General features: G+C 40.6%; 2 protein-coding genes across 2 annotated transcripts; one reads left to right on the plus strand and one right to left on the minus strand.

The window, feature by feature from the left end:
* Window positions 1-39,944: 39,944 nt before the first annotated feature.
* Window positions 39,945-52,776, plus strand: LOC309669827 (RNA ligase 1-like). The gene is made up of 7 exons (XM_082480605.1): window positions 39,945-40,042; window positions 40,961-41,078; window positions 46,280-46,375; window positions 49,739-49,855; window positions 50,237-50,431; window positions 51,571-51,740; window positions 52,577-52,776. The coding sequence occupies exons 1-7, from the start codon at window positions 39,953-39,955 to the stop codon at window positions 52,763-52,765; spliced, it is 975 nt and encodes a 324-aa protein (XP_082336731.1). The 5' UTR covers window positions 39,945-39,952; the 3' UTR covers window positions 52,766-52,776.
* A 1,358-nt stretch (window positions 52,777-54,134) lies between these two features.
* LOC309669818 (centrosomal protein of 290 kDa-like) lies at window positions 54,135-112,041 on the minus strand. Its single transcript, XM_082480597.1, has 55 exons — window positions 112,034-112,041; window positions 109,188-109,244; window positions 108,447-108,567; window positions 108,229-108,306; window positions 107,410-107,479; window positions 107,161-107,207; window positions 106,641-106,784; window positions 106,379-106,432; window positions 104,232-104,384; window positions 103,692-103,874; window positions 103,230-103,319; window positions 103,032-103,154; window positions 101,113-101,236; window positions 100,726-100,898; window positions 100,046-100,208; window positions 99,287-99,387; window positions 99,110-99,194; window positions 98,533-98,645; window positions 95,408-95,492; window positions 93,910-94,052; window positions 93,170-93,334; window positions 92,061-92,210; window positions 90,939-91,054; window positions 88,619-88,721; window positions 85,753-85,983; window positions 85,099-85,272; window positions 83,445-83,560; window positions 82,399-82,603; window positions 80,411-80,562; window positions 79,329-79,440; window positions 78,135-78,590; window positions 76,864-77,028; window positions 76,514-76,621; window positions 76,292-76,426; window positions 75,361-75,627; window positions 74,093-74,200; window positions 73,305-73,504; window positions 72,404-72,617; window positions 72,068-72,205; window positions 71,747-71,968; window positions 71,052-71,168; window positions 68,707-68,852; window positions 67,662-67,817; window positions 66,934-67,057; window positions 65,708-66,358; window positions 64,561-64,695; window positions 64,210-64,296; window positions 62,278-62,442; window positions 61,829-61,951; window positions 61,339-61,499; window positions 57,596-57,737; window positions 55,847-55,920; window positions 55,589-55,692; window positions 54,618-54,724; window positions 54,135-54,325 (listed from the first exon to the last, which is right to left on the minus strand). The coding sequence occupies exons 3-55, from the start codon at window positions 108,546-108,548 to the stop codon at window positions 54,137-54,139; spliced, it is 8,049 nt and encodes a 2,682-aa protein (XP_082336723.1). The 5' UTR covers window positions 108,549-108,567; window positions 109,188-109,244; window positions 112,034-112,041; the 3' UTR covers window positions 54,135-54,136.
* Window positions 112,042-144,179: the final 32,138 nt, after the last annotated feature.

Here is a 144,179-nt window from a genome sequence, read left to right on the forward strand (position 1 = left end):
TTACACTTAACATAATTAACAGACATATACAAGCAATCTACAGCCAGAAGAAGAGCTGACATTTCAGCTTCCATACTTTCCTTTCTGGGCTGAGTTAAGCATCCCCCACAAACAGCTTGCCCCATTTTGAAACGTCTTTCAGACTAACACAGTTCGCTCTTCAGGGGTTGCCTATGCGATCCTAAAATAAGTGTCGAGGGTTTCCTCATGGTTGATGTCAGCCAGGGGCCAGCCTTCAGTCTTTCTTTTGCTTCCCTTCTCCCACCAACACAGACCTTTTCTATTCAGCAAAGACCAGAAGTCCACTAGCCTGTAAGTCCGCGGGCTGCGTATCGTACTGGCTTTTCCTTACAGCACCTTTTCCTTCTGGCAATGTGCATTCATGGAAGAGGCCAGGATCTAAGATGCAGAAAGCGAATGTGTAAAGACTGAAAAGTATTATTTCAGGGAATAAGTAGGGAATGTGAACTAAGATCTTATTTAAGCACATTATATAGGTAGAAACGCAGAAAACTGTACTATCAACAGTGCAGAAAATGAAAACTCCTAATGAAAGGTACTATCCCAAGGAAGGTTTCTGTAAATGCAGACCAATGGTAGATTGTGAAACTGACAAAGAGACGTTTTACCGAAAGAGGGTTAGAAATATCAGGCTGGACAAAGCCCATATTCTTATCCAGAGGAGGAAAATCTGCAGTCAGTCATGACAAAGGCATGTGTCTCTGAAAGAGGAAGAACATGCTTCCAATTTCTTGCTTATAATCTGTTTCTGTCAAAAACTTAGACACCCAGAGGGATAGTTACTGGGTTAAAAATGAAGACAAAAGGACAAGAGTTGCCTAAATTTGAAGCCACCTGAGATGTTCCCAGAACACATTTTATAAAATTAATGTGAGGATTTTTCTTGACTAAATCTGCTGTTAAACTTTCTCACCCCCCTGAAAAGGAGTAGGTTGAGAAATAATTTGCTACAGGAGAGTAAAGGTAAAATGTTAACCCTCAGGTCCTTAATTTGCTGACCTTTAATTGCATCCCTACCTGTTTTCCTAACTGTAGTGCTGAGAACTATTTAAAATGGTATGGTTAAACTTGCATATGTGCATGCAGTATTAGAATTTATGCCATTGTGTGAAAGCTATAAAGTCTAAATGGAATTATATTATTCATAGATGTTAAAAGAGCAACACATAACCTTAACTTAAAAGCGCCTTAGAAAAAAAAGTGTCTTATTAAGGATACTTTTTTCACTGATTTAGGTGAAGAGGGGGGCAGGAGGTGAGAAAAAATAAGTGGTGATTTTTTTTCCAGTAAATATTGCATTTTCAAGGATAAGTGAACCAACCAGTTTTCAGATTTTAGAAATGAGTATATCTATAGATTACTTTTTTTTTTTGTTTTCAACTCATTTTGAAATAAAGGAAGACTCAAAGTGAGATGGTTTATTTTGTTCAAAAATATCATTTCATCATGAAACAAAACTGTGACAAGTCTTACTAACAAAGGCCTGGATCCTGCAAAGATTTATGTACATGCTTACAGTTACAACATTTGGCTATTGTCCTTGACTTTGATAAACCATTTCAATATCCAAGATTTCCTGTGTCTACACAGAGTATATATTTCAGTGTGTATCTGTAAACTTCCTCTTCGTGCGTTTTTAAGTTTGCTGCCTCTCTCCCATGTTGATCTTTCCAATTCTGAAGCTTCCCTTTGTTTCTCCCCCATAAAACATTTCCAGAAGACCCTATGTAAATCAGAGAAGTAGCTGGCAAACATAATAATTTCTCTAACACTGACGATGGTCTAAGAATACTACCATTAGCAAACCAGTAGGATGAAACAATGCCTTTATGAGAAAATTCAGCAGTCTGATCATTCTGTCTCAGACCTAAAGCTGTAGCCTCTTTAGTTATTTATAAAACAAACATAAAAACAAACACGAAGATTTTCCTCCTTGCTTTTGCAGTAAACAATGGGTCTAATAAAGTAAGTTTCTTATATTTCAGATATATATTAGTTTTCTTTAAAAAGCTGATTTCATGTAACTCACATGGCATTTGGAAGTAACAAAATAATTAGTGTGCTAATTTTCAGAAAAAGAATGTTCTTTCATAATATCCCATTTGCCCACTTAAATACATACTTGGCAAGATTCCTTCACTCAGAAAAAAAAAAAAAAAAAAAGAAAGAAAGAGCACAAAACACAGTAAGGTTCATAAATTTTGCAAGGAGTTACAAACACTGTATTTTAATACATTCTTCATTCATACAGTTTATCATTAAATAAAGAACTGATAATCAACATTTTGTTATAGCTTATTAAATTTTTCATGGTTAGGCTTTAATTCAGAACTCCTCACTATCATACGACTTCTGTCTTACACAACGGTCCTCTATTAGATTTGAGCCATTGCTGTTCTCAGTTGCAGTTTTATGGTTTGTACTCAGGTTGTGTGAATGAGAGACATCATACCACATATAAGTGAAAAAAAGAACATGCAAGCATTCGGAAAAAAGTTTCAAGCTGAGACTAAAAACATGAGAGGAACTAAAATGTAATTTTAAGATTGTAATACATTTCTTTTTTTTTTTAATTCTTGGTGTGACATGCAAATTCCTTATCTTTTACGGAGAGTACACAGAACTTCTCATATGAAACATAAAATACAGACAAAAGATTCTACCTTTAAATGTACAGGATCAAAATTATAAAGGTTTAACAGTAAGAATATTAACTCTTTTTAAAGACTCTTACTTACTAAAGTTCTTTTCACCACTTCTGTATTGAGAAACCTGTCCTTTGAAATGTTTTTAGTTGGTAAGTACAAAAGCACAAGTAGTTGAGAATAAAAATAGATATTATAGTATAGCACATCTTGTATGCTTTGCTACTCGAGGTATCATTTTGGAGCTTATCTTCTCATGATCCAAGTATCTTCAACATAACAATAATAGCACTTCCGTGAAGATCCACAGAAATGGTTGGATTTGTCATCTTCTAAGGTAAAGATATTTCAATTTCTTTTTTTTTTTTTTATTTTTATATTATATTTTATTCCATTCAAGCTGATTAATTTCAGCTTCTTTTGAGACAGAAGGGATATCATAACTGTGTCATTTGTGCCAGTGAAAGGTCTTTAAAGTCTGTTCACTAGCCATTTGTTTTATTAACTGTCTTTGGGGGTTATTTATGGGTGAGGAAGCTGTCAGACAGAATCACGGACTTTATTGCAACTATTGTCAGCCACCGCAATGGATCTCACGACAATATCGGTTAAACAAATTTGTAGGAATTTGCACAGCTGCAGTGAGTCAGTTGAGCTCAGGTTACAATGTGATGATAACGAGATGTTTATTTTAATCATTAGCCCCACATACACACTGTGAGATCTGAGCATAAAACTACAGCTGATTGAGAACAGATGAAACTCACTGGCTGAATCCATCAAGATGAGCACAGTCGCAGTGGCAGTAGTTACAGTCACATCAGTTGTTCTGAAGAGCTTTGATTTACAGACATCTAATTATTTTCAGTGGAGGTGCAGACGTAGGTATACCAAAGTGAAACCAACTGACAGTTGCCTTGCTCTATAAGTTGCCCATTATCTGCTTCGAACACGGTTTGTGATCTTTTGAACGTGGTCTGTGCTCCCAGTTAGAAAGCACTACTAGTGCCCAGACAAGAAGACATTGCTACTTTCTCATACCGTAATTGGGACAGCTAGGATGTGCTAAAGAGATTCAACCTCTCAGAAGGTGTGATTACAGCTAACATTTGCAGGGAAGAGGCAAGAGTCCTAGTTCTTCATTTGCTGGATGGAAACTTGAAATTGTGTAAACGCTTTTTATAATAGTAAATGATTACATCTCATTTTTTCAAATTGTATTGCAATGACTTGGTTACATAGAAAATCATTCTGCTTATGTATTCAGGCTTATAACTGTTTATTTTATCCAGAGTATTATACCCACACAGAAATTCTAAAAGAATAAAGGAGGAGGGGGCAGAGGAGGTTTGTTTTCTTTTTATTTATTTCAGTAGCATTTGACAATTCACTGGGCTGTTTTTTTATGTACCAGACTTTGCAGACCATGTCAAGACAGCTTGCAGACAACTCATTTTTTATTTAGGAAATGTATGCTTAATGGCTTTAGTGTCTGAAGTTTCATCTGAATCAAATTTTGTGTAGTGCCAGCTTTGGTTTCATTTCATTTGGAATCTGGCAGAAAAGAAGTCACAGAGGGGAAAACAACAAAACCCCACATTCCTTGTTTATGTCCTTTCCCCCAGCCGCAGTTGAGGCATACTATGAATTAATTATGAGTCCATATGAAGCAAATACCTCAGTGACTGATGTTTTTATGTGTTTTGATGTTTTATTACAATATATACTCAGTGATTTTATTTCCCTTGCTTTTGCTTACATTCAGAGTTTCAAAGATCTATGTGCATGTGTTTCTCAGGGTTTTTTTAAACAGATGAGTTATCTGAATGTAGTTAATTTTAGTGTTTAATATGTTCATTTGGTACATATTCAAGTAGTTGCTCTGAAAAGAAAAAAAAAAAATTAATACCAAAGGGGAATGCTGAATAGCTTATTTAGGTCTAAGAATTGCTATTCCCCTGCAGGTCCAAATAAGCCATGGGAATTAATACTTTCTTTAGCTCTGGAAATAAATACAGACCTGTGACATTAATTATGGATGTGTCTTTATGGAAAGTATGGATCAAAAGAGAGTATGCACAAATAATTACACAGTAAATGTATTCAATATTGTCCCAGAAACAGATGGAAATCACATTGTAACCTCACAAAAGAGCAGGAAATAATTAGAAAGTTACTACTATAGAGGAATTTGAATCATTGAATAAATGATCACAGTGCTACAATGTTTGTTACAATTCAGCCAAATACTGGAGACCTGTGTCCAAGAACTCAGATGCAGGTTACATCCTTAGGATACCAGGCTATTGACTCAGAAGGTTTTAACAACCTTGTTAGTAATTGTCTCTCGACTCTTCAAAACATCTTCTAAAAGAGGTAACAATAACCTTAAAAGACGTAAAACAGGAATATTGAGTTGACTAGGGAAATGGAGTCATGTCTCTGCAACACCAGACACTGTTCGGATTGTCTACGATGTCTCACATAACCAGTTCCTCCTACGTGGACAGAGATACTGCAACTCTCTGCACAGGGGTTCAGCTGATACAGCACAGCTACGTGGCCAGGGCTCAGCTCTGCTAAGAACATTGTTCCTAAGCTGAAAGAAAGTTAGTAAGCTAAAGCCACTCCAGATAATAAAATTAAAACCAGAGTGTAGTTGTTGAGATAGTGAGTGACTCAAGTGTTCAGGAGGAAAAATACTGACATGAAAGGATACAAAGCTCTTAAGCTGTGTGTATCCTGTTTTCATTGTGCATAGTAAAAGACCTCAAACAAAAGTGACCTAGTGAGCTGAATTACAGATAGCATCCTACCGCAACCAGTGTAGGACTTCAAGCCTTAACAAGTCTTTAGGTTCGATGTAAACCAGCAGTGTAAAATTTGATACCCTGTCATACTGAGGAGGTAAGACTACGTGATTTAGACATCCTTTTTGAGCTCAGCTTCACACATTTAAATCTCTCTCAAGGAAAGGATAGCTTTGATTTTTAAAGAGAAGCAGTAATAACATTAGAATGCCTCGATGCTAACAGCAGCATCTTGCCCAGGCTGGCAAGGACTGTGTAAGCAGAGGACCCAGAATAGCTTTGTGAATAGCTGCCATGACAATACAGGATTGTGCTTGACAGTGGTACGAAAGAAAAGTACACTGTAGAATGCCTTAACTGTCTGAAATAAAGAGGATTTTTTAGCAATGTTTAAAATATGCCTGTATATTATTTTCCAAAAGCAGAAAGAGCATGCCAGAAGATTCAGCCCACAAAGATAACAGCCTAGGCGATGCTTAGGCGGCCCCCATATGGTAGGATCAAAGAGGGCAAAATATTTCATATTTTTGGCCAAAAAAAAACCTCCTTGTTGACATATTTGATTTCATCAAGAAGCTTTGAAAGTGCAAATGAGCCACCTACAAATCACAAGTCTCAAACCTTTGAATTCAAAAAGTGACTTAGAAGTGAGCTAGACAAAATTTCATATGAAGGCATTTTAAGAAGTGCAAATATTGTTGAGATGAGACAGTAAGGAGCTCAGTTATTTAAGAGTAAAAATACTGACATAAAAGGGTAAAAAGCTTCAAGGAGATTAAAAGGAAAAAAAAAAGAAAAAAGAAAAGCAGAGAATAAGACAGCAAGTCAACAGCATGAAAAATTAGCGTATACCAATGAGCAGCAGAGGCTAATACCTCCCCATTTGATGGGCAACTGTTGGGTTGGCAGACACTCCCTTCATGGGACCTGGGGAGTATATTAACACTTAGCCTCCTACCTAATTAATCTTAGCCATCTATTTTGTGCATTGTGTCATCAATAAGCAATTGCTGCAGAGCCTCTCTGTGACTGGTAAAAGATCCCAAAGTGGGTGGAAAGAGAGCTCTCAGCAGAGTGTGCTGGTGTCCTGCTACATCTTGTTTTCTCTCCAGCTAAATTAACCCTGAATTATTTAAAAGAAGATGAGATAATAAAGCCGTATTTTCCACGTCCTAATATTTTAACTGTTAGGAAATAATCTAAGAGGAAGGCAGTACCACGCTGTCACTACCTTCATCTTCTACCGCAGTCATGCTTTGAAAATTCAGTGATTTGAAAATTCAGTCCTTTCAGAGACTGCTGGAAAAAGTTGGGGGACTACTCTCAGGATAAGATTCTGCTTTCTGAATTTCAAGCAGAATCACATCTTTTGCCAAGAAGACTTGAGCACCAAAGCTCCACAGAGGAAACAGAGATTAGATGTTGTATTTCCTGTTTCCCACCAGCTCTAGGTGGCCTCCAACCAAGCCTGGGATGTTTTCTAATTAGCTTTCTGAAGTTCCAGTTCTCCCAACACACTGTATAAAGAGCCTCATCAGCCTTCATAATCCCCTCTGAGACCATTCACCTCCAGTTTAGGATTTTGAGTGTGTGAAATTATGGACACGTGCAAGCTGTTGCAGATTGGAGCCTGGCCTAATGCATATTTTCAGAGATAGGACAACTGATTTGTTTTGCTAATTTCAAGGACAAGCCATCAACACTAAGACAACTATATATAGTACATACTAAAATCCACATAGATAAAACCACACTGAGTCTTATTAAAAGTCCTCTTGCTTCAAACTTCAAAACCAGGAAGGAAAAATTAAAAAAATAAATAAAAAAATCCAACAAACCAGCCCTCTTTATTCCAGGGAAATCTTAAATATTTATTACAAATTGGTAGGATTGAATCACTTGGGGAATCAATAATTAATTAGTAGAAATGTTTCAGATCTCTTATAAATATCAAAGGCTTTTAATAATTACTTTACAAATCCAGATCAGCACAAGTCATGAAGGCTTTAAACATTGTGGGAGGCGGAAACAAGATAAGAAGTTGAGAACTATAAAATTTATAAAAAATGAATCAAATATGTTTTGATCCTATACTGCCTTGTTATGAAGGAGATTAGTACTATAAGCATGATGTAGCATGGATCTTCTGGTGCTCACTGGAGTTCACAGCAAAGCTTTTCACAGCTTTGATGATCGAGAACCAGGCTTATAGAAAGGTCACAGTATCAATAATATACAGTTCAGGTATCATTAATAGCACTTCAAAGCAAGTGAGCTAGCAGTTGCCATTAGAAGGTAAACTTACTTTTGGATCCTATAAAAAACACATTAAAGGTTTCAGACGTACCATTTTATGTTAGCAAATGAGTAAAACTCTAGAGAAATAAGTTCAAATGAGAAAAAAAAACACCCTACCCCCCCCCCCCGAGGCTGAAAAAAACCAACAATAAAGACCTCACCATGTATTCTTAAAGAATAGGAAATTGTTTCAACTACAGTGTTAATGCTGACCATTTCTAATTATGTAAAAAGCATAAGACATTTAAATTAGACTATATTATTTAAACCCTGGTTCTTACTGTTGTCCTGCAAGGGCAGGATATCCATAAAGAGCCTTTTTAACTGTATGCAAGAAGTAGGATTTTTCCTCTTAATTCATTAGAATGCTGTATAAATGCTGTGAAATCCTCTGTTACAGTTCTTGAAAACAATATTTTCATAATTAAAAACACAACAAAAAACATTGAAGTAGAAAACCTTGTCCAAGCTTCAATGGTTTTACTAAACACAAGCACATCTAGGTCCCATTACTCTCCCATTGGCAGAAGACAGAAACAAATTGCAAATAACTGAACAGTTCATTATCAAGTATGCTATTTCTTGTATAATACAGTTTTGAAAAAAAAAATCCTGTGAAGTCCTAAGAGCAGGAATCTACAATATATATTGATTTGCACCAAAACCAGAGAACAAACAGATGCTGAAGAACTAAGGCACGACTGAGATACTGAGAGAGAGTGAAGGATTCCTTGAAGGAGAGACTAGTGACAAATCTACTTCATTCTACAAAAGCTGCCAGTACAATAACCACAGTAAAAGTCAGCATAGTTTAATTAAACGATCATCTTTTTATTTGTGTGTGTTGGCTTTGTTTTTTTTTAAACTAGGAGATCGACAGTTTATATTTAATGGAAGTTAATGATTACATAAACCAAATGTCTGTATGCTTATAGACTGTACTTGAACATATACTCATGTATTTCTATCATCTTAAGATGATGCATCTGAAATTTCCTCCTCTTTCCATTTACTGCTCTGTGACTGTTTGTCAGTAACATGAACACAGTTAATTCCAACTCTTGGAACCCCAGCACAAATATGGAGGTTCGTAATGTTAGCCAGGCTAAACCCAGAGCTGAACTGAAAAAGCACTTGACGCCATTTATGTGGTTATCTTATCTTATTATGCGGATTTCTTGTCTTAATATGAAAGAACAAATTCCTCTAAAATACTTGCAGTGTTTCATGGGCAACAGATGTTATTAACGTCTTAAATGGTTAATATTGTTAAATGTAAAATTGTAAAAAGAGAAGTGTTTTAGTAAGGTTGGCAGGCAAGGACTGTTTAAAAGGTGAAGAGAGAAGAGGGAGTTCTGAAGAACAAATAGGGGAGAAACAAATCTGTTGTGCATTTGCCTTCCTGAATAAATACCTTATCCAGTTCACCATATCCATGTTAACATCATAAATCCTGCATCATTCTCAGCAGCCTTATAATTATTTCAGGAAGGATCTGTTCAGCTCATCTCTAACAGCTGCTCAACCCCTAGAAACTAATAGTTTATTCACTAATGAATCCATCCTCACTGGCAATACTATACTCAGTTTTCACCTTCACCCTTCATTAAATCCCATTTAGTTATATGCTTGTGTCCTTTTGTATCAAGACTATTCACATTAAGCATTTTTTCTTTTAAAAAATTTATACTTCTGGTTGAGGGGAAATAAGCTGGGTTTGGAATTCAAATGTTTTGTGTGTGTGTGTGTGTGTATTGATACAACTGGAGTACATCCATATAACATTAACTACAACTTGTGCGTTACACATTCTATTCACAAGTATTACAATGCAAATAAACAATAGGAGTAAGAGGATCTATTTCTAAAGAGTAGAAGGCACCCAAATCCCAGCTCCTTTTGCAAGCCTGACAACTGAGATCAGGTTGCAGAACCTCCGAGGTGTTACAAACAACTCGAGTTATTTCCTCTCCTAAATTTATGCAGTATATTCCTTCTAAGATTGATGTAAAGAACTTTGCAAACTCCTCTTTTCGATCACGTACACTCACTCAAACATGTGCACGTTTATATTTTAATCGTCCCATTTACTGGCCTTGGGAGAAGCTACGCAGATTTTTGTCTAATCTTTGTAAATGAGAGCCTAACTGCCACTGAAACAGCACACATCACTGAGTCAACTGCCACGGGAATTTGCCAGGGAGGGCTGATGGCAGGCAAGAGAGAGTTTTCAGAAGGATTTCTCTAAGGTCACCTGATCCCAAAACAAAGATATCTAAATACAGCTGTTGAGATAAAAGAGTATTCTACAAAGACCTTATTTTGAAAGCTGTATTTGCCACTCTCTCCTCCCATTCTTCTTTCGGTTTAGGAAACAAAACCTCATTTGCATGACAACATATTTGGAAAGGCCTCTTTCTCTCTGGTTTTCCTCTCCCTCTGCTTTTTCCCAAAGTCCATCAGTCAAAGGCATTATCATAAGCTATCCCACAGAAGATATCAAAATCCTATGTTCCATCTCAAGTAAAATAAAACACAAGGATTTAACTTTCCTTGTGTTTCCAGGACATTCATTTTTTCAGACATCCAACAGCATAAGCTGTCAGACTTCTGAAAAGGGAGGTATTCCTCAGATAAATCATACATGGTAGTAAGTTCAGTGTTAAGTTTACCTTTGATCTGTGCATACTTAGCAAACCTGACACATCAGACATACTCAGCATGCAATAAAGAATCTCTCAGAAACTGCATAGTATATCTATCCCAGCCTATGAACAGCTCCAATCTGTTCCACTCAGTAGCCAAAAAAGATTAAAATAGCTGGGGGAACAGAAAGGGACTGGTAACAAGTGCACGATCCTGCAGTGAGGTGCAAAGATACAGAAGTTTGGGCATTTATTCTAACCCGAGTAGTGAAAGTCTATATCACTTTATTCAGTTGCCAAAAATCTTTTCATTGTCAAAACATACCTTGTTACAAAGGCATACAATTATATCATGGAATCACGGAGTTTTCAGAGTTGGAAGGGACCTCTAGACATCACCTAGTTCAACTCCCCTGCTAAAGCAGGATTGCCCAGAGCACATTACTCAAGACCACATCCAGGCGGGTCTTGAAAACCTCCAGAGAAGGGGACTCCACAACCTCCCTGGGCAGCCTGTGCCAGTGCTCTGTCACCCTCACCGTAAAGAAGTTTTTCCGTGTATTTGAACGGAACTTCCGATGTTCCAACTTGTGCCCATTACCCATATGTTACTTCTTTGCCTGCAAGAGGAGAAGGCAAACCCATTTCTCCCTCCCACATTCCATTACACTTCAGTAACCTGAATTTGCACAATACTTGGAATTTATCTACATTCTTTCATGCAAAAATTGCAAGGTGTTAATAATTAGACATGTATAATTTAGATCTTCCGCCATAGTCCACCCTGTTTAGTTAAGAAGTAAATGCAATCAACTGTAGTATCTAGCATAGATTAATTTTGGATATTTATTAGATAGAAGAAGAAAAAGAAGAAAACTAGGCTAAAGCAGCTGGGTGGAAAAAATCAATCCCGGACATAATTGCAGCAATAGTACAAGATGGCTCTAACTTTGATTCTTTAGGAGAGCCACAGTATATGGCCCACCTTAGAACATCATCAATACAAACAAAGGAGAAAAGAGCAAACTAAGAGGTCCACTGCATCGACCCATTGAAGAGGCAGCATTCGCCAATGAAGTTCCTGAGGAAGCCCCCAAAGCAGCTACAATTTCTTGGTGAAGAAAACTCTTCCTGGTTTACAGGAATGTGTGGGTTGTACCTACCTGGTATAATGTAAATTAAATCCTATGCTGCATCTGTATTTCACCAAAGAGGTTGTATTGTGTTGATTGCTTCTTCACTAAATAGTTTTTGTTTTCTTCACTCTGACAGACTTACACTTCTATTTTGTCCCAATCTGTATTTTACAAAGGCTTAAACAGAAGCGTTCTGCTTTTTTCTTTCCCCATAATTCACCAGTGCTAGCAATTCTATTTCCAGCACATCCTTTTGCTCACAGTGGCTATCATGCAATGAAAATTAAAGTCCTAATCTTCTTGAACTCTGAAGTTGAGATTATATATAATGGCATTCAGCTCATGAGTGATTCATTCATAGAGCGAAGGTTGGATAGAAAGTAATATAATTACAATGGCTGTCTGTGAGACCTCAAGAGGCAGAACCTTGCAAGACCTGAGAGTTTAACCTCATAAAAGATATAACAGAGTCTCACAGGAGAAGATCAGGCAAGGCCAGAGAAGACTGGCCACAAAAGAAATGTTTTGATTGTTGTTGAACTGTTTTCTTCTGGCAAAATGAAAATTATTTCTTATTTATTAAGTACTGACACAACAGCGACAGCAGACATTTATGAAAAGTTGGGTAAAGTGCAAGATGGTTTTTTCTCTCCCTCAGTACAGAGTATCAAGGGCAGAGGACAGTGAGAAAGAATAAGACTTTGATCACTACTTAGTGGCTCGAATGAAGTGATTATAATAGCAGGATTTAATTCAAAGACCCAGAAATATAAATAGTTACCTTCTGTTTATAGCTATACTCTATGATTTGTTCTAGCTTTTAATCTTCTTTCAGAAATAAACCAGGTCCCAAAAGAAATGGCGACATAAGCTTCATATTTTTTGTATTTTTGCTTCCATCCTGGGCAAAATAATGTTTTTGATGGCCAAGAAACTTGTAGAACAAAAGAAGAACAAGAGTATAACAAAATATCAAAGTTCCCGTAAATCCTACGAAAAAGTATGCAGCCAACTACAAGGGGGAAAGAAAAAAAAAAACACCAAACCTCCTTTGGCTAATTCTGTCCCCTCTTCGCAAGTCACAATAAATGCTCAGTTATTATTAGGTATAAAAGAAATCACAGAAGTCCTGTCCTGGTTTGAGGTAAAACAGAACCAGTTTTGTTCAGTAACTTCGCTTCTTAGCTGGGCCTCTTTTAACTACTGAAATTAACTGCATATTGTGCAGACAGTGTTCACTCTCTCAGAGTGATAAGACCAATTGTTTACAGCTGATGCCCAGGCATGGTGTGCAGAGAGGCTCTTGCTTATACTTATTGCCATAATAAAGGCCAACCAACTTTGTTATTTGCCACGTCGGAGGGTCGGAAGCGGAAAAGCATAGTGGGGTCCCACCTGCAGGGAGGAGCGGACAGGACAGGTGACCCAAAACTGACCAACAGGGTATTCCATCCCATCTGCCTCATGCTCAGTATAAAAGCTGAGGGATCAAAGGGTCAGCCCTCTTCCTTCAATGGCCGATGTCTGAGGAGGACTCTGTCTGCCTGTGATCCCGATCCTGACTCCAGATCCGGAATCCAGTTCCCGTCCATCACTGAGTCCAGCCTGGGACTGCCCCAGTGCCAGTCGGTGACGTGATTGTCATCTCGGGAGCTTGATACGGTTTTGTATATATTTTTCATTATTTCTTTTTATTTTATTATTAATATTTCATTAAAGTAGTTTAGTTTCTTCTAAACTCGTAAGTCTCTTTTTCCTCCTCTGCCTCTCTCTTTATAGAGGGGTAGAGGGGAGCATCTGTCGGTCCCGTCTGGGGTCCCTCGGGTCCCCAGTGGTGGATTTGGCCTAAACCACGACAAGTCCTCAATCTCAGGATGCATTTCTAGAAAAAGCTCTTTAAAAACCTCAAATTGTTCCTCCTGTTCTTTTGCTAAGTTTTAACTTCCTAACACACGAAAGCCACTTCTAGGCTAGAACTTGTAGTTGTAAGCATCCAGTCCAAACTCAATGGCCATAAAATAACACCTACTTGCTTCAAATTCACAACATTGTTTTTCATCCTCACCTTTACTTGTTCTCCTAAAGCTCCTTCACCTGTTAGTTCTTGTCTTGTACATCTCAATCACGCACACATTTCCATTTATGTGTTTCTTGATCTTATTTTAGACTTTTCCCTTCTTCTGTTTTCAATCCCTATTTAACCAAACAGTTTCATAAACTCTGTCTCGAGCAGCAAATCTCAAATATTCTTCTTACAAGAGTAGTAGGAACATAATCTAAATGGGTTAATAAACCCCAGGGTGCAAAATAAGTGACACACAATAGGTAGCCAGGAGTGGATTGGGGTTGATAATCAGAAGTCACCATTAGAATGAGCACCTGCAATGCACTATACAATAAGGATGCAGAGGGATGGATGCCCCTATTCTTTACAAACAGAAGCTAAATACCAAAGGCAGTTCACAGTACTAAGCAAGAGGAGGTACCTTCAACTTCTGTAACAGGCACAGAAGCTCTGCTTTTTTTCTTGCATTTCATGTCTGACCAGCTTCCCATTCAGCTGCTTCTGAGGACTTTTCCCTGGTGCATTTTCACTGCATCTAGCTGGCAACCCAAATGTCCATTCTTGCTTGGGGACTTTATAAAGCAGACGTTGCCAAGGGGTCAGATAGTACATCACTTGAGTTATCCAGTGGATATTCCCTCCCCTTCCCCCCCAAGATGAGTTTTCCTCAGCTATTTTGCCTTCAACATCATCCAAATAAATTCTATGATTTTGTTTCTACCTGGCCCACACCAAGCACTTTGGTAATCCTGGTTACATATCGCTTAACGTGGCTACCTTGGTTTTTTATTCCAGAAATGAGGCTAAATCTTCATCACTTCTTGCTCCTCTCAGTTTGTGGGAGATTACACTGAGACATCAGTTCTTTCCTATCAGTCTAAACAATCCTGCAGGGTCCCTCCGCACCCCAGTCCCCAGATCATGCCTCAGAGAGTGACTGCAGCCTTTTATGCTACCTAGAGTTTTCTCTTTGTCTAATTTACAGCTCACACCACAAAGAAAACTCTCCTCTTAAGCCCTAGACCGAAACAACTGTGCTCCCTGATGCCCCTAGAATGGTGTAGCCATTCTACATTTGTATGTGAAAATTGTGTGGGCAGGTGAGAGAGGAGAAACTGGAGAGGAGAAAAGGACTGTCTCCCCTAGGGATAATAGAAGTTTGACCTTCCAGGGAAAGTGCCATTTACCTAAACTGTCTCACGCTTCTGCAGTTAAATTCCATTCAGCTGCAAAAAAACTATGCAAAATAAGGAATGTTTATGCACTCCCCCCCAACACAGCAGAGAGGCTGAGCAGGATGCTGCCACTTCTCATGCTTCATTAACAAGCTTATCTGCTAAACTCTGCTTAGCGATACCTCACCAATCCTGACTGCAAGCCCTGAGTTTGCCAAGGTGCTGTTAATAAATTAATTAGAAGAGTGGCGTTTGCACAGGAGTCACAGAGAAGTTAATTTGATTCCTCCTCCTTTTCAATATGGATCATTCCTTAGGAAAGAAAAATAAAACTAAAAAGTTGATATTTCTGGATGCCTGGTCGAGTTTTTAGTGTTAGCAGCTCATAAGACGGGGGATGTGTGTGTGTGTGTGTGTGTATGTGTTTTGTTTTTTTCTAGTGGGTTTACCATTATTATTAGGTAATATTCAGAGGTAACACTCAGTTATATCATATTTACATCCCTTTGCAAGAACAATATTCAGTAGGATGTGTAATGCCCCTCCTTTAGGAGTAAGAGTTTCTTCTGATACTTGCTTTTAATCATCCTTCTAGGACATGACTGAGCAAGCTATGATGAGCAGGCTCTCTCCTGGACGGTAGTCCTCCAGGAAGTAATTGAAAGGTAAATTGGAAACATAATTTATTTTGTTGTTGAGCTATAAATGTATGCAAAGAATCATTCCTACTCCAATGCTTTAGTAGCTGACAAATTTCTTTTATGCAAGCACTGGCAAGTAGAATTGAGCAGGGAACCTGACAGAAGACAGCTGCTTAATCTGCCAGAAAAATGAATCTAGTTTAATCCATGTTATTTGTTTTACAAGCAGCAAACTGTTATGCTGCAAAAGCCCAAGAGGCTAAACTGATCTCTCAGTAGTTGCCTACTAGAGGTAGAAAATCTTCATCCATGAAATCTAGATCATTTATCTATTTAGAAGTCTTTCCACTCTGACCACTCTATTATATTAAACTTTTATATTATATTAAACTTTTTTTTTTTTGGTGGCAAAATAATTTAATTTTTTTTTCCATGCTACAATATATTTTTCATTTTTTTCCCTGTGTATTATTCGCTCTTTGTTTTTCCCTGGAGGAGTCAGTCTGTATTGTTTGGTCGGTGTGCTCAACTCACAGCATAGTTTGCAGACAGGTGGTAGAATGGCCAATTAAAAGCATATAATAAAAAAAAAAAAAAAAAAAGACAAAAGCTCAAAACCTTGAGAATTTCCACAGCAGCCAAGACATCAGTTATTCAGGAAGCCTTCAGGTCCCTTAAAAACAGAACATTTAAGCAAAGTTTTATAGAACTGGGATTAGCAATTTAAATGAAGGACGTTTTCTTGCTATGTCTCATCTTAAGCCATAGCTCTGACCAGTCATGTATCAGATTATTTTTAGAGTAATACTAAGAAATAATTTCTTCGTACATCATACAGTCTGCAGTTAAACCTAGGCTTCTGGGGCACAATTCTTTGAGAAAACTAAGGACATGTCACCTTCTCCCCAGTATTTACTCCTCTGGCAACTTGCAGCTGAAGTGCGTGAATGTGAGAGCGAGGGCGGGGGTCACACTGATGATGAAGAGGACAGATCTCTGTGGGGAAGACATTTCTTCTCCACATCTCCCAAATGGCGGCCGGTGCAGTGTGCTCACAGAGTCCCAGACCAAATTTCAAGCTGTGCTCCTTCAGGGGAAGCCTGATTGCAGTACCACTGCCTGCCTGCCTCGCTGGGCTCAGAAAGAAAAGATAGTGATAGACATTGGGAAGAGAAATCTGACCTACTAATGCACCTTACAGGGCTCTAAATTACCTGCAACCACAGAGGGGAAAAAAGGACTCGGATACTTCTCTGAACAACTCAATAACAGTCTCTGCTCAATACACGGCATCGATCAAAAGAGCAAACAGAATGTTAGGATGCAAACGGAGCAATGTTGAAAATGATATTGAAAGCGAACACCATCGTATAAATCAACGAGAGAGCTTCCTCTGAACAACTGTTCTGCGCTGATCACTTCATCAAAAAAGGATGTGGCAGAAGGTTTACAGACAGACAACAAAAATGAAGAGACACTTGGGAAAACATTGATTATGTGGAGAATGAAATGACTGGGACAGTTCAGCTTTGAGAGTTACTATTTAGGGTGCCATGAATAATACATTCACTAAATTGAACTTAGGGTGAGTTGGGAATTTTTAACTGCATAGTTGCAGTATAAAATGCGAATTTTTCAAAACAGAAGTATTTTGTGGGAATGTATCATTAAAAAAAATGGTTTCAAAGGAATCACAGCTAAGGTTCCTGCCTGTCAAGGACTTTTCTCCCATTAGAAACACGTCTTATTTCCCCCAAGCAGGCTATCCGGGATCCCAACTTTCCATGGAAGATCTGTGTCATGGGCCTCCTTAGACATACGACAAGAGATTATTTAGATTCAAAACTCCAGGGCAAAGCCACTGTAGGGACAACCAAGAATCTGAAACTCAAAATTTCCTCTAGAAGCTTTGGATCCAATAGCACTGTGCTTGTAGAAAGGCAGGGAATCTTAAATCACCCCTGACTTGAGCCTCTCAGGATTTCACAAGTATGGCTTGAGCACATATCATCCTTCATTGTTCATTTAGCACACTCCTCTTCATAAAAGAAATGAGTAGGCACACACAGACCGAAATCCAAGGTGAACCAAAGGGTGCAGGCACTTTGTCTTTCCCAAGAAGCCTTCTAAGGCAACAGTGAATCTGCACCAATAGTCCTCCAAAGCCTAAAAAGCAACCTAGTGGTAGACCTGACAGTGTAGGTCTGCTCCTGTTGCTTAGGTGCTGGACTGGGAGGGCATGATATCTGCAGAAGCCAAATAGTTCAGGCATTCCCAGTGAGAAAAGGCTTCAATGATCTCATTTGTGTTTCCCATTAACGCTATCCATAAGAACAGGGTTGGAGGATGGCTGCAGATACCTTGATGATAGCTTTTACTGTCTTCATTTGCATTTACCTATCTCAAAATGGTCAGTTGCTGAGTAGCCAGGTTGGGTGTAATAAGGCTATGCAGGATGATAGCCATCATCTTGTACTGTCGCTCCTGAAATGCTGTTAAACAATGACAAAGTTATGGCGCTTGTTCTTGGCAGAAGGCCTCTACTGTTCCCCTCCACATCCAAAGGCCTTCCTGCATCCATTGCTGGTTATCCCCTGTCCTGAGGACAACGTTGCCCCGCAAGCTGGATGTTGCCTCATCCCCTAAACACAATCTCTGATCAACAAGGAGCAGAGCAACTGCAGAGACTATTAGGATGTTATTAACCCATCTTCCCAATCTGCGAGGGTGGGGAGCAGGCCATCAAGGTGTCTTCTCAGAGGCATGCTGCAGCTGTGTGAGTAAGCCTGTCATTCCCTCAGCCTTCACTGGGCCTTTGCAGTGGTCAGCAACTCAGGTAGTAGGCACTGCAATGTCATCTATAGGAAAGCTGGAAATGGATGAGCAGGAACAGAATTCACACCTCATTGAGGGCGATGGTCATACGGAAATAGATGTGCAATCATCATCTATGTGGAGCAGGCAAAAGGACAGAGTAGCATATCCTCATGAGGTCCACTGTCTTGATGGTAAAGGTTTGCAGGAAAAAATTTCCTTTGGGGGTGCTTGGGAATGCATCTTTTCCCCAGAGAACTCTAATATGCACAATTACAACTTTCTGTCCCTAATCTGGGGAACTTCGTACTTTATCCTTAAAACCAAGAAATTTTTACAATTTCCTGGTGTCGTGGTTTAGGCCAAATTGTCTACTGGGGACCTGGGGGACCCCAGATGGGACTGACAGATGCTCCCCTCTACGCCTCTTCAAAGAGAGAGGCAGAGGAGGAAAAAGAGACTTATGAGTTTAGAAGGAACTAAACTACTTTAATGAAATATTAATAATAAAATAAAAAGAAATAATGAAATATATACAAAACTGTATCAAGCTCCCGAGATGACAATCACGTCACCAGCTGGCACTGGGGCAGTCCCAGGCTGGACTCAGGGACGGACGGGAACTGGATTCCGGATCTGCATTCAGGATGGGGATCACAGGCAGAGTCCTCCTCAGACGTCGGCCATTGAAGGAAGAGGGCTGACCCTTTGATCCCTCAGCTTTTATACTGAGCATGAGGCAGATGGGATGGAATACCTTGTTAGTCAGTTTTGGGTCACCTGTCCTCTCCGCTTCTCCCTGCAGGTGGGACCCCACTATGCTTTTCCGCTTCCGACCCTCCAACGGGGCAAATAACAAAGTTGGTTGGCCTTGGGGGTTATAGCAATAAGTATAAGCAGGAGCCTCTCTGCACACCATGCCTGGGCATCATCCATAAACATAGGTGTTATGACTCTGAGAGAGTGAACACTGTCTGCACAATATGCAGTTAATTTATGTAGTTAGAGAGGCCCAGCTAAGAAGCGAAGTTACTGAACAAAATTGGTTCTGTTTTACCTCAAACCAGGACACCTAGTTTTTTGACAACAGCCTGTGGAAAGTTGTCTTTGCAGGATTCAGGGGAACACAGGCATAATGGCATCACAAAATTCCTAAGAAATGAGATAGCAAAATGCTCTGATTTCACAAAAATTACAAGGAGTGGAGGGGACACGACGTGTACAAAATGAAATATTGAATTATAACCTTTTTGAAATGTCACAATTTTTAACAGAATAAAAATACCAATTGTCTATCTTCAGTGTAGTTACTTGTTTATAGAAAAAGGGCACATCATTTAATGGAAAGGAAAGTCAAGAAGTTGAAAACTGATTTTAAAAAAAAATACATTTAGTGCATCACACACACAAAAAAAAAGCTGTGGACCTCGCTGTTCCAATTATATTAGGCACAAGGAAAATAAATTTGCAAAGAAAATAAAAATCACTCACTTTAAGCCCTAAGATCACTACTAAACAAAGAAACTTTCCAATGCACATACTGCTTGTTATTCCCCTGCTTTGGAAATGCCTGCAGTTTCCCTGAAGCACCCTCATTTGGTCACTCTTGGAAACGGGTTATTGGGATATCTGGATTGGTAATCTGCTTGAAGAAATCATAGTTTACCATACTGTAGAGTTTCAATCAGCACAGATATCCTACACATGCAGGGAGTACAAATTGCAAGCGTTGCCACTTGTAGATTCTGAGAAAAAGGAGGTACAGGTAATGAATTTACAGTACAAGGAGGTAACCAAAACAAACCATGTAATGTGGAAAATAGTACTTTTAGCAACAGTAAAATAGTGTGCATTTTAATATATATATATATGTACATAAAATTCAGGAAACCTTTTCAGGACATTAGCTCTTTGCAACTGTTTGCCTGGAGTTTACACGGGAATTAAGAGATTGGTTTTCTCTGGAGCAGCTCTGATGAGAGTCATATATCAAATTCTTGAGAGATTAATGATATGATCTGATAAGCTAAAACCTATTTCCATTATGTACCCTAATAAAACATGGTTACTAGTCTATTAGAGTAGATCTTATGCACTGTTATTCCTTGGCTTTTAAATAATATTAGTGTGTACCATCCTAGGGATTTTAAAATAATGGCTTTTAAAACAGCTTTTTCCAGCAAACCAAATGTTGGATCAGTCATGCTGGAATAAGCGGAGGAGAGTCTGCTGTGAATCCCTGAGGTGTGTCACTTTAAAATAGTGCAGTGCACTCTAAGGCAAATAAAACAATAGGAAATCAGGAGAATTCAACTGCTGTGGCTATTTATTCTACAGCAACTTCAGTTCAAGCCATGCTGATAGTTTTTCTAATGCCTTAAATCAAACAGCAGGTATCTGTGGCCTCAAGGTAAGAAATGCTAAACATCTGCCAGTTTCCAGACTTGAAACATTACAGCTGCCTTACCTGAAGGTAATTTTACTGTTAGTGTACCAGGAATCTCAGTGCTACTGTCATGTGGCATTTTCACTAAGGAATAGATGATTGTCACTTCACAAAACATTGAACAACTCCCTCTCCCAAAGATCCAATTCTATGTAATTTGCAAAATATTTTGGTTATCAGATTTTTCAATTCCTTATACTGGCCACAATAATACAGCCACAAACTATTCAGTTTTAGCTCTTTAACGGCCTCAAGGCTTCTCTTGACAGCTGGCAGTGACATGAGCAGTCATATCAGTGTCCACTTCAGCAGTCCATCCATCCAAGCTATACTGGAACTATTCCTGCTGACATGTGCTTTGGCCTATGAGAAAGACCTACAGATAGAAACATAACAGAATAAACCCAATAATCCTCTAAACCAAATATTTCATTTCTGAATGTTAATTGTCTGGTACTTATGAGCACAAGCTATTCAAGACTTCTGTCTTCCTTTCACCACCAGGTACTCCCTATGCCAACAGAACAAAGGTTTTGATTGTCACTGGCAAACTGAAAGAGATGGTATTAGGCATGTTTTATCTAACTTGCAAATGATTGTCAGGTTTCCATAATTTATTGTTCCTCCTAAAATTCTCTACTATATTTGCCCAGTTTGCAAATTTCACTTCAGAAGTCAAAGTCCCGCTGGATTTTACATCCTCGTTTATCTCCAAAAGCAATATCAATTTGGCAGGCTGCAGTGCATACTGCAATGGAAACCTTGGAAACCACTCTGCTGTGATCAGTCAAAATATACTTGAATTTAAGAATATGAATAATTGTGTTGAAGTCAATAGAATTACCATGGGTCATGTCAGAGTATGCTGTGCTTGATGCATACTCCTGTAAGGAGTATAATCTTCAAAATCTGCTCTGCAAGTTCTCCTGGGGGGCAGAAGGAGTTGTGAAGATGTAAGAAGCACATTCTATCCTTACAGTGGAAATTCATTAATAAACCTTCATCATGCATGCAGAGCAACAAGATTATCAACCTTTGAAGATGTTGTTTTGTCCAGGGCAAGCAAAATGTGTCATAAAACAACCAAAAGTGTCTTTTGTGTATGTGTTTTTAAACCAAGGAAAGAGTCTTGGATATTGACCTTATCTTCTCAAAAGGTCCTGTAAATTTTAATATTTAGTTCTGCCTAACTCTCTTTTTCTTAAGAAATAAAACCAGGAAAGAAGCAGCAGGAGTTTCCTTGTATTTTAAGCATAGTAGTTGTACTCTCAGGTGCCTCAGATACTACATACCACAGTAGCATGTTTCTATCATTATTTTCACCTGTGAAAAGAAAACAGAATGTGAAAAGCAAAGGCATTTAAAATTATCTAAGAGGTTTCCAGACTGGAAAGGTTAAATGAGATGCTTAGTCTAGGAACACGTCTTTTCAAAGACTGTTTCCCTGAGAAGAAGCTGTGGTGAGGGCTGTCCAGATCAGGAGGTAACAGAAATGCCTTTTGGAAAGCATGTAGGATGAGGGAGAAGTAGGGTCACCTTATTACTGTGTTTGAAGAGACAAAAAATTGCTATTTAGCGATTTTGAATATAGGTTGTTGTACCTCTCCCCTGAGTTGGCCATTAGGAAGCATAACAAGCCTATTGGGGTCTTTTCTTTTAATTTAAAGCCGTTGCAGAACACTGCAGAGAGGCTTTAGCTCTGGAGAGCTGCAATCAAGCGCACTCTAATGAAGGTTCATTCCCGGGCGTTGTTCGAGCTCATTCCTGTGACTGCACTGACCCCTAGTGACTGCAGAGGCAGTTAAATAATTCACAGATTTTTTTTTTTTAAATAAATATATATATTTACACAAAGTATTGCTATAAAAAGGAGCTTTAATAAAAAAAATCTTCATTGGGAAGAATTTGTCAAAATACATATTTTTTTTAAGCAATCTCTACAATTCCCAGGCAAGTTATGTTCAGTTTTTATTTTACAACAACCAATTTTTTTTTCTCATTCGGGTGCTGATTTGAGATGAACTTTGCTACCTTAATTAATAAATAGCTTATTTAAAATATCAGTGCTGCAAAGATGCTGGGAGTTAGTGGTTTTAATTTAGACATGTAAGTTCTTTCAGGAATGAAGGATCTCAGGCTGGAAGCTTCGCAAACTTTTAATAAAATACAGGTGGTACCACTATTAACCTGTTTACTATCTCTTATCATTCACCTACACTAGATGTCTGATGTGCTTTTAGAAGTACCATCTGGAAAAACATTAGCATATTTTATCATGCATAAGGTGAAAGCAACAAATCATTTCTTTTCCCTGGGCCTTTCAATTCAGCCGCAGATTATGTGTATGCATACATAATACCACGGCAAGTTCAACTCTCCTTCAGTAGCCCTCTGCCTCTGATCTTTGGCTCATTATCTCAGGACTTATTTTCAAGTACTATTAGTTTAAATCAGTGTGGGGGGATCTGTCATGCAGCAAGTACATGAAAACACAGAAATGCAATCCTTAGTGCCTGACTGCATATAATGTTGAATATCCTAAATTTTCTTTGGCTCCTCTTTGGGGCCCCAATGACAGAGACAACCAGGCAGAAGGGGATTAAGTAACATAATAGGGGATGAATCTGTGATCTGGAAAACACATATGTATTTTCATTATTTTCATGGATCTTAGTGCCTTTGAAGTTGTGGAAAGGAAATCTTAAATAAGAATTTAATCACACAAAGCACTGATCTCTTTCCGTTCCTCTACTTTCAATCAAGAGTAGTTAACACCTCACAGGAACTGTTATTATCTCATTGAGCCATGCATTTATTGTACAATGATGAGGTATTTCTCAGTATCTGTGACTTGCTGGGTTTGTAATTTCTCTACAGGAAGCTCTAGTCAAAAGGGAAGAGATAATGTACTGAGGCTGTGGTTCCACAACAATCCCAGATCAGCCAAGTATTGCCCTCACGGCCACGTCCTTCTTCTTCCTGCATTTCTTTGTCTTTCCCTTGAGCTGGGCCTGACACTTAGCCTGATCCTTTGCTGGGAATATTGGCATGTTAAGATGCTAGAAAAGGATTTTCTTTTGTCTTTGGCTTGTCTTTTTAGGGTGAGGAGGTGGGTTGAATTGCACCAGGTGGTGTGAGTTCTTCATGACCCCAGTTGGAAAGGTGCTCAGATTCTACAAAGCATCTCTTAAGATGCTGGTTTTTGGAGATCTCACTAAAAAGAAAAGAAGGATAGTATAGATAATCATACAACCCTTCAGATGCTGGGAACCCCAAGTTGTGCAGCACCGAATAGGCCTCTGACCATGGCCCAGCACACCCTGCAGATCCTGTCCATGGAAAAGTCACCCCATTTTAGTCATTTGGGCTCTTACAGGATTTTCCCAAAGCAGCCAACTCTATTCCTCATTTCTACTGTCAAACAAAATGGATGTTCACATGAGAATGTCTTCTCGATGCACTGTTAGATAAAGGTAAGGCCAATGAGGAAGCCTTTTATAACCGGACACAATATCCCTCAGAATGAAAATTTTAAATTGCCTTTGAAATGTTGCCGCAAGGCATCATGTGCTACAATTTGAAACTCCACTGTCTAATTAGAGAGGGGGAAACATTTTCAATACACTTAGTTCTTGCTTTTAAAAATATGTTTCTTGTCTGTTCTGTACATTTTCTAACTCTCAGCTACACCAGATACTATTTTTCTGTTCTTCTCTCAGTTAAGGAAAGTGATGCCCAGCTGCATACATGTTTATAATTACTGCAGTGTTTTTTAAGTTTCAATGATTAAAAATTAGATTTCTAAATAGAATAAAAATCACACCATTACCACCCTAGGTTTATGCAAGATATTCTCAATAAAGCAGGGTAGAGAAATGTATGACTATGCTTCTCACAGAATGACAGAATCATTTCAGCTAGAAGGCACCCTGAAGGTGTCTGATCCATCCTCACGTTCTAAACAGTCACAATGAAGAAAAGGCTCCAAGGAAGCAAAACACTTTTATAGTCACAGTTATGGGAGCTAACAAGATAATTACTGGATCCCAGCATTACAGAAGGAAGTCTGAAGGGCTCTCCTCCAAAACTGATTATGTTCTAAGAATGACCAAAGGTCAGGTAAATGCAAAAGCAGAAAAATGTCTGAGACAAAGATATGAAGTCACGTACTTGTAACAATTAAGTATAAGGTTTGTTTCTTCAGAAAGCAATATTAAAGTATCCTTCCTATCAGTCTTCCTCTCAGTCTTTACCCAATCTTTTATACTTCAGTTTAAAATGTGTGTAAAAGCACATTTCAGTTAATTCTGAAAGTTTTGTTGTGAAGTTCATTTAGTTCCTAGAACAGTTCTGCTGTCCTGCCAAAAAGAATCTGGCTTTCCTACCAAAACAGCTAGTTTCTAGAACGCATTACTATTGCTGTTTACATTAAAAGTCCTCTGAAACTGCTAAGTAAAACTCATAGTATTTATTCATAATAGTATTTATGCATTAAAACATCTGTCAAATAAAATAGGGGAAGGCTCTGCTTAGGGATTTTTTCCTCTCTGTGGACATCTTTTACTATCAGTCTTGTAGTGTACAGTCATAGTCTGTAAAAGTAATTTCAACTGTCAAATTTTTGTAACAGATTAAACTTAGTGAATATGTAACCATAGAGAACATACTTTTCAAATTTTTAATCAGTTTTGAAACGTTACAGTATTCTTTCTCCATCATATTTTTTGAGTTTGCAGTTTTATCATATTTTGTTCTCCAGTTGATAATTTTCTTATTTCAATTTAGATTTTTCTTGTAAATTGATGCACTCACTTTATCTCTTTCTCCTCTCTACATATCGTTCTCCTTTTCTATTTACTTCCATGTCTTCTTGGCTCTGCTGTCAAAATAATAGTAATATTGTAAAAAATTAGAAATCACTGGTTAGTTTTACAGGCAAAATTACATATCTGCAAACAATCAAAACCATTAACTGCTCTTTCAGGCTACTCAGCTTTGTTAGAATCTTGTGGGTTTTGATTGGGAAAGTTTAAAGACCTATTTTACATTTTCCAGGTGGGGAGAGACATGCTACTTCTACTGAATTGTAAAAATTTCTATCAGACAGTTACCTGAGTGGTTGTTTTAAACTTTGAGAATGTTTTTGCATGCGGATTTCTTTTCCTCCAGGTTGGTGAATTATAAGATCGCGAATTATATTTGTCTAGAGAAAAAAAAAATATGCATTTTTTCTTAATTTCAGCTACAATTTCAAGACAGACTCTCTTAGTCTGAGATGTGAATTAAACATTACATTAGCTGAAGTATCAATGAATGCATTGGGTGAATTATACCTCATCTGTGTGGGTGAATTATACCTCATCTGTGAAATGCAAGCTAGTATTAAATACAGACTTTCTCTCTAGTACTTTAAAGATCATTTGTGATCTTGTAGCGTTTCCATCTGGCTCACAGGATCTTCCAAATGAGGTGATTCTGGCACAGACAACCTTGACTTGAGCAAAGTGAATGTTCCTGTGTTGAAAATCTTCCCAAAGGCATAGAATCATAGAATCACAGAATGGTTTCGGTTGGAAGGGACTTTTAAAGGTCATCTAGTCCAACCCCCTGCAATGAGCAGGGATATCTTCAACTCAATTAGGTTGCCCAGAGCCCCATCTAACCTGACCTTGAATGTTTCCAGGGATGACGCATGTACCATCTCTCCGGGTAACCTGTTCCAGTGTCTCACTACCCTCATTGTAAAAAATTTCTTCCTTATATCTAGTCTAAATCTTCCTTCTTTTAGTTTACAGCCATTACCCCTTGTCCTATCACAACAGGCCCTACTAAAAAGTCGGCCCCTGTCTTCCCTGTAGGCCCCCTTTAAGTACTAAAAACCCACCATAAGGTCTCCCCAGAGTCTTTTCTTCTCCAGATGAACAGCCCCAACTCTTTCAGCCTGTCCTCACAGGAGAGGTGTTCCAGCCCTTGGATCATCCTCGTGGCCCTCCTCTGGACCCGCTCCAACAGGTCCATGTCTTTCCTGTGCTGAGGGCTCCAGAGCTAGATGCAGTACTCCAGGTGGGGTCTCACCAGAGCCAAGTAGAGGAGAAGAACCACCTCCCTTGACCTGCTGACCACGCTTCTTTTGATGCAGCCCAGGATGCAGCTGGCCTTCTGGGCTTCAAGTGCACATTGCTGGCTCATGTCGAGCTTTTAATCCACCGATACCCCCAAGGGCTTCTCAGCAGGGCTACTCTCAATTCCTTCATCTCTCAACCCATATTTATACCAGGGGTTGCCCTGACTCACATGCAGGACCCTCCCTCTACTTGGCCTGGTTTAACTTCATGAGGTTCACATGGGTCCACTTCTTGAGCTTGTCCAGGTCCCTCTGGATGGCAACCTGTCCCTCAGGCGTGTCAACCTCACCACACAGCTTGGTGTCATGCGCAAACTTGCTGAGGGTGCACTCAATTCCACTGTCTACGTCATTGATAAAGATATTAAATAGTACTCCCAATATGGACCCCTGAAGGACAACACCAACTTGTAACAGGCAAGCCTGATATTACTCCCCTCCCCCATCAAGCCAAGTTTAAAGCTCTGGCAATGAGGCCTGCTAGCTTGTGAGCCAAGAGCCTCTTCCCATTTTGAGAAAGGTGAAACCCATCTGACACCAGCAAGCCTGGTGCCATGTAGGCTATCCCATTATCAAAAAACCTAAAATTGTGGTGGTGACAACAGCCACGGAGCCACATATTGATAGACTGGGTTCATCTATTTCTTCCAATGTTGCTGCCTGCAACTGGGAGGAGAGAGGAAAAAAATAACCTGTGCTCCAGATTCCCTTACCAACCTTCCCAAAGCCCTGAAGTCTCTTTTGATCGCCCTTGGATTACACATTGTGGCTTCATCACCACCCACATGGAAGAGCAGCAATGGGTAATCACCCAAGGGCCATAACAGGCTAGGAAGTTTCCTAGTGATGTCCTTAACTCGGGCCCCAGGGAGGCAGCAGACTTCCCTAAGAGGAGGGTCTGGCCAGCGTATTGGACCTCTGTTCTCAGAAGTGAGTCACCTACAACTATTACCCATCTTTTCTTCCTTGTGGAGGTGGTCATGATACAGGGGGTAGGCCTTTCTGACCTTGGCAGCACCTCTGGTGAAGAAGGACTGTCATCTACATCATCATACATTGACTGGCCTTCCACATCCAGTGTCTTGTACCTGTTATACACAGGCACCTGGGAAGGCAAGATGGGCAGGGAGGGGGTTTGCCTCCTGCCCAGAGTGTGGACTTTCCTCCATTCACTCCTCTCCTTTAAGTGACTGCCTTCAGCCTGTTGGGGGGAGGATACAGGATCCCCTTGACCTAGGGTTTTTCCTGGTGGTTGTTGCCGTTTCTGTCTCGGGGAGGGCAGAGCATGGTTCCACCAGTCTCTCTCTTTCTCAAACTCCCTCATGCTCCTTAAGCTTTCTACTTCCTCTCATAGCTCTGCCACCAGGCTAAGCAGATTGTCCACTTGGTCACAACTCACACAGTTGTTCTCACTACTGCCACCTGGCACTCCTTCCAGCCCAAGACCTGTATGGCTGCATGTTATTATGGGAGCTCTGTCTGGGTTGCCACATCCTTTCTGCAAAGTGCAAAGGACATGGCTTTCCACTGGGAGGATACCATAGCTCCTTCTGAGAGGGTGATGACCACCAATTGAACTCACCCCTTGACATGGTAGTGTGACTACGCCCTTCCTGCACGTCCTTCTGATTGAACTGCTATGCAAACTGCCAGGCCATGCCCTCGCTGATGTGCCATGCTGTGTTTGCCCACTCTTTTTGCAGAGCTTTTAGATTAAATGAACCCGTAATCCAATCTTGGTTTACATCTGATTGTGAAAGCACTACAGGCAAGGCAATATTATGTTCCTGTGCTAGGCAGTTGATTTTGCATCAGAGTATGCTGCCTAATGACTAACCATTTTCTGTAAAATTTTGTTAAAAATCATTGTTATTAATACTCCAGTTTTCTGTTAATGACAGCTTAGTTCCATTAATTCAAATTATTAATTCCACAGTGGTCCTAAGGTTTGCAGTTTATACACAACATGTAAGTATTACCATAGTTTTCCGTTTGGGTCCCAAATCTTCTATTTGTGTCAAACTGGTTCTTTGGCTTGGAGCATTTCTGACCATATGGCTCAGGTACTGCTGAAAAGAAAGGTAGCAAAAATGGCAATGATCCTTCTCATGACAAAAATGCTGATTGCCTTTTTTTTTTTTTAAATGCTCTATCCTTTTTTGACCTGGAAATTTGATAAGATGTATTCTTCACATTAAGAATGTTCCCTCTGAACCAGTCTATACCAGTCTGTCCACATTTAATCATAGCAAACATTCAAAGAAAAAAAGAAAATAAAAATTCCACAACTATTTGTCCCACGACAAAGTGGTGATGTTGGTATTCATTTCACGTAACTTTATTCATCTGAAAGCAGAGGTTACTCTCTCTAAAGGAGGTTCCTTTTATTGGAAATTAATACAGGAAGGCACCTGAAGATGGAGTTTCAGCCCAGCTAAAGAGAGATGACTGAAACTGGCAAGATGAAATCACTTCCTTAACTTATGATTATTTAAATTAGTTACCACTAAATGTCTTGATGAGTGAGAGATGAAAAAACACAATGATCCAGAGAAGCCGTGGAAATGGAAAGTAGAAAGGTGAATAAACCCCAAATGACGTACTAGATTGTGTGAAGCTACAATAGCAAGTTAATAAGCAAAGGAAATCTGAAACAGATTGCTAGAAAGAAAGATGCAAGACTCAGAATCCCACCTGTAGGCTTCTTGTCAGAATTAAGACATACTACGTGCTATCAAGAGGACAGCAGAGCCTTTCAAAGATGGAAAAAGGATGACTGAAAATATCATCCTGCACGAATGGCAGGAGGAGTGACTTCAGTCTTCGGTCAAATATGAATCGTGTGGAAAATGTAATAATATACATCATAAAAATTTACAGTCTATTTAAATTGAGGGCATAAGTTTGAATAAGATGCATGCCCTTGTTTATTCAAGATGAAAAATAATCCTAAATAATGAAAATAAGCAGAAATCCATCACAATCAAAACTCCAGTGAAATCCTAGTTGTGGAAAAATACTGCGCAAAGCGAGGTCATTCCTTTGTCCGCTGCTGGGAGGAAAAAAGGTGAAGAAGAAATGTTTCTTGAGAGGAAACGGAAACCCTACTGCACAACTACTACTGCTGCTGCTATTGCTATCAATATTTAGAGTAAATGGAGAAGTTAGAGGTGGACTATTCTAAGGTTTATTAAACATTGCCAAAGAATAAATCACATAAAAGATGCTGTAAATAGTGGGGATCAGCATGTTAGTGCACATCAGCACATCATTGTCTTTATCCCTCTTTGTTGGGCAGAGAAATGAATGTCTGCTACGAAGGTGGCTAAATTACTGTCATGAATATTCTGTCTGACTAGTTGTAAACCTTTATAAGGTTTGACATTTCTGTCTGTGGATACTGCTGCAATCTCCTTCTGAAAATTATGCTGGATCAAATGTACTCTTGCCCATGTTTAGGCATAAATAACTTGATATGCACCTGCAGGGACAAAACTGAAAGCAGCATGGGACAGACAGGCATATTTGAGGCATTTCAAGAATTCTTTGTAAGCAGAAACCCACCTGTTGATCCCTTGAACTTTGGTTCTTGGGTGACAGTGGCACTACGGTAGACTATATATGGTGATCTTCGAGGTTCTATTGAATTTAAGTAAGTCTTTTTTCCAGTTTCTCTCACATAAGGAGATGAAGAAGCAGTTTCTTCATTCCTGCTTTGACCCCTTTGTTGGTACCTTGGTTTTACTTTGGGGTCTGAAGTGTGAATTCCTAAAAGTGAAAAAAAAAAAAACAAACTTAAACAAAGATGTTGTGCTGTTCCTCAAAACTTGACATATTGCAGGAGATGGGATGCTGGAAGACAAGATTTAAAAAACGTGCTGTGTGGATAGTCCAATCCAAATATGGATTGTCCATCTTTGACACTAAGAGCCGAAATTAACTAGGCAGTGTTAAATCATCTAACAGTTTAGTAAATAAAAATGAATAAGCCAACTGTTTTCTCAAAGCACCTTTGACTGTTACTGTATCAGGCAAATTTCTTGTCTCCTCAGAAATCCATTTCTTCTTCACTTCTTTACAGTGATGGTCCTTTACCAGCTGAGTGTGGTTTCTTTCTGAGGGATTAAAGTAACACATAGTTACTTTTTCAAAAAGCACGCAAGATCTTCTTACCCCAAAATGTTTGGTGTTTTGAAAGCCTAATCTCCCACTTCATAAACAGGTCTTCTTGGGTGGCACTTGCTTTTACATGTTAATTGTTTCTAAAATTATCATTCCCCTAAAGGAGAGTAAAAGAGCTATAGTTCCTCTAGCAGAGTTCATGGCACAAAATCTTGGAAGTACCTAAAACCTCAGAGAACTCAAGAAATGTTTTGGGGAAACTTCTCTACCCTTTTTTCTGAATGTATCTAAAGACAAATAAATACATAGATTAGAAGCTTTATTCATATGTTTGTTACTGATTCTCTTGTCTGTTGTCTAAATACTTGCCAGAAATACCTTATCAAAGCTATTACTGATTCTCTTGTCTGTTGTCTAAATACTTGCCAGAAATACCTTATCAAAGCTATTTTAATAACAATTTAAACGTAGAAATAATAAGAAAATAATTTTACCCAATCCTATTGAACAATTTAGGCTGGCAAGAGTGGTCAGTCAAAAGAGCATGACATAGAGACAATTTTTGCTTTCCCATTTTTTTATTAGCATATCATCCTATTCAAATCTGTTTTACATAAAACTGTATTACCAAGACTTTCTCCCTGAAATTTACACCACTGTGAAAATAAACAATAATTATTTTTTTATTAAAAGTAGTATGTCACAAATACAGATTTTTTTCAGTCATGCCACTTGGAGAAACATAATGAGGGAGGTAAACATTCATTCATTTGTATTCCTTTGACCTTAATTATGTTGGATAAAGCCCAACACTCAAAACAAAATGGAACACTCTTCTTACTATCTTATAAAAGACTCTTAAAGGGGGTATTTATTTAATCTAAATTTAATTATAGAAAAGTTTAATGTATTGCTACATTTCTTTATGTAGACACCCGACCCAAGACAGCCAGCAGAGAGCTTGGAGCACCTCTGGGAAAACGAGTCATCTCATCTTTCTTTGGCACTATCTTATGATAGCCCCATAAGAGTGCTTGTCTCTCTCTATTTATGACAGAAAGCCTGGATTTAAAATACATTCCTAACCTTAGTATGGTTGAAATTAGACTACATAAATCTTGATCATGAAGAAAAATTATGTGAAACACCTATGTGTATCTCAGGAAAGTACACGTTGGGTTAATAGCCCATTTCTACCTTTTCTATCTACAATGGATGTACGTAGTCGCCACGTGTGTGACACTATATATATATATGGGGAAAAATTAAGTATTTTTATGCTCTTTGTAATATGCTATATATTATTGTCACTACATAAAAAAAGCAGGGAGGAGGGGAAAAGTAAGTAATAGTTTCTCCCTGTAACAGTAATTTAAAAAGTGGTAAACGTTGTCCAAGAAGATGAAAAGTACTTGCCTTTCTGCAAGTCTCTCTTGGTAGCTTCCAAGGGTAACAGCTCTTTTTCCCGAGGTGAAGAGACGGTTTTTGTTGATTGGTGTTCCTGAGGGTACTGAATCCTGTAATACTCTCCTAAACATATCCCAAGAAGGAAAAAAAAACCTGAAGTTTACTATATTGGCAGCATTGCTGTTTAGGAAGGAGTGACGACTTTAATATTTACCAGATTTATAGCATATTTCCTTTATTGCTCTTTCTTCTTCAAGATCTTCAGCACTCTTAGGCACCCAATTAGGAACAGCTGTAGGAAGTATTTTTAAAAGATTACTGGGTATCTATACAAAGACCTTCAACAATTCTGTATAATCAAATACCATAACGAATTTCATTTCAGTCACAGGTTACTTTTTTCTGACTGCAACCTCTGCTTCTGGACGGAAAAATTATTCCTTCTTATTAGGTATTTCCAAGTGCAATGGAATTGCAATTACAACACAGATTAAGAAGCTAATGTTTGTTGATTTAAAAAGATTCAAAAACACCTTCAGTACCCATTTTCAAAATAATCCTTCATTTACACCCGAAAAGAAATCTTCTGATTGAACAGGTCACCAGGGACTGCTTGTCACAAAACCTCTGCTCAACGTTACCATCCTGTAATGTCTGCCAGCAGAGCTGGTGAAGTGAGTACTCCTTACTTGTCTCTGTTAAGGCTACTAATGTTAGCAAAGCTCTACTTTTTATATTGTTTAAATTCATGTGGCTTACTCAGACTGAAACCAAGTTAGGAAGCACTTACAGGCCACCCTGCCAGACAAGCTGAAGGGGAAAATGAAAAGCAACTTGGGGCTGCCTGAGAACCAGCACAGTAATTTGCAGAGCGCATGCGTGAGAGTAGGTCGTTCTCTCACTTTCACTTTCTGGGAATGTGCAATTAATTCCTTCCCCAGGAATCTCTCATTTCCAAGTGAGATACAGTCAATGGTTTAACTACATTTAAAAAAATAAATAAAACTTTATATATATGAAAAAATATATACACATAGACATTCAGCTTAACTAGTGAGGAGTTTTGTATGGATTCTCTTTGCTAGATTTAAGGGTAACTTCTGTAATAAAATGAGGCTGCCTACAGAGTTTAGGAAATCAGTTGAACAAATCTTTTAAGTTGAAGTCACACAGCTCTCTTTTGTAAAGAAAGCTGTGACTTCACCTTCAGTGATGAGTGTGTACAGCCCCTGTTCAAAAGTTTCTTTCCCAGAAAAGAAGTACTTCCTGAACTTGTAATTTTGTCCCTAAATCTTGAGAAAAGTTGAAGAGTATTTGATGGCCATCTGAATTGTGGATCACATCGTACGAATTGTGGATCAGATTTTAAACTCTCTTTAATGAAAAAGAGATATGTGAATTATACCCTAGTGAAATATACAGCTACGAATTTCACAGGAGTTAGAAAATGCCTCAGTCACATCTGGTGCCTACCACTTCTAATATTTTGGGGATTTGCTAGAAAGTATTTCAAAAACTTGTTGACAACTCTTTTGTAAAAATGTAATGATTATTATAATAAATCAGTTGTGAAGTACATTGCAAGAGTTGGAAAATCCCTTTCTACTTCCTTGTAAAAGAAAGAAAAAACTGCTTACTGTTCTCTTCCTCTTCATCTTCTTCCTCCTCTTCATCATTGAAGTTTATAATCAGCGGAGGGTGAATTGGTCTTAAAATATTCTCTTGATTTCTAAGTGATTCTCGACAATGGGCTGGACTCAGAATCCCTTCTTGGACACTCAATTGCAATGGGGCATCTGCAGAAAAGAACATGATATTTATTTTATTAGGAGGGAACTAAATCCAGGTTCAGGCCAGCAGGTATAGTTTTGAAATCATTATCATACTGAAGGAATCATTAAATAGACTGATTGTGCCTTTTAGGAAAAATCTTCTGCAAAAGTTGGCTAAAGAGCATCTTCTAGCTACAGAAAGTATTAAAAAACACAGGTACCAGCTCCTGTGAATGGACAGATGAGGCACTGCTGAATAACACCTTTTAAAAAGAGGAACATTTTGATCATTCTACGCTTTTAAAAAATGGCTTAGTAGCTCTTCCAGCTGCTGGATAGATTAATTTGAATCGCAAATTTCTTTCTTCCAGTCCCTTTTAAGATATTTACAACACAGGGAAACGTGATTAGTAATAACTGGGCTGAAGTGAGTAAATGAGTTTAGGACCCCATCTGTGAAAATATTTTAAACATGCTGTATAATGGGCAGGCCTGTGTCACTCCTCACGGCAGCAATTTTCAAGAATTTAGCACAGGAATATCCAGTTTTAGGTTGTAGACTTTTTGTTTCTATTAGTTTCTGAATTACAAATCCCTTAACTGAGTACAAAATGTAGATTTGGAGAAAGAACATGAAGTTTATGAAAATCATTTACACTTAATTAGAAGAAAATCAGAGCAGAGATTCTTTTCCTTAGCAATTTGTATCTATCCATAATATTTGCAGCAAAACTATTTCAGTACTAGGATAGCATTTTCTGAGGGCCAGGAAATGCAGCAGACTGAAAAGGATGAAAAATGGTGAGTCTATTTGCACTGTTCAAGCTGACCAATTTGCAACTACAGATACAACCAGGATTCTGTGTGTTATATTAAAACGATTGAAGTTGGGTATGTTTTCCAGCTTTAAAGAAATAAGATGAAGCACAGGCATTTACTTTCATTCCAGTTGTTGTTATTCTCGTGCACCTCTTGCTTGCCTATGAGCAGCATGTTTATCCAATTAAACCCATTTTAAGAACACTCCTGCGATCAGATTTCTTGTATCTCATGCAAGAGAAAGTAAGATACAACACTTCAAGTTGATAGAGCCTTTTTCAGGGTCCAGAAAAGGGTATTATTCGCTCCGGGTAGCGTAAGGCAAATGCAACTTAAATTAGTTTAACAAGATTTCTAAAATGACTAATTGAAGTTTTAATGTTTGCAGTGTTACTGTGGAGCACATAGAGAAGGTGTTTGCATCTGACTAGAGGTCTTTCTGGATTCTTGTGACACCTTGCCTCCAGCTCTGGAGTTAAGGCCCATGAACAACTGTATTTTAGTCCACTTAGTCATGCATCTGTGACAGGTCATGCTGACTTGCCCTCACTCCTGTTTCTGCCCGACTTCTGACTTCCGTCTTGATTCTGTGGCCTGCACCCATAGCCTGTCCCAGGTTCCAGCTGCTGACCAGGAATCCTGGTAGGCAAGAGCTCCTCTTAGAAAGGACTGAGGAAAAAAACACAACTTGTAATGGTGCTTTTTTCCATAAACAATCTGTTTTTCAGATATTACACACTATTACTGTCCTTCAGTAGCCTGCATCCAATGTTCAAGCCTGAAAAATTTATTCAAAATGGTGAACTGGAAATACACCTGCACACACATCACTGTAATCTGATGGTACTGATACAAGGGGGGTTTCATGCATGTAACACGTTGTGCTCTGTCAACAGATATTGCTACTAGTGGCCCTACCAACCTCTTCCCCTCACCACACACGCTACTTTTCATTTCTCTTAAATGATTTCCTGCCTACTAACCATTTTCACTACTAGAGAGATTTAATCTAGCAAATACCCAAGTAAAGCAATATCTTCACTCCATGGATCTCAGCAACCTATGTTGCCATTTGTGACTTCATCTTTGCCTTCAAATAGCTGGGATAGCAGATCATACCTGACTGATTTGCTATGGCACATTTCTTGACCTTAATAAAAAAAGCATTGGAAGTAAGCACTGGAAGACCATTTTTGTGTATTCACTTACTGTCATGAACAAATTGTTTAGAATATATTTTGTACTCACTGTTACTGGGTGGCAAAAAAAGTCCATTTATAATACGAGGTTTGCTGTGACGGAACGCACAACTGATCCTCACACAGCCTGAGGGTTGTGTTTCCCAGAAACAGGAGATGTTGCCGTACTTTTGCTGCAGGAGAAAACAGGTATTTTCAGATCTTGTAAACAGAACAATAAAAATGGACTAAATGGGTTAGTACATGGTGTACTGCTGTGAACATATGACTGTGATTTTGTGGGACCTCCTTCTGATGTTTTAGAATATTTAAAGTGATCCTCAAAGTTCTCTTAAGCTCCAGATACCTCTAACGCCGTCTTGAGTTAGGTCAAGGAAGCTTTCATGACGTAACACAGTTCCAGATAAGAACAGGAGTAAAGCAGTCTACTTACTGCACTGCAGACTTTTCGTGAGGTGCTGGGAAGAAAACCAATTTGAGTCACTTAATTGACCTGTGGCTGAGTTTCCTTTCCTGCACAATGGGATAATCAGGTCAATCTCAAATAAAGTCTGCTGTAGGAGTGTAAATCTTACGCTAGTACTCTCTTACTAATAAGGGACACGTGTCTATGGGCAAACAAGGAGTAAGAAATAAAACCCAGACAGATTCCCAACAAAAACTGAAAAGCTAAAAATTTGGCATCTTGTAATCCTTGTACAGATTTGGCAGACTAAATCCCCGATGCTACAATGGATGCAAGAAAAAAAAGCCCTACACCTAACCCACCTGTTCACCAGGTGGAACATAAATATTTCTTTGAAGAACAAACCCATTTTGAAGAACTTTGCTGTAAATAATTGATTTTGCAGAAATTCAGGTATTTGCTATAAGCAGAAACCATAAACATGGCCTATTCATTCAGAATCAACCTAACATTGATTCAATAAGAGATGAGTGATCTTTATGCACAATTTCTAACTTATATGTTCCTTGCATATCAGAGCCCAGTTCACAGGAGAAATTGTCCATATTCTAGATCATTAGCTCTTCTCACCACTTCCAAAAATCAGATAATTTGAGCTACAGATGTGGCCATGACCCAGGCAGAGTGATGTATCACCTTCTCACTTTACATAACAAACCTCCCTTTCAACGCGGATATATCAAGAAAATCAAGGATACAAACCACACTAAAATCTCCAGCATTTACCTGTGCATAGGGGGAATAAAAATGGAAATTGCGGTCATTTCCAGCTGCGGCCATTTCCACCTCTTAGGCTTCTCCACTCTCTTAACACTGGCAGAACATACACGAAAACGTTAAAGCAATCAACATTCAGGTAAATTGCAATCTTATCCTGAACACAGCAGTTTTCTTTCAAAAACTGGACTTTCAGAACCTTACCTGTGCTTCTTTTTTGAAACAAAACTCCAACTAACAGCAAAATACACTTGAACGAAGGAGGTGGTACCTCCTCTAGGCTTGTTGAACCGACAAAGGCAGTTGCTAGCCAGTATAGAATGTTTCATTTTGACAGTTGCCAACGGCTCCTCCAGCTCATGACATCAGCTTGATGGTGCTATGGGACCTGTCTCACTTGAACATCTTCCTTTATCTCCATTGATTCAAAGTATGGAAAATCGAACTGTTTGAAAGCATCTCCCGTTCTGGTGTTTCTTTAATGTCAAATGGAACAAACCCATTTGGAGGGGTTTAAGTAACACCCAACTTCTCATCGCAGGAACTGTGGTCATGGAAACAAATCTTTGAACCACAAAGACAAACCTTATCATTTGACTATTTCTTAACTGAGATCCCTGTGCCCAACGTGTTCCTTCCTGTACCTCTTTCTTTGGATGGAGATTTCTACAGGCATGGCTTTACCTAAGTACAGAGTGAAACTGCTCACTGGGACCAAGGTGGGGAGTACTGTCGAGAGCTGTGAACAGAGAAAAAATGTGCAAAGGCTATCACAGTTCCGTAAGGCCTACAACTGACTGGGGTGCACAGGGAAAGGAAAATTCAGGAAAGCTGATGAGGGCCACGAATAACGAACTGTCAGTGGGCAGAGGCAGCCATAGAAAGAAAGCGTTAACACTGCCCAGAGCTGCCCAAACAGAGGCTCTTTGTATCTGTATAGCTGTGCCTACATAAGGCACGGAAGAAGATACGGTCAGGAAGAATTCATTGTGTATTGGGTTTGTGCAGCAAGGTTTTGGTAGTGAGGGGGGCTACAGGGGTGGCTTCTGTGAGAAGCTCCTAGAAGCTTCCGCCATGTCCAATAGAGCCAATGCCAGCTGGCTCCAAGATGGACCCACTGCTGGCTGAGGCTGAGCCCATCAGCAACAGCGGTAGTGCCTCTGTGATAACATATTTAAGAAGGGGAAAAAACTGCGGGGCAACAGCAGCTGGCAAGAGGAGTGAGAATATGTGAGAGACACAACTCTGCAGATGCTCAGGTCAGTGAAGAAGGAGGGGGAGGAGGTGCTCCAAATGCTAGAGCAGAGATTCCCCTGCAGGCTGTGGTGAAGACTATGGTAAGGCAGGCTGTCTCCCTGCAGTCCGTGGAGGTCAACAGTAGAGCAGATACCTACTCGTAGCCCATGGAGGACCCCATGCTAGAGCAGGTGAATGTACCTGAAGGAGGCTGTGACCCCGTGGGCAGCCCGTGCTGGAGCAGGCTCCTGTCAGGGTCTGTGGACCCGTGGAGAGAGGAGCTCGCACTGGAGCAGGTTTGCTGTCAGGATGCGTGACCCCGTGGAAAGGACCCACGGTGGAGCAGCCTGTTCCTGAAGAACTGCACCCTGTGGAAGGACTCCTGCTGGAGAAGTTCATGGAGGACTGTCTCCCATAGGAAGGGCCCCACACGGAGCAGAGGAAGAGCATGAGGAGGAAGGAGTGGCAGAAAACATATGTGATGAACTGACTGCAACTCCCATTCCCCATCCCTCTGCACTGCTCCGGGCCAGGAGGTAGAGGATAATCAGGAATGAAGTTGAGCCCAGAGAGAAGGAACAGAAAGGGGCTGTAAGATTTAGTTTTTATTTTTCATTACCCTACTCGGATTTGACTGGTAATAAATTGATTTTTCCAAGTCGAGTCTATTTGATCCATTGATGGTAATTGTTGTGTGATCTCTCCCTGTCCTTATCTTGACCCACGAGCCGTTCGTCGCATTTTCTCTCCCCTGCCCAGTGAGGAGGGCAGTGACAGAGCAGCTTCGGTGGGCACCTGGCCTCCAGCCGGGGTCAACCCACCACAGACTCAAGGGCTCTGTACCAAGGCACATGGCCTGGATAACAACCAGAGGCAGCTGTCCCGACGGAGCACAATCAGCCACAGAGCAGTCCCCACACCCTGGGGACAGGCCATCTATGCCCCAGAACCGGGCGTCTGGCACCCTGGAGAGCAAAAAAGACCCCGAGGAAAGGCTGCCAGGCCAGGGGAACGGCACCGCCAACGGCTAACCGCCGCCGCCACGGCGCGCCTTCGGGCGGTCGCCTCAGCCCGGCGCCCAGCACAGCTGGGGCGGGCGGCCCTACCACGACGGGAGCCGCCAGTGCGGAAAGCGGAGCTGCCACAGGCCCGCGGCCGGGCTGGGTGGCGGAGGGCGGCGTGAGCAGCGAAGGTCAGGGCAGCCACCACCTCACTGCCGCCTGCTGGAGAAAGGCGACCGCGGCCCGACTCGCCCTCCCCGGCGCACAGGTGCGTCGCGAGGGCTCCCGGCGGGCGGGAAGCCTCGGACTCCATTTCCCGTGGGGCACCGCGGGCGGCGCAGGCGCAGCTCGGGCTCGGCGCTGGGCCGGCGACGGGTGCGGACGGTCGGGGCCATGAGGCGGCGGTGCGCGGTGCAGCGGAAGGTGCCGTGTCTGTTCGTGACCGAGGTGAAGGAGGAGGCGTCGGCCAAGCGGGAGCGCCAGGTGTCCGGGGCGCGCCGGGGCCGGGCGGGAGGCAGGCGGGGCCGCAGTCCCTGCGGTGGGGCCGGGGCCGGGGCCGGGGCCGGGGCCGGGCGCAGGGAGTCTCTGGGCCGCGGGTGGCAGAGCCGCACGGCGGGGGGGGGGCGGCAGCAGCAGCAGCAGCAAGCAGCAGCAGCGGCCGTGCGTGACCCGCTGTGGGTAGGGGGAGACCCGAGTGTCGAGAGGTTTTTGCTTCCCGAGATGACAAAGGCAGTGTCGGGATAGGTTGGGGTAGCAGTCCCCTGTCCAGCTGGAGACCTCCAACATGTTTGCAGTGAAACTGTTACAGAAGTCCTCCTAGAAATCTGGACTAGTTGTGACTGGATATTTGTTTCAGACCCTCAGATCACTTATTTCTTTGTGCTTTTTAGGTGGAAGAGGGTTTAGTTGACAGCACTCATACTAAGTATGTAACAGCAGGACGCTTTTGCTGCCTTGCGTTCCACTGGTCTGTGTATTGCAGTAGCGTGGTGCTATTGACTTTCAGCTCCAGACTGCAAGTTTGGAGCAGCTAGTCATGATGAGTTTCTATTGCCATCGTAATAGAGGAAGGCACATCTCAAAATTGTGCAGTGTTGGACTGGAACCCTTCTAGTTGATATGCAGTATGTAAAGTGGAAGGCAAAGTTGTCTCTAAACCCTAATCGAGACTGGAAAAGAGGGAGAGAGTTTTCAAATTGATTGCCTTTGTTCTTTCTCAGAGCATTTTCCAAACTGTCATGTCTTGAAGAAACATTGGTGTGTTTAGATAGTTTTAGAAATCAGTAATATAATGTGTAATACTGGAGTTAGAGAGTCCATCTGTGAGGAGTAAGAATGCACATGAGAACAAGGCAGTAACATCAACATGATGAGGTTTTAAAATGCCTGTCTTCTTTTCAGCCATTTAACGTTTTGGCCACTGAAACTGTAAGTGGAAAGGCGTTAGAGGCAGACATATACAATGCAATTCCTACTGAAAAGGTGGACGGAACCTGCTGTTACGTAACTACCTATAAAGGTAATAAGGAAGATCCATATGCCAATTTCTCATGCTGACTAGAACCCATGTTTTATGTAGTTCTCACTTTTGTTGTATGATTACAGCTGTTGCAAAAATGATTATTAGTAAATCATCCTTGCAAAGTTGAATTTTTATAATAAAGGATGTCTAATTTCCTTGAGAAGTATTAAAAAAAGTGTGGAGGTTGGGAGGAAATGAGAATACTGCGGTTCATTGCATCAGTGGGGTTCTTGTCTTTACGTGAAATTGTAAGGCTTATAATTATAAGGATTTACCCAGGAACGGGCAGTGCTCATCAGGGTTCAAACTTACCTCTTTTCCCTTTCAGGGAAGCACTTTTATAGCAAGCTAGAAGGCTAAGCTTAGAAGAACTAAGAGGATGCTCTGCTAGTCCACGTTTTGAACTGTGCAGCTGCAGAGCAAAGTCACTGTTACATCTGTGGGGGACACAGACATGGGAGATAAGAAGGAAATGTCACAATGAAGCACACACTGCAGACTAAAGGTTTGGCCATTCATTCAAGGGACGTGAGATAGAGGTTCTAATCTCTGCTTTCAAGACAGCTGTAAAATGTATTAATGGTCCTGAGGGTATCTTGTGAATGTTTTGTAGCCTGAGTCCTTTTATGAATTTGGACATCAGCTGATATTTGTTCAGCTCTTGCAGATGCTTCACAAGGAATTAATCAGAGAGGCAAATAGATCACACTCGTATAGTCTCTACTGTGCTTTATCCAGTGCTACAAGCCAAAACCCACTGCTTGTAGCTTCTTACTTAAAAGGCAGGTACATATTTTGTGCTCATATCAGTAATATTGTAAAAAATTAGAAATCCCTGGTTAGTATTACAGGCAAAATTACATGTCTGCAAACAATCAAAACCATTAACTGCTCTTTCAGGTTACTCAGCTTTACTTAGAATCTTGTGGGTTTTGATTGGGAAAGTTTAAAGACCTATTTTACATTTTCCAGGTGGGGAGAGACATGCTACTTCTACTAAAGAGACTGAATTGTAAAAATTTCTATCAGACAGTTATCTGAGTGGTAATTTTAAACTTTGAGAATGTTTTTGCATGTGGATTTCTTTTCCTCCAAGTTGGTACATTACAAGATCCTGAAGTATATTTGTCTAGAGGAAAAAAAAAGTATACATTTTTTCTTAAATTCAGCTATAATTTCAAGACAGACTCTCTTAGTCTGAGATGTAAATTAAATATTACATTAGCTGAAGTATCAATGAATGCATTGGGTGAATTATACCTCATCTGTGAAATGCAAGCTAGTATTAAATACAGGCTTTCTCTCTAGTACTTTAAAGATCATTTGTGATCTTGTAGCGTTTCCAACAGGCTCACGGGATCTTCCAAATGAGGCAATTCTGGCACAGACAACCATGACTTGAGCAAAGTGAATGAATGTTTCTGTGTTGAAAATCTTCCGAAAAGTGTCAATTGCTTTTAGATTACATAAACTTGAAGTTCAATCTCCTTTTCAACATTGCTTCTGAAAGCACTACAGGCAAGGCAATATTGTATATTTATGCTAGGCAGTTGATTTTGCATCAAAATATGCTGCCTAATGACTAACCATTTTCTGTAAAATTTCGTTAAAAATCATTGTTATTAATACTCCGGTTTTCTGTTAATGCCAGCTTAGTTCCATTAATTCCAATTATTAATTCCACAATGACCCTAAGGTTTGCAGTTTATATACACACACGTACGTATTGCCATAGTTTTCCATTTGGGTCCCAAATCTTCTGTTGTGTCAAGCTGATTCTTTGGCTTGGAGCATTTTTGACTATATGGCTCAGATGTAGCTGAAAAGAAAAGTAGTGAAATTTTTTTGTTGTTTTGTTTTAAATGCTCTATCTTTTTTTGACCTGGAAATTTGACTAACAATTTTCGGTAAAATTTCGTTAAAAATCATTGTTATTAATACTCCAGTTTTCTGTTAATGCCAGCTTAGTTCCATTAATCCGAATTATTAATTCCACAATGGTCCTAAGGTTTGCAGTTTATACACAACATGTAAGTATTACCATAGTTTTCCGTTTGGGTCCCAAATCTTCTATTTGTGTCAAACTGGTTCTTTGGCTTGGAGCATTTCTGACCATATGGCTCAGGTACTGCTGAAAAGAAAGGTAGCAAAAATGGCAATGATCCTTCTCATGACAAAAATGCTGATTGCCCTTTTTTTTTTTTAAATGCTCTGTCCTTTTGTGACCTGGAAATTTGATAAGATGTATTCTTCACATTAAGAATGTTCCCTCTGAACCAGTCTATACAGTCTGTCCACATTTAATCATAGCAAACATTCAAAGAAAAAAAGAAAAAAAACCCCACAACTGTTTGTTCTGAGATGTAGCAATGATGTTGGTATTCATTTCACGTAACTTTATTCATCTGAAAGCAGAGGTTACTCTCTCTAAAGGAGGTTCCTTTTATTGGAAATTAATACAGGAAGGCACCTGAAGATGGAGTTTCAGCCCAGCTAAAGAGAGATGACTGAAACTGGCAAGATGAAATCACTTCCTTAACTTATGATTATTTAAATTAGTTACCACTAAATGTCTTGATGAAGTGAGAGATGAAAAAACACAATGATCCAGAGAAGCCGTGGAAATGGAAAGTAGAAAGGTGAATAAACCCCAAATGACGTACTAGATTGTGTGAAGCTACAATAGCAAGTTAATAAGCAAAGGAAATCTGAAACAGATTGCTAGAAAGAAAGATGCAAGACTCAGAATCCCACCTGTAGGCTTCTTGTCAGAATTAAGACATACTACGTGCTATCAAGAGGACAGCAGAGCCTTTCAAAGATGGAAAAAGGATGACTGAAAATATCATCCTGCACGAATGGCAGGAGGAGTGACTTCAGTCTTCGGTCAAATATGAATCGTGTGGAAAATGTAATAATATACATCATAAAAATTTACAGTATTTAAATTGAGGGCATAAGTTTGAATAAGATGCATGCCCTTGTTTATTCAAGATGAAAAATAATCCTAAATAATGAAAATAAGCAGAAATCCATCACAATCAAAACTCCAGTGAAATCCTAGTTGTGGAAAAATACTGCGCAAAGCGAGGTCATTCCTTTGTCCGCTGCTGGGAGGAAAAAAGGTGAAGAAGAAATGTTTCTTGAGAGGAAACGGAAATCCTACTGCACAACTACTACTGCTGCTGCTATTGCTATCAATATTTAGAGTAAATGGAGAAGTTAGAGGTGGACTATTCTAAGGTTTATTAAACATTGCCAAAGAATAAATCACATAAAAGATGCTGTAAATAGTGGGGATCAGCATGTTAGTGCACATCAGCACATCATTGTCTTTATCCCTCTTTGTTGGGCAGAGAAATGAATGTCTGCTACGAAGGTGGCTAAATTACTGTCATGAATATTCTGTCTGACTAGTTGTAAACCTTTATAAGGTTTGACATTTCTGTCTGTGGATACTGCTGCAATCTCCTTCTGAAAATTATGCTGGATCAAATGCACTCTTGCCCATGTTTAGGCATAAATAACTTGATATGCACCTGCAGGGACAAAACTGAAAGCAGCATGGGACAGACAGGCATATTTGAGGCATTTCAAGAATTTTTTGTAAGCAGAAACCCACCTGTTGATCCCTTGAACTTTGGTTCTTGGGTGACAGTGGCAGTACGGTAGACTACATATGCTGATCTTTGAGGTTCTGTTGAATTTAAATAAGTCTTTTTTTCCAGTTTCTCTCACATAAGGAGACGAAGAAGCAGTTTCTTCATTCTTGCTTTGACCCCTTTGTTGGTACCTCAGTTTTACTTTGGGGTCTGAAGTGTGAATTCCTAAAAGTGCATAAACCAAACTTAAACAAAGATGTTGTGCTGTTCCTCAAAACTTGACATATTGCAGGAGATGGGATGCTGGAAGACAAGATTTAAAAAACGTGCTGTGTGGATAGTCCAATCCAAATATGGATTGTCCATCTTTGACACTAAGAGCCAAAATTAACTAGGTAGTGCTAAATCATCTAACAGTTTAGTAAATAAAAATGAATAAGCCAACTGTTTTCTCAAAGCTCATTTGCCTGTTACTATATTAGGTGATTTTCTTGGCTCCTCAGAAGTAAGCAATGGAAGGTCATTTTTGTGTATTCACTTACTGTCATGAACAAATTGTTTAGAATATATTTTGTACTCACTGTTACTGGGTGGCAAAAAAAGTCCATTTATAATACGAGGTTTGCTATGATGGAACGCACAACTGATCCTCACACAGCCTGAGGGTTGTGTTTCCCAGAAACAGGAGATGTTGCTGTATTTTTGCTGCAGGAGAAAACAGATATTTTCAGATCTTGTAAACAGAACAATAAAAATGGATTAAATGGATTAGTACATGGTGTACTGCTGTGAACATATGACTGTGATTTTGTGGGACCTCCTTCTGATATTTTAGAACATTTAAAGTGATCTTCAAAGTTCTCTTAAGCTCCAGATACCTCTAACGCCTGCAATTCCTACTGAAAAGGGAACAATGCAATTCCTACTGAAAAGGTGGACGGAACCTGCTGTTACGTAACTACCTATAAAGGTAATAAGGAAGATCCATATGCCGATTTCTCATGCTGACTAGAACTCATGTTTTACGTAGTTCTCAGTTTCATTGTATATTGATTGGATTACAGCTGTTGTGAAATTCAACTGTCATTAAACTTCCAGACCTGAAAGTAATAGTTACTGTAAACATAGGAAGTGTTTATTAAGTTGTTAGATTTTACTCTCTGACATACATGAAGTATGGATTAAGTGAACATGCCAATCAAGGAAGTATTCCCGTTTTAATAATTCTTATTAGTAAATCATCCTTGCAAAGTCGAATTTTTATCATAAAGGATCTCTAATTTCCTTGAGAAGTATTAAAAAAAGTGTGGAGGTTGGGAGGAAATGAGAAGACTGTAGTTCATTGCATCACTGGGGTTCTTGGCTTTACCTGAAATTTTGAGTAAACTTTGTATTAAACTAGGCAAGATTCTACAAATAGATTTTTAGATTCATATACAGTAATTAATTTATGAATTTGAATAGTGTCTTTGGCTAGAAAATTTCTCGAGTGGCAAATGAGAAGTCATATCTTGCTTTTTATAGAGTTGATTTCAGTACTCTGCAGGGTATGGTTGCCTCAGTAAACTGCTGGGTTTATCCTTCTGGAAACTCTAGGTCAACCGTATCTATGGGCAAGGCTGGATCGAAAACCCAACAAACAAGCTGAAAAAAGGTTTAAACGATTCTTGTATTCACTGGAAGATTGCAAAGGTTAGTGAAGATTTCTCTCCTTTTTTTTAGTGATGTTAAGTTATGCAGTTGGAAAAACACTTCTAGTCTAACACAGGAAATGTCAGTGATTCTGCTTCAGTTTTTTTCATGTCACTCTTAACTTTACTTTGAGAGAGCTTTAAATTAGAATCGATGGGGGAGAGAGATACCAACAGGGTTGCAGGAGGTAAGCTAAGGGTTGGCATGGCGTCGACGAACGGTGGCAATGCTAGTCGGAACGTTTACACTGTTCCTGGGAGCACAGAAGGCTTGGGACCATATCTGAAATGCTTGTACACCAACACATGCAGTATGAGAAATAAACGGGATGAACTGGAAGTGTTGGTCAGCTCCCAGAGCTAAGATATAATTGGTATTAGTGAGACTTTGTGGAATGAGTCCCATGATTGGAATGTTGGGATGGAGACCTGCAGGCTGTTCAGGAGGGATGGGCACAGCAGCTGAGGTGGAGGTGTCACACTATACGTAAGGAAGAGGTTTGGCTGCACAGCTCTTACAGGTAGTGATGATGTGGTTGAGGAATCGGCAAATGGAAAACAAAGGAGATGTTGCAGTGGCTGTCTGCTACTGATTGCTCAGCCAGGATGTAAGTACTGATGAATTATTCCATAGGCAATTAGGAGAAATTTCTGGATCAGTAGCCCTTGACCTTATGACCTCAAATTCCCAGACATAACTGGGAATATCATATTGCTGCGATGAGCAGGTCTTGGTAATTCTTGAAGTTTGTAGGAGATAACTTCTTGTCACAGGTACTCAGTGAGCCAACTAGGAAAGATGCCCTCCTAGACTTGCTGTTTGTGAATAAAGAAGGACTCCTGGGGGATGTGATGGTAGGTGGTTGCCTTGGCCACAGTGATCATGAAATGTTTGAGTTTAAAATTTTTAGTGTAATAAGAAAAAAGGACACCAGAGTTGCTACCCTGGACTTCAGGAGAGCAAACTTTAAGCTATGCTGGGAGCTATTTAGCAGACTACCCTGGGAATCTACTTTTGAGGGTTTAGGAGTCCATGACTGCTGGGCAGTGTTTAAGAACCACCTCTTAGAAGCACAGGAGCAGGCAATTCCACTGTGTCCTGTCAAGCAAGCAGGGCAGAAGACCAGCTTGGCTGAACAGGGAACTCCTCGTGGAGCTCAAGAGGAAAAAGAAATTGTATGATCTCTGGAAGCAAGGTCAGGCTTTGCAAGAAGATTACAGAGCCATGGTTCCTATATGCAGGGAGAAGACATGAAAGGCCAAAGCTCAATTAGAGTTTAAACTGACCAAAGTTGTTTCAGATAACAAGAAGGCCTTTTTTGAATATGTTAATAGCAAGAGGAGGTCTAGAAAACATTGGAATGATACTTGTTGAAGATGGTCATCTACCTAATAGGAATGAATAAAAAAGTGGAGGCATTCAATGGATTTTTTGCCTCAGTCTGTAATAATACTGATAGACCTCGGGCTGCCCAGTCCTCTAATTCAGACGACCATGAGTGTGGGAACAGTGAATTTGCATTTGTGGACGCTGAAATTATAAGGGACCAGCTGTATCAAGTGAATATTCACAAGTCCATGGGGCCTGATGGGATTCATCCCAGAATTACTGAAGGAGCTGGCAGATGTTATGGAGGACCCTTCTCGATCATCTAGGAAGCCTGGGGAGGTCCCTGCTGACTGGAAGCTAGCCAGTGTTATTCCAATCTACAACAAGGGTGTGAGGGAAGACCCAGGGAACTACAGACCTCAGTTCCTGGAAAAATTATGGAGACTATACTGGGTACTATTGAAAGGCATTTAAAGAATAATGCAATCATCAAGCACAGTCAACATGGGTTCACAAAGGGAACTAATTAACTAATTTGGTATGCTTCTATGATAAGGTTATCCACATAGTAGATGAAGGGAAGGCGGTGGATGTAGTATTTCTGGATTTTAGTAAGGCTTTTGATACTGTTCCTCACAGCATCCTTCTCGACAAGTTGTCCAGCTGTGGGATGAGTGGGTTCATGGTGTGCTGGGTGAAGAACTGGCTGAAGGGCAGAGCTCAAAGGTTTGTGGTGAATGTGACTACATCTGGCCTGTGACTGGTCACCAGCGCTGTTCCTCATGGTTCAATTCTAGGGCCAGTTCTGTTCAATATATTTAGGAACGATCTGGATGCAGGAGTTGAATGGTCCATTAGCAAGACCAAACTGGGAGGTGCCTGGCACTTGCTAGAGGGACAAAAGGCCTTGCAGAGGGATCTAAATAGATTGGAGAATTGGGCTATGATTAATGGGATGAAATTCAACAAGTTGTAATGCCGGATTCTGCACCTAGGACAGACTAATGCCAGACACAAGTATAAATCGGGAGAGGAGTGGCTGGAGAGCAGCCCTGCAGAAAGGGACCTGTGGGTGCTGGTCGACAATGGGCTCACTATGAGCCAGCAGCGTGCCATGGCAGCCCAGAGGGCAAACCGCATCCCAGGGTACGTCAAACCCAGTATAACCAGACAGTCAAAAGAGGTGATTAGCCCATTGTATTCAGCATTGGTGTGACCTCACTGTGAATATTGTGTGCAGTTCTGGGCCCCACAATTTAAGAAGGATGTGAAGATCCTTGAATGCGTCCAGAGGAGGACAACAAAGCTGGTGAAAGGGCATGAAGGAATGTCCTATGAGGAGTGGCTAAGGACTTTGGGCTTGTCTAGTTTGCAGAAAAGGAGGCTGAGGGGTGACCTCATTGCTCTCTACAACTTCCTGAGGAGGGGAAGTGGAGAGGGAGATGCTGATCCCTTCTCCCTGGTATGCAGTGATAGGACATGTGGGAATGGATCAAATCTGCACCAGAGGAGGTTTAGACTGGACATTAGGAAGCATTTCTTTACTGAGAGAGTGGTCAGACACTGGAACAGGCTTCCTAGAAGGTAGTCGATGCCCCAAGCCTGTCAGTGTTTAAGAAGCATTTGGACGATGCCCTTAACAACATGCTTTAATTTGGTCAGCCCTGAAGTGGTCAGGCAGTTGGACTCGATGATCGTTGTAGATCCCTTCCAACTGAAATCTCTCTTCTATGCTATTTTACTTTATTCGTTCTAGTTTAAATATAATGCTGGCTATTTAGGTAGCTATTTTTTAATCTGTTGGCTTTGAACTTAAAGGCTACTACTACTTAAAGGCTACTGTGCTTCTTTAAATGCTTCTTAATTGTAGACTGCTTGAGTGTGCCAGATGTTGGTGCTTGTACAAAGTAAGTGGGACTGTCTGTAAAAGAAGGTTTAGATCAATGGCATTTTAATACTTGCGTTGAAAGACAATCAAAATGTAAAATTGGATAGCAGTTTGCCAAAAACTAAATGTCAAATTTGTATGTCTAGAATTTGTTTGGAATGTTGAAGAGGATTTCAAGCCTGTTCCCGATACCTGGATTCCAGCAAAGGACATAGACTTCTCTAATGGCAATCCTTTGCCCGATGAAAACGGACATATGCCAGGTACCTATGACGCAGCACAGGTAAAATGAGGGGGGGGAATTAATTTTTAAAGTGAATTAGAATTTGTTCCAGAGTTAAAAGTAGTAGTTAAAATACTCAGAAAACAATTGGAATGTCATTTATTCACTATCCAGAAAGGCTTTATTCTTCTGATATGTTGAAAATAATTGCAGTTTGCTGTACAGACTAAGAGGGCTTCAGCTGAAGGCATAGTTGTCACGTTTGTGTTCCTCTGACATTTCTCTCAGATACAACGTAGGTTTTCTTGTTACTTTTTCTTTTTGTAGTTAACTGTGGGGTTTTTTTAATGCACGTGAAGTTCTAATAATCATTTGATAACTCCAGGTATTTCCTTTGGTAAAATGCAATGTTTTCTCATAGGTTGGGTGCCTGTGGAGAAAAATAGTAAGCAGTATTGCTGGCACTCATCAGTTGTAAATTATGAGGCTGAAATAGCGCTGGTGTTGAAACACCATGCTGACCCAGGGCTTCTGGAAATCAGTCCGGTGCCATTATCAGAAATTTTAGAACAAACGTTGGAGCTTATTGGGACTAATATTAATGCAAATCCATATGGTAAGTTTTTACGGTCTGTTCTTAAATATTTTTTTTTATTTAGTGCTATTTTTGAGTGAAAACTATGTATTTTCTTTGTATAAGCTTTAAATAAAAGTTCTGAGGTAGCAATGTAACATTTTTAGAAAAGAGAGAAAGGGCTAGCTCAAAGAACACCCAAAAATACTCACCTCGGAAAACTGAGTTGTCATGAGACTATTAAACCTCCTTCCACCTGCATGTTCTTTAGGTGTTACTATAAAAATGCTTTGCTTCAGCATTTCAAAAAATATTATGACTGGAAAATTGTTTTAAATATTAATATTTAAATATTTTTTAAGATTGTTTGTTGGTGCCTTTTCTTGACTCTTTTTTTTTTTTACTTGCTCCTCTGATGCTGTTAAGTCCATTAAAGTAGAAAATTTTATTCAGCCATGTTTTTTGAGTCCCTAGAGTTAGTCAAAAGTTGCAATTTTAATATTATGAAATATTATGCTTTTTTTTAAGGAAATATAATTTAAGCTAAATTTTGGTTGTTGCTTCTCCCTTTAAAAGCCTTATAACAAAAAACAATTGGGTATGAACACAAGGGAGTTCTAACTTCTGAGTTTTGCTGGAATAACTTGCAAGATGGATAGGAAAAATAGTAGCACATGGTCTAAGCATTTCTCAGAACATAAAGGAACTGCAACAAAAAATTCTAATAGTTGTATTCTTACATGAAGATTTATGTTGAACAGTCAGTGAAGAGGCAGCGTGTTTGTTAACAGCCTGGTTTAAGTGTCAATTGCATCCATAAGAAAATATGCCACATTTTCAGGAACTAAGATGTTTGTGCTATGGTTTGTGATCTGAAGCATGAAGAATTTAACTAGTAGCTTTATGGTTACTGAGGAGGTGACCACAAGGACAAAGCAGACAACTGTCTAAATCTTTGTCAGGTTTATTTTATATAAATAAAAAGTTACAAGAGGAGGAGACAGCTGCATTTGATACTTAAAAATATATTTAACTGTTGTCTTAAAGGCAGGACAATGTTGTAGTATCAAATAGAAGTCTACCTTTATAGTGCTTTTAAGGTAGCCATAATAACAAAAATGAGGAAAACCTTAAGTTATCACACGTAACTAGCAAGAAGTTTTTTGTTTCTGTTCACACAGGACTAGGAAGCAAGAAGCAGCCTGTACATCATCTTGTACCACATGGAGCATTTGAAATAAAGAAGCCACCTGCTTTGAAACATAATGACATACTGTCTTGGTTTGAAGGCTGCAGTGAGGGTAAAGTTGAAGGAATTGTGTGGCACTGCCATGATGGGTGTTTAATCAAGGTAAATATCATAGAATCATAGAATGGTTTAAGTTGGAAAGGACCTTGAAGATCATCGAGTTACAACCCCCCTGCCATAGGCAGGTACACCTCCCACTAGACCAGGTTGCCCAAGGCCACGTCCAGCCTGGCCTTGAACACCTCCAGGGATGGGGTCTCAACAACTCTCTGGGCAACCCGTTCCAGTGCCTTACCACCCGTAAAGTGAAAAACTTCTTCCTAATATAGATATATAAATATATAGATACATATCGATTATCTGTATAAATATATAGATTTATAAATATATAGATGGACATGTGTAAAGCACTATAATAATTCATAGTATGTAAAGTATTGTGAGGGACTCACTTTTCATCTTGTTTTCCAAATTCTTTAGTAGTAAATGTTCTAGCAAATCAGGTGACAGAAGAATTAGTCAAGCCAGTGAACCACTACAATGTCAATATTTTAAACTTCTTTATCTACGTTATGCTAATAACTTAAAATAATCGAGAATACAAAATAACGCTTTTTTGCCTGTCTTTATAGGAATCACTCAACATTTTAAAGCTTAATTCTTTTATTTAGAAAATTAATTTCTTGTAATGTTGACTTATAGAACAAATATCGTTAATAAGAATGTGATTTTTGATTAATTAGCAAGCTGTGAAGCACATCTTAGTTCTGGTTTGCCTTTTGTGCTTAGTTGTTACTCGTTACTCAGATAACTGATGACTGGTTATAAATGCCCTAATGCAGAGGATCCTAGAATTAAAGATCACACACCCTATGTTGGCAACTGTTGGGCTACTAGATCAAAAATCTCTAAACTGATCTTATTTCCTTTTATTTTAGCTCCATCGCCATCATCTTGGTTTACACTGGCCACTTGCAGAGACATACCTGAATTCTCAGCCTGTTGTAATTTCTTTTAATAGAACTAAATATGACTATGACTTTGAACCAAAGAGTTTGTTTCACCACTTTTCCAACTTGGATGGTCAAAGATTTGACAGGCTCAAAGATATCAAGTTTGATGCTTGAGATTTTTCTCTGAAGTTAATTGTTGTATGTGCTGTATTCCTCTTACTTGTGTCTACTACAGAACTCTTTACAAATAATCTTCTATCTTAGGCAGCAGCCTACGTATTGTATGATTTTAAGTTTTTCCTAAATGACTAATTTCATATAATGAGAGATCTGACATCCAGAGAAGAGATCTAGCTTTCAGCATGTTTATTTTCAGTTCTGAAAAATCCCTAACTTTTCGACCCATTTCTGGAAACTGTTATAATTGTTGTCTAACACTGGCTGGTACTAATAGCTTAGCTAATGAATGCAATCAAGTTCCATAGGTTGCACTCCTGTAAATATAATCATTACAACACTGTTACATGTAGGATTCAGATCTAGGATCTAGTTGCTTTTTAACAGTAAGGGATATATTTCAGGTGGGACCAGAATTAGTTCTGAAATTCGATAATTTTTATTTTAAGTTGTAACACCTTTTTTCTGGGTGGAAAACTTTTTACTGTATCGTTTAACTGGTAAGCTGCAGCATTATCCTATTACTTGAAAACTTAATTAAGCTACATCCTACAGGTACTTCCACTGTTTTGGGACAAAAAGAGTAAATAATAGAAAGTATACTAGTTCTATTTTGGACATTCTTAGTAATGAGAGAGACATTACTTGGCTTATTAATACCCATTTTCAGACTGCCTGTCAATTAGGAAACTTCATCAAGCGCATATTAAGTAAGATGGCATATAAATAATAAAGGTGAGAATGCGTGATCATTTGACTTGGCTTTATTTTATCTGTGCTATAAAAGTATACATCCAGCTATATAAAATATACAAAATGAAAAATAATTTATCTATACAAATACTATTAGTTTGGCTGAAATACTATAACTTTATTTTCAATTCTTCTTGGATTTTCTAAAATTGAGGTAAAAAAAACAAGGATGTAAGAACAGACATCCAGCACTGACCCTGAGTCCATAGTTAAGAAGTATGATAGCATGTGACAGCAAGAACAAATGACATATTCTTATCGATCTGGAACTTAGCATACTTAGCACATTTTAAGAGCTTCTCAACTTTTAGGATAAGTCCCAGGTTTCAACTTCACCTGACACCCGTGTATAACCCAAATCACTGTTCTGAATTAAAAAATAATATTGCAAAGGAGTTGGGAGAGGTAAAAATCACTTTTATTTTGACTGTTGTATATAAATACTGACCATAATCTGTCAACAAATCCAATTCTGCACTTTTAGGTATGTGCCAAACTATTGTAACTTTAATAGACTTGTATCATTCCAAGATAAAAACAGACAAATAAATCAGTATTATGTAACTACCCTGGAATTTATTTTTTGTATCAATACTGAGGACACCAAACACTAGCCTAAGTGACAGAAACGTTGCCTGGACTATCCACTTGAAGGCCAAACTCTTCCGAAAGCTGCTTTAATTTCTCTTCTAAGATAATATTTTTTTTTACTTCTTCATTGTAGTTATATTTCAGATCCTCAATTTCTTCAAAAAAGGAAGTGTCAAAGTTTTCTAGTTCTCTTCTCAGCTTATTTGTTTCTTCCTATTAAAAAGAATGAAGGAGTACCACCACCTTTATCCAGAACTTAGGAAATACATGTCAAAACCAGCTTTTTTTGCCTTTTTCTTAAGAGGCTAAATGATGAGAGAATAAGCACTTTCTCTAGAGACACAGAAGTCTACCCATGAACAGCACATTCACTAACAACAGAATAGGCTTCATAATGTTTGGAAATTGACTTTGTCATAAAATATTAGTTTAGATATTAAACAGCTCTTTCTAGCTAACTGTAATTTTTCTCATTATCTTGCCTAGGATGGTTCTTGCAACTCACCAATAATTGCTGTTTTTCCAACTCTGAGGCTTTCAGCTGTGTCCGGAGATCAGCTACTTCTGTCATTAATTTGTCATTTTTATCCTTCTCTACAGTTTCTTTATGTCCTGCAAAAATAATGATAATTTGTTAAAAAATTTAAGGTAATGAAAATCAGTGGCATGAATAATCTTTAAAGTTAGAGTAATTCTTCATCTCCTGAAAGCTGAAACAGTTAAAGTGTGCAAACCCAATCGGGATCAACAACCACCAAAAATTCAAGTCATTTGGCCTTTTCTTTAGTTCTTGTACAAATCAGGCGGTGGGTTAGTTCCTGTGATTGAACGCAATACTCCAATGGCCAGTCTGTTAGCATAGTTTTGAGTAATATGACATGTACCATTTCTCTGAATTAAAAGCAGGAAACTTGGAAATAACATAGTATAAGGATCTTGTTAATTATATTCATAATTCCAAGAGGGTTAATTTTTATTTTTTTTTTTTTCCCCAGTCATATGGCAGTCCACTGCTCCATAGTGCTCTGCTTGTCCCGTGGGACTGATGCCCGCTAAGTCTTAAATCATTCACAGAGCTGGTATCTGGAAATAGACACTCATTTTTCTGGCAGCTTGGAACCCAAGGCAAAAGGGGTAGGCGTGAGGCTTTCAGTGAATGACTGACATCTTACAAGCCGTCTTTTGAGGTTTATAAAACGGTGGCATGAGCTACACATCTTGGAAATGCAAATCCTACAAAGATTACAGTTTCTTGTTCATGGTACTGTATTACGGAGATTTTTACTAACACTTCTCTTAAAAAATGGTACTCAAAAATCCAAGACCTTCATCTGCTCCAGTTTGCACTACTGTAGCATTAATATACTTCAAATAATTCTGTAGATTTATTACCATTTTGCACACACATATTAAATAAGAATAATTTTAGACCCAAAATACAGGAAGATCTTTATTTTAGGTATTGAAAATGATTACCAGCTGCAGGACCTTCACTTGTATATGTGTGTATGGGGTGCTTATAATCCTCCACCTGCTGAGCTAGTTCTGCTTTTTCTTTCTCTAATCGATTATTAGTTAATCTGGAATATAAAACAATTTTAGAATAATTAAAAAAATATTAAAATATTTCAGAATATAGAATATGTAACTAAAAATCACAATGCCCATTTCCTGATCATTCTTATTCATGTATATTGGCTGAGGTATTTATTTATTTATTTATAAGTACATTACCTTAAAAGCTGAAGCTCCCTGATGAGACTTTGCTCTGTCCTTGCACCTTCAGGAAGGTGTTTGAGAAGCTCAAGCTTAAAAGAAAAATTAAGAAAGTTTTACTCTTGAAAACAGTATCCATGGATAATGCAGGTCAGATGCATTAGTTCTCATTGATACAGGATTAAAAAATGAATGAAAGTAAACTAAGGATGTCACCAAGTATTAGGCTATCACAGAGAAGAAAAACCCCAAGTGTTCATCTTCTGACAGTTTCCACAAAGCTAATTATCTACAGCCTTTTTAAAGTTAGTATAAATCATTGCTACATATTTCATGAAGGGTGAAGAAAAAAGTATCCAAAAGTTAGATTTACAATGAAGTTAGATAAGTAGCTATATTAGCATATTTTATACATATGCTTAAGGAAGTGATATTTAAGTGCTTTAAAAATACTACTGACTTGCTTATTTGCAAACCTAGGTGTCCAGGTTCCTTATTAAACATAATATGAAAAGCCTGTGATTTTGCAATGAAAACCCAAATGAGCGTATGTTGACTAGAAATGACCTGCAGTTGTAAGTTAGAATAGGTCCCTCACCAGAGAGAGGGAGTTAGCCTCTAGAAGTGCCTTGCAGTAGAAGATGCAGGAGCAAAAAATTAGTATTTTAAATGTGAGACTATATAGTTTTTGAATGCAGTGACAATTTATGAACTCTCATAAGGCTATCACTAACAGTAGGCTTTTGTTCTATTACTACCTAAAATGGTAAGGATTTGTTTTCTTTCACAACCAGTCTCTGTTTCTTTGAAATGTAATTAACCATGATTACGTCACTTCTTCAGTATCTGAGACATGAAAGAAACTGGGATGTTGCTCCAGAGTAATATCACATAATGAAAGAGTTTTATCTCTGTATTAAATTTTGCTGCTTGTGTACACTTCATATTAATAATTCTGACCTTAGAAAAAGGAAAACAAGCAAAAATTAACATAATAATTGTTTTATAGGACTCAATTCCAAGTTCTATTTATTGAACACATTTACTTGCTTACGTTATCTACATGACTTCCTAGACTGAAAGTGGTGTATTTGGTACCTTACACTGAGAATGGCCAATACACGATGTTTGGGGAAGAAAACCATGCCCATACTAATAAATGAGAAGATGGAAGCTAATCTAGGTGGATTGTCCCAGCGCTACATCTCTGGAGTACCAAAAGACTGAAATTTGATACATCTTCTCAAAGGTACCCGAGTTTATAATTCATTAACTCTTCCATGTGTCAGATAATATTTGTAAGACTTACTAGGGACTGCATGTAAGAGGCCACATTGGAAATAGGCATGAAGACCTCCTTCAGGGTGGCAAAGTCAATCCCCTAAAAAAGAACTGGGAGGAAGAGGGAAGTCCCTGTAGCAAACTCACTTTGCAGAACAAGATTTTAAGACCATCTGAAGCATCCTTATCTACAGGTTTGCGTGTGATCAATGACATTATAACTAAAAAACCCTGCAGCAGAATACAGTAGGAAAAAACTAATTTTCCCCTAAGACTGCAAGTGGAGAGTATATATTGATAATATGTGGTAAACCTCATTGGCTAAAATATGTAAATGTACAATTATGGCAACTAGCACTGAAAAACAACCTATAAAAGCATGGATTAGACAAAAAAAAGGTGTACTCTGCCAGTATGGACATTAGAAAGAAATCAGTTAATGTAAAGCAATCTATTCTCAGAGTCATCTGGCTGAATTTTACTCACTTGTTCTTTGAGATCTTGTAAGTTTTTATCAGCATTGTGTTCACGTTCCGTTGCTTCCTGAAGCAGCCGTTTAAGGTCAGTAATGCTTTGAGTTTTTTTAGCAATATCCATTTCCATTTCCTTCATCTTAGTTTCGTGCATCCTAGTAGTATTTTTATTTAGAAAAAGATAAGAGTAAAAGCTAATACTTTTGCAGAAATCGAGATTAAAATATCTTTAGGACATAAAATATACCCTGAAATATTTTTGGGGCATTGGCCTTGAAATAATCACTGGTCTTACTTAAGTGAGCTGAAAGAAGCATAATGAAAAATACATTTTTAATCTAATAAAGGCTTTTCCAAATGTGATCCTTTGTGGATCTCACTTCGTGTCTGTACTTCATTAAAGTGGGACTGGAATGTTTTTATGGTATTGCACATAAACCCCAAATTACCTCCTGCTAAAAACAGGCACATCCTTTATTGGTGCAGTGTCCACATTGGTCAGGTCTTACTTCAATGTCATACTTTTGACAGTATTTTTTGCATGATTTAATAATTTATGGAAAATAAATTAATGTACTGAGAAAAGGGTGAGTACAGATACAGAAGATGAAGAGTCCAAGGGCAAAAATATTCTACAAGAAATTATGTTTAACCTTGGAGTAACAGCAGTCTGAGGAGGATTCCATTTTGCTTTGAGCCATACAAGGCTACAAACAGATTTTTGTAGAGGCATTGAAATGTTGGTTGGAAGGTACCTCTGGAGATCATGTAGTCCAGTCTCTCATCTGAAGTGGGTTTTCAGATAGCAATACAATCTCCAACACCTTGCTACCTGCCCAAGAGCCTTCTGAAGGATCACTTGGATGACACCTTTGTCTGACCTATCAAATACTTTCTTTTACCATGTCCGTGCTTTGGAAGATGTGCTGATGAGGTGGATTGTGTGCCCCAATGAGCTCCTCTATGTTAGTAACATCTTAATCTTATTGACTTACTTTAAAATCATGTTAAAGTAAATGCAAATAAAAGTTTTTATTCACGCCTGTTTAAATAAGCAAGTACAATTAAGTACAACCATACATATTATTGCGTGGCCAGCAGGTCGAGCGAGGTGATTCTGCCCCTCTACTCTGCTCTCGTGAGACCCCACCTGGAGTACTGTGTCCAGCTCTGGAGCCCCCAACATAAGAAGGACATGGACCTGTTGGAATGGGTCCAGAGGAGGGCCACGAAGATGATCAGAGGGCTGGAGCACCTCTCCTAAAAGGACAGGCTGAGAGAGTTGGGGTTGTTCAGTCTGAAAAAGAGAAGGCTCTGGGGAGAGACAGCATCTGAGAGACAGTATCTGAAGGGCACCTACAAGAAAGCTGGAGGGGGAATTTTTACAAGGGCATGTAGTAATAGGACGAGAGGTAATGGCTTCAAACTGGAAGAGGGTAGATTTAGAATAGATATCAGGAAGAAATTTTTCACTCTGAGGGTGGTGAGGCACTGGAACAGGTTGCCCAGGGAAGTTGTGGAGGCCCCATCCCTGGGGGTGCCCAAGGCCAGGTTGGATGGGGCTTTGAGCAACCTGGTGTAGTGGGAGGTGTCCCTGCCCATGGCACAGGGGTTGGAACTAGATGATCTTCAAGGTCCCTTCCAACCTAAACCATTCTATGATTCTATCTATATACAACTACCTATCTACATCAACTAAATAGAACTAAGTAGAAATGTTTTTCAAAGAGGTGAAGGACTAAAAGAAAAACTGTATTCAAACTACTGAGCCGATATGATAGCTGTTAAGTGCTTACTATCTTCACTGCACATTCCTGTCCTCCTCCTCCTGTGGCTGGCAGCCAGTTTTGCCCTCCTTCCTTATGGTAAATATCGCTGTCATCTGAGCTTGCTTAGAGACATTTCACCTCACTACATAGTTAAAAGGGAAGGTTAAGAAAAAAAAAAGGAACAGCTTTCTGAAGTCTCAGTGAAATGAAATGGCTCAGCAATATGTCAGAGAAGCACTAGAACTCCCCCAAGGGATCCTGTGGGAGTGCAAGGCTGGCAAATGGGTAGCATCTTGGACACCAACAGATAGACCGTTCAACAGTCATTTGACCTAAGATGAAATCACATAAGTCTCTCTCTTGTCCAGCTGATTTTCTCCCCTAATAAGGTTGCTGCCAGAGGTTCTGTTTTTTGTAGATACCCTTCACATCTGTTTACAACTATTACTTTTGCAACACGTCATCTTATTTCATCCTGAGGATGCCCAGAATTAAATATTATATCCCAAAATATGTCCTCCTAGGACATCCAGGAGTCCAGGACTAAATATTTCTTCCCCAGTATTTGCTTTCTTATATCCTTATGCAGGACACAGTCTGTTTATTTCTCTTAATAGCATAAGCAATGTTTCATTTTCTTGTCCTTTTCTGAGATAGGGCAGTACAAGAGATGATAACCAATTAAAAACTCTTGCCGTAAGAGGGGTAAGATTCTCCTTCCTTTGATGACTCACAGGCATGTTTCATGTGAATGTGTCTTATTTAAAACTTCATATTCTGTATCAATCCATTCATTATTAAACATGTTAATATGACATATAACTAGCATCTTTGTGTGGAGCTCATTATTGAAAATGGGACTGGCAATGGTTTTGGGGTGATTGTTTGCCAAAATCATTTCTGTAAGCAAACCACAAATCATAGAACTAAACAGCTGCCTTCTAGCAAATAAATGAATGCAATTAAAGTTGTTCAGGCTGTAGAGTGAAGATCTCCAGCCTGTATAAGTAGGTTGTCATAGAAAAAACATCTGAACTAATTGTGGCAGTACAGATAAATTAAAAATGTATGTCTGTGTTGCAAAGCAGAAATCAGTGTCATAAAACTGTTTTCTTTAGTTTGTTCCATGTTGAGCGATGCAAGCAATACCTGAATTTTAAAACAACTGATAGGTAACTTTCAGATAACTTATTGGTAAAGAGTTGTAGACATTTGCTATTATTACCAAACCAAAAATGACTTTTGATGCTGATTTCAAAGTCTGAGTTTTATCTAAAAATCTAGGAAATGGCAATTCCCACATTTGATTTTATATATTGGAAAAGATAATCTAGTGCTAGTCTCCACATTTTTTTCCCTTCTATAGATAACATTATAAACTGGCTGACTGTAATTAGCTTTCAGGGCCTTCAGAACACACACGAAGTATCTTTAGCTACGTCTACACATCCCAAGTAGCACAGAAATCCAACACAACCTCTGCACATTCACATGGCTAAATGTAGATTCAAATGCAGCCAAGGTGGAAAATGCAGGTTTCTGGCTTCCAGTTCAGATAGTTATCCATGTGGTAAGGTATTGAAATACTTTCTTTGTTCAGCAAAAATGCTGGCATTGTTCCACGAAGCACAAATACAATACATTTAAGCAGCAAGGAACACAAAATACTCCCCTTACCAGAACTATGCAGAAGTGTCCAGCTGATACGAAGAAGGGAGTAAGTAACTGACTACTGTATAGAAGCAGCTAACAAGGTCAGTACTTAAGGCCACTAGATCTCTCCTGGATTCATATTAGAGACCTGTATACTGATTCTATGTACTAGTATAGAATCAGAAAATAAAACACTGGTCTTCAAAAGAGGAAAGAAAACTATCTTCAAAAGAGGAAAGAAAAATTATGAAAATGAAAGTCTAATTTGTTTGCTAATATTTAAAGAGAAATTAACACTTGTGCTTATCTTCCTCACTTCATTCTAAATTCCTACCTTGTTACAACAGACTTCCAGCTTTTGCTGTCAGCACCCTCAAATTGGCTCTCAGCCAAATTTAGCCTTTTAATGGTTTCCTCCAGCTGTACAGTTAACTTCTCATTTAATATCTCCAAGTTATTCTTCGCTATTCGTAGCTTCTCTCCATTGTCAGCTTCCTATTGTTCAATAAAAACAAAGGTTTATGGAATACTTAACCTCATGTGAAGCACAGGGTTGTCTAAAATGATTGTGAGATAGGGTCAGTCAGTGCTGAATTAGATGACAAGAATGCATCCAGGATCACTAGCACTACAACTTCCAAATTCTGTCTTGGGCTGCTCCTTGGATGTCTCCTTTCCACATATAATTAAAAATTCTGTCATAGCAATATGAGTGTTTAGGAAAGTGTCCATTCCATATCAATCATTTAAAACAAAACAAAACAAGATAACTTGCCACAACCAGTAACTAATGGAAATAAAGGGGTGCATTACAATGATCATACCTTTTTCAGTTCTTTACGCAGCCTCTCGTTTTCATTAATGACTTTGTCCATTCCTTTGGTTTTAGATTCGTTACGCATACTCAGCTGGCCCCCCAAATGAAGTTTCCTTTTCTCCATTTCAGACTAAATATCAAACAGGTTGTTAAAACACATATAGATTGCTTAGTAGAAAATTGCAGATTTCCATTTTTAAAGCACAGCATACAGCTACTCAGCACAGTGAACATTACATTGCATCAGATATTTAAATATATCCTTAAGGTACAGAGTACCTTTACATAAATCATGCAGTATGTTATGCTAAAATGAAGTTTTGCTACATGTTTCATATTTTCTATGTTCAAAACACTTCTGCCAGTCAATGTCAACAACAGGTTTGCTGCTCCATTTTCCTACTAATTTGCATATAAACTGCTATCTAAATATAGTTAGTGGAAATAAATTAGTACCTTTAGCCTCTTATTTTCCTGTTCAAGACTAAGTAATTTCTCATTAGAAACCACAGCTGGAGCTCTTTTCAGATCTTCGTTTTCTCTTTGGACTCTCTCTACAACCTTTTTCATCAAACCAATTGTTTTTTCCAGTTCTGGGACTGTCTTTCCACTTCTACCAGCCTATAGAGAAAGAAGAAAAAAAGTGAAAGGAAATAAACAGTTCATCTTAGCATTCTGAGATACTCCAAATCTTTATCGCTTATTTTCCCACTGCAATTTATATTTATGAAAAAGAGGTTATATTTTGGTGTGACTTGAACGCTAAAGTTTCTTGCATACTTAGTTCCCCAAAATGTCTAGTGATACAAGCACCCCAAAGTCAACATATCAGCTCCTTCATTTTCTGTGTTACCCAAGAAAGCTGCAGTTAGTCTCAAAATGAGCTGTACTTTATCAACTAGACTGAAACACTAGGAAAATCAATCAAAGTACTACATATTTTTTTTAGCTTTTCTTCTAGAGCAATTCCTGATCCAACAGACCATGCAATTGCTTGAATGCTAATACAGTCTGAGGGGGAAAAAAAAAAAAGAATGGCTGGGAGCTTGAGGGAAGAAAAGAGGCCTCTTTTTTAGCAACCATACTTCTGCTAGATTAAAGTGACAGAAGAACTACATCTTAAAGCATGAGTAAATCTTCTCCCTTTCCTGAGGCATTATTTTCCTTGCAGAGTGATAAATAAATATGGAGGGAAAAAGCTTTTAATTTCTCCATTTTTCTTCTTTCACCATGTTCACTTATGAGGTAGAAAAGCTGTAAAAGGCTGTTCAAATGCATTTATGTTCTCATCATCTTCGTAGCAACCGTCTTCCCCAGCAATAATAATTTAAAGATCCTACTGTTTCTAGTGCTGGGGCCATTAAGTACCTGCATTTCTTTCTACATAGGTAAGGAGCACAGTACGGTAGAAAATGGGGAAGATTTTACTCCCTGGACCCCTACATAAACCAAGTTTTGGAAGTAAAAATGACTTATTCTTGCTTCTCTAAAAGAACTGGAGGGATTAGGAGGTTTGTGTTGGTACACAGCAAAGTTCAAGAAAAACCTGTCACATCTTGGTGCCTGAAAAAGGAGGAAGAGTCAGAATTTGCTGCCACCTCAGAACCTTTGCATGAAACAGTTTTATGAACTGAATTTCCTTATCCAAAAACTACCTCTGTATAAGAGATGATAGGCAGATACACAAGCAGTCCGTGCAAGGTTCAAGCAAAAGAATGGGAAATACACAATCTTTGCCAGGTATGCAGAAGTAGAACTCATTCTCCTTGTATACTGAAAGAGCTACGAATGCACTTAAGGGCTTTTAGAAAGTCAGCTTCCTTTAAAAGGTCACACAAATAGTTTGACAAGTTAGTGGCAAGAGAGATACTGAGCACTGCTGAAGCCTTTTTTCCCCTGCAACTTCTGAAATATTGCTCTATTAAAGTAGCTGACAGTAGCTAGGGTAAAATTTAACTGTGTCATCTTGCATAGTACAACAAACAAAAAACTTCACTAACAATAACTTTCTAACATCTTCATGAAATCAAAATCCCACCTTTGAAATCATAAAACTGTAACTACTATGAATTTACATAACTACATGAATATAATTTTCATTATTAGGGCTGTAACTCCTATTTTTTTAAAAACTACGTTTCTGAAGATAACATCCAAATGACAAAATCAGGCCACGATATAGTGCAAATATTTAATACTGTAGCTCTAGTTCATCTAATGGTCCCATTAACTGAATTTTATTAACTTATTATAACCCTTTGGCAATAAAATAAACAAGTAAGAACAGTTCCTGTTTGCTTTTGGGTGTTTCCAAATAATTTAGCTTTAAGAAAATACTGTATTTTGGTTTTATTTAATTATGATGAAAAATGTTGTTCTAATACTCACCCCTCTAATGCTGCCCAGCTTCCGTTCAACATCTGCTTTCTCTTTTTTGAGAAGCTCACACATTTCTTTTAAGTCACCTACTTGGTCCTAAAAAACCAAAGCAACTTATTTAGATTTCAAATTGAGGTGAACAGTAACAAAATTACTGTTGGTTTACTTTGAAAAATGTAAACAGAAAGCAATTTCTTATTGCAATGACATTTCTCAGCATTTTTATCTGCCATTCAACCTTCTCATCTTCCATAAAAACAATAAAAAATTATGGTATATACAGAAAAGGTATCCATTTCTTTTTAAGCAATCTCCTAACCTCTGTCAGGGTAAAGGGGACTAAAGGTAAAAAGATGTTACCTTTAGTCGTGGCAAATCTCTATTGGCCTGCTCTAGCTGGAATCTCAGCTCAATGTTTTCAGATGACAATCTTAAATTTTCCGTTAAAACCTCTTGTTCTCTTCGATATTGATCATCTGATCCTATTCCTGATGTCTTGACATAACGGAGGGAAAAAAAATTATTATTAAGTGGTAATGCAGCTGATAAAGAAAAACAGAAAATTAGTATTTTTCCAGAAACAGAATGTATAACAGTTGTATCACCAGTTTTGATCTAATCTGTTCTGACTTTTAACTCCTTCTCTTACATTTTCTAAACTTGCTTAACCTTTAAGGGAAGTTTACAAACCAGCATAAACCAGTAAAATTTTTGTCAAACCAAAATTAACTCTCCAACTATTGGGCAGAAATAAGTATCAACGACTAAAAGACGAAAAAGCTACTGAGTGTAGTAAACTGTGACACTGTAAGTGGGGACAGCATCTAATTTTAAGGATATATTCTGATATGTTTATTAAATACTACATATGACATAAGGAATATCACTGAAGTCAAACAGACTACAGAGCAAGTCAGAAAGAGTAATATATAACTCTAGTTCTTAGTCTGCTAGTTCCTACAATCTTAAGTCTTTATCCATAGAGGCTAGTAATTTCTGTTACATAAAGAGCGTTTTGCATACCTTATATTGCCAATTTCAGTCATAAGTATATGGTAAATTATTATGCCTGACTAGCAGAGTAAAACCTTTTGATGATGTAATAATCAGCAATTTTTACTTATGTAATTATGGAATTAACCATACGATCCACTAATTCATCACTAATAACGACAGGAATAAAGTATTTCCTTCAATAAAGCATATTTTTTCTAAGTGTAAGTAATTAACACATCTTAAGTCTCTTAAAGAATGAAGGTCATCAATTATCTGCCTGTATCATTGTGATTATTTATAAACTTTACACATCAAAATTTTAGAATTGACAGTAGCTTACTTGTGAGCTGACATGCATGCCTATCATGAAAGTATAAGGTTTGCTTTGGTGACTACTTCAATATTCCTGTAGACCATGCCTAGGAAACCACTGCATTATCAAAATCACAACTATTCTATTTCTACACCATTTACACAAAAGAAATGCTAGAGGACTGCTACAGTATCAAACCTCGGGCATTTCACAAAACTCTGGGGTTGTTTCAACCCCCTCTGTACCACTTCGGTAAGTTTCATGTTTATCCTCTGCAGTGTGTTGATTCATTTCATTATTCACGTTTATTTTTTCTGCTTCGTGGTCATTAGCTTGATTAGAAAGTTCCCCTGAATCAGACTGATTGCAGCTCATTTTATCAGTAAAAGGCTCTTCTATACTTTCTTCTTCATCAGCGTTTGATTGCTTGAGTATTTCTTGCTTCCTCTCCTCTTCTTCAAATTCCTCATTAAATTTTCCATTTTCAGGTTGGGGTGTATTTTCTTCTTTTTCACTGCAGTTCTCTTCTTCAACTTCAGCTATATTTTCGTTTTTCAATCCTTCCCTAGAAATATTTGTGTCCTTGCACTTCTCACTATCTTCAGGATGCTGTTCAGGAGACACTTCTGTGCTTGCATCTGCAGTAGCCTCATGGTCTTCATTATGCATGATGCTTGTTTGCACGTCTGCTTCCTCAGCTATTTCATTGCCATCAGTAATGCTACAGTTAGTCTGATGTTTGATTTCATCCCTATTTGAGATAGATTTCTTTTGAAGGGAATTCAAATATTTTTGTTTACTGATACTGATAGGAACAGGCTTGGTCAGTTCAGTTTGGTCACATGTACTCTGATTCAAGTTGAAGATAGAATGAAGCATGAAAGAAAAGCAGAAGACAGTAAAACAGAACAGGAAGTAGAGAAACCTAGAATGTACTGTTAAATCTATTTCTTAAAAGATTAAGCTAACCTAATAATGCAATATTTGCAATATAATGAACCTTGTAAAAAACAAACCACAACACCTAATGTAACTGAAATGCAGCTCAGTAATTCCCCAAACTCTGTGTATCCCAACTTTTCAATCAATATGAAATGTCAAATAAGTCTCTCAGTTGCAGACTCACATATTTAAAAATACATATTCCTTATTTCTCCATATATGCTAGGATGTTGAATATTTCAGCTTCTACCTGTAGAACACAGAAACTATAAGTTTTGGGTTTTGAGGGTTTTTTGGGTTTGTTTTGTTGTTGGTTTTGGTTTTTTTTTAAACACTAAAGGCTGAGTATTTCATATCCTCTTCTAGAATACTATTATTTGAAATAAAGTCAGCTAAATGACACAGAATACCAAATGGACAACAAAGAGTTTTGTTACGTAGCTGCAATTCCTCTAGGTAATATGGTCACATTATCAACTTACCGAGGGTCTAGAATATGTCTCTCTCGAACATTGTCTCTGCAATGCATGAAGCTTTTCCTGGAGGTATCGGTTTTTGAAATACAATTCTTCTACAACAGAATCTCGTGGGATTGCTTGCTGTGTTCTACATCAAAAAATGAATCAAGGCAAAACAAACAAATGGCTATTAATGCAGAAAAAACATCCCTTAATGTAAAACAAACATGAACTTCCGGATTATTAGACTGGATTTTCTAATATTACTGGGATAGTTACTCTAAATCTATGCCAGCCATATATGCTGTTTCTACTGATCCCTATGAATCAAAACTACTTACTTTGGTAAAAGGAATCTGCTCTTTTGAGATGTGTACAGCTTCTATTACTTAGGTACACTATCCACCGTGATAGTGGATACACTGATTAAGAATACACTCCCTCACTGCAACTTAGCAGTTCCAGTAACTATGACCAACTCGTAATTATAATTTTACAGAATAGGAGCCAGTGTTTTTCATATTATTTAGCTTTTTAGAAAAATGAACCTGCATATTCTCTGAACATGCACAATTGCTCCAAGGCAGCTTTAAGTTTGCTTGTCACAGACTCAAAAAAGAATTTTTGAAATTCCCGTCTGTTTTTTCCCTCATTGAATCAGGTGGTCTATAGAGACTATCTATATCTTTCCACAGATTTTTTTTTCATTTAGATTTTTTATTTTTTACAGGTTCTTTTGAAATGCCTCTCACCTCATGTGAGCAACTTCATTTTCTAAATCTATATTCCGTTTTCTTAGTTCTTCCAGTTCTTTTTCAGTCTCTGAGGCTCTTACTCCAAAAACACGGTCAACAGTGACACCAGTAGTTTTCAGTTTCTTCTGTAGAGCAATTTTCTCTTTTTCAGTCCTGCAGCATCCAGTAAATTTACATTTAAAACTTTATTTGCTAACTTGCTTTCTCTAGAAAATATTTTCTGTCTTAGAGAATACACATTTGGAATTTATTTACTCACTGAACCACCCCCCCCCTTTTCTGTTTAATAAGGTCACCTTATAGACAGTACAGCTTTACCAAAAAAAAAAAAAAACCTCCCCAAAAAAACAAACCTGGAAAATACAATGAACATTAAGTCAGTATCATGCATGTCATAAACCACTTGCTAGTCTTGCCCATGTTTTAGGTGAAATTCATGCAAGACTTGATAAGAATAAATGTCATTTTGAAACAGCTTCAAACCGCAATCTGACAACAGCTACAATCACCATCACAGTTTCCTTTCTCTTCTTCATCTTTTGTCAGTAAAACCCTGCCATTACTGTACTGAAGTAAACATAAAATTTGCAGAGGGTTTGTGCATGTGTTTTTTTTTAAAAGGATTCCATCTCATAATCCCAGAACTGTCAGTATTGCAGCAGCACTAGATATATCAGTAGCACACTACCCAGTCCTAGCAATCTGATTAAATAACACAGCGTTGAGAAACTGCCTGTCTTCATAAAGCTGTTATTTGTTTCATGGGAATAACAGAGTGATATATACAAGAAGCACGATAAAGGACTCTTCAGTTGTATTCAGTTTCCTCTAATAAAGGTGGTTGACTTCTGCAAGGCAAAGGATACTATGGGAGTAGCCTGCTGCTTGAAAATTAACTAATCCTTTTAATCTCAATAGCAATGTCAAATTATAGACACCAGTCTTATAAACATAAAAAACTGTTATAATTATTACATGGCAAACATATTTGTATTTCCCTTATGTCCTCATTTTGTAGCAGAATCTATTAAAACCAACTCACTTGCTGTAAATTTCCTTCAATGTATTCAACTGTTTGGCTACAGCATCTGCTTCTTTTTCCTTCTCTCTTAGTTTGTTCCGCAGTCCTTCCATTCTGATTTGCCATTTTTTACCTTCTTCCCATTTAATTATTTCCTCTTTGGAAGTCTGTGAAGCACATAAACAAATGAGGTCTTTCTTTTTGAATTTTTTTCTTAAAGCAAAATAAACACACAGGTTAGAAAATGAAGAATGATATATTCTTCATTTATCAGTTTAAAACACGAAGCCACAGCAGACATCTATTATTTACCTTATTTATTATAAGGTAAATAGCAGGCCCAGCTGGATACCTTAAGTATGCTGCAGTGACTGCTGTATAAAGCTGATGCAGTTTAATGCTATTACCAAATTCGTCCTTAGATTTCAATATTCATTTTACAAAAAAGGAGTGACAAATTTAATGAAATTAGGTTAGTGCAATACATCCTTTTACTTTGAATTACATGTTAGTAGACAGATCAAAGAAAAAGAAGTGTTTTTCTATGCCAATTTACAGCAGATCTGTCTTCTGCAGCTCACCAGAAGTTTATGTGCTCCTGCTGCACAGCGGTACAATTGGTCATTTTAGTTTATTTCTCCCTATGACAAATGGCATCTCTGCTTAAAGTTACAATTCAGTGGCTTTATACATCAGTTAAACCCTGTAACTATGTGATCACAAAAGGCTACTGAAAAATCACAGCCAATATTCCTATAAGCAGTTTTTGTTTGGTTTTTTTTTTTTTTTTTAAGTGGACTCTTCCCTTCTCCAGTTAGCCTCTGTACTCTCTTTTCTGTCTTCATTCTAAACAGTTACTGCTACTAAGGGACAAACAGAAAGCAAAGTCTTGGAAAAAGGAAAAAACATGCCAAGTTTGAGAAAAATCTCTCTAGACTTTAAGCAACAGGTATTTTAAAAGTCTCAAATTAATTGGAAGCATAAGTGCAATCCTAGAATAATATTTAATATAATAAATAGTCTGAATGTCATTATATAAGCATGCTACAATATTCTAGTATATTTTATGATTACTGTGACAAACCAGTAAGTAGTTACTGAAGTAGTAAAACGACAAGCAAAAAAACAAACAAAAAACTGGTGAAATGAACACATCTCCAATTGTTCAGAATGTCTTGTATGTTGAGAGCACTACTGTGAAGAATAATCACTTAGACAGACATCACCCCTTTTACAATTCATGCTTGTGCTCCGAAATACTTCATGCTTTTACTATTGTGTTGATTTCGTAAATGCACATTTGACAGCACTTAGGTAATCAATTTCACAGCTACCTATAAAATTTTAGTTTTCACAGATGTGTATTGGAACTTTAATTCTTCGATAGTTAATCTGGTTCAACAAGGCCAAGTGCCGGGTTCTGCACATGGGTCACAACAACCCCATGCAGCGCTACAGGCTTGGGGCGGAGTGGCTCGAAAGCTGCTCGGCAGAAAAGGACCTGGGGGTGTTGGTGGACGGCCGGCTGAATATGAGCCAGCAGTGTGCCCAGGTGGCCAAGAAGGCCAACGGCATCCTAGCTTGTATCAGGAATAGTGTGGTGAGCAGGACTAGGGAAGTGATCATCCCCCTGTACTCAGCACTGGTGAGGCCCCACCTTGAGTACTGCATTCAGTTTTGGGCCCCTCACTACAAGAAGGACATTGAGGTGTTGAAGCGTGTCCAGAGAGGGGCTAAAAAGCTGGTGAGGGGTCCGGAGGACAAGTCTTATGAGGAACAACTGAGGGAACTGGGGTTGTTTAGCCTGGAGAAGAGAAGGCTGAGAGGAGACCTTATCACTCTCTACAACTACCTGAAAGGAGGTTGTAGAGAGGTGGGGGCTGACCTCTTCTCCCTGGCGACAAGTGATAGGACAAGAGGAAATGGGTTCAAGTTATGTCAGGGGAGGTTTAGATTGGATATTAGGAAAGATTTTTTCACTGAAAGGGTTATTAAACATTGGAACAGGCTGCCCAGGGAGGTGGTGGATTCGCCATCACTGGAGGTGTTTAAAAAAAGGGTAGATGTGGTACTTGGGGACATGGTTTAGAAGTGGTTTTGTCAGGGTAGGTTAATGGTTGCACTCGATGATCTTAAAGGTCCCTTCCAACCTCAGCAATTCTATGATTCTATAATAAGGGCAGGAAACATTAATATATCGGTATTAAGCAACAAGAGCAGTAAAAAAGAGCAGGGGGAACTTGAAGAAGTTATAGTTATCAAGGTTGTCTGGTTGGTTGGGTTTTTTTAGAGGCAATAGGGAGAGTTGAGCTGCCAACACCTAGGCTGATGATGCCTTTCAAAGCCACATTCTAAATATCACATACCTTGTCTTCTCTTACTCCTTTCTGTTCTGTTTCTTCACACTTCTTCTCAAGTTCACTTTCCAACTTTTTAATTTTTTTCTGAAGTGCATCTATCAGATTTTGTTCATCAGCTTTGCTCTGAAAAATTACAAACTTTCACAAGCTTAAAGTTTAATGACCACTACCTAAGTATTTTTCTCCACTCAAAAAATAAGGACTTTAATTCAAATTGGTAGAATTAGTTTACAACCTAAATGACCTTTTAAAAATTATCTTTAAATAATTGAAGTATTGGAATGTAACTTTGCATTCTAAACTGAATAAACTGAATAATCAGCAAGTAGCTGAATTAAAAAAAAAACAGATAATTCTACAGTAAATCCTTTACTTTTTTTTTCTGAAAGGAGAAATAAGGACAGCCAGGAAGATCACAAAATTCTACTTTTCAAAGAAGCTTTAAAAGTGGTGATTTGACTCCTCAGACTCTTTCAAAATTATTTCAAGCAGCAATTATTTTTCAGTCTCTTCTCTTTATTTGAGGCATGCTTCCAACAGCAAAAGCTAACAGCTCACATGTAACCCAGCTGATGAGCAAACATACATTTTTAAATCAAGTCTCAATTGCTGCCAAAAGTATTTAATCTTTCCCCTCATACCCAGCACATCTATGCAGAAACTTGACCAAGATAGAACATATTTTTAAAAATCACTTCTACCTGAATGCTATTGTTGAGCCTCTTAATCCGTTTCTTCAGTTCTTCATTTTCTTTTTCCATTTCATTTTTTTCTCTCAGCATTTTAGAAAATGCTTTTTGTTTCCTCTGGAGTTCTTGGTTCAGCTCATCCCTTTCATCAGACAAAGAACTTTCCCTGGTTTTACTTATTTTAAGGTTATCTGTAAGTTTTGTTATCTGATTATTTAATTCCCCTATCTGTGTCTAGAAGAAAAATACAAACAACAAACAAAACAGCAAAGCCCAAAATCAGGATTATCAACAAAACAACAATGCAATACAATGATATTACCTAGTACTCACCATAAGCCCCTTTGTTTGTCTGTCAACAATCTCCTGGACATTCATATATGCCTCTTTTTGTGACGCAGCAGAAATAATCTGCTGTTCAGCGTTAGCAGTCATTTCTGCTCGGAGTTCCAGAAGTGCTTTACTCAAAGCCTAAAAATAATAAATTGAAGTTCTTTTAAGCGAAGAAGCTGCTAATATGAACATTACAAAACAAGAAAAGGCAATTATATTTTACTATGTTATATTATGCAATTGTATTCTAATTCCTGCTGTAGAATACACAGAATTCTTAAGCATTAAGCAACATTAAACATTTATGTGACATAGGGATTAATTTTTTTGACTAACTTTCTGCTGCTTCTCTTTTATAGCTAACTGGCTCTTCAGCTGTTCCACCAGGTTTTTCAGCGTTGCTGTGGGTGCTCTGTTGTTCTTTTCTTTTTGGATCTCTAGTTCAGTTTTTACATTTGCTAGTTCCTTCTCCATCTGGGATAACACGTTCCTCAATTCATTTGATTCATCTTTTAGTTTTTCCACATCAACTGTGTGCTTTTCCTGAAGCCTAATAAAAAATAAGCATTAATAGGGTATATTGCAATAATTAAGTCAGCAAACTCCAAATACATATGATGTTATATATTTTATTATTGTTAAAGCAAATGACACACAGATTTGGAAACAGCAAAAAAGACTGACTCAACAAAGAAGTCCTCCATTTAGTAAGAAAATTACTCAAGAAGATCAGCAAAATGAGATTAGAGCATTGTTCATTCTAATTCCTGACCTTAACAGGTAAAGAAAGCACCATACTTTTCTCCTTTTAAACAGGGGTTAAATTTTCATGAGTTTAAACTCCTTACACAGGAAGCCCAAATGAACGTATCATGAGGAAAAAAAACCAAACCAACAAACAAAAAAACACCACAAAACAGTAAATATCACAGTAGCTTAAAGACAACTCTCATACAAAGACTCCTTGAATACTTTCTTTTTCACTGAATGGCACAAAGCCAACAACTGAAAGGCATTTTTCCAAGCCACAGTTTTTCAATATTAGCCTCAGTGAAGGGCTACAGAGTAAAAATAATATACAATTACCAACCATAGTAACACTTTTGAGTTAGCTTTTTCAGCCAAATATAAATTCAGCAAAAACATGTTCAATTTGATAGACCAGTCCTGTAGCAGCAATACATAACTGACTTGATCTAATCCAGTTGTGACTAACGTTAATAGTCTAAAAACTTACTGGGCTCTCATAGTCTCAAACTCTTTGATTTTCATTGAAGTAATTTGTTTTTGTTTCTCCAAATCAGAGGATGTTTTCTTTAATTTTCCAACAAGGGAAGCAAGAGAATTATCCTGTTCTGCTACAGTTTGTTCCATTTCAGCTAAGCGGAGGAAATGTTTATTGTTGGAATGTGATAAAGAAGACTTTCTCATTAACTCCTGTAAAACAGAGCAAATGCATGTGACAAACATTTTAAGCTGTAAATCAAAGGTAAACATTAGTTATGCATTTTAAACTCAATTCTTAATATAACCAAGCATTAATATCTAACAAGTTTATTTACTGAGATGTAAATCTTAGTCCACCAAGAAAGCAGTCACATGGGTTTGAAAGAGCTGTGTGCATCTAATGATCCACAGAATAACCAGTTAAATACAAGTTTCACCTTATCATAAAGTTTCAAGAGAAAATTTGTATTGAAATGGGTTAGTTTAACATAACCGCAGACTGAATGAAAAGAACAGAAAACACAATATAAACTCTCTTTCCTAGAAGCCTCCTTAAATTAGGATGATATGAAAAATGCTCATATATACTGAGGTGGTAACTTTGTTTTTTTACGCTTGAATTCTAATCCATCTCTTGCGAATTCTCTAAAGAATAATACAATAATTCTGTACCAACCATCCGTTTATTTTTGCTGTCATTGTTTATTATTTACTTTTGACTGCAAAGCTGTTCTTTTGAGCAACAATTTTAAAAATTTGGGAACAAATTCACTAATCCCACAAATACACATAACTTACCAAAGCAGTCTGTTTGAATTTATTAAGGGAATTGTCAGTAAGCAAATTTAACTTCTGGTGTAGAACTCTAAGGTCTTCCTCATGCTTCTTTGCTATTTCCTCTTGTTCCTGTTAGTTCAAAATAAAAATATCACTCTACTGATGCACAGTATTCCAGAAAGTCATGAAACTACAGTACCTTCATGTTGATTGCTCGCTCATTGCTCAGTATGGCTCCCCAAATTTTCCTCTAATTCTAGCCATTTTTAAAATTCTTTTCTTCTTGCTATAATCAATGTTTTTTTTTTTTTTCCTTTTTAAAACTATTGGAAAAAATCCACTATTGCTATTTTAAGCTTTGTAGCAAGTAGTATGGTGCAACAGGACAGGAGCTGGAGAGCAAAACAGCTGGTGTAGATCTTTACCAGCTATTACTACCAATATGGATAGTGATATCCATACTATATACTTTTCAGGTCTATTTACTTTGGAATATAATGTGATTCTGTGGATTGAATGTCTGCTAGCAGACAGAATACAGTAGGCTCATTTTTAGACTGCATCTTCTGGTTTAGTTCCAAACCAAAAAACTTGATTTCTCCCAGAAGAAATAGCTACACACATTAACCAAAGCACATTAAGTGAAGATGACAGGAAATGTGTTTTGGAAATGTGTTCCTGATCCAAAGACACTAAAACTGACACATGTCCAGTCTTGAAGTAGCTCTTAGACACAAGGTTTCTGCGTTAAATTATGCTTTAAGGGTATAAAGAATAAAGAACATAAAGTATGCTTAAATAATATAAAGTATGTTTACATACCATGTTTATGCTTTAAAATATGCTTTAATTTAAAATATGCTTTACAAAGCATGTGCTTTAAGAAGCACATTTTCCATAAACGTATGTCCTTCCTGTACCTCTACAGGTACAGCATCTACACTACATGATGCAGGCCAGAGATCATTGCTGCAAGTACTGGAGAATCCCATATAAATTTTAAATATACCGAGACAACTTCTCACAGCAAAATTTTAATTTTTTTCCTGTCACGCTAATTTAATTCCTAGACAGACATCATATGCATAACCTCTTGACTGAGCAAGCCTCCTATTTTGAGAAGTTAGAAACTTCTACATGAACTTTCTACATGAAAAATTACTAATTGTCTCCGCTCTGTTATCTCTGAGGTCAGAAACTTTTTAAGATTTCACTAGCAGTGAGAAAAACAAAGAATCAACTAAAACAACTTAAAAATGGAAGAAATTTTATGCAAAAAGTTTAACTACCTCTCTTGCTTTAGCAAGCAAATGTTGGTATCTTTTTAACACCTCCTCCTTTTGATTTAATCTTGCTTGCATATTTGCAATGGTTTGACGAGCAACTTTTATGGCATGATGGTACTTTGGATCATCTTCTTGTTTGCCTAATTCAGTCATTATTTTCTCTCTTTCCGATGTTGCAGGTAATTGAAGTCTTAGTTCATTTATAACTTTATCTCTTGATAAAACATTTTGTTCAGCATTCCACACAGCAGTTTCCTTTTCTTTTAATTTCTACAATGAAACACAATTGTTGCATTTCCAGAATTCAAACACTGCAAAAAGATCTTACTTTTTAAAAAATGTACCAAAAAGATTTGTCTAAATGAACTTATAAACACAAAACATTTTGCACGCAGTTCTGACTGTATGGGTTTACTATTAGATGAAAAAAGTTCCAGAATATCATTACCATGTCTTTATGTATTATTTGCTTGACACAAGACACTTATGGAACTCATTTTGTGCTACCAAATTAAGAAGGTGGTGGTTTTCAATTTTCTTACGAACCACAAAGTATCTTCTGTAAAAGAATTTCAATATAGCAACCCAAGATAAAAGGATTTTGCTATGCTGCTTATTAAATTTGATGTACCACTTACCAAATTTAACTAGCTATAGTCAACTGAATTTTTTACAGCAAAAGCATCTTACCCTACTGAATGAACATTCTAAAATATTAAAAAAAAAATCCCAATAATTTGTTCTAATGGAAAAAATATTTCATTTTAGTCATGGTGTGATTATATTATTTAAATTTTCTCTTTGTTAAATACTTGTAAGGGATAGGCACATTTGAGTGACATTTATAAAAAGACATCTGTTATATTAAAAAAATATTAAGGGCATAGAAATACAAACTTTGTCCCTTTATATGATAATTTATGCATTTAATTACCTCCTCCAGTGATTTGCAGGTTGCCTTAGTTTCCAGGATTGTTCGAATATGCTCCTGATTCTTTCTCAAAGCCAATTCAAGTTGTTGTGGCAGTGGCAAACTAGAGTCTGGAACTGATCCTGTAGCCTCTTCTAACTGCACAGAGAGATTCATACTTCTGTAATCTGACAACTCCAAAAACCATGCTTACGAGTCTATTTTTAGTTAATTCAATGCATGTACCTTTAAAGCTGTACTAAGTATTTCATTTTGTTGATGATCATACAGGTCTAATTGACGCTGCAGTTCTACTTCCCTCTGGTCCCAAGCCATTTGCCTTTCTTCATGAAACTGTAACAAATGTTTGATAAAGGTATTTTATTTATGGAAGGCAATGGGAATTTTATATCCAACTTAAACAGAAAAAAAGAGGTACCAAAATGTAACATACTCAAATGTGCTACTAAAAAGAATTATGGAACCAAGTTCCAAACTTCTATGTTTAAAACTTACTAGGAAGAATCTTCCTTTTAAAAATCACTTAGTGAAATAAGGAATAGGCTGTTTTTCTAATAGCATGCAGAAATACATACCTTGTTCTGCTGTACAATTTCTTCTTCCAGATTATTGATTGTACGTTCATATTCAGAAATAATATTACGCAAATACTTCACCTCTTCCTTTTGCTTGACTAACTCTCGATTGAGTTTAAGTTCCTGCAGGTGGAGTTGCTCCATCTTCATATGCCATTCAATCACCTAATAATGAATGATACACAGTATTATATTTACTAAGCCCACAGGCCAACTAGATGCAGCTACACCCTTTGACTTTGAGGCACTATGGCACTTATCCAATCAACAGGAAGAGAGAAGTTCTGCCTTTTTAAGCTTCTTCACTTCTGTTGAGTGAGAACGCATGGCAAGAGTATGAAACTGCAAGAGGAACGACTGCAGCAGACAATTAGAGAGGCAACAGGCTTCCCCTACGCTGACGGAAGTGCATTGCAAATAATTTTCAAATTACCTAACTAAGCTATACCCTATGCATCTGTCCAGACTGAAGAAAAAAAGCATGCAAGAAGCTTGGTTGACTTTTCCAAAACAGTAAAAGATTTTAAAACACCATTTAAAACTGTATGTGTTCAAAAATGCAAATGTACTAAGAATAACAGACATATTTATGTCAAAATGGTCTAGAAAAATATTTGAAAACTGCCTTAAAACTAAAACAAGCCAAGAGCGTTACAACCATTGCTTACATGCAGACATCTTTAGTCATGACAGATATAACCATATTACGTAATGCACAGTGATCTGGACGAGAAATGAGAAAGCCTTATTCAGATTTCAAGGCAACATTGTTTACAATAGCAAATTATGATTAAGTAGAATTACTGAGTATAATAACATTTCTGACCATTCTGCCTAAATTACTGCCCCTGGATTTATTTAAAAAGACACGGATTTGTAGTGAAGATTTCAATACAAGCTCATGGAACAGAACTTCAGAATGCTACCCTGTGTTTAATTTAATTTTATTCATAATTTACTTCAATTCATAAATTAATGCAACTTAATATAACTGAATTCATAGTTAGCTTCTACTTCTATGCCACTTAATTGGGCACAAAAAAAAATTAGTAAATATGACTGCACTGACTTTTACAGGGCAAATAACTAATGATGTATTACTTTTTTAAAACAGGAAAACAAAGACAGACAGCTGTCATATTCTAACAAAGTGTATTTTGATATCATTAAGTTCTACATTAAAACAGATGCCTAGGGAACAAGCTGAACTGAACTGTAATTTAAATGCAGATCAGATAAACAAAGCTATTCAAAGTTGTAAAATAGCAAACCTTTTGAGCTCCTCTTGTATCCTTCAATGCACTTACTAATTCCTCTAAACTTTTCAGTTTTAACTCCATCTCTAATGCTCTGTTTTCTGCATTTCGACGCTCCTGCTGGGCATGCTGAGCTTCTTCCAGAATCTTCAGTTTGTCATTCTGTAGCTGAATCATTGTTTTAGAGAATTTTTCTTGCTGTGCTAAAGGCAGAGCACCACTAAACTGTCGCCGCAAAGACTGAACTGTCTGTTGTAGATGTTTGACTCTATTTCTTCCTTCCAGTCGGGCAAAATATAAGGCTTGCTCTCTCTCATCAAGCTTCTGCTCTAAACGTAGATTATGGATCTCCATCTTCTGTAGTTTCAATTTAAGCGTCTCCAATTTGCCTACAGCAACAGATTCACTACCTTGAAGGGCTATGATATGTTGATGCAGTTTTGCAATAACAGCTTTTTCATCTGACTGTGCCTAAGAACAAAATATATAGAACAAATTTATTTTTCATTTTAAATGTTAATGAGGTGTATATGTAAATATAAACAAGTTTGTTTTTTTTTTTAATTTTATATATTGCATGCATTTTAGTCCATAGGTAAGAGCAAGAATTAGCCTCTAAAAACAGCTTTTTATGTTGCCACTGTTGTTTCTTTAGTCACAGTTTAGAAGTACACCTCTTCAGATACTGATCTTAAAAAGTGTGTCTTTCTCTTTCCAAAATGCCTAAACTTAGAAAATATGGTAATGTAAAAGCTGACAAAAGTGTTGTATTTATGGACTCAAACCATTCTAGAACATGAAAACAAACCCCAAGAAATTGTTTCAGCTAATAACAAAGCAATAGAGTAAGCATATCGCAAAACTTTGCAAGTCATTGCTTGCCTTGTAAAAAACGATCAAACTCTCCTGATATTATATTTAAATATTGACCACGGGCTATAAATCATAGAGGAATAAATATTACCTAGATAACTTGGAAAAAAACTCAGGATCTGTAATAGCTGTACAGCTAGAAATGAAAAACAACGGCGAAGGGGATAATTACGTAATAAAGAATTCTTGAAAGGGTATGGCCACTACAAGGACTACCTTGTTAAGATCCTTCTGAAATACTTCTGCAGTTTCCTAATTCACTGTAAAATTACTTCATTTCTTCTCGCCCCAGGGGAAAATATCCAAACTGCAGTGTAAATAAAGGTTGAATTTTACCTGATAGTCTAAAATTTGCATTCTAAGAGATTCCACTTCTTTATCTCTGTACTGCTGGCGTGCCTCCAGAGCTTCAACCTGCATTTTTGCTACATCAGACAGTTCTCTTAACCTTGCAGGGAAAACAAGAGTATTGTGTCACTTGATACCACTGAATAACCTATTTTTTCTACATAGAAGATGCTAAGAAAAGACGTCTAGCATGTTTCCTCATATCAAAACATTTGAAGACATTGTTTTTTTCAGCATACTCTTCTCTACTAATCTGTCCTTGTTATGAAAATTCTTCTGTATTGTCACTCAACTTTTTCACAGGACATTTTCCTGGAAGTTATACAGAAGTTTGCTAGCAGTAACCTACACCGGCAAAACAATGACACAGTTTTTACCTGAACTAACCATCTCTGCCCTCTATTTCTCTCCCACTTCAGGACATAAATGGTCAAAAAGTTTCACTTTCAATTCCATTCTCTGCTTACCCAAGTCTAATCACACATTTTCAGTGTCAAAAATCACTGCAAATATGCCCACAAATTTTGCTTTTTTAGGAATATAAAAGGTTACATTATTTACTCAGAGACAAATGTCCATATTAACATAGCTAAAAAGGTCAGTTTTTCAATTTATGCGTACAAAGTTACCCTGTTTTAAGTAAGTGGCAACCACCCCACGGCAGCTGAATCTTTGAGATATCCGACTCTTTGAAAGTAAGAATTGCTTTCCGATTTCTTTTATGAGATTTTCATACATTTAAGGTAGGTTGTGGCACAGAAACAAGATAAAACTTGATTAATTAGTTTAAAAATACTAGTAATAAGTATCCAAGTCCACACTTACCCATGTCTATCCAGGCCAGCAATTAATTCCTTGTTCAAATCAAAATGAAGCTAATTACTTTCTTTATAGTCATGAATTAAATGGTTAATTTTCAATTCCAAATTTGGCATATATAAATGCCAAAGAATTAGGCGTTGAAAATTATCTGTTAGTAATACATAAGTAGTGTATTACATAAGCCTACACAGCCTAAATTTTTGCATGCTTCTAAACATACTGCATTCAAAATTTGTTACTTTACTTACTTTGATACTTCAATCTTGAGCTCCATCTCGCGCTTCTCTAGGTCCACAATTTGTCGTCTATCTGCATCACTTACTGCCTTACTTACACTCTTTGACAGTTCATCTCTTAATTCCTGTTCTACTTTCTGTGCCTCAAAGTTGATTTTGGTGAGCTTAAAAACAAACAAAATGAGAAACAAACAAAATGGTACCCTAAGCACACAACTGCTCCCAAGCCTGCAAAGAAAAAGCAGTGCCAAAATTATCTTTTCTTTTTTAGTCATTACAAAACAGTATTCAGCTGTGTTCAGAAAACAGTTTCCTTGCCTCTCTGCTTAAACGTCTTTTTGTTTGCAGCATTGCATACACATAGGAACAGATACACAGGCCGGCACAGAACAGGATTCTAAATTAAACACAATTTTTCTTAACGAATTTTCTTAAAACTATTACTGCAATATCTTGCTCTTAAACTAAGATAAGAAAAAAAGAAAAAAAAAGACTAATACTGTAAACTCTTTAGGAAATGAACAGTCTTACTTATACATTTCTCTATTATCTAGTATATTAGGATTGCTAACACAAATACAGGTAATAAGTGTCAAGACTCACAATAGTGTAGTTCTTTTGTTCTTTCTAAAAAGAACTTTCATAATTAAGTGATATTCTTTCAAGCACACTCATTTTTCAAATTTAGTATTAAATACTGAGTAACCAATATTTCAATTCAAACCAAAGAGCATTAAGAAAAGATAGATATTTGAAAAGCACTAGGCAACATAGAGAAGCCTCAGGAATTAATTCCTGAGGTATCTATAATACCAGATTAGGAGCCACCGACAGGAGTATATGAAACAGATAATGTATGTCCTGGAGCTGCAGAATGAGAAAAAATGGATGCGCAGAGGAACTGGTAAGAAAAAATCGGGGCATTAGGAGTTCATCAACTCAAAATGAAGGAAGACTAGCAGACCTAAATGCATTGCAAGACAGATAATAATACAGGCAAAAGCAAAAAAGGGAAATGTGATCCTAGGGTGTATCACCTGAGGTATTTCTTAATGAAATAAAAGAAGTCATGCCATCAGAAAAGGCTTTAACAATCCTGCTGCTGAAAAGGTTTATACGCTTTCAGTTACTCCATGTCCCAAATCAATGCAAATCAAAACAGTGTAACAAACACTACTAAAAAGAGAAATGAGGAGTCCAGACAACAGCAATCTAAAATAGCTACGCTAAAGTCTGGCAAAGCACAAGGAGGGGGAATGAATACAATCTATCAATATTCCTGTCAACATAACTGTTCTTTTTCTTCCTTTGTGTTGAAATTGTCAATACTGGCACAAGAACAAGTGTCTACAACTGCCTATAAATAAATTTAGACTGGAAATTATAACAAAGTCTACTATTAAATAATGAATTTATGGAACAAACTTCAAATATGAATAGTGGGGACAAAAAAGTCCCCAAGATGAAGACTGATATGAGAAGAATACCAAGGATCATCAGCTTCAATGGCACATGACTGCCTTTCTATTCCTGTGTTACAGATAGCATTTGGCACGTGACAGAGGACACAGCCAGTCTGTAACAGAATCATGACACTGTCATTTGCAAAAGGGATGTAAAGGTCTAACGTTTTTTGAATCATTGGTAATTAAGGGAAAATTAGCAGAAAAGGGATCACATGAATTAGAAACAAGAAAAAACAGGTCAAGAACAGACTTTTTTTCTAGCAGTCTACTGAAAAACTAGCAAAATGTCAAGATGCTAATCATGTGTTTTACAGAGATTAACTAATGTTTGAAATAAACTACTGACAAATTAATTAGTTATATTTTTTACAAATGTCCTGTGCATGCAAAATTGCAGCTCTTAAAGGCAGCTATATTTTGCATCATAAACTTATTTCCCAGTTGTGATACAAAATAGATTAATACTTTTTGAAAAGATCAAAAATATGCTTTTAAGATGTGTCAAATTATGTTGTTACATCCCCACAGATTTACCTCAGCAAATTTTGTTTCCAATTCAAAATTACGTTCTTCTATTTGTTTTACAGTATTCCTTAAATGTTCATACATTCGTTGTGAATGTTCTGCTCTCTGTCTTTCATTTAGTTCCTTCATTTCCAACATTGTGATTTTCTTAGAAATGGATAAAATCTCACTGTTGGTTATTGCTTTTGTGGCCTTGTCCATGGCATTGTCATCCCTTACATTAAAAAATATTTAAATTAGGAAATACACAAGCTGATTCAACCACGAAAATTATTTGCACCATGAAACAGAACATGAGTTTTGCTTTATCTCTGGCAGATAAAATTTATCAAAACACCTGTTTTAAACCGGAGGCATGGTTATCTTGCCTTATTACATGTTTGAAAAGTATCTAATTTGAATAAAATGCTATTATCAATTATAAATTGGTTTATCTGCAACCATGGTTCTTAAGACTGATAACTATTTTCAGTGTAGCCTTTCACTTTATCCTTAATTCAGCTGGTAAATCTTCAGGAAATTTAATTTAAAATCTGTAAAAGGAACAGATGTGGATGAGTTCTTGAATAATGGGAAAACAAACTGTACACAAAGCAGCCCCAGCTATCAAGAAAAAATACTCTGTTACAGAACATGAACCAGGAAAAAGAAATCATTTTCCTGACAACCTTTGAAGTACTTTGACTGATAATCAAGTTAGAAACTATTGCACCTTATTAAAAAATAATTAAAAAAAAAAAAAAAAACAAACACAACAGGTGATGGTTCTTTACAGATTCCAGCTTTTAAATCCTTGACCCAGTAACACAAAAAAAGTCAATGTAGAACAGTTTCCAGATGAAAATACCAAACTTGGTTTTGGTCAAATAGATAAATAAAATGAAACAAACGAAAAAAAGGAAATTCACCAAAAAACAATTTAAGACCATTAATGAATAGTTTTGACTTTTTGGGTAGGTTAATTTTAAGATAAATCTATTTTAAAACGTTTTAAAATATTACTTTTACTCAGGACGTACCATTTGATTTTTAATGTCATAATATAACATTCATACTTGCCCAGCTTACTCATCTGTTCCCACGCCTGTTCTACTGTGTGAAGTTTCTCTTTCGTGATCTCCAGTTCCTTATTCAATAAATTTATCTGTGCTTTCAAGGATTCATTCTCATGCTGTATGACAAAGAGTTGCAATATAATAGCAAACTATTTAACTGTAGCAGATTTGATGTCTAGTATCTATAAAATCTTTTAAATTAACAGATTTTGCCTACGCACAACCCATAACCTATATATATGGCAACACAAGAACGTAAGTTTCCTCCTAACTATAAAAATGCCAGTCTTTGCTCTCTATGTTGTATCTTACTGTCAACTACTATTACCATGAATATTTATCATCAGTCACTGTGATTGCTAGAGTGTCTAGAATTAGATGAGGAAATCTATGGTTGTTATACTAAACATCTCATTAACAATAGGAAAGGAAGAATTACGTCTAGAGGATATTTCATCCCGCACAGGATATTTCATCCTGCACATAAATGCATGTTTGAGACAGACCATATACTCCTTTTAGCTCTTGTAGGCATCTAATATGATGCCAAACATAGTTTTGTAAGTGTTCCTTCACTCCTCCAAATAGAAACAAAAATTTCCACCTTAAACATTAAACCAAATTGAATTCTTCATATTAATTTCCAATTTCTAGTTTTCACACATTTTTAGTTTGCTATTGATAAATGATTCTCTAGCTCTGTGAAATTGCTGAAATAGGCAATGCAAGCTTTCATACACACAACATTTCATAAAATAGAGAAAGAATCATTTATTCTGTAGCTAACACAAATGCACCTATCTGCTCCCAAGCAAATTTAATAGTTCAGTAAATCTACCCACCACATGTACTTAACCCTTATCAACCACAGAAACCCAACAGACAAGAACATGACATGAGCTTTAACTACTAGTTAAACTACTACTTTTTTTGACTATTATTTCTGACATGAATGAAAAGCGGGAGGTAGTAATGTATCTTTGAAGCCATCTTCACAGTTCTTGAAAGGAAGCCCCCTCCTACTTCAAAGGAATAGCTACACATTTGCAGTCCCTATGATATTTTGCAAACACATTGTGAACAATCTTTGGTTATTTATTTTTTTTTATTAAAGTAAAATTGCAAAGGTTTACTGCCCTTTTGGAACTGAAAATTTCATTCTTGTAAGTTAAGAATTACTAGGAGCACTTACTTTGGCAGAAACCTTTGAAAGTGTTTACACTCATTTTACTTTCCTTATGACCTCCAAAACTGAAGATGGTAGCAAATATTCCTTCTGCCAGGCTTATTTTGGTAACCAAAAACTAAAAATAATTTGCGAGGGAACATACGCAGAGCTTAACTTAAAAAGCAAACAACCAAATCCACCAATGCAATTAATCAAAATGTTTCTATGTACGCCCATTGAAATAAAATCTGGGACTTTGTGTATGTTTCTTAATCCACTGAAAAATACCAGGTAAGCAAATTAAAATTTGATAGGTAAGACTGGCTCCAGCATCTCATGCCCAGTATGGAACTGTTATAACCAGCAGTTTTAGTGTTGGGAGTTCCATTCTATCTTTCTATTAAGTGAGAACAAAAAACAATGCAGAAAAAAAAATGTAATGAGATTTTTTTTTCTCTTAGGGTTCAAACATAACACAAACATTACCTCCATGTGTTCCATGTTTGTTGTTCGTTGGACGAGCAAGTTATCTTTTTGTAACATATCTCTGTATTTAAGAGTTAATTCATTATACTGCTTATTAGCCAGTTCTAGCTCAGACAATGGCACGCTACCATCCAACACTTTTTGCAGAGCTGCAATCTTAAAGCTAGCCATTTCCTATGAAAATAATCAACACAATGAGTTACAAGGTCTGCTAGATCTTTAAACAGAAAAAATGAAATTACTCCATGGAAAAAGAATACCACTTAGTACAATGCTTTAGAACATGATACTGGTTTATTTTACTAAATTACTGTCCATCTTTATAAATTGCTTGCGACAATCATTGACATAATTTCTCTGGTGTTCCAACCCTCTGAGTAATTTTATCAATAGTTGCCTCTCAATCATAAGGCACTGTCAAAAACATATTTTATGAAGATGAGGTAACATAGGCCCTAGCAACCCATAAGGCGATTTGTAAGATTTGGTTTCATATGACACTTTCAATAAACTTGTTGAATGCATTCAAGAGACTAGTACTGCCTCCGTTTAAAAAAAGTGTATTTATTGCCAAATTGTAAAAATAAAAATGTGTACTATTTATTGCCAAATTGTAAAAATAAAAATGTGTACTATTACTACTATAAACTATACCTTGAATCGTTGCAAGTTTCCAATCTTTCCTAGAACTGCAGTCTCCATGTGTGTTATTTCACCCTTTAGTTTCTCATTTTCTTTCCTAAGATGTCGTTCCGTTTCAAGTAAAGCGGTACACTGCCTTGTTAGTGACTTTTCATTAACTCGTAAAACGGTTATTTTTCTATTATTTTCTGCAAGTACTTTTTTTGTTTCATCAGGATCCAGCTGAAGTGCACTGAGTAAATTCTGTAAAATAATTTTTCAACAAGAACCCTTTACAGAAATATTGTAAAACTTAACTAGGCAGACAAGCTTTCTTGTACATTTTTTAACCTAGTGTAAAAATCTTGTTAATCTGTCTGAAATAATTTCTTTTTGCTAATAAAATATATAGATACACTCAACACATGCATAAGCATACAATATTCTATCTTAAGAAAAGAAAAAGTTTAGATCTTCAAAATCATTAGTTTCTCAGGAACAGAAGCTTAAATACATCTGACTGACAAATAGGAATTTTAGTTAATGCTAATATTTTCAAAATTTAGAACAAAAAATAATTCTCTGCATACATTGCCATCAGTCTTCCTTCCTTCTACCAGAATCAAAACAAATGTATTGGAACAATTTTCTAAGCCAAATAGAATTCCTGTGGTTCCTAACAAACACTAGCGATGTCCTATTTTGAGGATCAAACCAGGACCCCTCCTATTGAAATATGCACGTGTTTGTGTGTATGTGCGCACACACACGTGTCTGCATGCTTGTATAAATCCGAGGAGGGGTGGGGCAGAGGGGAGAGGGAACTACAGCAACTCAGGTTGCAGAAAGCATGTGAGCTTTAGTTTTGCTGTCGCACATATCAGCATGCCAAGGTGACAGAGAGTAGAAATTGGAGCTGTACAATTCAAGATTCCTAGGAGCCTAATGAAGTAGAGTGAGCAGGTAGCTAGAAAAAAACTCCAGAGTCCTGGAAGCCTGAAGCCATGAAAAAAATCTAGTTCTGTGACAACTGGCAAAGATTTGGCTTTTCTGATCAAGAAGACTCTTTCTCTTAAGATTTTAAGAGCAAGTAACACATTTTCATTGATCACTCACAGTGAATTAATTTCAGAGAGATGTTTAATCTGAAAATGTTCACCTAATTCTAACCAAAATTATATACTAACAAAAAATCATACTAAATAACCGTATGTATTTCTTATCTTTGCATAATATGTGTGTCTGGAAACAAAAGCTATTGGGAAACGGTAATTTCTTAAAAGATCTCAGCAATACTTAGATAGCACCGCTAACATCATAAAACTCAATTATATTTTAAAGACATTTAAACCCCAGAAATAGCTTAATCCTGCTACAATCTACTCCTGTGACTCTGGAAATGCAGAATAAGATGCTGAACAAATTAACTAAGATGGCACGTGTGCTCTCTCTCTCATTTTTTTAAACAGTAGAATCATCTGCAAAACAATTCCAATTTCACTTTTCTAGAAATAGATTTAGATGTAATTGCCTCAGGATACAATTATTTTGCAAATCAATTACAGTTATAAACGAGATTATAAGTAGGACCACACAACACTACAGTTACCCCTCAGCAGGAGAAAAGGGTGAGAACTCAGCCGCCTGCACTTAGGCGTCCACAGTAATTTTCAAGATCCTGTGATATCCTTGCCCTGTGCCTGCTTCTCCAAAAGGACACGTGTGTCCCATATGTCTTCTGTCATATTTGGCAGCTTTGGATATCTGCCCAAAGAAACCCATTGTGCTATGTCTGTGATTAGGAACCTGCATCAATTCCAGGAAGTTTTAAATACCTTCTTCTTGAAAAGTTATTTTTCTCTTTTCTTAATAGGATATTGAATTCAGTCTTGGTAGAAAGATTAATTTTATTTCCTGTTTTTGAAATACTGATACATACAAATTAACAAATATATACAAATAAGATGGAATTCAAAGTAATAACCTTAATTCTTAGTATAAATTAATGTGTTTTCCACGGGGGTGCCTGCACTGCTCCTCTCTTAACACCTGCTATTAAGAGAGCAGTGTAAATAGTGTGTGTGAACAGAATACCTGAGGCTGTCTGTGAGGGCATTTGCTCAAATCTGATAAAGAGGAAGATGACCACCAACTAGACTGAATAGTAACCATAAAATTAGAGACTTGAAATAAAGAAGTAGTCAGCTTGAAAATTAGTATAAAAGAAGTTTAGTTTTCCCACTCTCTCTGCAGATGTGGGCGCTTCCGCCCTGCTGGACACCATGACCCTCGGCACTCCAGTGAACGGACTGGTGGTACCAAGTGCAGCAAGCAAGGACCCATAACCCCGGGGGTGTGTATGTGACCTCCTGGGGCAACTTCTCACCAGCGCATGGATTAGCAGGCTACAGGGAGGTGCACAGACAGACAGAACACCAGAGCAACCCCATGGGTACACAGAACCCCGGAGCACACACAAGACGTATGTGTACACCGTGAACCTGCACTCTCAGGAGAGGGGGTGTGCGCCTGTAACCTGAAGGGGCCAGGAAGTGAATATGGATGAGTGAATGTGGATGTGTGGGATGAGAAATATTTGGGATTAATTCCTGAATGATGCTTAGAGATTTTTAGGTCTATAGTAACATTTTGTATGTGTCTTAATATTGGGATCTATCTTTTATACTGTTGATAATGATTCTGAATGTATAGTTCACTGATTGTCAGTTATTTACATCCCACTAATAAATCAAAAAACCACTTCCCTTCTGATTTGATTTGAACTGAGCAGTTTTTCCATGCAACATGTTCCCCATCTAACAAATTACAGTACTGTATTAAAACCTCTGTGCTATGTATTAAAACCTTTTTGAAAAATGAAAGCAACAAAACTACTTACAGAATATGCCTTTATTTTTGTAGCATCCTGTTCTTTTTGCTCTTCTAGCTTTTTCTTTTCCTCTTTCATATCTTCTGATTCTTTCTGCCAGCTTTCCTTCTGACTAAAATAGTAATTAAATATTTTCATTTAGAATGATGAAAGACTTGATTTTTAAAACTGTAACTAAAACAGCAATCCTGAAATACTGCAAACCAAGATACTTATTTGTAGCAGTAACATAATTTGAAAAAGACATTATAAAAAGTATCTGTATTACTAAAAAACTATCCCCTCTCTTTAGGCTGCAGCTGGTTTAATGATGAAAATAATTCTTAAAGTATTTTCTCTCTTCTTCACATGCGTACTATAGTGCAGAGATAGAGATGCCTTACTCCCCAAAAATATAGACACACGGGATTTAATCTGCTTTAAATTACACACTTGTATTTCAAATTACTTTCTTGCACATGTCTTTGTAAAAATAGGCAAAGTTTAAAACTTTGCAAATAAAAACATTTCCACTTTAAACACCTCTCTGGAAACAGGAAGGAAGACAAAAATCATACTACCAGCAATTCTATGCTCTAAGCCTGGAAATGGGCCTTTTCTTTTTGAAGTAGACTAAGCCCAGCAGATTTCAGCAGGTATTCACAATTGTGAATTCACAATCAGAATTTGGCTGACGAGATTTAAAGCTAGATAAAATGTTTTGGCAAATAATCAATGACTCTTTCCATGACGGTTTCCTTTGCATGAAGCACTTGAACATTGATTAGCTAAAAGGGACAACTTGCAAGGGGAACAAAGCTTCTGCAGTTCCCGAGGGACAGAATTCCTAAGTTGATTTTGAAGTATTTTTAATTAATCATACACAGTGCTACAGTATCATAGGGAAAAGATTGCTTGCTCACGGTCTAAGAATTCCCCACAGCATAGCAGTTGGCTTTTTCTTTAACAGATGTCGGTTCAAATTTCCCTCAAGAAGTGGACAGAATTAAACTTAGGCTTCCCATATCCAAATTCTGCATTAGAGATCAGACTTCTAAACAAAAGGGCAGGCAATGGTTGTACTATTAACTCAATTTTTTTCAATGGTTTTGCAAATCTTTCTATTACAATCATTTTATTTCAGATGCATACAGGACACAATTTCTGACCCTAGTTTTTCTATTTCAGTGAAAACCAAACAAAAACATAAAAACAGTCAGCTTTGCTTTGGACCAAACTACTCTCCTCTGTTATTTATTTTGAAACAAAATTCTATGAACTGTTCATACATGTCTAATAAGGAAGTTCCTATAGACTGTATAGGATAGTTTAGGCTAGTTTAAACAAATAATCAAGCATATTTCAGAAGCAGTACCTTCTGTTTAAAGAAGATCTCTTATTAGTTTCTTCCATAACGGAAGAAAATGTAGGAAAAAGAAAGAAGAGGCTCTGAAAGTGAGTCTTTACGGGATGCAAAGTCAAAGAATCTCCTCCCTTAATTTCAATCTGTAACAGGTTTGGAGAAGGAGCCTTGAACCATCATCTTATCCCTGTCATTGGCGATAACTAATCTAGCAGTAAATGAGGTAGTATATATCATAGCCTATAAAATTTTCAAAAAGTTATAGCTTTTATGCCTCAAAGATGATGTTATCTGGTAAGCCTTAACTGATTCAAAGAATAAATAGAGGGTCCTCAAAGACAAAAGAGCCTTATTCCAAAAGCCATCCAGTGACTGTTCATTCCAATCCACAGACAGAGAACACAGCTAACAGTCTGTTAGTTGAAGAATCAAAATCACCAGGTTCACCCCTATGCTCCTAACAGATTAAGATCCCTTTTTTTGACCACAAGAGGAATTTTATAGAAATTAGATTCAATGAAGCACATAAAGGAACTAAGAGTCTGAAAGAAAACGAACTACGAAGTCCTGATGGTATAAAATTTTGAAACAGAGATCTCTGACTGTATTTGGATAAAAGTTTTCTTTTTTTTTCCCCTTCAGAAAAACCATTAGGACCCATACATGAAAGCAAAAGAAAATGAGACTGAAGAGTCCATAATAGCAGGTTCTAATCAAATACAAGGTATCGAATGCAGAAAGCACAATGCAATCCTTGTTATAAAGTATGTAATATGAAAAGAGTCCAGCAGAAAATGTTTCTGTGAGAGTTTTCTGAATCTTTGTATGACTAAAGAAAATATATGCAGTCCATATCCAAGAGCAGCAGCATTTATGACACTAACCAAAGAACTACTTCAACACTGCAGCAAATCTTGTATTCTAAATTATTCAACATTTAGACAGTTGGACTTCCATAATTCATAAAAAAAGAAAAGAGAGCGATACCTTTGATATTCTTTATACAGCAAGCCTTGTTGATGACGAATTACTGCAAATTTCCGCTTGTAGTCCTCTATTGCATCTTCTAATTTTTTGAGCAAGTGTTCTTTATTTTCTAGTTCCTAATTATTATTTTCCAAATAAAAATATCGACGTGATTAATATAGGTTTTAAACATGAAAGGATTAATCAAAAAGCCTATTCTCCCTTGTGTTTTTCATGATAGACGCTTCTGTCATGAACTGTGTGAACTGCAGATATGAAGTGTGTCTTTCTTTAGAAGCAACATATGAAAAAAAGTCCAATCCTCTTTGACATTCATATTAATAGGTGTGAAATAGTGCATAAATTGCACTGTGGATTACATCCCTCAAAGTTCAAAACACCATGACACGTTGCTAGCCCACAAAGAATACCAATTGAATGTCTAACTGGAAAGCAATGTTCTTTTCTCATGTTCCCAAACACTCTTCTAATTTATAACCATATACAGTTGAAAAATATTCTCTAATCAACAAAAGTAAAGAAAACAAAGACAGAATAATTTAATAATAACAAAAAAGGTAATTTCTTTTTACTCCAGTTCTTAAATAATCAATTCTTCTTTACAATAATCTTGTCTGCTATGCTTCCCGTGAGAATCAGTGGCTTTGGTTTCAATGTACTTATGCCTCTTTTTAAAAATGTTGACATATTTTTGACAAATAATGGAATGAAAATTCATATGGTAAATAGAGATCTTTGCTGTATAGAGAAAAACTGTTTAGAGTAGGATTTGCACATGCAGACCCAGGTGTGGAATCCAGACACCAGTAAGAGACAATTTTGCATAGAAAGAGTGCAACTGCAGAAGTAGAATGAGGAGTGGGTGAATATTTAGATGAAAATTCAGATTTAAACCAAAAAAAAATCTGAATTGTTGTAAAAAAAATTATTAGTATTAGGTCCCAGGTTTATAGCACAGCAAAATACTTACAGCTTTTAAAAACCAGAATAGCCCAAAGCGTTTACTGGATGTCAGAACTTTTTGGAGAGTTCTCCCATGTCCATACATGGCATGGTACTAGATTTTGGAGGAATCAGCCATATGTTACAAATATTCCTGATATCAAGGAGTCAATGAGTTACCTGTATAAGATGTATTAAATATTCATTCAGAGAATTAATCACATTAACACTTGAAGGAACCATTCCTTCTGGAAGATTCATTGTTTGGAAGACAATATTGGAACCTTCTGACTGACGTAATAGGCAAATTTCATTTTTCAGTTGTGCAATCTAAAGAAAAGAAACATAAAAAGTAGCTCTTGCTATTCAGTTAAAAAATAATCACCGATGGAAAAAATATTGTTTTCCTGTGCTACATCAGTTGTTATTAACAACCTAATTCACTTTCACTTATATTCTAAGCATTCAAACACTCTTTAAAGTAACCTTTTAAAAAAGCTGTGATTCCCTAAATCATTAAATGCATAATAGCCAAATTTATCAAATTACTCCAGCAATCAGGGCAGCTTCATATATCTGAGGATTCACCTCAGATTTTAAATTGTTTAAAACACAATGCATCTCTATTCCTTTTAAAAAGATAAAGTTTTGGATAGAATTATTGAAGTAGTTATTAGATGGTTTAGTCTAAACAAAACTTTGCCTTTCATTTAACCTCTCAAAAGCTTTCTGGTTCTCTATTCTAACAGTACATAAAACACTATTCTAGAATATTAGCTACTGGCAAATCTTTTTGCATCACCAAAGCTGTTCTAAAGGGCAAATTCAAATTTGGCTTCTTGTAAGATAGTAGTCCATTCTTCCTTCCTGCCCTGGAAGAAGCGTTCCACAGAATTAATTGAACAACTTAAGGATTTCAGAGAACAATTCATCATTTTAGAACGCTTCATCTCTGTTACTTATTTATAAATAACAAATGCAAGACTACTGGCTTTTTGAAGAAAGAAATCTGTGAGCTTTTTTGGGTACAGCTATCTCCAAATGACAGCCATGCTTGGTGCTCAACATGATAGAATATTCCAAGGGTAAAGTATGATAAAGAAGAGTAAGATTTGAATTTTAAATGGACAAATTGGTAGATCCAATACATGAATTTAATTAAGATTTGTGTAATTACGCTGTTCACATAAGCTAAATTCAGTATCTTATACATTGTGTGGCTTTATTCTAAATAATCAGAGGAGTCACTTTTCAAGTACAAAACAAATTGTATTAAATTAATTGTATACCTTTTCATTTGCATTTGCCAGCTGATTAGAGAAATTCGTTGCCTCCTTCTGAGTCTGTTTCAGTTCCTGTCTTAATTCTTCATTTCGTCCTGTAAGCTGGTCAACCTGAGCTTTCAAGTGCACACTAGCATCAAAGATTCCTTCTGAATTCTTTGACTCCATTGCCTAATGCAGTAAACATTTAATTAACAAAAGAGTGAAGTGCAAAAAAGCTTTGTTTTTTCATAATAAACTAAAGCCCTCAAGTTTGGACTACAAGAAATTAGCAAAAAGCATGAAATTTTAACATTTTAAAATCTACTTCTCAGTTTCCTGATGGTACATTTGCCATAGCCTGTGATTTAAATGGTTAAATTTCCCTGTAAAAACACTATATTTTTTGTAAGATGTTTGAATAAAGAATTTTTCTTAAACATTTCCTGCAGGTCCCATAGAGATAAAAGACATGTAAATGAACTTTTACCTAAGCTTTATGACTGAGACAATAAATTTGCCAAAGATAGTTTTATACTACCCAGCTGAAGATTTTTTTAAAATTTTTATTGGGAATATCTTGTTGCTGTATATTGCTGATTTGCACTTTTAAAGAGGTATCACACTAATTACTCCTACTTGTAGCTAAGGAAGCATATGTATAAGGAAGGTACTATTTAATTATACAACCACACAATAATTGAGGAGGAAAAAAAGAACCCTATAAATCCTATAAAGCCAAATAATACTTTAGAAATCAAGCTTACATTAACTAAACGATCCAGACTAGGGATTATTAAGGCTGTTTCTCCTCCCTTCACACTAGGATCCTTCTGCATTTCCTTGACAGCTTGCAATATTTCTTTCATTCCCTGTTCAAGTTGTTTATTCTCTTCCGATAATTCTTTTACTGTAATAAAAATTGTAAATGTGTCTAAAAGCACTGAATAAAAGAGTTAAGGTTTCCTAGGACATTTCATCATAATACTTGTTAATTTGATATATAAAAAGAATGTTCTTATTATATATAGACATAACTAATCAGGAAGTTAAAAGTATAGATGCTAGGAACATCCACAGAGTGTATTTTGCTGAAGAAATACCAATAAAACAATAATTAAATGCTTCATAGGAACACATTTGACTTTATTGAACCTTCCAGTCTTTAACGTTTCCTGCCACGTTTTTCACTTCTTTAGTAGCCTGTCTGACTGACTTTCACAAATCCAGAAACGTGGCTACCTTGGAAGTGTTTGGGTGTAACAATGAAATATATAGGAATTGCCTGAATTCCTGTTGCAGGCCGGGACAAAAGAACATTTAAATTATTTGGCTTTAATAAGGAGTCTCAAGACATACAGTTTTTCTGCTACCATTAACCTCTCAGTGGTATTCCAGAGCTGCCAGCACAGAGCAAGAAGTCTGGAAACTTTAAAAAAACCCAAATCTGTCACGACATTCTTGGCATCTTAACAATATGGCTAACTGTCCTGAAAACCCAGGAATGAACTGCAAAATCTGGAGCAGTTATTTTGAAAAGTCAAAAAGAATTTTTAGAATTCACATTCTCTGGGAAATAAAAAAGATTATTGTCTATTAGAAAGTAGCATTATTTTTATTTCAGACTTTGCAAGCAGTGCACTTCAGCTAACATACAGATATATGTAAGCAGCAAGTGGGTTTAATTCCCCAACAGTTTCTTGAAGTCAGGAAAGCAGTACAATTACACAAGTAAATTGTATAATTATTATCATTGGGATTGCTCACATACTTAAAGCCCTTATTAGGTCTGATTCAGGAAGGACAAACATGAAAGATCCTGGGTTAATGTATTTAGTAAGAATAAACTATGTTTCATGTACTATCACTCATTTACGTTTTAAACTAGCTAATATATGGATTTATACACATGCACACAAAGATATACATTAATATAAAAAAAAGTCATTAATGAGAATTCAGAGAAAATCCAATTTGATAAGTGCCATTTACATTCATTGCTTTGTAATCATTGTGTTCACATCTGGATCAATTCACAACCATAGTTTCCACAGTTGAGAAGTATATCAGGATAATTGTATAATAACCTTCTATGTACACAGCAAATTCAATCCTTGTGAAAGACATCACAGTAAGCTGCATTTAAATCAAAACTGTAAACACAGGCATTTGTGGTCACAATCACAAAACCAGAACAATTAAATAAGCAAACTATCTGCAGGTACCTGATAATATTCTCTAGTTTTAAAACAGGTTGCAACTTACATTTAGATTGAAATTTGGCTATTACAGTCCTGTTCTTCTCCAAATCTCTCTCTCTCACACTTAATTCATTTGCAAGACACTCATTCTAAAAAAAAGAACAAAGAAGACTCAAAAACTGTAATTTAGGAATTTTAGTATTAGAGTTTTCATTAAGACACTGTGGTTAAATGAAAAGAAACGCTTGAAAATATTGCTAATCCATACATATTCAACAGTGAAATTACATAGTACATAAACCAAAATGAGGTGTCATATAGAAAGCAACAATCAAAGAAATAGCCTCATCTTCACAGCAACAAAATTATCAGGAAAAAATTATTAAACCTTGAATAAATTTTATATAAATATCTACCCCATTTGTTTGGGTTTTTTTTTAAACCTTGTGCTACCTGCACTGCCTGGCTTCTGCATCTTTCAAGATTTAATTCTGTATAACTATTTAGCCTACTCTTGATCAACAAATCTCTGGATATCTGCTCGTTCTAAAAAAACCCAACAGTAAGTTATTAGTATAGGATTCTGTCTCCATTTATATACCAAAAAAGATATATATTTTCAAGACTTAACTTTCAAAATATAAAAAAACCACACTACTTCTTTTCTACTGAAAATCTAATTAGGAGGCATTATTCACCCCACAGCTTGAATTTTTAAGATAAATCACAACAGCAAAGCACACTCCTGTAGCACGGGAAAAATGTTGTATAACTGAAAAAAGCCTGATGTATATAGACTTATACTTTCCGCTGATCAATTACACAGCTCTACAGGCTCAACAGAAATGCCATCAGTTCCACAGCATTTCAGTTAAAGATAGGAAAGACCTATTTGCTTATCTTATACCTTTTAACCGTGATGTTTCCTCATCACATTCTTAGACGGTTTCTCCCAGACAAAAAATACACAGATTCTAATTTTAGCAATCTAATGTTCTAGTCCCAGCTTTTTTTCAAATCTGGAGTATGCCTTCATGAAAATTCCACAGTGTCCTGCTTGAAATGCAACAGCAACATAGATTCACTGGAAGAATTACACAAGGTGTATCCCATATAACACCATCTAGAGAACCAGGCATTCTTGGGCCGTGCAGCAGCTGGAACAACAGTCTAGTACAGACCGAAAATCTGTGAGGCTCTGAGGGACTGGCTTGATCCATGCCCCAAATGTATCTCTAGCAATCAAAGCAGTGTCCTCCCCTATACAGAAAACTAACACAGCATTTCAAGCTACCAATTTAGGAAGCTACCAGTGAATAACTTTTTTATATGATTTATCATGTGAATAAAAGAAACCTCAGCAAGCATCCTGAAATCAACCCATCCTTTCACTGATTATAAAATGTTTTCAAAAAACCTTTGGGGAATCTAAAAGATTTTATCATTAGAGATCATTTCAATAAACAATAGGAATTTTTCATCAGAAGTGTTTTTTTCTGAAAACAGATATACATTATCTTTGTCAGTTGGCAGGGAAATGGACTCGGGAACTTCTTAGGCGTTTCCTAGAATGAAAGGCCTTTCTCATTCTAGAAGTCTAACTTTACACCATCTGTTCTCTCGGGAGGTAGGAGACGTCCTTTAGTCAAATAACATCTGTGTCCTTTAACAGAAATCTCATCTTCTGTCTTTCATACCAAAGGACTTAATCAGTCCCCACTACATTCAACTGATGTTTGTAAATTACCATTTGTATTTCTCTGTATTTATTTAGAACACTTTTTAAAAATAATCCTCAAACTATTTTATTTAAAATACAGTTGCAAGAATTGATTTGTATGAGATACAAGGCTGTATGCACCAATAAGAAAACTGATAAGTACTTTGTTTACAGTCGTGTATGAGGTCTTAGAATAACAACTGTTCTCTCTTTGTAGACATCTATGTATGTGTGCACAGGTGTTGTGAAGAATGAAAATATATGCCTATATTTTCCAATCCTATGTCAACAAATGAACTGCAAATTAATGACTCAGCACTTCTTTTTATTAGAAGAAAAAATGTCCAATTCTATCAGAACTATCCTATAGCTTTAATCAATAAAGATGAAAGTAAATGAACACATCTTTACTGTTTCAATTTATCTTCTAAATAACTGCAATAGATATAAACATACACATACTATAAAGTTGTCTCACCTGAGATCTAAGAAGTGCTAATTCTCTCCTCAATTGCTCTATGAGATTTTCAACAGGATCTACCTGACCTGAGTGTTCTGATTGTCCATTTTCAAGTCCACTTTCCGACGTTTTTACTTGCAACAATTCTTTTAGGCATTTCTTTCCTTCTCTGTCTTCTTGCAAGGCAGATAAATCAGAAAACTTTGCTTGCGAATAGTCTTGCTTATCCTTCAATGTCATTATTTGTGTTTTGTGTGTTACTGGCTTTCCAAGAGCAGATGCACAAGAAATAAGAGAGTTTTTGCTGAGAGATAGTCCTGGGCAAAAACTTTTCTGACCTGTTTGGTCTGAATTGGAAGCTACGGAGACTTGATTCTGAAAAGATGGTTTCTTTCCACAATTTTGGTTATTTACCTCTGAGGTCTGACACACTTGCTGATAAGCAGAAAATGAACCTGTGCAGTCTGATTTTAAGTCTTTTGATGTGTCTCTGCTGTCTGTATAACCTGTTATCCCTGATGTCTGTATAAATTGTAGCTCTGGTGATACGAAAAGCTCTTTTATACTAAGAGTTTCAGAATTACAGCTATCGTTAACTAGTTGCCACTCTGTCACATGTTTTGAACCTAAATGAACTGAAGAAGTATTTCTATTTTTTTCCAAGTGATCTAAATTCTGAAGTATGCCAGGAGTTCTTCTAGGTCGATTTCCCACAGCCTTACTGTTTTCAGCTATATCTTTCTCTGACTTCAAAAGTCTAACCGGTGCTTCTCTATCTGCAAGTCTGTTTCTCCCTTCCATGTTACACAAGCTGCTAGCCTATATTCACAAAAAATATAGAATATTCATTAGTCTTCTAAAAAAATTACAAATTATTATTTTCTGTATTTTTAAAAGCAGTTAATAAGAGCACCTACAGAAATATTTGAACAGATATTTACAAAATAACTTTAGTTTATTTTGAAAGGGAAATACGATAAATGTTTATGAACTTGTTTTATGAACCTACCTTTGCTTTTATGTCAGCAATATCATGTCTGTTCAAGAAATCCAACTTCCTCTTATTCATTCCCTTCTCTTCAGTAAAGCTATCAGTTATCTGCACATCACCTGCATCCAGTCCTAATTCCAAGTAAATGTACAAGTAGTAAATGATCATGAATTTTTAATTGGTCTCCAAGCAAGGGAATATATTCCATTTAGTATATCTGAGTTCTAGTTTTCTACCTGAAAAGTAAGGAGCTGTAAACCTTTTCATTTGAACACATTATGCTTCCCTGGGTGGCAAAGAACTGAAATTTTAAGATTTTGGAAACACATACATTATATAGATTTACTGGAAATCATGGCGATATCATCTTGCATCTAAGAACTGCAAGCCAATGACACAACTCTCAGTGATGCAATACTAGCCATCACAAGTCTCTAAGACTACAGAAATACACAACCTCTCACCTCTTCCTACAGATTCAATGAGAAGTATTTAGCCTTGTAATTTAAATAAATGAGTAAATACGACAAAGCTATATTAATAAGTACAGACAGCGTGTTTTTGAAAGGACAGTATATAATAAAAAATATCCTACCTATTGTTGCAACTCTTCCTTTCTCTTGAGCCAACTTACGAACCTGTTTTTTCAGTTCAATTCTTTCCTCTTCTAGTCTTTCAATCTGCGTATTAACATTCACAGATCAGTATTTCATTTTGTTCAAATACATGTTTATTACGCAACTGTCATGCAAAAATAGTATTTATCACTTGCCTCTTGCAAAAGAATCTGGTTTTCAGCTCTATATTGCTGCTGCTTCAGTGTCTTGCTGTTTCTGAATGCATTTAAATCAATCATTGCCTTTGGCTCAAGACCTAAAATACAGTATATGCTGTATAATTATTCATTAAGGAGGAATATTAACATTAGTAATCATTAGAATGCAGTTCATTTAAATAAGAATATAACTAATCAAGTAGAATTTAAAAAAAAAACAGTTGATAGTAGAATATCTGTAAGTATTTCTATATATGTACAAACATTATGCTCCTTGTAAACACCAGAAGAAGCATAATTTTACATCAGTTACTCAAAAATCAAAAGGCAATAAAACGCCACCTAAAATTAGCTATATATATGTTTAGATTCTTCTATGTAAAAATAAGCCTGTCCAAAGTTTTCTGAGTGTTTTTCAGACTAGCATTACAACTTCAGTATGTTATGTTTTCCAAACACGATATTACAAAATCAATTAAGGACTGTACAAAGAGGAATGAGAAACAAAAAAGCACTACTAAACCTCTTCTCCTACTTTCAAAGAAACCTGTAAGCCAAGTTAGGTCATGTATATTCAAGTTTAGTCATAAGCATTCATGTAGTTTGTCCTAACTAACTGAAACTATGTGCAAATATTAGCAGAATATACAAAATTATTTCCACGCAGTTATTTGATATAGTAAAAGATTTCCATGACAATGTTATTTCAATTCTTACACAACAAATAATTGAAAACGTAATGGATAGATAGCATACCTAAGCGCTCTCTAAGTTCCTCATTTTCATCAAGAAAATCATTTATTTTAAGTTGAAGTTTATTGACTTCCTTAATTAATGTTTCAATCTCACAATCGCGTATTTTGATTTGCTTTTTTAAATCTTTTATTTCAGCAACAGCCTCTTCCAAGCCATATATTCCCTATAAAAAAACAAATGGGAAGCAAAAACAAAATAACCAACAGAAGATGTAAGAAAATAAATTATGAATCCATCTTTTATCATTACACAGATAAGAAAAAATATTTTTCAACCTCTTCTGCACTATGCTTAGTGAAAAAAGTTACTGAATAAAAAGCAGATCCTACAAATCTGTCTTTTGACTACAGAGGAGTCTCTTGAGTATTTGAAAATTAAGTACTACACGATCCTTCTAAGATTCATATCTTGACTGTTCAATTATCATTCAATGGACTTCAGAAGTCCATAAGAATATGTTAAACTGACAACTTGTAATTAAGTATGGCTAACAAATTGCATGCAGTCAGTGACCACTAAATGTTATTATGAAAGAAAAGAATAGGAAAAAAAACCAAACAAACAGCATCAGAAGTCATTCAATTAATTTCTAATTAGAACACAGTCAATAAAAAATGAAAGGACAAAATGATTGCCTAAAAAATATGATGAAATACCACCCATTCTAGCATTTTTTTTACCAGTTCGTAGTCTCTCATTCGTTTCAGAGTCTCAACAAGCTCTTTGTCCTTTTCTCTAGCATCTGCTTCTGCTAATTCTGCTGATTTCTCAGCCTCCTTAGTTCTCTCTTCTAAAATTTTTAACTTTTCTTGCATATCCCCAATCCGATTCTGCTGAGCAAGAGATGAGTGACCTGGAAAGAAAAACCTTGATCTGTTTACAATTCAACTAGGAATTTTTGCTATCAGCCATTAAGCAATAAAGAAACACTCCAGATAATGTTATAAAGAAGATCCTAATTTTCTGCTCTTTTTACTTAAAGTAATTAGAAAAGACTACATATGAGAGCATTTTTCTTCCTGTCTCAATCTTTTTTTTTATTTCATTTTTTAAAATGGTCATATTACCTTTATCTTTTTGGAGATCGTATTTTAATTCCTCAATAATAAATGCATTTTGTTCCATTTCTTTGGTATACTGCTCAACTTGCTCAGTAAGCAATCTTATCTGAGCATCTCGCTCTTGTACTCCCTACATACACCAAAAAAAACAAACTCCATTAAAGAATTCTTCTTTAGTGACAGGCAAACTACCAATACAGAACACCACACAGTAAATGAAGAAATTAAAAGTAGCTAATACAAAACAATTTACAGAACAAGCAAATATACTGTACTTACAACATAGAGTTCAGATATTATCTAGAAGTTGAGTATATAAAGGCAAAGCAGGAAAAATAAAAGAAAGAGTAAAAATAAAGCATTCAAATTTTTAAAAGTAGCATTTTAGTATATAAATTTTAGATGGAACAGTTCTCTAAGAGTTAAGACTACGTATGACAAAAAGTTTCAGATGGTACAGGTTTCTTACAGCTTCCTCATAAACGAAGAGATACAAGTTCAAGATTGGGAGGACTAACAATCCATCATACATGACACCTGTATTGCAGATTGCCTTTCAGCAACCCATCCAACTTTTAAAAATTCTTATCACACCTTGTTTTGCATTCATATAGATCCATAAGTACACACAGACTGTAAAAGCGACTTCTACTTATATCATACTATTTCTGTGCTTATGTACAAACTTCAGAAATACAACAGAGCACTTTATTTTTTCTGTGATGGATGGAAAAAGAGGGAAAAGATAAAAAAGAGACTGGAAAAAAGCTACAGAAAATAATTATAATGTAAAAATCTCAAGAGTTGCCAACCTTACTGTATACCAATGTTATGAAAAAAAAAAAAAAAAAAGCTCAGGTTTTCTTTGAGAACATATCTAATCACATTTCACATCTAAAGGTAAAGAGCTTAGCAAAGTTATAGAGAGCTAAACATAACCCTTCAGAATGTAAATATACACTGAACCATAACAAGTTCAGTCCATTTTGAGTTAAAAAACAGTACAGTAATTTGATTTAATGGACTGCTTAAAAAATATGCTTATTTCCACATAACTGTTCAAAATGTCATGCTAATGACAGTCATCCAAAAAAGAAACCTCTAAAGCCATCTAGTCATCTAAAAACAGACTCTGCAACTGCTTATCAAACTTATTTTCAGTTGTCTTCCTCTTCTGATCATCAGAGGCTGATTTGTACTTAGGGTTTTTTTTTTCTCCTGAGAAGCTATCTGTTCCTAGTTTTGGAAGACTGCATGAATATATCTCACCATACCACTCAGTCTACAAGGGCCCAACATATAACACAAATGTCATGACACATTCATTCAAAAAACCTGAAGCAAGGCAGGAAATCACCTTGGTACGCTTTCCATAATGTATATTTCAGGATTCCTAATGGACCGTGTTATTTATTAATTCTTTTTATGTTTTTCAAGAAAGTGAGGAAATTCAAAATCATAAAGAACTATGTAATTTTGCATGAATATGAAAATATACTTAAATTCAGCTAACTCTATCACAGACTTCATAGTGAGGCAAAGGAACACAGAAAATTGATGAGTAGGTAAGACTCTTCAACGTTTAACAAATTTAGAGGAGAGAAACTAAACTATAATTTAAAAAATTGAATTATGGATGCTTAAATGTTAAAGCAATCACTCTACTAATAGTTAGAAAAGAGAAATATGAAAGTAACAGAACCAGCTACCAAAAGCTCAGTTCATACATACAGCAAGAGAAGTTTTGTTCATTGTCTATTAAGATAATTTTGTAGTGGAAAGAATCAACCTGTCTCATAATTCTGAAACATAAGTAACACACTTTTCGGTATTTGCAAACTATGAAAGACTAAATAATTATTTGGTTACTAGCATACTTAGTGAATGTTAATTTCTATGTGTGTAATTTCTCACATAGACTGTACCTGCTGAAGGGCCACCATACTGCTTCTGTCTACATCAAGTTGGGCCAATTTCAATTTCTCTTTCAAGTTAAACAACATTTGCTGATACTCTAGGAGTTCATCATCTTTCGAAGCTAAGATTTTCTGAAAAGAAGATAAAACACCATCAGAACATTTGAAATAATTCCTAAAAATAATTTTAAAAGTATTAAAAAGTACCTTCCATTCTTCTACTTTTGCATTTACAGCTGCCATGAGTGGATCGTCTTCCTCATTCTTTGCTTTCAGCTGGTCTGAAAGCTCCTGAACCTAGAAATGCCATTTGGATGAACATCGTATCACAAATGTTTTGCTTAACCAATGTATATGTTAATGTATATTACATGTATATGTATACTACATCAAGCACATAAAATCGAACAGATTAGCATTACAGCAGCAAGGGAAGATGATGACTATTAAGAAGAGCGTATCGCTGACATTTTGTACAAAAGAAAATTGTGATCTGCAATCAAACTTTAAAATTGGCATAAAATTAAAAGATCACACTACTTTTAGAGACATATTTCAGTAGAATGTGGGTTTTTAACTGGATATGTTGAATGTTTTTTAATTTAAGCTAAAATGTGACAATTCAGTATAAACCTAAAAAAAGTATACATTTAATAAGTGATTTCTTACTTGAAATTTGTACTGTTCTTTCTCTTTTCTTAACTGATCCATAATAATATCAGATTGTTGCACAATTCGTTTCATTCTGTTATATTCGTCAGTCATTTTCTCCATTTCTTGCACTGATTCCTCAAGGTTCTTCCTCATTTCTTGGTTTTGAATGTCTAACTTCTCATTAGTTTCAGTCAAATTCTACAAAATTAAAGAAGAAGCTGCTTTTAAAAACTGCACATCTTAATACCTGAATTACCAGTAATTGATAGCCACATTAAATGTAAGATTTGAAAGTATAAATTAGCACAGAAGTATTTCACCTCTAGATCATAAATTTCAACAAACCCTAACAGCAAATAAAAGACACATTTCACATCGCCAGTAATTTCATTATTTCTGCTAGATTCACAGATGCAGACTATATGCATCAAAGAACCCAACTGTGTTACAGATTCCCGTACTCCACATGACTTGATCTGTAAATGGACACAGCTTTGTGAAAAACACTATTGTCAGCAGCAGTATCTAATAAAGACTCAATAGCATAGATTTTACCTGAATTTCATCCAAATACTGGACAAGCTCAAAGTTCTTTCTGGACAATTGTGATCTGTAATCAGAATCTTCTCCTCTTCGTAATAAAATTGTTTCTTTTTGAGAATCTATTTGCTTCTGATAGTCAACTACATCCTGACGCAATTGTTCATTCTGCACAGAAAGCAATCCAAACATAAGCCTATTTTGAAGAGTTGAGGACAACTTTTCTAGCAAGCTAGCACAAAGAGCTAAGACAGTCAAAACCCATCCAAATTCCTACAGTCTGCTTTTAAAAAACTTAGAAGCCTCACCTTTTTCTTTATGCGTTTTTTCTTCGGATTAAAAAGGAGAGAACAAGACCAAGAGAACAAAGCATGAAAAATATTAGAAATTATCTTTGCTTTAGGAAGACTAAATAGGAATCAACATAAAGACAAAATAAAATAGTTTTCTTTATACCTGTGCATGCATGCACATACATACACACGCATACATAGAAGGGCATTTTGAGGAATGATTCTTGAGGTTTCGCCCCTATTTTATTATCTTAGAGGCCAAGATTACAGGTATTAAATGCTATAAAACATGCATTTTTTTCTAAAAACAGCTAGAAAAAATATTTTAAGAGAATGATTAAAAAAAATTCTAGTAACAAAAAATGTTAACTCTATCTTTGCATATATCGTTATATTAACTTTTGATTTTTATAACTTTATTTTGAGCAACGAGACAATCTTAGCAAAAGCAGCAAGTATAAACCAAATCCTATCTAACATCAACCAAATCTATTTGCCAATAGTATTTAGGGAAAATACTAAAAATTCAAAACACAAAGTCCAGACAAAATTAATGCATGGTAGAATTATGTAAATTCAAATGTAGACACCTCCTGACCTCAATTAACTAAGTTTCATTGGAGCAGATGTACTACGTATTTGTGAAATGTGATCAAAATTCCGTATTCTCTTTGTACACGTAACCAAGAAATGTTCTAAAACAGTGTCATGGTTTCAGCTGGAACACAGTTAACTTTTTTACTAGCAGTTGGTATAGTGTTATGTCAGCCTGTGGAAGAGACTCATGCTGGAACAGTTTGTGGATATCTGCAGCCTGTGGGAAGGACTCACGCTGGAGAAGTTCATGCAGAACTGTCTCATGTGGGTGGGACCCCATGCTGGAGCAGGGGAAGAGTGTGAGGAGTCCTCCCCCTGAGGAGGAAGGAGCGGCAGAAACAACATGTGATGAAGTGACTACAATCCCCATTCCCAGTCCCCCTGCACTGCTTGGGGGGAGGAGATAGAGAAATCAGGAGTAAAGTTACACCCGGGATTTGAGTTGTATGTTATGGGAACTACTATAGCGGAAACCCCTTGCCTTGTTGCTAGCTAGGCTAGGAGAAAGGGGAGGAGTTCATTGCAATGTTAAACCAAATAACCTGGCCCAAAGGGACCAGGGGTGGAGATTGTAATGGATATAACTTTAAATTGTTGTAACACATTATTTGAGTTGCATGTTATAGGAATTGCTATAGCAGGAACCACCTGAACCAATGGAGAACAAGCCTTACAAGAAGCAGTGCAAGTGTAGCAGTGACCCAACCTGAGGTGTCTTTGGTGCCCAGTAACTCCACACAAAACACCACCTCTCCTGTCCTGAGGAACCACCGTGGCAGATGGAGCCCAGGGTTGTGGACTGGATGAGCTTAATGGACATTTTATGGACATTTGTGGGCATTTATGGACATTTTAGGACATTTTACAGACATTGCACACGGGTGGTCAACTGACTAAAGGAATGACATATATGTATGATATCAAACAATGGGAAGGTGGGGCGTGGTTAATGAGGATGTATTGGATAGTGTGGGACCTGAGCACAATGTAAATGGTATGGAATAAGAGGTGGAGAATGTCATGGTTTCAGTTGGGATATAGTTAACTTCCTTGCTAGTAGCTGCTATAGTGTTGGTAAAAAACTGATGGTTTTAGTTGTTGCTAAGCAGTCAAGGCCTTTTCCAAGGCTGGTTCTAGCTGCCAGCTGGGGCTAAACCACAACAAACAGAATTAAACATCATGCCACACCAAAGATTATAAATATAGAAAGCTAACAATGTATTTATAAATAAAGTTAAAAATACAGGAAATCAGCAGTACTTCTTTACTAACCTCTCTCCTTAATCTGATGTTTTCATTTTCGGCATCTTCATTTCGAAGAGCAAGCTAGAACAAGATGGAAAACCTTTACATGTATCACTAACACCACAAACTATGAAAACAAAGAACTCCAGAAACAAAACAGAAAATGAATGCATGGGGGCCCTATTTCATCAGTGCTTTTTTTAATTTCAGAGGATCGTTTCAGAACATCAACTTTTCAAAAACTGTGCCAGAACAGCTTTTACAGATGTCAAGATGAAGTCCTTCTTACCTGTTCGTTCACTTTCTTCTCTTTTTCCAATTCTTTTTCTATATCTATTAACTGTCTCTCTTTTTGTTCTAATTGTTTTTCCAGTTGGCGGATCTCATCACGCAAAAAACGCGTATCACGACCACCAGCAGACCTTTGTGCCATCTTAAGAGCATTAAAATAACATTATAAATATATTACAGTTCTTCAAAATAGAACGAACTTAAAAAAAAAAAAAGCAGATGCTAAAACTAACGTTACTAATGTTCAGGAAAAGCAACGGGAAGGGCTCACTAGCTTCTTTCAACAAAATCCAGAAATCTCTAAAAGTAAACAAGATTTATTAAAGTATAAAAAAATCCATTGTACATACAGCTCTTTGCAAACCTGAGGCTGATGAATATCAAAAGCCGATAAAAAGTATTATCTAAAATAGGCTATTACATCTGTTCACATCAGAGTAAACTACGAGTCTAAAAAACCTCATTTAAAAAAAAAACAAACACCAAACAGCACTCGGTAAAAAATTTTTAAAACATACCTCTAATTCATTTTGAAGTTTCATCACCTTTGTTTTAAATTGATTTTCTGTTAAAATAGACCAGATACAGTGAATTACACAACAAGGTAAAAAGTACATAAAACAACAATCTCAGTCTTTAAGTAGTTGACTTCACTAAAGCAACTGACACCAGATCAGTTGGTATTTTAAAACTTAAAAAAAAACCAAACAACAAACTCCTAAACTTAAAAAAAAAACCAACAAACTAGCATAAAAAGGCTTGCTTACCACATTTGGCTTGCTCTTCCCCAGCTTTTTCAACTTCCTCTAGTGCCAGCTCCACCTCTTGAGCTTTCATCTGGGAAAAAAAGCATAGTAAACTACTATGCTTTACTACTAATGTAAATTAAAATATTGTTCCATAGACCTCATGTTTAAAATCACAAAAACATTTGCAAAAGAACATCGATTTTCTCTCTGTAACAAATTAAACTACTCCCATTTTTCCCCACGCTGAAATGAAGAAGTTCAGACTGTTGAAATATCTTCTTTAGTAATTTATTCTACAGGTCTATCTAAGCATTCAAAAGCATACTGCTGAGAACTAACAACAGTAGAAAAAGCCTCTCTGAAGCCAATGTGCTAACTTACGCTGCTGTTATTTCTTGCTTTCGGTACATTCATGAGTAAATACAAGAAAGTACAATAGATTCATAGAATCAGTTTTAGGATGGCAGTGTTTCTTCATTCATGGTGATGTTTTTATTTACTCTAACCCACCGATCTATCACAAAAACTTTTATTAAAGTTAAAATCGTTACCAATAACTTACAACATCTAACCAATTTTTGAGTTAACTGTTTGAATTTTCCATCTCTAAAACTAAAGTTCCTTAACTATACAACTATGTTAGTCCTATTCACATTACTTCCCACTGCTACATGCCATAATCCCAACAGTTACAAGCAGATGTATATAAATGTTCTTAGGAGTAACCAGTGTGCTCAATGCAGGGGGAAAAAAAAAAGAGAGCAATGATGCTTTAATTTAAACAAAAAATTAAAAAATGCACCTGCAGAACTGTAGAAAGTGAAGATTAATACAAACCTTCATTAGTGACTGAGTAATTTTAAAAAGGTGTATCAGTTGTTCCGGACTCTCAGTTTTTAAATCTTTCCCATCAACCTAAGGAAAGAGACAACAGTATTTTTATACAAATATCAATTAAATCCACAAAATAAATCATTTATCTATGTGAAGGACCAGAGACTGCTCAGAGATGAATGCACAACAAACCCCTCATGTTCTGTTTTCCCCTTCAGTACCTTGGATACAGTCTCCAGCAGTCTATCCGCTAGTTCCTCTTGACGAGGCAGAGCATCTGGATCAACTTTCATAAGCTTCTTCCAATCTAAAATGGGTGCCATATTGAAATTATGATTCTTCCTGGAACAAAAATTAAAATAACAATTATCAGACATTATCAATGCAAATCAATGCTATGTCAAATGATTTAAAGAGGGCTGACCACTGAGCCACACAAGATGATGCTAATAACTGTATCAGTTTTGTAACACTGACTTAATATTGTGTTCTCGTTTGGTCTACTGCAAACAAGGAGGCTATAGAAAAAACATTTTTTCTTTAAGTTCAAAACCAGACCATGCATACTCGACAAAGTTGTGACATGAACAGTGAAGATTAGGGCAAATGTGAAACCTCTGTTTTAACTTTAATACCCTTCTTTTCCTCTCCACCTCTCAATGTGGTATTTTTAAGTTAGCGAACAAATACAACTGGATGCCCCTTGAATCAGCCCTGTAGGATAAATATCTCCTTATAGTCAAAAAATCATTATTTCTAATATTTAAGACACAACAAACACCTGCTCTAGTTTGATACTATGAGAATCTATTTCTTGACATTAATTTCTAAGATATTAAACTCTTGTATTAAATATCCTGTCCTTTTGATTATAATGCTTGCATTGAGAAAGGACAATAAACAACCTGGAAACTGAAAAAATCTAATCAGAAAGTGGTCCAAAGTTTTGTTCTACTGCTTACCTACTCGCTGCTGTGGGCCACAGTGACTTCTCATATACCTGAAAGTCAATGCAGTATCTGAAAAACGCAGAAGAGATTGGAAATCTTGGATTAGTCTATTCTCTGGAGCTGTCTCTAACCTTTATTATCAATTAAAAAATTAGATTCTGCCAACTTTAAAACAGACTGGTTTTTAATCTACTTATTGCTTTAAATTATGAATATGGAATAAATGGTTAAGAAAATTTAGAAAGAAATAAAACTAACTAGAATATTAAATTCATTATTATTCAAAAAACTAATGACACAGCAGGGATATATATTTTATAGAAAAAAATAATGAAGCTCAATCAGTAACTGCAACAATGCTCTAAGCTGAGCATGATATTTTGAGATCTGTTCCATCACACATCCTGTTCATCATTCAGCAGTTTAAAGAATCACCAACAGAAACTTCCTTCCTTAATGAAAGGCTGAACTAAGACTACTTTCCCCCAAAATATGCCTAAGCAATCTGAAAGAAGAGCTGTAAGACTTTGAAACCTTTCTTCATCTTTTTTGAATACATAAACTGCTTAAGAGCTCCCCTATATTTACCATTTCTTCAGTGTTTGCTAAATGTTTTAGAAAAACATAAATTCCATATAATCCATGACTTCATAAGGATGACATCATATATACATTTTTGCTTTTCTGCTTTGTCATAGACGGCAAAGGAAAATACGAGAAAATGACAGGTAGGCACATACTGGTCTTGGCACTCTTACTTCTTTAATGAATTGAATACTAATTGATTTCATTAACATACTTGTTTAAGGCTTTTTTTGATTTTTTTTTTCCTTAAAAAATGAGATGTAATAATTACGAGTATGAAAGGCCTGACACGCAAAACTATTCTGAAAGCAAGTACGCAACCTTACTACGGTCAATCTTTTCTTACCTTCTATTTTTCAAATCTCTTTTTCTCTTAACTTTTAAAATGATGTCTAAAGAAAGTATCAGTCTTAAAATTTTATCCAAAGGGAGAGATATCTGTACATAGACAAAATAATCCAACTTGTTGAGAGACCAGCTATAGTAAGGTGTGAGGAGCAAAATCTAAGCATGCAGTATGTACCACAGTACGTACATACTTAAGGACAATAATACAGAACTTATTTAACTGAAGAGTTTTTAATTACAAAATTCAGCTCATCCCTTCCCTTCAACTAGAACCTGTGCTTTTAGTTGACAGATGTGGTGAGACACCGAGATCATCGCTTTACATAAAGTGTGAAATAGATGTGCATTTGACATTAGTTATCAAGAGATTTTCTTGATTTACTAAAGGAATCAAACATACTGTCCCGGTTTGAGGTAAAACAGAACCAATCTTGTTCAGTAACTTTACTTTTTAACTGGGCCTGTTCTTACTAGTGAAATTAACAGCATATTGTACATAAACTGTTCCCTCTCAAGAGTGGTAGGACCTATGTTTATAGTTGATGCCCAGGCATGGTATGCAGAGAGGCTCTTGCTTATACTTATTGCTAAGGCCAGCTAACTTGGTTATTTGCCCCCATGGAGGGTCGGAAGCGGAAAAGCATAGAGGGGTCCCACCTGCAGGGAGGAGTGGACAGGACAGGTGACCCAAAACTGACCAACAGGGGGTATTCCATCCCATCTGCCTCATGCTCAGTATAAAAGCTGAGGCAGCAAAGGGTCAGCCCTCTTTCTTCAAAGGCTGGCATCCGAGGAGGACTCTGTCTGTTTGTCTACCTTTGATCCCAATCCTGAATCCAGATCCTGAATCCAGTTCCCGTCTGTCACTGAATCCAGTGTGGGACTTTTCCAGTGCCAGCCAGTGACACGACCGTCATCCTAGGAGCTTGATACTGTTTTGTATATATTTCATTATTTCCTTTTTATTTTAATATTTCATTAAAGTAGTTCAGTTCCTTCTAAACTCAGAAGTCTCTTTCTCTCCTGCCTCTCTTTCAGGTAGGGGAGAGCATCTGTTGTTCCACACCGTGGCCAATTCAGCCCAAATCACGACACATACATTAAAAAGCCAGATGTTACAAAGTTCAGCAAGGGCAGATAGAAAAGGAGGTCCGGTGGGCGTGTTCGAGCACTACCAGAACAATAATGTCTTCTGCTGCCTACAGGAAAAGCACATAAAGAGGCAGCTAAGCTACCATGCCGATACCTCATCACCATTGTGAAATTAAGCACCACTAGTTCTTAGGTGTGTACAGTGTGTAGCACAAAGTCATGTATACTTGAGCAAGACTGAATACCAAGAAGCAGCATAGTCATGTGGGAGATGTGCTCTGCTAACTCCGTATTAGTTTACCAAGACTAAGCCAGCTTAACCTACTCCTGATTTTCAAATTACATTACCCAGACTAGCTCTCATCTACGAGCTCTACAAAGCACCAGATCTAAACCACAAAGCCACGACCAAAATGGGATCTTGCGCAGGATTCCTATCGTCTTCCAATTCGTATATCCCAGCCCGGGGGAATGATACAGTGACAGACTGCGATCCGTCCAGGATGCTGCTGAGAGACAATTTTGCCTCCATTTCGTCTGACTCTGCTGAATTAACAAACTGCCTTATTTCGGGTCCACCTTCACCGCGGGGCACGGCTGAGGCATCAGTCCAGAGCAGACAGAGGGGGCCGTAACCTTCTCCGGGTACCGGCACCGCGTCGATGCCTGCGCCCGGCCCCGCGGCCCCGCACGGCCACCGCCGCCGCCGCCGCCCCCGGCCCGGCTGCTCGCTGTCCGGGGGAGCGGGGGCCGGCCCGGCCGGCGGCAGCGCAGAACGTAGCGATCTCGGCCTCCTTCCTCAGCGCAACCCCCCTGCCGCCCCTTGCCCTCACCGCTCCCCGAGGACGGCGGCGGCGGCGGAGGCTGCTGCTAGGCGACGCCATCAAACTCTCCCGCCGGCTCCGCTCCCGGGGACCCGGATACTCTTAGGGCGCGAGGAAAGCCAGGGCTCCCGCGGCACGACACGCCCCAGGGCGCCAGCTGGGCACTCCCAATCCCGAGGTACAGCAGGGCCACACGGGGGTAGGACAGCGAGGGAGACGGGCGGGGCGGGGCGCGATCCCGCTCGGGCGAACCGTTCTCCTGGGGCAACGGCCTGGCGACGCACTGCCTGCCCCAGCGTGCCGCGCGGCTGCCCCGGAACCACAGCTCCCGGCATGCCTCGGGGCGCGTCGGGGTGGTCGGTTTCCCGACAGCCTTTGCTGGCCGGCGGGTGGTGGGCGTGTGCTGTGCGCCTGCGCGGCGGCGGCGGCGGCGGAGCGAGTTGTGGGCGGTGGCGCCGGTGGCTGTGAGGCCGCTTCTCTCCGCTGCCTCAGGTAGGGTGGGCAGCGGCGGCGTGTTCCCCCACAGAGGGGATTTCGGGGGCGGTGTGGTTGCATGCCCGCGGTAGTTTCCTGCGGCGGCGGGCGGGCCTATCTCTGCCCTGGCCGGGCCTCATCCGTGAGTTCTCCGCGCCTGCCGAGCGCCGGGCTGCGGGGCGACCTCGGTCCCTGGCCGCGCTTCCGCGCCGCCTGAGCGGGGCACGGGCCCGCTCCCTTACTCAGGCTTGCTGGTGGCGGCCGCTTGTCCGGCGGCCCTATTTGTGTGTATGTCGTCGCTGGCTCCCCCTCACCCTCCCGGGCCTTACCGTTCCTGCCTCGCCTCAGGGCTGCGGGCAGGTCGCTTTTTCCCGTATGACCGGCTGACTGGAGGGCTGCAGCAGTGCCCGGTCACGCTTGTGCTTTATGTGTAAGTATTCGGGGCCCAGAAGATAGCTTGCAGAGCAGTACAGGGACGGATCACATCTGTAAGCTGTTTGGTTCCATTGAGTAGTGGCCAGCCAGGAAGTCTGAGCGTTGGTGGTAGTCTGATGGCCCAAAAAGTTTGGGATCCTGTGTTTTAGCTACATGGGTGTGAACACATCTTCTCAAATAAAAAAAAAAAAAAAAAAAAAAAGGAAAAACCAGCAACCATTTGAGGTGTGGGTATATCCTTATATTGACTCAACAGCTGTGGAGAGTTGAAGAGGATTTGTTTTTTCTTAATGGAAATAGAAAGGTGATCATAATGTCATCTTTGGACTTTTGTCTTTTTCTGGATTATTCATTGTGTTCTTTTTCTTTGCTGTCTCATGGTTAGTGTTGATATTTAATGAATGCTGACAAGATGCAAGAGCTTGGCACTCCTTATAGTTATGTAATTTGTTCCAGTCATGGCATAACTCTTAATTCTTGATTGAAAGTAAAGGCTTTTATACCTCAGCCAGAGATTGGTTAATTACAGCTCTACATTGGGCAAGAAAAGCAAGCTGTGTAGTTAAGGAAAGGAAAGAGATGAGATTATATTTCATGAATGGGAAATGTTATTAAAAGTAAAATTCATTATGGTTCAGTATAAAACAATGATTTCTTATCAGGAGAGACTTTTATAGGTGGAACAGGTGGTCCACAGAGAATAATGCTGCCTTGCTACAAGATGAGCTTTCAGGAAATTGATCCCCTTGTGATATAGAAAATAGAATAATCCATTGATGTTAGGATGCTTCTGAATAGGAACATTTTTTTTTTTTATTAATCCTCTTCCTCAGATTAACAAGCTTTTAAGGCCAGTATAGCTATTTAATGTGCTTCAGCATTTTCTGAGTGTTGTTCTCTTACAGAATGAACAGAAAATATGTCATTACGTATACTGGTAGTGAAACCACATCTAGGTTATAATTGTGTGGTGCAGCTAGTAAAGAAGATTTTGATGTGGGCATGAAAACTTCCAAAAGTGAAAAAAGAGTGATAAAAATGGAAGTATTAACCTCCCACAAAGTGAGAAAGAGTTTAAAATACAGAATGGCTTAGAGCAAGTGAATTAAGTTTTTCTTTTGTTCTTTGTCACATCGACAAACTTTGTGTAAGTGGATCCTCTTTTAGTGGGAATATGTGCTTGTACTTCTGGAGCCAAAGAATGTTTTAGCTCCATAGTACACAGCTTGACCTACCCTGACAGAAGAATTAGGCATCTGTATTAAAACACAGTTTTGATAACGGTATGCCATTTCAAAGGCCTAATGCAAAAACTGCAATATGAAAGACCTAATGGAATGTTATTAAAAATACCGAGAGAAGGCATATACAGACCAAGCATACTAAATAAGGACATGCTAGCAGAGTCTAAAGGCTGTCTTTTTAGCTAATACCATCCATGTAGCTTTTGTTTGTTTATTTTTGGAGTTAACAAACACGCAGTTTCTGCAGTTGTGTTTCTAGAACATTAAGAATGTTAAGTATGATTTTTGAGACACTTTTTGCATCGGTGTCCTATGAGGAAACAAATCATGTGTTATGTAGTTATTCTAAATATAGAAGGTATTACTTTGTTACTGTTTGAATGTTACAAAAAAACCCCAACCAGCCAACAAACCCTTCCCTAGAGGTTTGACTTTGAAGTGTGAGATCCCATTAATCATTTTAAGCTATAAAATACAAACAAAAATATATATTTTTATATAAAGTATAAAATACAAACAAAAAACATGTGCTTTGTATTTCAACTGACTGTTGCACCAGTTGCATTGAATAAATGGAAGCTAAACCAGTATCTTCATCTCACCCATTTTTAAATTGTTTTATGCTTCCTGGAACCCCTTCAAATGCCCCACACAATTTGGCCCTCTCTGCTTTCCTGCCCACTCTATCCTCAAAAGCACCTTTTTTCACTTTTGGCGCCCTCCGCAGCAAAAAAGACAAACGTCCAGCTTTTGCTGCCACAGCAAAGGGGCCAGCGGGGAAAAGTCATGCTGGTCCTCACTGCCTCCTGGAACCCCTTCAAATGCCCCACACAATTTGGCCCTCTCTGCTTTCCTGCCCACTCTATCCTCAAAAGCACCTTTTTTCACTTTTGGCGCCCTCCGCAGCAAAAAAGACAAACGTCCAGCTTTTGCTGCCACAGCAAAGGTGCCAGCGGGGAAAAGTCATGCTGGTCCTCACTGCCTCCTGGAACCCCTTCAAATGCCCCACACAATTTGGCCCTCTCTGCTTTCCTGCCCACTCTATCCTCAAAAGCACCTTTTTTCACTTTTGGCGCCCTCCGCAGCAAAAAAGACAAACGTCCAGCTTTTGCTGCCACAGCAAAGGTGCCAGCGGGGAAAAGTCATGCTGGTCCTCACTGCCTCCTGGAACCCCTTCAAATGCCCCACACAATTTGGCCCTCTCTGCTTTCCTGCCCACTCTATCCTCAAAAGCACCTTTTTTCACTTTTGGCGCCCTCCGCAGCAAAAAAGACAAACGTCCAGCTTTTGCTGCCACAGCAAAGGGGCCAGCGGGGAAAAGTCATGCTGGTCCTCACTGCCTCCTGGAACCCCTTCAAATGCCCCACACAATTTGGCCCTCTCTGCTTTCCTGCCCACTCTATCCTCAAAAGCACCTTTTTTCACTTTTGGCGCCCTCCGCAGCAAAAAAGACAAACGTCCAGCTTTTGCTGCCACAGCAAAGGTGCCAGCGGGGAAAAGTCATGCTGGTCCTCACTGCCTCCTGGAACCCCTTCAAATGCCCCACACAAGTTGGCCCTCTCTGCTTTCCTGCCCACTCTATCCTCAAAAGCACCTTTTTTCACTTTTGGCACCCTCCGCAGCAAAAAAGACAAACGTCCAGCTTTTGCTGCCACAGCAAAGGGGCCAGCGGGGAAAAGTCATGCTGGTCCTCACTGCCTCCTGGAACCCCTTCAAATGCCCCACACAATTTGGCCCTCTCTGCTTTCCTGCCCACTCTATCCTCAAAAGCACTTTTTTCACTTTTGGCGCCCTCCGCAGCAAAAAAGACAAACGTCGAGCTTTTGCTGCCAAAGCAAAGGTGCCAGCGGGGAAAAGTCATGCTGGTCCTCACTACCTCCTGGAACGCCTTCAAATGCCCCACACAATTTGGCCCTCTCTGCTTTCCTGCCCACTCTATCCTCAAAAGCACCTTTTTTCACTTTTGGCGCCCTCCGCAGCAAAAAAGACAAACGTCCAGCTTTTGCTGCCACAGCAAAGGTGCCAGCGGGGAAAAGTCATGCTGGTCCTCACTGCCTCCTGGAACCCCTTCAAATGCCCCACACAATTTGGCCCTCTCTGCTTTCCTGCCGACTCTATCCTCAAAAGCACCTTTTTTCACTTTTGGCGCCCTCCGCAGCAAAAAAGACAAACGTCCAGCTTTTGCTGCCACAGCAAAGGTGCCAGCGGGGAAAAGTCATGCTGGTCCTCACTGCCTCCTGGAACCCCTTCAAATGCCCCACACAATTTGGCCCTCTCTGATTTCCTGCCCACTCTATCCTCAAAAGCACCTTTTTTCACTTTTGGCGCCCTCCGCAGCAAAAAAGACAAACGTCCAGCTTTTGCTGCCACAGCAAAGAGGCCAGCGGGGAAAAGTCATGCTGGTCCTCACTGCCTCCTGGAACCCCTTCAAATGCCCCACACAATTTGGCCCTCTCTGCTTTCCTGCCGACTCTATCCTCAAAAGCACCTTTTTTCACTTTTGGCGCCCTCCGCAGCAAAAAAGACAAACGTCCAGCTTTTGCTGCCACAGCAAAGGGGCCAGCGGGGAAAAGTCATGCTGGTCCTCACTGCCTCCTGGAACCCCTTCAAATGCCCCACACAATTTGGCCCTCTCTGCTTTCCTGCCCACTCTATCCTCAAAAGCACCTTTTTTCACTTTTGGCGCCCTCCGCAGCAAAAAAGACAAACGTCCAGCTTTTGCTGCCACAGCAAAGGGGCCAGCGGGGAAAAGTCATGCTGGTCCTCACTGCCTCCTGGAACCCCTTCAAATGCCCCACACAATTTGGCCCTCTCTGCTTTCCTGCCGACTCTAGCCTCAAAAGCACCTTTTTTCACTTTTGGCGCCCTCCGCAGCAAAAAAGACAAACGTCCAGCTTTTGCTGCCACAGCAAAGGGGCCAGCGGGGAAAAGTCATGCTGGTCCTCACTGCCTCCTGGAACCCCTTCAAATGCCCCACACAATTTGGCCCTCTCTGCTTTCCTGCCCACTCTATCCTCAAAAGCACCTTTTTTCACTTTTGGCACCCTCCGCAGCAAAAAAGACAAACGTCCAGCTTTTGCTGCCACAGCAAAGGGGCCAGCGGGGAAAAGTCATGCTGGTCCTCACTGCCTCCTGGAACCCCTTCAAATGCCCCACACAATTTGGCCCTCTCTGCTTTCCTGCCCACTCTATCCTCAAAAGCACCTTTTTTCACTTTTGGCGCCCTCCGCAGCAAAAAAGACAAACGTCCAGCTTTTGCTGCCACAGCAAAGGGGCCAGCGGGGAAAAGTCATGCTGGTCCTCACTGCCTCCTGGAACCCCTTCAAATGCCCCACACAATTTGGCCCTCTCTGCTTTCCTGCCCACTCTATCCTCAAAAGCACCTTTTTTCACTTTTGGCGCCCTCCGCAGCAAAAAAGACAAACGTCCAGCTTTTGCTGCCACAGCAAAGGGGCCAGCGGGGAAAAGTCATGCTGGTCCTCACTGCCTCCTGGAACCCCTTCAAATGCCCCACACAATTTGGCCCTCTCTGCTTTCCTGCCCACTCTATCCTCAAAAGCACCTTTTTTCACTTTTGGCGCCCTCCGCAGCAAAAAAGACAAACGTCCAGCTTTTGCTGCCACAGCAAAGGTGCCAGCGGGGAAAAGTCATGCTGGTCCTCACTACCTCCTGGAACGCCTTCAAATGCCCCACACAATTTGGCCCTCTCTGCTTTCCTGCCCACTCTATCCTCAAAAGCACCTTTTTTCACTTTTGGCGCCCTCCGCAGCAAAAAAGACAAACGTCCAGCTTTTGCTGCCACAGCAAAGGTGCCAGCGGGGAAAAGTCATGCTGGTCCTCACTGCCTCCTGGAACCCCTTCAAATGCCCCACACAATTTGGCCCTCTCTGCTTTCCTGCCCACTCTATCCTCAAAAGCACCTTTTTTCACTTTTGGCGCCCTCCGCAGCAAAAAAGACAAACGTCCAGCTTTTGCTGCCACAGCAAAGGTGCCAGCGGGGAAAAGTCATGCTGGTCCTCACTGCCTCCTGGAACCCCTTCAAATGCCCCACACAATTTGGCCCTCTCTGCTTTCCTGCCCACTCTATCCTCAAAAGCACCTTTTTTCACTTTTGGCACCCTCCGCAGCAAAAAAGACAAACGTCCAGCTTTTGCTGCCACAGCAATGGTGCCAGCGGGGAAAAGTCATGCTGGTCCTCACTGCCTCCTGGAACCCCTTCAAATGCCCCACACAATTTGGCCCTCTCTGCTTTCCTGCCCACTCTATCCTCAAAAGCACCTTTTTTCACTTTTGGCGCCCTCCGCAGCAAAAAAGACAAACGTCCAGCTTTTGCTGCCACAGCAAAGGTGCCAGCGGGGAAAAGTCATGCTGGTCCTCACTGCCTCCTGAAACCCCTTCAAATGCCCCACACAATTTGGCCCTCTCTGCTTTCCTACCCACTCTATCCTCAAAAGCACCTTTTTTCACTTTTGGCACCCTCCGCAGCAAAAAAGACAAACGTCCAGCTTTTGCTCCCACAGCAAAGGGGCCAGCGGGGAAAAGTCATGCTGGTCCTCACTGCCTCCTGGAACCCCTTCAAATGCCCCACACAATTTGGCCCTCTCTGCTTTCCTGCCCACTCTATCCTCAAAAGCACCTTTTTTCACTTTTGGCACCCTCCGCAGCAAAAAAGACAAACGTCCAGCTTTTGCTGCCACAGCAAAGGGGCCAGCGGGGAAAAGTCATGCTGGTCCTCACTGCCTCCTGGAACCCCTTCAAATGCCCCACACAATTTGGCCCTCTCTGCTTTCCTGCCCACTCTATCCTCAAAAGCACCTTTTTTCACTTTTGGCGCCCTCCGCAGCAAAAAAGACAAACGTCCAGCTTTTGCTGCCACAGCAAAGGGGCCAGCGGGGAAAAGTCATGCTGGTCCTCACTGCCTCCTGGAACCCCTTCAAATGCCCCACACAATTTGGCCCTCTCTGCTTTCCTGCCCACTCTATCCTCAAAAGCACCTTTTTTCACTTTTGGCGCCCTCCGCAGCAAAAAAGACAAACGTCCAGCTTTTGCTGCCACAGCAAAGGGGCCAGCGGGGAAAAGTCATGCTGGTCCTCACTGCCTCCTGGAACCCCTTCAAATGCCCCACACAATTTGGCCCTCTCTGCTTTCCTGCCCACTCTATCCTCAAAAGCACCTTTTTTCACTTTTGGCGCCCTCCGCAGCAAAAAAGACAAACGTCCAGCTTTTGCTGCCACAGCAAAGGGGCCAGCGGGGAAAAGTCATGCTGGTCCTCACTGCCTCCTGGAACCCCTTCAAATGCCCCACACAATTTGGCCCTCTCTGCTTTCCTGCCCACTCTATCCTCAAAAGCACCTTTTTTCACTTTTGGCGCCCTCCGCAGCAAAAAAGACAAACGTCCAGCTTTTGCTGCCACAGCAAAGGGGCCAGCGGGGAAAAGTCATGCTGGTCCTCACTGCCTCCTGGAACCCCTTCAAATGCCCCACACAATTTGGCCCTCTCTGCTTTCCTGCCCACTCTATCCTCAAAAGCACCTTTTTTCACTTTTGGCGCCCTCCGCAGCAAAAAAGACAAACGTCCAGCTTTTGCTGCCACAGCAAAGGGGCCAGCGGGGAAAAGTCATGCTGGTCCTCACTGCCTCCTGGAACCCCTTCAAATGCCCCACACAATTTGGCCCTCTCTGCTTTCCTGCCCACTCTATCCTCAAAAGCACCTTTTTTCACTTTTGGCGCCCTCCGCAGCAAAAAAGACAAACGTCCAGCTTTTGCTGCCACAGCAAAGGTGCCAGCGGGGAAAAGTCATGCTGGTCCTCACTACCTCCTGGAACGCCTTCAAATGCCCCACACAATTTGGCCCTCTCTGCTTTCCTGCCGACTCTATCCTCAAAAGCACCTTTTTTCACTTTTGGCGCCCTCCGCAGCAAAAAAGACAAACGTCCAGCTTTTGCTGCCACAGCAAAGGTGCCAGCGGGGAAAAGTCATGCTGGTCCTCACTGCCTCCTGGAACCCCTTCAAATGCCCCACACAATTTGGCCCTCTCTGCTTTCCTGCCCACTCTATCCTCAAAAGCACCTTTTTTCACTTTTGGCGCCCTCCGCAGCAAAAAAGACAAACGTCCAGCTTTTGCTGCCACAGCAAAGGTGCCAGCGGGGAAAAGTCATGCTGGTCCTCACTGCCTCCTGGAACCCCTTCAAATGCCCCACACAATTTGGCCCTCTCTGCTTTCCTGCCCACTCTATCCTCAAAAGCACCTTTTTTCACTTTTGGCGCCCTCCGCAGCAAAAAAGACAAACGTCCAGCTTTTGCTGCCACAGCAATGGTGCCAGCGGGGAAAAGTCATGCTGGTCCTCACTGCCTCCTGGAACCCCTTCAAATGCCCCACACAATTTGGCCCTCTCTGCTTTCCTGCCCACTCTATCCTCAAAAGCACCTTTTTTCACTTTTGGCGCCCTCCGCAGCAAAAAAGACAAACCTCCAGCTTTTGCTGCCACAGCAAAGGGGCCAGCGGGGAAAAGTCATGCTGGTCCTCACTGCCTCCTGGAACCCCTTCAAATGCCCCACACAATTTGGCCCTCTCTGCTTTCCTGCCCACTCTATCCTCAAAAGCACCTTTTTTCACTTTTGGCGCCCTCCGCAGCAAAAAAGACAAACGTCCAGCTTTTGCTGCCACAGCAAAGGTGCCAGCGGGGAAAAGTCATGCTGGTCCTCACTGCCTCCTGGAACCCCTTCAAATGCCCCACACAATTTGGCCCTCTCTGCTTTCCTGCCCACTCTATCCTCAAAAGCACCTTTTTTCACTTTTGGCGCCCTCCGCAGCAAAAAAGACAAACGTCCAGCTTTTGCTGCCACAGCAAAAGGGCCAGCGGGGAAATATCATGCTGGTCCTCACTGCCTCCTGGAACCCCTTCAAATGCCCCACACAATTTGGCCCTCTCTGCTTTCCTGCCCACTCTATCCTCAAAAGCACCTTTTTTCACTTTTGGCGCCCTCCGCAGCAAAAAAGACAAACGTCCAGCTTTTGCTGCCACAGCAAAGGGGCCAGCGGGGAAAAGTCATGCTGGTCCTCACTGCCTCCTGAAACCCCTTCAAATGCCCCACACAATTTGGCCCTCTCTGCTTTCCTGCCCACTCTATCCTCAAAAGCACCTTTTTTCACTTTTGGCACCCTCCACAGCAAAAAAGACAAACGTCCAGCTTTTGCTGCCACAGCAAAAGGGCCAGCGGGGAAAAGTCATGCTGGTCCTCACTGCCTCCTGGAACCCCTTCAAATGCCCCACACAATTTGGCCCTCTCTGCTTTCCTGCCCACTCTATCCTCAAAAGCACCTTTTTTCACTTTTGGCGCCCTCCGCAGCAAAAAAGACAAACGTCCAGCTTTTGCTGCCACAGCAAAGGGGCCAGCGGGGAAAAGTCATGCTGGTCCTCACTGCCTCCTGGAACCCCTTCAAATGCCCCACACAATTTGGCCCTCTCTGCTTTCCTGCCCACTCTATCCTCAAAAGCACCTTTTTTCACTTTTGGCGCCCTCCGCAGCAAAAAAGACAAACGTCCAGCTTTTGCTGCCACAGCAAAGGTGCCAGCGGGGAAAAGTCATGCTGGTCCTCACTGCCTCCTGGAACCCCTTCAAATGCCCCACACAATTTGGCCCTCTCTGCTTTCCTGCCCACTCTATCCTCAAAAGCACCTTTTTTCACTTTTGGCGCCCTCCGCAGCAAAAAAGACAAACGTCCAGCTTTTGCTGCCACAGCAAAGGTGCCAGCGGGGAAAAGTCATGCTGGTCCTCACTGCCTCCTGGAACCCCTTCAAATGCCCCACACAATTTGGCCCTCTCTGCTTTCCTGCCCACTCTATCCTCAAAAGCACCTTTTTTCACTTTTGGCGCCCTCCGCAGCAAAAAAGACAAACGTCCAGCTTTTGCTGCCACAGCAAAGGGGCCAGCGGGGAAAAGTCATGCTGGTCCTCACTGCCTCCTGGAACCCCTTCAAATGCCCCACACAATTTGGCCCTCTCTGCTTTCCTGCCCACTCTATCCTCAAAAGCACCTTTTTTCACTTTTGGCGCCCTCCGCAGCAAAAAAGACAAACGTCCAGCTTTTGCTGCCACAGCAAAGGTGCCAGCGGGGAAAAGTCATGCTGGTCCTCACTGCCTCCTGGAACCCCTTCAAATGCCCCACACAATTTGGCCCTCTCTGCTTTCCTGCCCACTCTATCCTCAAAAGCACCTTTTTTCACTTTTGGCGCCCTCCGCAGCAAAAAAGACAAACGTCCAGCTTTTGCTGCCACAGCAAAGGTGCCAGCGGGGAAAAGTCATGCTGGTCCTCACTGCCTCCTGGAACCCCTTCAAATGCCCCACACAATTTGGCCCTCTCTGCTTTCCTGCCCACTCTATCCTCAAAAGCACCTTTTTTCACTTTTGGCGCCCTCCGCAGCAAAAAAGACAAACGTCCAGCTTTTGCTGCCACAGCAAAGGGGCCAGCGGGGAAAAGTCATGCTGGTCCTCACTGCCTCCTGGAACCCCTTCAAATGCCCCACACAATTTGGCCCTCTCTGCTTTCCTGCCCACTCTATCCTCAAAAGCACCTTTTTTCACTTTTGGCGCCCTCCGCAGCAAAAAAGACAAACGTCCAGCTTTTGCTGCCACAGCAAAGGTGCCAGCGGGGAAAAGTCATGCTGGTCCTCACTGCCTCCTGGAACCCCTTCAAATGCCCCACACAAGTTGGCCCTCTCTGCTTTCCTGCCCACTCTATCCTCAAAAGCACCTTTTTTCACTTTTGGCACCCTCCGCAGCAAAAAAGACAAACGTCCAGCTTTTGCTGCCACAGCAAAGGGGCCAGCGGGGAAAAGTCATGCTGGTCCTCACTGCCTCCTGGAACCCCTTCAAATGCCCCACACAATTTGGCCCTCTCTGCTTTCCTGCCCACTCTATCCTCAAAAGCACTTTTTTCACTTTTGGCGCCCTCCGCAGCAAAAAAGACAAACGTCGAGCTTTTGCTGCCAAAGCAAAGGTGCCAGCGGGGAAAAGTCATGCTGGTCCTCACTACCTCCTGGAACGCCTTCAAATGCCCCACACAATTTGGCCCTCTCTGCTTTCCTGCCCACTCTATCCTCAAAAGCACCTTTTTTCACTTTTGGCGCCCTCCGCAGCAAAAAAGACAAACGTCCAGCTTTTGCTGCCACAGCAAAGGTGCCAGCGGGGAAAAGTCATGCTGGTCCTCACTGCCTCCTGGAACCCCTTCAAATGCCCCACACAATTTGGCCCTCTCTGCTTTCCTGCCGACTCTATCCTCAAAAGCACCTTTTTTCACTTTTGGCGCCCTCCGCAGCAAAAAAGACAAACGTCCAGCTTTTGCTGCCACAGCAAAGGTGCCAGCGGGGAAAAGTCATGCTGGTCCTCACTGCCTCCTGGAACCCCTTCAAATGCCCCACACAATTTGGCCCTCTCTGCTTTCCTGCCCACTCTATCCTCAAAAGCACCTTTTTTCACTTTTGGCGCCCTCCGCAGCAAAAAAGACAAACGTCCAGCTTTTGCTGCCACAGCAAAGAGGCCAGCGGGGAAAAGTCATGCTGGTCCTCACTGCCTCCTGGAACCCCTTCAAATGCCCCACACAATTTGGCCCTCTCTGCTTTCCTGCCGACTCTATCCTCAAAAGCACCTTTTTTCACTTTTGGCGCCCTCCGCAGCAAAAAAGACAAACCTCCAGCTTTTGCTGCCACAGCAAAGGGGCCAGCGGGGAAAAGTCATGCTGGTCCTCACTGCCTCCTGGAACCCCTTCAAATGCCCCACACAATTTGGCCCTCTCTGCTTTCCTGCCCACTCTATCCTCAAAAGCACCTTTTTTCACTTTTGGCGCCCTCCGCAGCAAAAAAGACAAACGTCCAGCTTTTGCTGCCACAGCAAAGGGGCCAGCGGGGAAAAGTCATGCTGGTCCTCACTGCCTCCTGGAACCCCTTCAAATGCCCCACACAATTTGGCCCTCTCTGCTTTCCTGCCCACTCTATCCTCAAAAGCACCTTTTTTCACTTTTGGCACCCTCCGCAGCAAAAAAGACAAACGTCCAGCTTTTGCTGCCACAGCAAAGGGGCCAGCGGGGAAAAGTCATGCTGGTCCTCACTGCCTCCTGGAACCCCTTCAAATGCCCCACACAATTTGGCCCTCTCTGCTTTCCTGCCCACTCTATCCTCAAAAGCACCTTTTTTCACTTTTGGCGCCCTCCGCAGCAAAAAAGACAAACGTCCAGCTTTTGCTGCCACAGCAAAGGTGCCAGCGGGGAAAAGTCATGCTGGTCCTCACTGCCTCCTGGAACCCCTTCAAATGCCCCACACAATTTGGCCCTCTCTGCTTTCCTGCCCACTCTATCCTCAAAAGCACCTTTTTTCACTTTTGGCGCCCTCCGCAGCAAAAAAGACAAACGTCCAGCTTTTGCTGCCACAGCAAAGGGGCCAGCGGGGAAAAGTCATGCTGGTCCTCACTGCCTCCTGGAACCCCTTCAAATGCCCCACACAATTTGGCCCTCTCTGCTTTCCTGCCCACTCTATCCTCAAAAGCACCTTTTTTCACTTTTGGCGCCCTCCGCAGCAAAAAAGACAAACGTCCAGCTTTTGCTGCCACAGCAAAGGTGCCAGCGGGGAAAAGTCATGCTGGTCCTCACTGCCTCCTGGAACCCCTTCAAATGCCCCACACAAGTTGGCCCTCTCTGCTTTCCTGCCCACTCTATCCTCAAAAGCACCTTTTTTCACTTTTGGCGCCCTCCGCAGCAAAAAAGACAAACGTCCAGCTTTTGCTGCCACAGCAAAGGGGCCAGCGGGGAAAAGTCATGCTGGTCCTCACTGCCTCCTGGAACCCCTTCAAATGCCCCACACAATTTGGCCCTCTCTGCTTTCCTGCCCACTCTATCCTCAAAAGCACCTTTTTTCACTTTTGGCGCCCTCCGCAGCAAAAAAGACAAACGTCCAGCTTTTGCTGCCACAGCAAAGGGGCCAGCGGGGAAAAGTCATGCTGGTCCTCACTGCCTCCTGGAACCCCTTCAAATGCCCCACACAATTTGGCCCTCTCTGCTTTCCTGCCCACTCTATCCTCAAAAGCACCTTTTTTCACTTTTGGCGCCCTCCGCAGCAAAAAAGACAAACGTCCAGCTTTTGCTGCCACAGCAAAGGGGCCAGCGGGGAAAAGTCATGCTGGTCCTCACTGCCTCCTGGAACCCCTTCAAATGCCCCACACAATTTGGCCCTCTCTGCTTTCCTGCCCACTCTATCCTCAAAAGCACCTTTTTTCACTTTTGGCGCCCTCCGCAGCAAAAAAGACAAACGTCCAGCTTTTGCTGCCACAGCAAAGGGGCCAGCGGGGAAAAGTCATGCTGGTCCTCACTGCCTCCTGGAACCCCTTCAAATGCCCCACACAATTTGGCCCTCTCTGCTTTCCTGCCCACTCTATCCTCAAAAGCACCTTTTTTCACTTTTGGCGCCCTCCGCAGCAAAAAAGACAAATGTCCAGCTTTTGCTGCCACAGCAAAGGGGCCAGCGGGGAAAAGTCATGCTGGTCCTCACTGCCTCCTGGAACCCCTTCAAATGCCCCACACAATTTGGCCCTCTCTGCTTTCCTGCCCACTCTATCCTCAAAAGCACCTTTTTTCACTTTTGGCGCCCTCCGCAGCAAAAAAGACAAACGTCCAGCTTTTGCTGCCACAGCAAAGGTGCCAGCAGGGAAAAGTCATGCTGGTCCTCACTACCTCCTGGAACGCCTTCAAATGCCCCACACAATTTGGCCCTCTCTGCTTTCCTGCCGACTCTATCCTCAAAAGCACCTTTTTTCACTTTTGGCGCCCTCCGCAGCAAAAAAGACAAACGTCCAGCTTTTGCTGCCACAGCAAAGGTGCCAGCGGGGAAAAGTCATGCTGGTCCTCACTGCCTCCTGGAACCCCTTCAAATGCCCCACACAATTTGGCCCTCTCTGCTTTCCTGCCCACTCTATCCTCAAAAGCACCTTTTTTCACTTTTGGCGCCCTCCGCAGCAAAAAAGACAAACGTCCAGCTTTTGCTGCCACAGCAAAGGTGCCAGCGGGGAAAAGTCATGCTGGTCCTCACTGCCTCCTGGAACCCCTTCAAATGCCCCACACAATTTGGCCCTCTCTGCTTTCCTGCCCACTCTATCCTCAAAAGCACCTTTTTTCACTTTTGGCGCCCTCCGCAGCAAAAAAGACAAACGTCCAGCTTTTGCTGCCACAGCAATGGTGCCAGCGGGGAAAAGTCATGCTGGTCCTCACTGCCTCCTGGAACCCCTTCAAATGCCCCACACAATTTGGCCCTCTCTGCTTTCCTGCCCACTCTATCCTCAAAAGCACCTTTTTTCACTTTTGGCGCCCTCCGCAGCAAAAAAGACAAACCTCCAGCTTTTGCTGCCACAGCAAAGGGGCCAGCGGGGAAAAGTCATGCTGGTCCTCACTGCCTCCTGGAACCCCTTCAAATGCCCCACACAATTTGGCCCTCTCTGCTTTCCTGCCCACTCTATCCTCAAAAGCACCTTTTTTCACTTTTGGCGCCCTCCGCAGCAAAAAAGACAAACGTCCAGCTTTTGCTGCCACAGCAAAGGTGCCAGCGGGGAAAAGTCATGCTGGTCCTCACTGCCTCCTGGAACCCCTTCAAATGCCCCACACAATTTGGCCCTCTCTGCTTTCCTGCCCACTCTATCCTCAAAAGCACCTTTTTTCACTTTTGGCGCCCTCCGCAGCAAAAAAGACAAACGTCCAGCTTTTGCTGCCACAGCAAAAGGGCCAGCGGGGAAATATCATGCTGGTCCTCACTGCCTCCTGGAACCCCTTCAAATGCCCCACACAATTTGGCCCTCTCTGCTTTCCTGCCCACTCTATCCTCAAAAGCACCTTTTTTCACTTTTGGCGCCCTCCGCAGCAAAAAAGACAAACGTCCAGCTTTTGCTGCCACAGCAAAGGGGCCAGCGGGGAAAAGTCATGCTGGTCCTCACTGCCTCCTGAAACCCCTTCAAATGCCCCACACAATTTGGCCCTCTCTGCTTTCCTGCCCACTCTATCCTCAAAAGCACCTTTTTTCACTTTTGGCACCCTCCACAGCAAAAAAGACAAACGTCCAGCTTTTGCTGCCACAGCAAAAGGGCCAGCGGGGAAAAGTCATGCTGGTCCTCACTGCCTCCTGGAACCCCTTCAAATGCCCCACACAATTTGGCCCTCTCTGCTTTCCTGCCCACTCTATCCTCAAAAGCACCTTTTTTCACTTTTGGCGCCCTCCGCAGCAAAAAAGACAAACGTCCAGCTTTTGCTGCCACAGCAAAGGGGCCAGCGGGGAAAAGTCATGCTGGTCCTCACTGCCTCCTGGAACCCCTTCAAATGCCCCACACAATTTGGCCCTCTCTGCTTTCCTGCCCACTCTATCCTCAAAAGCACCTTTTTTCACTTTTGGCGCCCTCCGCAGCAAAAAAGACAAACGTCCAGCTTTTGCTGCCACAGCAAAGGTGCCAGCGGGGAAAAGTCATGCTGGTCCTCACTGCCTCCTGGAACCCCTTCAAATGCCCCACACAATTTGGCCCTCTCTGCTTTCCTGCCCACTCTATCCTCAAAAGCACCTTTTTTCACTTTTGGCGCCCTCCGCAGCAAAAAAGACAAACGTCCAGCTTTTGCTGCCACAGCAAAGGTGCCAGCGGGGAAAAGTCATGCTGGTCCTCACTGCCTCCTGGAACCCCTTCAAATGCCCCACACAATTTGGCCCTCTCTGCTTTCCTGCCCACTCTATCCTCAAAAGCACCTTTTTTCACTTTTGGCGCCCTCCGCAGCAAAAAAGACAAACGTCCAGCTTTTGCTGCCACAGCAAAGGTGCCAGCGGGGAAAAGTCATGCTGGTCCTCACTGCCTCCTGGAACCCCTTCAAATGCCCCACACAATTTGGCCCTCTCTGCTTTCCTGCCCACTCTATCCTCAAAAGCACCTTTTTTCACTTTTGGCGCCCTCCGCAGCAAAAAAGACAAACGTCCAGCTTTTGCTGCCACAGCAAAGGTGCCAGCGGGGAAAAGTCATGCTGGTCCTCACTGCCTCCTGGAACCCCTTCAAATGCCCCACACAATTTGGCCCTCTCTGCTTTCCTGCCCACTCTATCCTCAAAAGCACCTTTTTTCACTTTTGGCGCCCTCCGCAGCAAAAAAGACAAACGTCCAGCTTTTGCTGCCACAGCAAAGGTGCCAGCGGGGAAAAGTCATGCTGGTCCTCACTGCCTCCTGGAACCCCTTCAAATGCCCCACACAATTTGGCCCTCTCTGCTTTCCTGCCCACTCTATCCTCAAAAGCACCTTTTTTCACTTTTGGCGCCCTCCGCAGCAAAAAAGACAAACGTCCAGCTTTTGCTGCCACAGCAAAGGGGCCAGCGGGGAAAAGTCATGCTGGTCCTCACTGCCTCCTGGAACCCCTTCAAATGCCCCACACAATTTGGCCCTCTCTGCTTTCCTGCCCACTCTATCCTCAAAAGCACCTTTTTTCACTTTTGGCGCCCTCCGCAGCAAAAAAGACAAACGTCCAGCTTTTGCTGCCACAGCAATTGTGCCAGCGGGGAAAAGTCATGCTGGTCCTCACTGCCTCCTGGAACCCCTTCAAATGCCCCACACAAGTTGGCCCTCTCTGCTTTCCTGCCCACTCTATCCTCAAAAGCACCTTTTTTCACTTTTGGCACCCTCCGCAGCAAAAAAGACAAACGTCCAGCTTTTGCTGCCACAGCAAAGGGGCCAGCGGGGAAAAGTCATGCTGGTCCTCACTGCCTCCTGGAACCCCTTCAAATGCCCCACACAATTTGGCCCTCTCTGCTTTCCTGCCCACTCTATCCTCAAAAGCACTTTTTTCACTTTTGGCGCCCTCCGCAGCAAAAAAGACAAACGTCGAGCTTTTGCTGCCAAAGCAAAGGTGCCAGCGGGGAAAAGTCATGCTGGTCCTCACTACCTCCTGGAACGCCTTCAAATGCCCCACACAATTTGGCCCTCTCTGCTTTCCTGCCCACTCTATCCTCAAAAGCACCTTTTTTCACTTTTGGCGCCCTCCGCAGCAAAAAAGACAAACGTCCAGCTTTTGCTGCCACAGCAAAGGTGCCAGCGGGGAAAAGTCATGCTGGTCCTCACTGCCTCCTGGAACCCCTTCAAATGCCCCACACAATTTGGCCCTCTCTGCTTTCCTGCCGACTCTATCCTCAAAAGCACCTTTTTTCACTTTTGGCGCCCTCCGCAGCAAAAAAGACAAACGTCCAGCTTTTGCTGCCACAGCAAAGGTGCCAGCGGGGAAAAGTCATGCTGGTCCTCACTGCCTCCTGGAACCCCTTCAAATGCCCCACACAATTTGGCCCTCTCTGATTTCCTGCCCACTCTATCCTCAAAAGCACCTTTTTTCACTTTTGGCGCCCTCCGCAGCAAAAAAGACAAACGTCCAGCTTTTGCTGCCACAGCAAAGAGGCCAGCGGGGAAAAGTCATGCTGGTCCTCACTGCCTCCTGGAACCCCTTCAAATGCCCCACACAATTTGGCCCTCTCTGCTTTCCTGCCGACTCTATCCTCAAAAGCACCTTTTTTCACTTTTGGCGCCCTCCGCAGCAAAAAAGACAAACCTCCAGCTTTTGCTGCCACAGCAAAGGGGCCAGCGGGGAAAAGTCATGCTGGTCCTCACTGCCTCCTGGAACCCCTTCAAATGCCCCACACAATTTGGCCCTCTCTGCTTTCCTGCCCACTCTATCCTCAAAAGCACCTTTTTTCACTTTTGGCGCCCTCCGCAGCAAAAAAGACAAACGTCCAGCTTTTGCTGCCACAGCAAAGGGGCCAGCGGGGAAAAGTCATGCTGGTCCTCACTGCCTCCTGGAACCCCTTCAAATGCCCCACACAATTTGGCCCTCTCTGCTTTCCTGCCCACTCTATCCTCAAAAGCACCTTTTTTCACTTTTGGCACCCTCCGCAGCAAAAAAGACAAACGTCCAGCTTTTGCTGCCACAGCAAAGGGGCCAGCGGGGAAAAGTCATGCTGGTCCTCACTGCCTCCTGGAACCCCTTCAAATGCCCCACACAATTTGGCCCTCTCTGCTTTCCTGCCCACTCTATCCTCAAAAGCACCTTTTTTCACTTTTGGCGCCCTCCGCAGCAAAAAAGACAAACGTCCAGCTTTTGCTGCCACAGCAAAGGGGCCAGCGGGGAAAAGTCATGCTGGTCCTCACTGCCTCCTGGAACCCCTTCAAATGCCCCACACAATTTGGCCCTCTCTGCTTTCCTGCCCACTCTATCCTCAAAAGCACCTTTTTTCACTTTTGGCGCCCTCCGCAGCAAAAAAGACAAACGTCCAGCTTTTGCTGCCACAGCAAAGGTGCCAGCGGGGAAAAGTCATGCTGGTCCTCACTGCCTCCTGGAACCCCTTCAAATGCCCCACACAAGTTGGCCCTCTCTGCTTTCCTGCCGACTCTATCCTCAAAAGCACCTTTTTTCACTTTTGGCGCCCTCCGCAGCAAAAAAGACAAACCTCCAGCTTTTGCTGCCACAGCAAAGGGGCCAGCGGGGAAAAGTCATGCTGGTCCTCACTGCCTCCTGGAACCCCTTCAAATGCCCCACACAATTTGGCCCTCTCTGCTTTCCTGCCCACTCTATCCTCAAAAGCACCTTTTTTCACTTTTGGCGCCCTCCGCAGCAAAAAAGACAAACGTCCAGCTTTTGCTGCCACAGCAAAGGGGCCAGCGGGGAAAAGTCATGCTGGTCCTCACTGCCTCCTGGAACCCCTTCAAATGCCCCACACAATTTGGCCCTCTCTGCTTTCCTGCCCACTCTATCCTCAAAAGCACCTTTTTTCACTTTTGGCACCCTCCGCAGCAAAAAAGACAAACGTCCAGCTTTTGCTGCCACAGCAAAGGGGCCAGCGGGGAAAAGTCATGCTGGTCCTCACTGCCTCCTGGAACCCCTTCAAATGCCCCACACAATTTGGCCCTCTCTGCTTTCCTGCCCACTCTATCCTCAAAAGCACCTTTTTTCACTTTTGGCGCCCTCCGCAGCAAAAAAGACAAACGTCCAGCTTTTGCTGCCACAGCAAAGGGGCCAGCGGGGAAAAGTCATGCTGGTCCTCACTGCCTCCTGGAACCCCTTCAAATGCCCCACACAATTTGGCCCTCTCTGCTTTCCTGCCCACTCTATCCTCAAAAGCACCTTTTTTCACTTTTGGCGCCCTCCGCAGCAAAAAAGACAAACGTCCAGCTTTTGCTGCCACAGCAAAGGTGCCAGCGGGGAAAAGTCATGCTGGTCCTCACTGCCTCCTGGAACCCCTTCAAATGCCCCACACAAGTTGGCCCTCTCTGCTTTCCTGCCCACTCTATCCTCAAAAGCACCTTTTTTCACTTTTGGCGCCCTCCGCAGCAAAAAAGACAAACGTCCAGCTTTTGCTGCCACAGCAAAGGGGCCAGCGGGGAAAAGTCATGCTGGTCCTCACTGCCTCCTGGAACCCCTTCAAATGCCCCACACAATTTGGCCCTCTCTGCTTTCCTGCCCACTCTATCCTCAAAAGCACCTTTTTTCACTTTTGGCGCCCTCCGCAGCAAAAAAGACAAACGTCCAGCTTTTGCTGCCACAGCAAAGGTGCCAGCGGGGAAAAGTCATGCTGGTCCTCACTACCTCCTGGAACGCCTTCAAATGCCCCACACAATTTGGCCCTCTCTGCTTTCCTGCCCACTCTATCCTCAAAAGCACCTTTTTTCACTTTTGGCGCCCTCCGCAGCAAAAAAGACAAACGTCCAGCTTTTGCTGCCACAGCAAAGGGGCCAGCGGGGAAAAGTCATGCTGGTCCTCACTGCCTCCTGGAACCCCTTCAAATGCCCCACACAATTTGGCCCTCTCTGCTTTCCTGCCCACTCTATCCTCAAAAGCACCTTTTTTCACTTTTGGCACCCTCCGCAGCAAAAAAGACAAACGTCCAGCTTTTGCTGCCACAGCAAAGGGGCCAGCGGGGAAAAGTCATGCTGGTCCTCACTGCCTCCTGGAACCCCTTCAAATGCCCCACACAATTTGGCCCTCTCTGCTTTCCTGCCCACTCTATCCTCAAAAGCACCTTTTTTCACTTTTGGCGCCCTCCGCAGCAAAAAAGACAAACGTCCAGCTTTTGCTGCCACAGCAAAGGGGCCAGCGGGGAAAAGTCATGCTGGTCCTCACTGCCTCCTGGAACCCCTTCAAATGCCCCACACAATTTGGCCCTCTCTGCTTTCCTGCCCACTCTATCCTCAAAAGCACCTTTTTTCACTTTTGGCGCCCTCCGCAGCAAAAAAGACAAACGTCCAGCTTTTGCTGCCACAGCAAAGGTGCCAGCGGGGAAAAGTCATGCTGGTCCTCACTGCCTCCTGGAACCCCTTCAAATGCCCCACACAATTTGGCCCTCTCTGCTTTCCTGCCCACTCTATCCTCAAAAGCACCTTTTTTCACTTTTGGCGCCCTCCGCAGCAAAAAAGACAAACGTCCAGCTTTTGCTGCCACAGCAAAGGGGCCAGCGGGGAAAAGTCATGCTGGTCCTCACTGCCTCCTGGAACCCCTTCAAATGCCCCACACAATTTGGCCCTCTCTGCTTTCCTGCCCACTCTATCCTCAAAAGCACCTTTTTTCACTTTTGGCGCCCTCCGCAGCAAAAAAGACAAACGTCCAGCTTTTGCTGCCACAGCAAAGGTGCCAGCGGGGAAAAGTCATGCTGGTCCTCACTGCCTCCTGGAACGCCTTCAAATGCCCCACACAATTTGGCCCTCTCTGCTTTCCTGCCCACTCTATCCTCAAAAGCACCTTTTTTCACTTTTGGCGCCCTCCGCAGCAAAAAAGACAAACGTCCAGCTTTTGCTGCCACAGCAAAGGGGCCAGCGGGGAAAAGTCATGCTGGTCCTCACTGCCTCCTGGAACCCCTTCAAATGCCCCACACAATTTGGCCCTCTCTGCTTTCCTGCCCACTCTATCCTCAAAAGCACCTTTTTTCACTTTTGGCGCCCTCCGCAGCAAAAAAGACAAACGTCCAGCTTTTGCTGCCACAGCAAAGGGGCCAGCGGGGAAAAGTCATGCTGGTCCTCACTGCCTCCTGGAACCCCTTCAAATGCCCCACACAATTTGGCCCTCTCTGCTTTCCTGCCCACTCTATCCTCAAAAGCACCTTTTTTCACTTTTGGCGCCCTCCGCAGCAAAAAAGACAAACGTCCAGCTTTTGCTGCCACAGCAAAGGGGCCAGCGGGGAAAAGTCATGCTGGTCCTCACTGCCTCCTGGAACCCCTTCAAATGCCCCACACAATTTGGCCCTCTCTGCTTTCCTGCCCACTCTATCCTCAAAAGCACCTTTTTTCACTTTTGGCGCCCTCCGCAGCAAAAAAGACAAACGTCCAGCTTTTGCTGCCACAGCAAAGGGGCCAGCGGGGAAAAGTCATGCTGGTCCTCACTGCCTCCTGGAACCCCTTCAAATGCCCCACACAATTTGGCCCTCTCTGCTTTCCTGCCCACTCTATCCTCAAAAGCACCTTTTTTCACTTTTGGCACCCTCCGCAGCAAAAAAGACAAACGTCCAGCTTTTGCTGCCACAGCAAAGGGGCCAGCGGGGAAAAGTCATGCTGGTCCTCACTGCCTCCTGGAACCCCTTCAAATGCCCCACACAATTTGGCCCTCTCTGCTTTCCTGCCCACTCTATCCTCAAAAGCACCTTTTTTCACTTTTGGCGCCCTCCGCAGCAAAAAAGACAAACGTCCAGCTTTTGCTGCCACAGCAAAGGGGCCAGCGGGAAAAGTCATGCTGGTCCTCACTGCCTCCTGGAACCCCTTCAAATGCCCCACACAATTTGGCCCTCTCTGCTTTCCTGCCCACTCTATCCTCAAAAGCACCTTTTTTCACTTTTGGCGCCCTCCGCAGCAAAAAAGACAAACGTCCAGCTTTTGCTGCCACAGCAAAGGGGCCAGCGGGGAAAAGTCATGCTGGTCCTCACTGCCTCCTGGAACCCCTTCAAATGCCCCACACAATTTGGCCCTCTCTGCTTTCCTGCCCACTCTATCCTCAAAAGCACCTTTTTTCACTTTTGGCGCCCTCCGCAGCAAAAAAGACAAACGTCCAGCTTTTGCTGCCACAGCAAAGGTGCCAGCGGGGAAAAGTCATGCTGGTCCTCACTGCCTCCTGGAACGCCTTCAAATGCCCCACACAATTTGGCCCTCTCTGCTTTCCTGCCCACTCTATCCTCAAAAGCACCTTTTTTCACTTTTGGCGCCCTCCGCAGCAAAAAAGACAAACGTCCAGCTTTTGCTGCCACAGCAAAGGTGCCAGCGGGGAAAAGTCATGCTGGTCCTCACTGCCTCCTGGAACCCTTCAAATGCCCCACACAATTTGGCCCTCTCTGCTTTTCCTGCCCACTCTATCCTCAAAAGCACCTTTTTTCACTTTTGGCGCCCTCCGCAGCAAAAAAGACAAACGTCCAGCTTTTGCTGCCACAGCAAAGGTGCCAGCGGGGAAAAGTCATGCTGGTCCTCACTGCCTCCTGGAACCCCTTCAAATGCCCCACACAATTTGGCCCTCTCTGCTTTCCTGCCCACTCTATCCTCAAAAGCACCTTTTTTCACTTTTGGCGCCCTCCGCAGCAAAAAAGACAAACGTCCAGCTTTTGCTGCCACAGCAAAGGGGCCAGCGGGGAAAAGTCATGCTGGTCCTCACTGCCTCCTGGAACCCCTTCAAATGCCCCACACAATTTGGCCCTCTCTGCTTTCCTGCCCACTCTATCCTCAAAAGCACCTTTTTTCACTTTTGGCGCCCTCCGCAGCAAAAAAGACAAACGTCCAGCTTTTGCTGCCACAGCAAAGGTGCCAGCGGGGAAAAGTCATGCTGGTCCTCACTGCCTCCTGGAACCCCTTCAAATGCCCCACACAATTTGGCCCTCTCTGCTTTCCTGCCCACTCTATCCTCAAAAGCACCTTTTTTCACTTTTGGCACCCTCCGCAGCAAAAAAGACAAACGTCCAGCTTTTGCTGCCACAGCAAAGGGGCCAGCGGGGAAAAGTCATGCTGGTCCTCACTGCCTCCTGGAACCCCTTCAAATGCCCCACACAATTTGGCCCTCTCTGCTTTCCTGCCCACTCTATCCTCAAAAGCACCTTTTTTCACTTTTGGCACCCTCCGCAGCAAAAAAGACAAACGTCCAGCTTTTGCTGCCACAGCAAAGGGGCCAGCGGGGAAAAGTCATGCTGGTCCTCACTGCCTCCTGGAACCCCTTCAAATGCCCCACACAATTTGGCCCTCTCTGCTTTCCTGCCCACTCTATCCTCAAAAGCACCTTTTTTCACTTTTGGCGCCCTCCGCAGCAAAAAAGACAAACGTCCAGCTTTTGCTGCCACAGCAAAGGGGCCAGCGGGGAAAAGTCATGCTGGTCCTCACTGCCTCCTGGAACCCCTTCAAATGCCCCACACAATTTGGCCCTCTCTGCTTTCCTGCCCACTCTATCCTCAAAAGCACCTTTTTTCACTTTTGGCGCCCTCCGCAGCAAAAAAGACAAACGTCCAGCTTTTGCTGCCACAGCAAAGGGGCCAGCGGGGAAAAGTCATGCTGGTCCTCACTGCCTCCTGGAACCCCTTCAAATGCCCCACACAATTTGGCCCTCTCTGCTTTCCTGCCCACTCTATCCTCAAAAGCACCTTTTTTCACTTTTGGCGCCCTCCGCAGCAAAAAAAGACAAACGTCCAGCTTTTGCTGCCACAGCAAAGGGGCCAGCGGGGAAAAGTCATGCTGGTCCTCACTGCCTCCTGGAACCCCTTCAAATGCCCCACACAATTTGGCCCTCTCTGCTTTCCTGCCCACTCTATCCTCAAAAGCACCTTTTTTCACTTTTGGCGCCCTCCGCAGCAAAAAAGACAAACGTCCAGCTTTTGCTGCCACAGCAAAGGGGCCAGCGGGGAAAAGTCATGCTGGTCCTCACTGCCTCCTGGAACCCCTTCAAATGCCCCACACAATTTGGCCCTCTCTGCTTTCCTGCCCACTCTATCCTCAAAAGCACCTTTTTTCACTTTTGGCGCCCTCCGCAGCAAAAAAGACAAACGTCCAGCTTTGCTGCCACAGCAAAGGGGCCAGCGGGGAAAAGTCATGCTGGTCCTCACTGCCTCCTGGAACCCCTTCAAATGCCCCACACAATTTGGCCCTCTCTGCTTTCCTGCCCACTCTATCCTCAAAGCACCTTTTTTCACTTTGGCGCCCTCCGCAGCAAAAAAGACAAACGTCCAGCTTTTGCTGCCACAGCAAAGGTGCCAGCGGGGAAAAGTCATGCTGGTCCTCACTGCCTCCTGGAACCCCTTCAAATGCCCCACACAATTTGGCCCTCTCTGCTTTCCTGCCGACTCTATCCTCAAAAGCACCTTTTTTCACTTTTGGCGCCCTCCGCAGCAAAAAAGACAAACGTCCAGCTTTTGCTGCCACAGCAAAGGTGCCAGCGGGGAAAAGTCATGCTGGTCCTCACTGCCTCCTGGAACCCCTTCAAATGCCCCACACAATTTGGCCCTCTCTGCTTTCCTGCCCACTCTATCCTCAAAAGCACCTTTTTTCACTTTTGGCGCCCTCCGCAGCAAAAAAGACAAACGTCCAGCTTTTGCTGCCACAGCAAAGGGGCCAGCGGGGAAAAGTCATGCTGGTCCTCACTGCCTCCTGGAACCCCTTCAAATGCCCCACACAATTTGGCCCTCTCTGCTTTCCTGCCCACTCTATCCTCAAAAGCACCTTTTTTCACTTTTGGCGCCCTCCGCAGCAAAAAAGACAAACGTCCAGCTTTTGCTGCCACAGCAAAGGTGCCAGCGGGGAAAAGTCATGCTGGTCCTCACTGCCTCCTGGAACCCCTTCAAATGCCCCACACAATTTGGCCCTCTCTGCTTTCCTGCCCACTCTATCCTCAAAAGCACCTTTTTTCACTTTTGGCGCCCTCCGCAGCAAAAAAGACAAACGTCCAGCTTTTGCTGCCACAGCAAAGGGGCCAGCGGGGAAAAGTCATGCTGGTCCTCACTGCCTCCTGGAACCCCTTCAAATGCCCCACACAATTTGGCCCTCTCTGCTTTCCTGCCCACTCTATCCTCAAAAGCACCTTTTTTCACTTTTGGCGCCCTCCGCAGCAAAAAAGACAAACGTCCAGCTTTTGCTGCCACAGCAAAGGTGCCAGCGGGGAAAAGTCATGCTGGTCCTCACTGCCTCCTGGAACCCCTTCAAATGCCCCACACAATTTGGCTCTCAGTGCTTTCCTGCCGACTCTATCCTCAAAAGCACCTTTTTTCACTTTTGGCGCCCTCCGCAGCAAAAAAGACAAACGTCCAGCTTTTGCTGCCACAGCAAAGGTGCCAGCGGGGAAAAGTCATGCTGGTCCTCACTGCCTCCTGGAACCCCTTCAAATGCCCCACACAATTTGGCCCTCTCTGCTTTCCTGCCCACTCTATCCTCAAAAGCACCTTTTTTCACTTTTGGCGCCCTCCGCAGCAAAAAAGACAAACGTCCAGCTTTTGCTGCCACAGCAAAGGGCCAGCGGGGAAAAGTCATGCTGGTCCTCACTGCCTCCTGGAACCCCTTCAAATGCCCCACACAATTTGGCCCTCTCTGCTTTCCTGCCCACTCTATCCTCAAAAGCACCTTTTTCACTTTTGGCGCCCTCCGCAGCAAAAAAGACAAACGTCCAGCTTTTGCTGCCACAGCAAAGGTGCCAGCGGGGAAAAGTCATGCTGGTCCTCACTGCCTCCTGGAACCCCTTCAAATGCCCCACACAATTTGGCCCTCTCTGCTTTCCTGCCCACTCTATCCTCAAAAGCACTTTTTTCACTTTTGGCGCCCTCCGCAGCAAAAAAGACAAACGTCCAGCTTTTGCTGCCACAGCAAAGGGGCCAGCGGGGAAAAGTCATGCTGGTCCTCACTGCCTCCTGGAACCCCTTCAAATGCCCCACACAATTTGGCCCTCTCTGCTTTCCTGCCCACTCTATCCTCAAAAGCACCTTTTTTCACTTTGGCGCCCTCCGCAGCAAAAAAGACAAACGTCCAGCTTTTGCTGCCACAGCAAAGGGGCCAGCGGGGAAAAGTCATGCTGGTCCTCACTGCCTCCTGGAACCCCTTCAAATGCCCCACACAATTTGGCCCTCTCTGCTTTCCTGCCCACTCTATCCTCAAAAGCACCTTTTTTCACTTTTGGCGCCCTCCGCAGCAAAAAAGACAAACGTCCAGCTTTTGCTGCCACAGCAAAGGTGCCAGCGGGGAAAAGTCATGCTGGTCCTCACTGCCTCCTGGAACCCCTTCAAATGCCCCACACAATTTGGCCCTCTCTGCTTTCCTGCCCACTCTATCCTCAAAAGCACCTTTTTTCACTTTTGGCACCCTCCGCAGCAAAAAAGACAAACGTCCAGCTTTTGCTGCCACAGCAAAGGGGCCAGCGGGGAAAAGTCATGCTGGTCCTCACTGCCTCCTGGAACCCCTTCAAATGCCCCACACAATTTGGCCCTCTCTGCTTTCCTGCCCACTCTATCCTCAAAAGCACCTTTTTTCACTTTTGGCGCCCTCCGCAGCAAAAAAGACAAACGTCCAGCTTTTGCTGCCACAGCAAAGGTGCCAGCGGGGAAAAGTCATGCTGGTCCTCACTGCCTCCTGGAACCCCTTCAAATGCCCCACACAATTTGGCCCTCTCTGCTTTCCTGCCCACTCTATCCTCAAAAGCACCTTTTTTCACTTTTGGCGCCCTCCGCAGCAAAAAAGACAAACGTCCAGCTTTTGCTGCCACAGCAAAGGGGCCAGCGGGGAAAAGTCATGCTGGTCCTCACTGCCTCCTGGAACCCCTTCAAATGCCCCACACAATTTGGCCCTCTCTGCTTTCCTGCCCACTCTATCCTCAAAAGCACCTTTTTTCACTTTTGGCGCCCTCCGCAGCAAAAAAGACAAACGTCCAGCTTTGCTGCCACAGCAAAGGGGCCAGCGGGGAAAAGTCATGCTGGTCCTCACTGCCTCCTGGAACCCCTTCAAATGCCCCACACAATTTGGCCCTCTCTGCTTTCCTGCCCACTCTATCCTCAAAAGCACCTTTTTTCACTTTTGGCGCCCTCCGCAGCAAAAAAGACAAACGTCCAGCTTTTGCTGCCACAGCAAAGGGGCCAGCGGGGAAAAGTCATGCTGGTCCTCACTGCCTCCTGGAACCCCTTCAAATGCCCCACACAATTTGGCCCTCTCTGCTTTCCTGCCCACTCTATCCTCAAAAGCACCTTTTTTCACTTTTGGCGCCCTCCGCAGCAAAAAAGACAAACGTCCAGCTTTTGCTGCCACAGCAAAGGTGCCAGCGGGGAAAAGTCATGCTGGTCCTCACTGCCTCCTGGAACCCCTTCAAATGCCCCACACAATTTGGCCCTCTCTGCTTTCCTGCCCACTCTATCCTCAAAAGCACCTTTTTTCACTTTTGGCGCCCTCCGCAGCAAAAAAGACAAACGTCCAGCTTTTGCTGCCACAGCAAAGGTGCCAGCGGGGAAAAGTCATGCTGGTCCTCACTGCCTCCTGGAACCCCTTCAAATGCCCCACACAATTTGGCCCTCTCTGCTTTCCTGCCCACTCTATCCTCAAAAGCACCTTTTTTCACTTTTGGCGCCCTCCGCAGCAAAAAAGACAAACGTCCAGCTTTTTGCTGCCACAGCAAAGGGGCCAGCGGGGAAAAGTCATGCTGGTCCTCACTGCCTCCTGGAACCCCTTCAAATGCCCCACACAATTTGGCCCTCTCTGCTTTCCTGCCCACTCTATCCTCAAAGCACCTTTTTTCACTTTTGGCGCCCTCCGCAGCAAAAAAGACAAACGTCCAGCTTTTGCTGCCACAGCAAAGGGGCCAGCGGGGAAAAGTCATGCTGGTCCTCACTGCCTCCTGGAACCCCTTCAAATGCCCCACACAATTTGGCCCTCTCTGCTTTCCTGCCCACTCTATCCTCAAAAGCACCTTTTTTCACTTTTGGCGCCCTCCGCAGCAAAAAAGACAAACGTCCAGCTTTTGCTGCCACAGCAAAGGTGCCAGCGGGGAAAAGTCATGCTGGTCCTCACTGCCTCCTGGAACCCCTTCAAATGCCCCAAATGCCACACAATTTGGCCCTCTCTGCTTTCCTGCCCACTCTATCCTCAAAGCACCTTTTTCACTTTTGGCGCCCTCCGCAGCAAAAAAGACAAACGTCCAGCTTTTGCTGCCACAGCAAAGGGGCCAGCGGGGAAAAGTCATGCTGGTCCTCACTGCCTCCTGGAACCCCTTCAAATGCCCCACACAATTTGGCCCTCTCTGCTTTCCTGCCCACTCTATCCTCAAAAGCACCTTTTTTCACTTTTGCGCCCTCCGCAGCAAAAAAGACAAACGTCCAGCTTTTGCTGCCACAGCAAAGGGGCCAGCGGGGAAAAGTCATGCTGGTCCTCACTGCCTCCTGGAACCCCTTCAAATGCCCCACACAATTTGGCCCTCTCTGCTTTCCTGCCCACTCTATCCTCAAAAGCACCTTTTTTCACTTTTGGCGCCCTCCGCAGCAAAAAAGACAAACGTCCAGCTTTTGCTGCCACAGCAAAGGTGCCAGCGGGGAAAAGTCATGCTGGTCCTCACTACCTCCTGGAACCCCTTCAAATGCCCCACACAATTTGGCCCTCTCTGCTTTCCTGCCCACTCTATCCTCAAAAGCACCTTTTTTCACTTTTGGCGCCCTCCGCAGCAAAAAAGACAAACGTCCAGCTTTTGCTGCCACAGCAAAGGGGCCAGCGGGGAAAAGTCATGCTGGTCCTCACTGCCTCCTGGAACCCCTTCAAATGCCCCACACAATTTGGCCCTCTCTGCTTTCCTGCCCACTCTATCCTCAAAAGCACCTTTTTTCACTTTTGGCGCCCTCCGCAGCAAAAAAGACAAACGTCCAGCTTTTGCTGCCACAGCAAAGGTGCCAGCGGGGAAAAGTCATGCTGGTCCTCACTGCCTCCTGGAACCCCTTCAAATGCCCCACACAATTTGGCCCTCTCTGCTTTCCCTGCCCACTCTATCCTCAAAAGCACCTTTTTTCACTTTTGGCGCCCTCCGCAGCAAAAAAGACAAACGTCCAGCTTTTGCTGCCACAGCAAAGGTGCCAGCGGGGAAAAGTCATGCTGGTCCTCACTGCCTCCTGGAACCCCTTCAAATGCCCCACACAATTTGGCCCTCTCTGCTTTCCTGCCCACTCTATCCTCAAAAGCACCTTTTTTCACTTTTGGCGCCCTCCGCAGCAAAAAAGACAAACGTCCAGCTTTTGCTGCCACAGCAAAGGTGCCAGCGGGGAAAAGTCATGCTGGTCCTCACTGCCTCCTGGAACCCCTTCAAATGCCCCACACAATTTGGCCCTCTCTGCTTTCCTGCCCACTCTATCCTCAAAAGCACCTTTTTTCACTTTTGGCGCCCTCCGCAGCAAAAAAGACAAACGTCCAGCTTTTGCTGCCACAGCAAAGGTGCCAGCGGGGAAAAGTCATGCTGGTCCTCACTGCCTCCTGGAACCCCTTCAAATGCCCCACACAATTTGGCCCTCTCTGCTTTCCTGCCCACTCTATCCTCAAAAGCACCTTTTTTCACTTTTGGCGCCCTCCGCAGCAAAAAAGACAAACGTCCAGCTTTTGCTGCCACAGCAAAGGTGCCAGCGGGGAAAAGTCATGCTGGTCCTCACTGCCTCCTGGAACCCCTTCAAATGCCCCACACAATTTGGCCCTCTCTGCTTTCCTGCCCACTCTATCCTCAAAAGCACCTTTTTTCACTTTTGGGCCCCCCCTCCACAGCAAAAAAAAGACAAACGTCCAGCTTTTGCTGCCACAGCAAAGGGGCCAGCGGGGAAAAGTCATGCTGGTCCTCACTGCCTCCTGGAACCCCTTCAAATGCCCCACACAATTTGGCCCTCTCTGCTTTCCTGCCCACTCTATCCTCAAAAGCACCTTTTTTCACTTTGGCGCCCTCCGCAGCAAAAAGACAAACGTCCAGCTTTTGCTGCCACAGCAAAGGGGCCAGCGGGGAAAAGTCATGCTGGTCCTCACTGCCTCCTGGAACCCCTTCAAATGCCCCACACAATTTGGCCCTCTCTGCTTTCCTGCCCACTCTATCCTCAAAAGCACCTTTTTTCACTTTTGGCGCCCTCCGCAGCAAAAAAGACAAACGTCCAGCTTTTGCTGCCACAGCAAAGGTGCCAGCGGGGAAAAGTCATGCTGGTCCTCACTGCCTCCTGGAACCCCTTCAAATGCCCCACACAATTTGGCCCTCTCTGCTTTCCTGCCCACTCTATCCTCAAAAGCACCTTTTTTCACTTTTTGGCGCCCTCCGCAGCAAAAAAGACAAACGTCCAGCTTTTGCTGCCACAGCAAAGGGGCCAGCGGGGAAAAGTCATGCTGGTCCTCACTGCCTCCTGGAACCCCTTCAAATGCCCCACACAATTTGGCCCTCTCTGCTTTCCTGCCCACTCTATCCTCAAAAGCACCTTTTTTCACTTTTGGCGCCCTCCGCAGCAAAAAAGACAAACGTCCAGCTTTTGCTGCCACAGCAAAGGGGCCAGCGGGGAAAAGTCATGCTGGTCCTCACTGCCTCCTGGAACCCCTTCAAATGCCCCACACAATTTGGCCCTCTCTGCTTTCCTGCCCACTCTATCCTCAAAAGCACCTTTTTTCACTTTTGGCGCCCTCCGCAGCAAAAAAGACAAACGTCCAGCTTTTGCTGCCACAGCAAAGGGGCCAGCGGGGAAAAGTCATGCTGGTCCTCACTGCCTCCTGGAACCCCTTCAAATGCCCCACACAATTTGGCCCTCTCTGCTTTCCTGCCCACTCTATCCTCAAAAGCACCACCCCCCCGCAGCAAAAAAGACAAACGTCCAGCTTTAAAGGGCCAGCGGGGAAAAGTCATGCTGGTCCTCACCCCCAAATGCTCGCTCCTGCCCACTCTATCCTCAAAAGCACCTTTTTTCACTTTTGGCGCCCTCCGCAGCAAAAAAGACAAACGTCCGCTCAGCAAAGGTGCCAGCGGGGAAAAGTCATGCTGGTCCTCACTGCCTCCTGGAACCCCTTCAAATGCCCACACAATTTGGCCCTCTCTGCTTTCCTGCCCACTCTATCCTCAAAAGCTGCTGCCACAGCAAAGGTGCCAGCGGGGAAAAGTCATGCTGGTCCTCACTGCCTCCTGGAACCCCTTCAAATGCCCCACACAATTTGGCCTCTCTGCTTTCCTGCCCACTCTATCCTCAAAAGCACCTTTTTTCACTTTTGGCGCCCTCCGCAGCAAAAAAGACAAACGTCCAGCTTTTGCTGCCACAGCAAGGGGCCAGCGGGGAAAAGTCATGCTGGTCCTCACTGCCTCCTGGAACCCCTTCAAATGCCCCACACAATTTGGCCCTCTCTGCTTTCCTGCCCACTCTATCCTCAAAAGCACCTTTTTTCACTTTTGGCGCCCTCCGCAGCAAAAAAGACAAACGTCCAGCTTTTGCTGCCACAGCAAAGGGGCCAGCGGGGAAAAGTCATGCTGGTCCTCACTGCCTCCTGGAACCCCTTCAAATGCCCCACACAATTTGGCCCTCTCTGCTTTCCTGCCCACTCTATCCTCAAAAGCACCTTTTTTTCACTTTTGGCGCCCTCCGCAGCAAAAAAGACAAACGTCCAGCTTTTGCTGCCACAGCAAAGGTGCCAGCGGGGAAAAGTCAATGCTGGTCCTCACTGCCTCCTGGAACCCCTTCAAAATGCCCCACACAATTTGGCCCTCTCTGCTTTCCTGCCCACTTCTATCCTCAAAAGCACCTTTTTTCACTTTTGGCGCCCTCCGCAGCAAAAAAGACAAACGTCCAGCTTTTGCTGCCACAGCAAAGGGGCCAGCGGGGAAAAGTCATGCTGGTCCTCACTGCCTCCTGGAACCCCTTCAAATGCCCCACACAATTTGGCCCTCTCTGCTTTCCTGCCCACTCTATCCTCAAAAGCACCTTTTTTCACTTTTGGCGCCCTCCGCAGCAAAAAAGACAAACGTCCAGCTTTTGCTGCCACAGCAAAGGGGCCAGCGG

This window comes from Vanellus vanellus (genome assembly GCF_965231255.1).
Source record: "Vanellus vanellus genome assembly, chromosome: 1".
Classification (NCBI taxonomy): Eukaryota; Metazoa; Chordata; class Aves; order Charadriiformes; family Charadriidae; genus Vanellus; species Vanellus vanellus.

Bases quoted from the DNA above. Each gene is read 5' to 3' on its own strand.
- LOC309669827 (XM_082480605.1), top strand. From the start codon at position 39,953: ATGAGGCGGCGGTGCGCGGTGCAGCGGAAGGTGCCGTGTCTGTTCGTG. The intron at 49,856-50,236 runs GTACCTATGACG...GTTTTCTCATAG, and splicing joins TGAAAACGGACATATGCCAG to GTTGGGTGCCTGTGGAGAAA. The intron at 50,432-51,570 runs GTAAGTTTTTAC...CTGTTCACACAG, and splicing joins TATTAATGCAAATCCATATG to GACTAGGAAGCAAGAAGCAG.
- LOC309669818 (XM_082480597.1), bottom strand. From the start codon at position 108,548: ATGGCACCCATTTTAGATTGGAAGAAGCTTATGAAAGTTGATCCAGAT. The intron at 88,722-90,938 runs GTATCGCTCTCT...TTACTATTTTAG, and splicing joins CTGTATAAAGAATATCAAAG to TCAGAAGGAAAGCTGGCAGA. The intron at 74,201-75,360 runs GTAGTTAAACTT...TTGAACTAACAG, and splicing joins TGCTTGCTAAAGCAAGAGAG to GAACAAGAGGAAATAGCAAA.